The sequence below is a fragment of the Eschrichtius robustus genome, chromosome 4 (genome assembly GCF_028021215.1).
Source record: "Eschrichtius robustus isolate mEscRob2 chromosome 4, mEscRob2.pri, whole genome shotgun sequence".
In the NCBI taxonomy this organism is placed as follows: domain Eukaryota; kingdom Metazoa; phylum Chordata; class Mammalia; order Artiodactyla; family Eschrichtiidae; genus Eschrichtius; species Eschrichtius robustus.
Genome location: NC_090827.1, coordinates 36,710,045 through 36,849,006, shown reverse-complemented (window position 1 = coordinate 36,849,006; position 138,962 = coordinate 36,710,045). Strand labels below are relative to the sequence as shown.

The 138,962-nt window shown below is 40.5% G+C and overlaps 2 protein-coding genes and 1 non-coding gene across 4 annotated transcripts in view; all 3 read right to left on the bottom strand.

Annotated features, from left to right (window-relative positions):
- REELD1 (reeler domain containing 1) overlaps window positions 1–10,548 on the bottom strand; it is an 11,600-nt gene extending 1,052 nt beyond the window's left edge. The window contains 6 exon segments of the mRNA XM_068542078.1: window positions 717–780; window positions 2,243–2,576; window positions 5,391–5,554; window positions 7,383–7,605; window positions 10,343–10,434; window positions 10,436–10,548. Coding sequence (XP_068398179.1) covers window positions 717–780; window positions 2,243–2,576; window positions 5,391–5,554; window positions 7,383–7,605; window positions 10,343–10,434; window positions 10,436–10,548 — 990 coding nt within the window.
- Window positions 10,549–17,612: 7,064 nt separating this feature from the next.
- On the bottom strand, window positions 17,613–17,685 carry TRNAR-CCU (transfer RNA arginine (anticodon CCU)). The gene has a single exon. It is a non-coding gene; the product is annotated as a tRNA-Arg (tRNA).
- Window positions 17,686–17,924: 239 nt separating this feature from the next.
- Window positions 17,925–58,647, bottom strand: LSM6 (LSM6 homolog, U6 small nuclear RNA and mRNA degradation associated). Of its 2 annotated transcripts, none has more exons than XM_068542582.1 (4): window positions 58,562–58,647; window positions 45,307–45,422; window positions 36,041–36,154; window positions 17,925–18,085 (listed from the first exon to the last, which is right to left on the bottom strand). In XM_068542582.1, the coding sequence occupies exons 2-4, from the start codon at window positions 45,398–45,400 to the stop codon at window positions 18,057–18,059; spliced, it is 237 nt and encodes a 78-aa protein (XP_068398683.1). In that variant the 5' UTR covers window positions 45,401–45,422; window positions 58,562–58,647; the 3' UTR covers window positions 17,925–18,056. The 2 variants fall into 2 exon arrangements, with proteins under 2 accessions (XP_068398683.1, XP_068398682.1); XM_068542581.1 differs by lacking the exon at window positions 17,925–18,085 and adding an exon at window positions 33,095–33,497.
- Between the last annotated feature and the right edge of the window lie 80,315 nt (window positions 58,648–138,962).

Here is a 138,962-nt window from a genome sequence, read left to right as displayed (position 1 = left end):
GCCAAAAATAAATAAATTAAATTAAATTAATAAATTAGAAAAAAAATAAAGAGCTCAGAGGAAAACGTCCGTGCAGATAAACATGCACTTGTTATTGATGGGGACGGGGAAGCTAATGGAAACTCCACTGAGAGAGCATGGAGGCCACTTACAAGAATAAACGAAGGGTCCTTTAAGAGGCTTCTAGACCAATATGGGTGACAGTCATCTCCAATGGCTGAAAGCTTTGAGTGTGTCTTTTTATGCAAGAGGGACCATTGAATCTTGCTGTAAGTTCCAATAAATTTGAGTAAGGATATTATACCATGTTTTATTTTGTGTTCCTTTTAAGAGTTCAAAGGAATAGTATATCATTGGGCATGTATATTTTATATTGCCCATTGATCTAACCTCTGGGACCATACATGGTATTTTGAGGCCAATGTTGTGAAGGACAGGGTGGGGGGAGGAGAAGAGAGGGCTTATTAACCCAAGCTAAGTGGGAAAACAACTCACTAAAACCATCAATTTCTACAATTGCCAATAACTTCAGAGACGCTGTGTATAATGAAAAGGCTGATATTGATTGGAAAAAGATGCTGTGTATATATCATACCCTTGCCTCCTCCTCTCTGATTTTGGCTGCTAGTCTAATAGCTCTGATTACCCAGCCTGGAACTTCCCACTCTGGCGTCAAAAATACCAAACTCACTGCTCATGCACAACTTGGCTGTTACCTGTTCATCCCTATCCGAGGGTAGGCAAGTTTCCAATGAATCAAAGCTTGGATCATTCTGAGTCCTAAAGGGAAGGGAAAAAAGGCTGAGAAGGAGTCCCTAAGTATTGGGGTTTCTTTTCTTACCTTTTATTATAAAAAATTTCAAAAGAAACAAGTAGAATAATATAATGAATCCCCAAATATTTACCACCCAGCTTCAAAAATTATTAATTCATGACCAATCTTATTTTATCTTTATTCCTACCTACCTAATTGCCGCCAGGTTTTTTTGTTTGTTTGTTTGATTTTTCCTTCAGAAATTAATTTATTTAATTTATTTTTATTTCATTTTGGAGTAGAGTTGATTAACAATGCTGTGTTAATTCCAGGTGTACAGCAAAGTGATTCAGTTTACATATACATATATCTATTCTTTTTCAAATTCTTTTCCCATTTAGGTTATTACAGAGTACTGAGCAGAGTTCCCTGCACTAAAACCTTTTTGGCTATCTATTTTAAATATAGCAGTGTGTACATGTCAATCCCAAATTCTCAATCTGCCCTTCCCCGCTGGTAACCATAAGTTTGTTCTCTAAGTCTGTGAGTTTGTTTCTGTTTTGTAAATAAGTTCATTTGTATTATTTTCTTTAGATTCCACTTATAAGTGATATCATATGGTGTTTGTCTTTCTCTGACTTTACTTCACTTTATATGATAATCAAAAAGCAACGTTTCTGGGGGCTTCCCTAGTGGCGCAGTTGTTAAGGATCTGCCTGCCAATGCAGGGAACATGGGTTCGATCCCTGGTTTGGGAAGATCCCACATGCCATGGAGCAACTAAGCCCGTGCGTCACAGCTACTGAGCCTGCGCTCTAGAGCCCGCGAGCCACAACTACTGAAGCTCGCATGCCTATAGAGCCCATGCTCCACAACAAGAGAAGCCACCGCAATGAGAAGCCTGTGCATTGTAACAAAGAGCCCCGCTCACCACAACTAGAGAAAGCCTGCGCACAGCAACGAAGACACAACGCAACAAATAAATAAATAAATAAATAAATAAATAAATAAATAAATAAGAGCAACGTTTCCTGTCACTGCTGTGTATACTGATAAAATTACATTTGTTGGAACACCGGAGTTTGGAGTTGGAGAGGGAATGGGGGTGGGTGGTGCGTGAAGATGGCAGCAAAGACTCAGTGAATGCTTTTATTGATTTATATAATTTATATTTATATATTATATATATTTACATATTATAAATGTATGTATCTAAAATATAAAACCTATATTTATATTTTATTTTATTTATAGCAGCATCTCAAAGACCTCACCCTGTCCAAGACAGTACAGTTTCCCCAGGTAATTTATATATCCAGCCCGTCTGACCAGTGGCTTTTCTACAATCAGTGTTTCTCACGCACTAAAGAATAAATATGGTTGAGATCTTTTTCTGTCTGACTCCAAGAAGGTTCCATTTCCTCAGCACCCTTGTGTTTGGCCTCATCCCACCACCTGTCCCGAATGGCCCACCCCCTGGCCCATTACCCGTGGTGGGTGCTAGGGCTGGAAGCAAAGCTCTCTGAGGAGAATCCCCTGATGGCCATGAACCTCTCCAGCCCACGAACGTCCAGGGATGGTTCCAGGGTTGGGGTGGTGTCCCCGCTGGGTTGGTGGCCATTGCTGACTACGGCAGCTATGTGTGAAGATGCTTGGAATGGAGTCTCTGCAGCCCCAGGAAATTCTGTCACCCGAACATTGGCAGGAACAGGATCTAAGCTGTCCTCTTCTGCAGCTCCAGGGACGGCCACAGCAGAGACATCTGTGTGCTGCTGAGGAAGAGTGACAGGCACCCTGGGGGCCAAGCGGAGGCCCAGAGACACTACAGGGAGAGAAGGAGAAATCGTTCCTTTTATCGATTAGCACACACAGCCAGGACAATGGGCTGAATGCCAGAGATTTTAACGTGCCTGAGGACAGACCGTTAAGTGTGAACCACTCAAAAGCATCACCATAAGGATGATCTGCTCAGTAGTAGAAACTCCTGACCAAGCAGCAAAGCACCTGAATTCTCATGTCTTTTTAAAGAGTAAGCTCCTAGCCCTTCTGGGCTTGTGCATTCTTAACAGTCACCAATCAGAGACTATAGAAACCGCTGTGACCACTCTATGTGTTCTCACTTCTGCCAAAACCTGCTTCTAGCTAGAAAATAAAATGGAATCCCACAAATCACGGATTTTTTAAAGCCCTAGATCATTCTTGCCATAGTATATTAACGCAAAAATTTCCCCAGTGATGGTAAGGACTCGAGCCTCTGCTATGGGCAGAGGTGGGATCACTGCCCTCCACTGTCTCCTTTCCCATCGGTGATTAGCTGACATGATGGCCCAGAGCATTAGAAATAGCTTCACAGAGGGCAGCAAACAAACAAGCACAGGTTTTGGAATCATTGTCTGGGTTCAGCTCTTCGCTCTGCTAATTCCTGATTTGGGGTAAGTCCTCCAGAGCGTCAGTTTCTTCTTTTGCAAAATGAGACCAGTAATGGTACCTACAGCCTAGGACTGTGGCAGGGGTAAAGTGAAATCATTGATGTAAACGCATGCAGCACAGTGCCTGGTACAGATACGACGTGCACTACGTGTTTACCACGATGATGAGTAGGGCGACCACGATGTTGTTCACAGAAAAGTGCTGGCAGAAGTTTCTCTGGCCAGGGCTCCAATTGGGTTGGATTGAATTCTTTCTTTCTCTCTCTCATTTTTTTTTTTTTTTTTTGGTGACACTTTGTTCTAATGTCTTCATTACTCAAAAATATCGAGATTGAAGTGAAAAATAAAGAAGGCTTACACAGACACGCAGAATTTAGCAAAAATTCTGACAGTTTTAACTCCTGTCTGAACTCTAAATGCTTTCAGACACTTTCTGCAGACCCACTGCGTGCTGGGCATCATTCCAGGTGCTGGGGATACAGTGCAGAAGTGATGCTGATTGCTAACTGTTGTTTCTGAATTCAAGATCTAGGGGACAGACTCCTAGATGCCCAACCTTATAAATCACAGTGTGATGAGAGCTTCAATACCAGAGCTAAAGAAAGCAATTACATTTGCCTACCAAGAAGTAAGGGGAAAAGGCTCACAAAGGAGATATTTGAACTGCTCCTGGAAAGGTAAATAGTTCATCATGAGGAACAGTTCCGTTTAAGGAAATATCAGAAGGCAAAACATGGAGATATAAAAGTAGGTCATGCCTGGTGCGGTTGGGTAGGACCCCAAAGTGTTCCAAGGCTCTGCTGGAAAATAAGTTTGAGAGACACAGTATACTCTCTTCCCAATGGGACAATGTGTCACTCACATTTGGCAACTGAAGTCTTCTTACAGTTAAAAAATCCATTTAACTTTGTTAGATGACACCTCCCCCAATGTGTGTGCATGTACACACGCACGCGCACACACATTCGTTTTTCCCTTGGGAAGCGCTGGGGTTTGCGTAGAGGAATGGGTAAGAAAACAGGCAGGAGCCAAGGTGCCAGCGGGGTCAACCCTCGGAGAGACTTTACAGCATCAACGGGACCCGTCTTCCTGAAGCCTCACTACTATTCCTATTCATCTCAAAACAAACACGCCTGGGATCAGAATGCAACATTCGCATGATTTATAACATGAAACAGGAGACTTCAAACCCATGTTGGATTTGCAGGGTCTTCTTAAGGCCATGCTCACAGACCCTGAGACCTTTTCTCTGCTTTTAGGAGTATCTTGGTGAAAAGGTTGGAGGAGCAGTGCTGGGCAATGTGTAGAAGACAAAGGTTTTGGTCACAGGCAGAGATGGAGGGTGGCCCAGGGTTGGCTCTGAGCCTGGGTCTGCTAGACTAGCAAAGTCAGGGATTCATATCGGATCCTGGCCTCACCATGTTAGCCCGGAAAGGAAAGTGGAATTGAATGGATTAAAGGTTGAATCTTCTGTGCAGGTGATTGGATGCCTTTATGAAGGCATCAGAGCGCTTAACTAGAAATAAATAATGAAAATGAGTTCAATTTCACCAGGAATTTTCAGGTGGGTCAGACATTCTCTAGCTGGTTAGGGTTTTTTTCATTGTCTATTTTTGTTTGTTTGTTTTCTCAGAAGTTCATGGGCCAATGGAATCTAAAGTCACGTGGTGAGCCAGGAAAAACATTCATTGCCATCGAAACAGCCTCTCGTTCCTGATTCTGTTCTACAAACCAAGCTGCAAAGAGCCATCTACCTACCTCGGAAAGTAACAATCAAAACTGGATGAACTTACATAAAAAAAGAAAAAAGGGTTATTTCTTTCTGGTGTTCCCTGTGCAGCCTCAGGGGACTGGGGAAAACAGCTGAAATATCGTGGTGATTTGTTAAGCGTGGGAGTGGGGGAAGGTGTATGGCTATTTTTTGGTTTTGCAGCTCAGTTCCAATGCTTCGTGGCCCACCTTCACCTGTGAGATTGAGCCGGACAGAGTGTGTTTGCTGCAGCGAACGCTGAACTTGCAAGTGTCCTCTCGACCCCCACCCATGGCTGTGGGATCACGTCCCCAGGAACTGTTGACACTCCCAAGGCAGGTGTCTATTGGTTGGGTCTCAGGAACTGGAAACTGGCTGGAGTCACTCTTAAGTGAAAAATAGTAACTGTGAAAATAATGCTGCCAACCAGGCTGGTGAATGCAGTGGCAAGCTGTACCTGGGGCGGTTCCTTCCATGCCCTCCGGCCTCTGCCCAGGGGCTGGCATAGGTGAGCCAGGCTCCACGTGGCTGTCGGAACTAGCTCTACTGTGTGTCTGTTGAGACACGACAGGTGATTCAATCTTTGCCCAGTAAACGAAATATGACTGGACCACTGGTAAACTGTGGAGAAAGAAAGCAGAGGGATTTGAGGATTTAGTTTCCCTTAAATCATACCTCGGGCTGTCCTGATAGAAAGGAGAGAACAAACAAAAAGATAAAGAAGAACCCAAGCCTACATGGATAGAACTTAGAGAGAGATGATTGTGTTACTCCCTCGGGTGACTTCATTCTTTTTAAAAACAAAAGCTCAATAGCAGCAAATAATTAAAATAAGAGAAAATAGGTACAAATCAATTACCCTCCTGAATAAATGCAATCATTAAGAATCTCCTTTTGACTAAAAGGTGTCTTCTAGAACCGTCGACTCAAAAGGTTTCATCTTCAACTGTGATCATTCGCCATTACTGGTATGTCATGAATTGAATTACAGCTTTCATTGAAAATTTTATAAATCTGTTGTACAATTGTATAATCCTATTGGAATTGTAAATGCTATTGAAAATGAGAGATAAATCATTCATATTCTAAATAATATTTTGAATACATAATGCCTTTCTTCAGTAAAAATCATTTGCACCAACATGATCTCATTCATCCCCCCCCAAATTTCACCGAATTAGGGATTATTGTCAAGTACCACTTTTCTCACTGTAAGTATTCAGAAGGCAGTTATAAAAATGTGATGAATTTAGCTGAGATCACCCAGAGAGTTAAGGGGCAAGTAAAAGTCACGGTTCGTTGTCATGTCAAGGTTATGGTGGGAAAGGATCCTGGGAGGTGAGAGAATGTAGGAGGACTTGAGAGATGCTTCTGTCAAAAGGAAATAACAGTTTCTGAACTACTTCTTCTGTAGCACAGAGCAGCTATGACAGTAAATCTAAAAATACAAACGGAGGGGCTTTGAGAAATAAAAGTAACTGTACAGATTGAAGGCCTTCAGGCACCACACATCCCTTGCATTGGAACCAAAGTCCTGGCAGGAGCCGGTTACACCAACAGTCGAGTGGGTCCTGACCTTTCCAGATGGGCAAAGTCGTCAGGGCACAGGGTTGTCCTCCTTGTTTGTCCTTCCTGCTGTGTTAGGCCACCAGGAATGGATGGAAGGAAAGAGGACCCTGAGGGGCGGGGGACACACACCTCATCTCTCACGTTCCCCAGTGCAGAGGGGACAACCATGGTGTCTGGATGTCTCCACGCTTGGGCACAACCTCCCTCTTCTGTATATGAGGGGTGTAGGGGAAAGAAACTGAGGAATACATACCCTTTCCTAAAAACCAAAAAAAAAAAAAAAAAAGAAGTTCGCTTTCTTGGTACATGTGAGTGAAAAGAAGGACAAAGCCATGGTCTCATTTTGAGGACCGATGATGTTTGTATGATGCTTACAGTTGCCGGGAACTGGTCCACGCAGTTGGCATATACTGGCTCCTTCGTCCTTATGCAGCACTACGAGGTGGGTGCTGTCATGATCACACCCATCTGGTGGACATTAGGCCGAAGCACGGAGCCCTCAGTGGCTCTGCCCAGGCCCAGGAAGTGCCCACTGTCTGCCTGCCTCTGTCTCTCTCTTTCTGGGCTCTCTCCCGACTCTCCCACCAGCAGCTCTTTTGTCCCCTAGTGAGAATTTCCTGGAGAGACTGGCCAAGGTTCATCTGTGCACAGGGAGGAGGGACGTCACACATTCCTGGACAATGGATAACAGCACAGAGGGGAGTTAGGACAATTTTTTTTAGTCCCCCCCTTAGAGACACTCCAGTTGGGGCAGCCCCAGTGACCCTGTCCTTGTTATAAGGTGGAGGGTGGGAGGTAGGAAACAAGAAGGAAGGGAGGAGAAGCCCCTGTCTTCAAAGTGGAAGCTCAGTTACCAAGAACCAGAACTTGACTCTCTTACAGGAACCTGATGTCCCCTACAGGGTGGGCGGGGGCCTGCCACGCAAAGGACAGATTTCTCTTCCGGGACTTGTCCACGTGGGTGACTGTGTCAGCCTCTTCAAAACAAGCCATCGGTTTGGAATGAGGAGGAATGAAAACAAAAGTGCCAGCTATCTGATGATCAGACTCTCTTCGGGCCTGAAGTAGAAAGCCCATGAAATCACGACTGCTCCTCACAGCCACTTCAACAGAAAACATCCATTCAAGGTCAACACACTTGAGGGAGTTCCACTTGGTGACTTTACATGTGTATTTTCAAAATGAAAAGCTTAGGACCAGCCCAGCCCCCCAAAAGTAAACAATTCATTAGGGGAAAAAAAAAGGTTGAAGTGCTATTTCACACCCAAAATAAATTCCATTTGTAAAGATGGAATATAAAAGATATGTAAAAATGAAGTACAAAAGGACTAGAAACAATAGTTTGGCTTTTTTTTCATTGTTGTCGTTTTGTTTTGTTTTTGCTTTTGTTTTTGTTTTTGTTTTAATATTGGAGTTAGGAATGCCTCTCTAAGCAAATTCAGTAGCCATAAAGGAAAAGATGATTTCTTAAAATTCTCAATATAGAAGAAATAAAAAAACAAATGATAAAATGAGAAGGGTGTTTGTAAGATACAACAGACAAATATACAAAGAGTTATGGTGAATTAACGAAAAGATGGCCGAACTGAAAATTATCAACAGACACAAACAGAAAATAAACAAGCTCAATCATAATTTTTAAAACAATTATAAATGAGACTATTTTATACCTATCATGTTAACAAATTTCAAAATGTGTAATTATAACCAGTATTGATAGGCCAACAGAAGAACTAGGGCACTCATTCAGTAGTACTGGAACTGTAAACTATGCAACTCTTTGAGGGGGTAACCCGACAATATTTTCCATATTTTTTTATTCCTCACACTAATCAGTAGAACAAAATGATTGGATAAAACCATATAGAGAGGGTAAATTTCATTTCCATTTATCACCTCTAATTCCCATCAAAAGAGTTAACATACATCAAAAAGGAATGGAGCCAACCCTGCTGATGTGTTTGAGTTCACTGTAGCTATTAAATAGATACTTTCCTGTCTACGCTTAGCTACTATCTTCAACATCAGTAGCTTTCTTTTTTTTTTAACTTTATATTTTATATTGGAGTATAGTTGATTAACAATGTTGTGTTAGTTTCAGGATGGAGGAGGGGTATTTATTGGTTGAGGGTAGCCCCCCCAGGGGTGTGTATATCTATGTATAACTGAATCACCTCAGTAGCTTTCTTTCTTTTTTTTTCTTTTTTCTTATTGGAGTATAATTGCTTTACAATGTTGTGTTAGTTTCTGCTGTATGAGGAAGTGAATCAGCTATATGTATACATATACGCCCTCCCTCTTGGACCTCCCTCCCACCCCCTGCCATCCCACCCCTCTAGGTCATCACAGAGCACTGAGCTGCGCTCCCTGCACTATATACCACAGGTTCCCACCAGCTATCTGTTTTACACATGGTGGTGTATATATTTCAATCCCAACCTCCCAAACCATCCCACCCTCCGCTTCCCCCAGTGTGTCCACCTGCCCGGTCTCTACGTTCACCTCTCTATTCCTGCCCTGCAAATAAGTTCATCTGTACCATTTTTCTAGATTCCACATATATGCGTTAATATACGATACTTGTTTTTCTCTTTCTGACTTCCTTCACTCTGCATGAGTAGCTGTCTTTCCTGCTTTTTCCAGCTGGCATCTTGGGAGCTTGGTCCAAGGTGGGCAGGTGTGACTCTGAAGTGTGTGTATGTGTGTTGGGAGGTGGGATGGATGGTGGAAACACCCCTGGGGGGCTACCCTCAACCAATAAATACCCCGCCTCCATCCTCCCAAGGGATGATTCACAGGTGTGTTTCCTGTGGTTTCTCAGAGGGTCCCCACTGGAACTGGGCCCCAGTGCGTTGCCCACAGCAGTCACCCACTCTATTTGACACCTCTTATTAGTGTTTCGTTATTCCCTGTCACCCTTTCCCCTCTCTCTCATCTATGCTTCCTGGATCACTCCCCGAATAAACCACCTGCACTCAAGTTCTCGCTCTGAATTTGTAGGCACCTGACTTAAAACAGCAGGAAACGCTCTTTTCACTCCTCAAATACTTTTAGTTTTAAATAAGGAGGAAAAAAGCCTATTTCTCACACATCCTCGATATGTGACGTTTGTTCAGGGTAACTATATTTATACCTTATAATAAAGACAAAATAATTTTTTATTATAAGGCCGTTTGTGCTCTCTTCTCTTATAAAGATTAATATCAATATAGAGATTAGTTATATGATTTTCATGATACAAATATTTCATGCTTCATAGCTGCAACTAGGGATTATCATACTAAGTGAAATAAGTCAGAAAGAGAAAGGCAAATACCATATGATATCACTTACATGTAGAATCTAAAATAGGGCACAAATGAACCCATCTACGAAAGAGAAACGGACTCACAGACATAGAGAACAGACTTGTGGTGGCCAGGGAGGAGGGGGGATGGGGGAGGGATGGATTGGGAGTTTGGAGTTAGCAGATGTAAACTATTACATGTAGAATGGATAAACAACAAGGTCCTACTGTAGAGCACAGGGAACTATATTCAATATCCTGTGATAAACCATAATGGAAAATAATATAAAAAATAATGTATATATGTGAATAACTGAGTCACTTTACTGTACAGCAGATACTAATACAGCATGGTAAATCAACTATGCTTCAATAAAAAAAAATTTTTTTTAAACCCACAAATATTTCTTGCTTATTTTTGGCTACATAATTTCTTCTTAAGATTAAGCCAAACTTTAGCCCAGGAAACTCCTACCTGGGACAAACACAACTTGGAATTTGTCACTAGGGCCCAGGGGCTCCTGGGGGTCTCTCAAAGCCTCTCCCATACATACCCGAAGCCGTGTCACCCAGTGAGTAGGAAGAGCTGCCGCTGAGAATGGTGATGTGGTGGGTCCTGGGGTTCTGAGGCTGGGCTGGAATGTGCTGGGTGCATGTCCACACAGGCCACCGAGCCGGCCCCATGGGAAAAGGCAGAGGAGCTGGATGCCAGGCAGAGAGTGGCACAAGCCCAGCCTGCGAGGGCAGCGGGGACCCTCATCCTGGCCTCTCCTGTGCCCTGATAAACAGCAGCTTCAATTCAGATGCTATTTAGGAAAACGATACGATGTCTTCCTGAATGGGCCTGACCTGAATCCCACACTGCCTTTAAACCTGAAATACCTTTGGTATCACCTCCCCAGATTGTAAGCGCTCAAGGTCAAGATCAAACAGATGTGCCGCATTACTATACATAAAATAGATAACCAACAAGGACCTACTGTAATAGCATAGGGAATTGTACTCAATATTTCATAATAACCTATAAAGGAAATAATCTGAATAAAAATAGATGTATATGTATAACTGAATCACTGTGCTGTGTACCTGAAACTAACACAACCTTGTAAATCAACTATACTTCAATTTAAAAAAAAAAAAGTATATCTCTTTAAAATAGCATTTAAAAAAAACAAAAAAAAATCAATGTGGAAATGATCAATAAATATAGCTAGAACAACTTTTAACTAAAAGGAATTTCAATTGAACTAAAGTTTAAATGTGAAAAATGAAACCACAAGAAAAAAAAAAAGATGTGCCAGACTGTAGGAAGTATTTCATTTCTAAACCCTTTTTTTTTAAACCTCTCTTCTTGTAGTTTTTTTGTAAGAATGTTTCTTTTTAAAGAGAGGCTATACTAATTACATCAAAGAAAAAAGACCAGAACATGTTTGAATCCTAATGTGGACTCCTTACATCCTGATATTCAAGGACAATGTGAGCTGTAATATATTATTGCTGAAATGAGACACCCAATATTCCAATATGGGCAGGCAGCCTGGCATATGGTGACTTGGTTTATCTCTCTAATTGCAGATTACAGAGTTAACTGCTACATATCTTCTGCCAACTGTCAGTTATTTAGAGGAGACTGCTAAATTTGCAATGCTTTGATAGCCCCTGTCCTTTCTCCTGTTGATGATTTTTAATTATTTCACTCCTTTCTCACAGAGAAGATGAGCAGAGAAAGCTATACCCAAGCCCATCCACTCTATACTTTGTTAAATATACTGGAAAAAAAAAAAAAAAAAAACTGGCTCAGAAATAGAATAAAATGTTTGGGCAAAATAACATTTATAGAGTAAATATTTTTGTTTACACCTCGGACGCCCATCCACGGAAGGAATTAAAAGTTGATTGTCAAAGAAGTTCACAGATGAAAGTAAAGTGGGAAATAGCAAATAAGACAGATGAAAACCTCTCTGAGTAAAAATCCAGGACTAGCAGGCATTTTTAAAAAATAACCATTTGTTTTTATAGTCCTATGTACATGTATTTTAGAAGTTCTGCTAATATTGTGATCTAAGGAGCAATGCAAAGCAACAACAACTCTCCTCTCTAATAAGCTGGTTTTAAAAGGTAAAAATAAAATGTAAAACTTTGGTGAAATTAGCAATAAAAGCAGTAGACTAAGGAGGTAAACCATACAACCAAATCATCGTGTCATCTACGCCATCCTATCTGCACACACCACCGCCACCTTTACACCGACCAGACACAGGGGACCAGAGTATGATCTACTGTATAATGGGAATCTCTCGGACTTGTCCTAAGAGTCCTCAGACAATACCTTTCTCTGCTAGGTTTGTTCTCCATAAGGCAGTAAAAGTCAAAACCCTTTCACCACAAGGGGCCATTCCTACCGATTTCCAGACACATTAGAAGATGATGAACAAGGAGCTGTAAAAGCATATTCTCAGCTGAGGATACCCAGGGCCCTTCTCGTCTCCTTTCAGAGGGGCCACGTAGACAGCCCCGGGGAGCTCTTGTTGATGGCGGAAGCTGGTCTCCTCCCCACAGAGGCAGATTGAACACAGATGCCTACGGAGGAAGCGGGGTGAGCGCCACATCCCGCAGATCACCACCGAAGCCATAAATTTCATCCTCCCCCCCCCTCCTTAGATCTCGAAGTTTCTTTCCCACCAGCACTTTGTTGTCTACCTAAACCAGAAAAACATCCACTTACCGAGGAATACACTTTCCTCCAGGATTGACGCAACAGTTTCCACTCTCAGAGCTGCAGAGACACATCCTTTCAACAAGTCCTTTCTTCTCCCTTCAGTTTCTCCTCCAATGGGCAGGATAACAGCTGTTACCACTAATCCTCAGCGTCCCCAGGAACTCTCCTTCGGAGTCCAGATCCAGCCTTAATCGCATTGGTTTCTTTAAGATCAGAGACACATCCTCATGTACAGTTTCCACATCATCATTGTTCAAGCCTGTCTGAAGAACTAGAAAGAACTGGGACTGGTTTTGCATACGACTTCCTTTGACATCCTCAGCAGGAGCCGGATGCCTCCATCTTGGTCCCCCTGCCAAGGGGAGAATGATCAAATCAAACAAATCTCAGAGATCTCTGCTTCTGGGTCAACGTGGGCTGAAGAAGTTGTCCCGGGTGAAGTGGGATTGAGGTCATGGCCAGGGTGCAATGTTTGGTACAAAAATTTCCCATATAGCACACTCCCTCCCCATCATTTGCACTTAAGCTGGAATTCACACATGCACACGCGTACGAAGATCGTTGGAGACACTTGACACTAGCGCAGAGCCGTAGATCAGCGGATCTCAAAGTGGGATCCCCAGAGCACAACACTGGCATCACCTGGAAACTTGTTAGAAGTGCACATTCCTGGACCTCACTCCAGACCCACTGAAAAAGAAACTCTGGGGTGGGACCCAGCAATCTGTGACTCAGGTGATTCTGACATGAGCATAATTTGAGAAGCACTGGTATAGATTCCCCAGGTTTCTTTCCAGACCTGTGAAATCAGACTGTGCAGGAGAGAGTTCTGGAAATCCATATTTTTACTACACACCCCAGGAGACAGGAGATTCTTTGACCAGGCAAGTTAGGAAAACACTGAGTTGAAGAATCACCACCAAACCTCTAGAGGCTCCATCCCACCTGGAGGTTTATTAATAAAGAGTCAGGCTTCTGCAAAGACATTGGACTCACTACAAACATCATGCATATGGGTATCTGAACTCTAACTTGGTGTTAGGCACTTATTTAGGCAAAAACAAAGATGAATCAGACACGAATCCCAATCCATAGATATAGCAAAATGGAGGAGACTCACAGGACTACGGAGTGCATGATTCTATTTATATAACATTCTGAAAAAGGCAAAATTGTAGAACAGAAACAGGTCCGTGGTTGCCAGGGGCTGGGGTCAGTGGGGAGGAGTGACTCCAAAGGGCAGCAGGAGGGAAGCTTCTGGGGGGTGGAACTACTGTGAATCTGAATCAATTGTGGTGGTAGTTACACAACTGTACCACCTTGTTAAAACTCACAGACTGTGCACCAAAAAAAGTGGATTTTACTGTCTGTACATTAAAAAAGTAGAATCAGCAAAAATGGACGTGGCAAATCTACACAAGTAACTATTAGGCAAATGACACGTGGGATTCCGGAAAGGACTTATGAGATTAACTCTAGGAGAACCCAACATCCCTGTGGACCTTACATTTGAACTGCACCTTAAACAGTGAGCAACATTTTTCCTGCCAACAAAGACTGGAGAACATTCTAGAATAAGAAGGATGTACTGAATACTGTTTATGACATCTCCTGACTACAGCCCATTGTAGAGTCTCACTGTTCAAAGTGTGGTCCAAGGGCCAGCAGCACCAGCGTCACCTGGGAGCTTGTGAGAAATGCAGAATCTCTGGCCCCCATGGCAGAGCCACTGAGTCGGTTTCTGCATTTTCACAGGCTCCCCAGAGAACCTGCCAGATCTCAGCCCTTGGCAGAGCCCCTTTATACTGTATGACATTGGCCCCTCCCTACCATGACTGATCGGTCAGAGGTGGTCACTTTACCCAAGACAAGTCAATCACCAATGGGGAAGCAACCGACCAGGCTGCCTTGAGAACCCAGACTTTTCAAGAAACACATCATCTGAGCTAAAAGGATACAGAAAGTGAGGACTGGAACAGGTGACATGCCCAGCCCAACCAAACTGCACTTCTGAGAGCTCTCTCTCTCTGTAACGTCCTCCTTCCCCTTGATTGCAACTATGTGAGAGCGCTTTCGTGTGTTTGCTTGTTTGTCTTTGTTTTTCCGCCTCTGAGACTTGACCATGGAGTCCTGAGAAGGGCCTGGCATGTCTGAGAGATGCCCAGAAAGAAGGCCCTGAGGGAGAGGAAAGCAAGGCTGAGAACTGTGGTAGCAACCGAACGCTGAAGGGATTTGCACATCATAGTATTAGGAGGTTCAGCCGCATTCAGTGGGAAGTAAGGAGCTTCCATGGCTGTTTAAGCAGTAGAGTAGGCAGGCAGGCAGTGGGATCCCTTAAGACAGCTTTGGAAGAGAAGGGAGCCCAGGGGCTGTGGAGGAGGCCACGGTATTGCAGGTCAGTCAGAAAGGGTGAGGTGAACAGTCACAGTGGGGATAACGGGAGGGAGGGACTCAGGAGGCCATTTGGAGATGGACTTGGTAGCATCTGGTGACCGACTGGATGCAGGGTGCCCTACACAGAGAACAGACTTGTGGTTGCCAAGGGGGAGGGGGTTGGGGGAGGGATGGATTGAGAGTTTGGGGTTAGCAGATGCAAACTATTATATACAGGATGGATAAACAAGGTCCTACTGTACAGCTCAGGGAACTATATTCAATATCCTGGGATAAACTATAATGGAAAATAATATGAAAAAGAATGTATATATGTATAACTGAGTCACTTTGCTGTACAGTAGAAATTAACACAACAATGTAAACCAACTATACTTCAATAAAGTTTATTTTTAAAAATTAAAAAGAAGATAAATGCAGGATGTCCTAGAGAGAATCCTAGCATGGGTGGTGCCAGGTAACAGGAGGTGGGGCTCCAGAAAGGGCAGCAGTTGGACCGTTAGGCCTAGTCTCCGCTCCAGGTAATGAAGTGAGTGACTTAATGGGCAAAGCACCAACTCGGAGACCACAGTTCCAGGCCCGTAATGTCGGTTTTGGGGCCAAGTTGCTCAGGCCGTCACGGCAAGTGCGAGACCGTCTGCCCTGCAGACACCAGAGGAGGTCGAGCTCCCTCGGCCAGGACGCCGGTGCTCCCCGTGCAGGGTGAAATCATGCTGATAGACTCTGACTTCTCCAAGCCTCTGTCCCACCAGGAAGGAGGAAATCTCAATCTTCCGTTAAGTCAGCAGAGACTCTGGGGGGCTCAGGAACCTAGGGTGAGGGTCTTCCGTCGCCGCTGCTCACAAGGTCATTTGAAGGCTCTGGCTCAGATGCTCTGGTGCAAAGAAAGTCTCAAGTCTCCAGCCAGGCTGGGCTTCGACCTCCCCAGATGCACCGTGTGGCCTTTGCCCTCTGAGGGTCTCCCACCCCCTCTGCCGGGTCCCCCGTGAGTGGGGCACAGATTTCCTGCTGCTAGGAAAGAGGAGGTGTGGCCAACCTCTTCACCCCTCTCCACTCCCTTCCTAGCCTTGGGGATAACTGGCTATCTCCCCTCCCCCGGCCCCTCCCCACTATCCCCAGCCAGCTCCCCACCCCGGTCACCTGGTATAATCTACCTACCACAGAGAGAGGGGTAAGGTGCCAACACTTCTGCTTTAGCCCCGTAACAAATACGCCTTCTGATGTAGTGATTCTCAAAAGGCGAGCCCCCAGGTTAGAGAGGGGATGGCAAGCAGCTGGAGAGAGCCCACACACGGCTCAGTAAATAATCCTGCCATTCACCCAGGTACTAAGTGTTCCTGTTGGTGGAAACCAGGAGGACACCTTATCCGAGGCATGACCTTCATTGCCTGCCTCACTCACAGCCTCCGCTGGGTTGGCAGGACTCCCTGTGCCACATTCTGGACATTTAGCCAATTAGCTCGCGAACACTCACACCACCGGAGGGCCGTACTACTGTTAGCCCATTTTACAGGGGGAGGAAACTGAGCCCCTGTGTCTAACTTGCCAAAGGTTCCAGAGCTTCCAGGCTGTGATAGACGCGGTCTCTCCCCACAGCTCTGCCACTGACCCCCTTTATAACCTCCTCCGAACATGAGGACAACCGTCCTTCTTGTACCTGCATCCCCATGTTCTGTGAGGTTTCAGTGAGGTGATAAAGAGTAAGCAGGGAGCCCTCGGCACGGGTTGGACACAAAGGAAGGGCTCAGAGCATGTTTGTTTGGGGAAGGAGAAAGCGGGCTGAGCTGCAGAGAGGATGGAGCTGGTTCATAGAGAGGAGAGGCTTCCTGCCAGGCAGCCCTCGGGGGGCAGGGGTGTGAGGGGTGTGATTGATTGTGAGGAAGCGGGAACCAGAGTGGGGCTGAGAAAGAGGGTATCCAGCATCTGGGCTCCGTGGGCGTTCCTATCCCCATTCGGATCTGGGTGCACAGGGAAAGCAAGAAAACATTGCTTTCTGTTTGAATCTGCTGGAGTCATTTCACACTGGCAATCTGGCTGGACTTGATACATTAGGTGACTAAGTGGTTACATTAACATCCCATGGCCCCCGACTAGAAGAGTTACATTAACGTCACACACAAGAAAATTCTCTTTCATGGTGGGTTTTATGGTTATAAATGGGCAGCTCTGTGTCCTTCGGTAAAGCACTTAACTTCTCTGTGTTGCCTCCGGTGTAAAATAAAAGGTTTGAATTAAATGATCCCTCAGATTTCTTCCAGCTAGAAAATTATACATATGTTTACTTTTATTTTAGTCATGAAGGCATAGAATGAGCTATACTTAGAGCCTCTTGGGATGACATGGACCAAGTCTGGCACATGATGATGGCCACAGCCACACCACCTGCATCCTCCAGGTATGGGAGCAGCCTTGGAAAAGTGTTTCCCAACCTCCATGGAATCCTCAGAGAGGAAGGACCTGCCAAGTTCACCAGCCCAGTCCCATCCTTGGGACATTTTCTTCATGTTTAGAGGTCTCTGAAAGGGAGATATGGAGAATGTGCCTTTGGTAACTTATTTTTTTAAATATTTATTTATTTATTTAGGCTGTGCCGGGTCTTAGTCATGGCATGAGGGATCTTTTAGTTGCAGCATGTGGGCTCATAGTTGCAGCATGCAGACTCTTAGTTCTGGCACACGGACTCTTAGTTGTGGCATGCATGCGGGATCTAGTTCCCCGACCAGGGATCGAACCTGGGCCCCCTGCATAGGGAGCATGGAGTCTTACCCACTAGACCACCAGGGAAGGCCCTGCCTTTGGTAACTTATTAACACCCTTTGTCCCTTTTTCATGCCTTGGTCATGAATTTCCATTGACATTGATTGGTGTTTGTAGGCAGATATGGTTATTCTAGTATCGTTACTGTGGTGATCATTGTAATATTCAGAAATAAAAATTTTATTAAAAAACCTACAGGTTTCTGGAGTTCTGGGACAATCAGTGTAAGAAAAGAGAAAAATTTTCACAATTTTCTTTGAACTCGACTTTAATTTACTTAAAAATGGGAAATTGATGGACATTTATGTAAATGTCGCAGGCTTGTCGACTTGCTTCCTTCTCCATGCTGCCATGCACTTTCTTCCATTGGAAAAAAAGAATCTTTTGGTGCTTTTTTTCTACCCAATTATCCTCTCCTGTATTCTCCCTGTTAAAGAACAATACAGACGAACAGGACTTTAAAACAAATCAATAGTTAGACAGTTGAATTTGCAAAAAAGTACTCACAGAGAGTTGGCTAATGTAAGAAAGTATCAGCAGTATCTCTTCTCTCTAGGAGTTAACGTTTTACTTGGGGTGGGGTGGCAGGATATAGAAGAAAGAAGTCAGACGGCAAGTTAGCTGTGTGGCCTTGGCAAGCTAATTAATGTTGATGAACCTCAGTTTTCCCATCTGTGAGATGGGGAGATGATTAGATTTCTCACAAGGATACTGTAAGGACTAGGTGTCCTTGTATAACGATGCATAGCAATAAATCACAGCTGTTATCAGAAGGGAGATTAAAGCCAGGCTACCAGAATTTAGAGCAGAGAGAGGTATTTCAACTAGAAACAAGAAAAGATGGTGGATCTTAGAGGTTAGGTGGGGTTTGGATAGATAGAGAAGGGTAGTAGAACATTCAAAGCCGGAGAAAGAGATTGAACAATGGTGTGAAAGTGGGAAAAAATGGATTGCGTTAGTTGTAATTATCCGGAAATAAAATGAGGCACGCCTGATGCAGGGTGATGGAGCCAGTGATGCTGTTGGGAGGAAATGGAAGTAAAGGGAAGAGTCAGTAAGATTTGGAGACTGTTTGTATGGAGACAAAGGAGGGGTTTTTAAAAATTGGTATTTTGGGCTTCCCTGGTGGCGCAGTGGTTGAGACTCTGCCTGCCAATGGAGGGGACACGGGTTCGAGCCCTGGTCTGGGAAGATCCCACATGCCACGGAGCAACTAGGCCCGTGAGCCACAACTACTGAGCCTGCGCGTCTGGAGCCTGTGCTCCGCAACAAGAGAGGCCGCGATAGTGAGAGGCCCGCGCACCGCTATGAAGAGTGGCCCCCACTCGCCGCAACTGGAGAAAGCCCTCGCACAGAAACGAAGACCCAACACAGCCAAAAAAAATAAATTAATTAATTAAAAAAAATTAATAGACTGTATATTAAAAAAATTGGTATTTAGAAAGCCTGAACGAAAAATATAACCTACATCTGAAATAGGGAAGACAGCGTTCAATCTTAGACATGCTGAAAATGCCCTCTCAGCATCATCCACTCCTCAGCCAACCTTTCCTAAATGCCTACTAAGTGCAGGCCATGTACACAGGGCTGGGCTATCAAGATGAATAACACAACATCTGCCTTTGTAATGCTGGAGATGGAGACTAAAGCATCAGCAGATAATCACAAAACTATGGGATAAATGATCAGCAGAGATAGAATCACATAAGACTATGGAAGTACAGAGAAGGAGCATCTGGGGGTTGGTGAAGAATTTCCTTTTCCCTTTTCAAAAAACCCAAACACTCACATCTTGTGATTGGATGCCAAAAATTAGTCTCAAAGATCAGTCTTCAAATAATTCGTTTATGACTGTTCTGTAGCCTTTTGTAAGTGTCCTACACCATGTATACTCTTTATCCTCATGTGGCCACTTGGTCCCCCTCACTGCCCTGCATTGCAACTGATCGGCTTTGTGTGCCTTATCTTCTCTACCAACCAAGCGCTAAACCCCTGGAGGGTAGGATTCATCTTAAAGTTGCTAAGCTCCAATACATAGCACAGTACCATGCTTATTGTGAGGCTATCTGTTAAATAATTTAGCACAGACAGAAGCTAAGGAAGATCAAGGTGCATGCATCTCTGTGTTCAGAACTCTATGTGTTTCATTTATTTTAATCATCCTCTTCCAACCTTCCCAGGGAAGGAGGAATAATACCTCCCAATTGTTGAGTTCTTACTATGTGCTAGGCACACATCTAACTCTACTTGTATGAGCTCATCTAATCTTCACAACGACCCTATAAACTATGTATTAATGCTCTCCCATTTTACAGATGAGGAGCCTGAGGCATAGAACGATTATGACAACTTGTCTGAGGTCACATTGCTCCTAAGTGGAGGAGCTCTGGAACCTGTGGCCCAACCCCTGTGCTGTTACAGCTGCCATCAATGTTCCAGAAAACTGAAGTATACAGAGAGTGAGGGTTGAGATGGTTCTAAAGAGTAAATTAAGGATGGCAGCGAGACTTCAATTTTCTGCTTCTTGGACCAGGGTTTGGAAGGCCCTCTGGGTAAGTAGGACACCCCGTGAGAACTTCCCCTCACGGAGGAACTCGCATCCTGAACTTGCAAACCTAACATAAACGGGCAAACCCACTCCTTCAAAGGATGCAGGTAAAAAGCCTGCAGCATAACTGGAGGTAAGGGCGCCCCAGTACTGCACATTGTCAAACGTTTTCCATCCTTCCATCCATGGCAGATGTTCTCAAGTTAAAGAAATTTTAGAATTCTAAGGATATATTTTCTTTTTCCCTTTTTTCTCTCCCTCTTTTTAAAATAAAGAACATGCTTAGTCTAGTACCTAAATATCAACCTTCACTTTCTCGCCCTTCACACTTCTTTTTTCTGTCCCATCACAGAAGCGGTCCCGACAAGGAGGGTTCTCTAAGTTTCCTCCTTACAGAAGTGATCCAAACCTCTTATCCAGCCTGCATCAAAAAGAAGCAGATTGTTTGATTAGCACTCTCTACCCTGCCCTCCTGTGGCAATGGAGAATACCAGAATCTTTGAATGTGAAGGCCCTTCATCAAAATTGAGAAAACGTTAAAAAATATTTTTCAGGGCACCTACAAAGACCAAACTCCAAAGACGATTCTCTGGTTCACTTTGTAGAGACAATTTCTGAAGGACAAATTCCTTCTTTGGCTTTATGACTCTCAACTCCGGAGCCGGGTCCAAATTCCCCCCAGACCCACTGGAGTTCTGTCACATTCTGTTAACACAGCCCTTTCTTCTACTAAACGGGCACCTGAAATGGACAAGCCTCGCTCACTGGCCTCCTGTTAAATTGCAGTAGAAGTCGGCCTCTCGGGCAGTGCCGCACAGCCGCTAATACTACACCTGCTCTTGCTACCGGGAGACTGGCCAGTGTCTTTAGCGAATCATTGAAGTCCTCTGCACACACCTCTAATACGTGAGGGGGGCCCACGTCTGCGTGAGTCTGAGGCCTCTTAGAGAAATGTACTCATTTGCTTCCGATCAGGAAAGCTGGAAGGAGAAACACCAGCCTTCCCAATTCCTAGGCCAGTACTTAATTCTTGCTTCACATAAAAACATTGCTGTGAAGGCGACAAAATCCACGTAGCAAGAGCACCCTGCAAAGTTTAATGAAAGGTCTACCTTGAGCTGAGCCAATAACACCACTTTAACGCCATCATTTCATTAAATCTCCTGCTGACCTGTTTGCTTATTTCACATGACAAGATGATGCATCAGTACTAATTCCTCCACCACAGCACCTCTACCTCCCTCCCAAAGTCAAATTCACACGGGTGTTACTGAAGGATCTATAGTTCAGCAGAAAATATTAATTATTCGAACATAGTTTTTGTCTAAACAAAATTCAAATATGGCAGCTCCTTAGTGGTTTGCTTTTCTGTGTGTGCCATGTGTATAAAAATAACCCAATTTGAAATATACAAGATAGGAACAGTCCCAAGTGGAATTTATGTAGCCAGACTCTTTTAAATTACATATATTATAGAAGTACATCATTTAAAAACAAAAAGCTTTTTACCACACATGTTATTAGTTTATTTCTATCGATTTTGAATGGCTTAGACCCATTGAAAATGGATAACTGGCCCAGGCTCTGAGCTTCCTGGCAGCTAAGTAAGAAAGATAAGTATAACCAGTTGCCTACTTATTATCTTTATGGGCCATAAGGAGAAAAGTGGGTTAAAATAACATAAGGATAACTAGAGAGATGATAAACTGGCTGCAGGATCTCTCCGAAAGGATGCTGATTGTCAGCTCCTTCATGTCATCTGACGAGGGGCTCCCTGTGGCCCCTTCCCCCAGGGCTGAGGGAGGGAGGTGTGGCGGGCATGTGACTCTGGCCTGTAGGTGACCAGCCCTGGGATGAGCAGGCAGACGACTACACGACAGAATAATAATGAAAAACGATCTTGACAGGCTGGAGCAATGAGCTGAATCTAACAAGATGAAATTAAACAAGGACAAATGTTAAGTGCTTTTCTTAGGTCAGAAAAAAACCAATGTCACAAACCCAAGATGGTAGAGATATGGCTCACCAGCAGGCATAAAAAACAAAACAAAACAAACAAAAAAACTTTAGAGTTTTAAACTACAGGCATGTCACTAAAAACAACCCAAAACTTCTTAGTGCAATTTTGTTGTTTGAACAAGAATATGTTCTTCATATTCTGAGATCACTAGTCTACATTTGGAATTAGATTCTGGGCACCCTGCTTTATTTCTGTGGAAGATGGGTCTAAACTAACATGAAAAACAATTTTGATATTGTAAAGCAATTATACTCCAATAAAGATGTTAAAAAAAAAAAACAAACAATTTTGAAACAGCAAAGTCATTGTCAATAAGTTCCTTCACCCAACACGGCTATTTTCATTGCTTGCATGTCACTTTTCACGTTGCATACTTACTTTAAAATGAGTATACAGAAGAAAATAAATAAAACAGAATAAACATATGCAAACTGGAGTGCATTTAGAAGAGAGTGGCCGGAGTGGCCTGTGGACTCTGAACCTGCATTTCCGAAGAGCAGTTGGACGGACAGGGGAGAAGATTTATGAGAGGTGTTTTCAAATAGCTGAAGGGTTGACAAGTAGAGATTAGGTTTGTCCAAGGTAAACTTAAGGATTATGAAGAAGAAGAGCACTTGTGAAACCTTGAGTTTTTAAAAGTGTCTTCTCTTAAAAAAAAAAGATTTTACTGTCACATTAAGTTTGGAAAGCATTATTGCTTTATTATTAGTAATATTTGTATTATTACAGGTTTGGATATCTTGGATTAAAGACATAAAATGGTTTCAGCAAAGATCTTCTGGCCAGTATGTGGCAGGGCTGAGAGACAACGAATGTGCTCAAGCTCAGAACAAATTTAAATTCAATATTAGTAGAAAAAAATCCTCCTATGAGTCAAATCTGTACAAAGACAAAGTAGAAGTCTGCAGATTTTCATGTAGATAGTGTCTTACTTATGAAGCAATGAAAGAAAGGTATTTAAGAATGGGCCATAGCGGTGGCTTTCAAATTTTCAACCACAATCTTCAGAAAATTTTATATATATCTATATTATACATAGTATATATTACATATAGTATATACATATAGTAGATAATATATTTGATATCACCACCATATACACGCATACGTGATTGAGAATAAAATGGAAACAAAAGCCTAACTACTACTACTACTAATTGCTATGGTGCACTTTGGGTTTTTCTTTCTATTTTACTTTTAAAAAAAAAAAAATATTTATTTACTTATTTTGGGTGTGCCAGGTCTTAGTTGAGGCATGCATGCGTGATCTAGTTCCTCGACCAGGGACCGAACCCAGGCCCCCTGCATTGGGAGTGGGGAGTCTTAGCCACTGGACCACCAGGGAAGTCCCTCTATTTTACTTTTTTAAAATGCTGAACTTCATCCACTAAATTGATTTCATCTCCAGTGCCATATCATGCGGACTGAAAAACATTGGCCTGGAGAACTATTGAGTGGGACTGTTTGGGTGAGCTAGAGAGCCAACAATTCCTTCCTACAATGAGATTCAATCATTCAATAATACAAACTGTGTTATGTAGCTTAAAAAAAAACCCAAACCCTAATTGAAGTGCTTTCTTGTTTCCAGTTTATTGCTTTCCTTCTCTTATTCTAGATTATTAAGCTTTTCAATTCTTGATTCTATTTCTAACATTATCTGTTCCTACTTATAACTACATCATCTGAAAAATCTTTGATTCTTTTACCTGAGTAACTGATGAAAATATGAAACTGTATAGAACCAAGAACGGAAGGTTGCAACTCATTTTAAGTGTAGTTGCTCACCCACGTGTGTTTACGTAGTTTCTTTTCCAAGAATCAGTTACAAATCCTTCAAGCATACCAACAACTTCTCTATTTTTTGTCCACGAGGTTGAGAAATTTTGTTCAGTGTGGTAAGATTAAGAGACCATGGAAAGACAAATACCATATAATATCACTTATATATGGAATCTAAAACATGACACAAATGAACATATCTACGAAACAGAAACAGACTCATAGACATAGAGAACAGACTTGTGGTTACCAGGGGGAGGGCAGGTGGGGAAAGGAAGGGCTGGGAGTTTGGGGTTAGCAGATGCAAACTATTATATATAGAATGGATAAACAACAAGGTCCTACTGTATAGCACAGGGAACTATATTCAATATCCTGTAATAAACCATAATGGAAAAGAATATGAAAAAGAATATGTATAACCGAATCACTTTGCTGTAGAGCAGAAATTAACATTGTAAATCAACTATACTTTAATAAAATATATTTAAAAAAAGAGAGAGAGAGAGAGACCATGGCTATGCCCTAGGGTGGCTGGTTCTGCGGATGAAATGAGGTGATGTAAGCCGAGTGCTCTAGACAGTGCCTGGCTGGATGGCTGTTAGCTGGGATGACATTGATGGTGATGATGGTGGTGTCACAGTGATCTTCCTCTAGTGTAGCTGCTCAAAACCATACTAATGTGGTCTTGGCATGCCTTCTTCAAGTGAACCCAAAGTGCCTCCTAAAAATCACCCCTTTTTTTCCTCTTTTTCTATTTTGAGTAACCTCAGAAGAATGAAAGGTTGTAACCTCAAGTCACGGATCCGTTGTTTTCCTAACCTTTTCTTCCTCTTTTAAAACCAGGGCACTTGCTCGCCTCTTGTTTTCTTGGATCTCACAGACTCCTAACAGCACTTCCTCAAGGTCACCAGCAAGTTGTTTTGTGCAGGGGGACATAATTCAATGAGTTAACTTGGATGAGCTACAGTCTCCTGTATTTTGGTGGATTCTCTTTCTCTCCTAGGAATGTTTTCAGCTTGGAGATTTTTTTTTTTTTTAAGAATAAAGAATAGCCTGGTCTTCTTACCACCTGGTAGCACCCGGTTAACAAGTGGCCCGTCCCTTGGTGGTTCACTTTATTCTGAAAAGCCTCAGCTCATTTGTGGTTTGGGCTTCTCGACATATTCAGGTGGTGGGTTAGGGCCTTTGAAATCAGACTGCTGGGTGGAAATCCCACCCCTGCCACTTACTAGCTGGGTGATGCCGAGCAAGTCCCTCTTTGTCATTCAACTTGCTCATTTGCAAAAGGAAGAATAATGTCGATCTCGTGGGGTTGCTGTGAGGAGCTTAGCACAGTGCCCAGCATGAAGTAAGCTGCTCTTGGTATTGGTATCATGGGGAACTCTCTGAAGGCCGATCCTTCACTTTCTCTTTGGAGTTTCTGTACAGGAAACAACTTTACGAAGGTTCCTAACCTTCTGGAGTCTCCTCTCACAAGATGATGTTTTCTCTGAACTTTTGGATATCTGCCTTCCTAAAGGCTGGGATACGTGTCTGACTACATTCATGTTTATTTTATGTGACAAAGTCACTTTCCCCAATTCCCATCACTTCTCTGTCGGTGAGCATTTCCTCCTCTGAGCCCAGCATCAACCCTCCTTGGTGTTTCTTCTGATTTCTAAGCGATGAAACTGTCAGCCAGGCAAGCCAAAAATGTGTCAGATGGCCTCCTTGTAGCGGGATGAACTGCCAGCAAATGTTAGAAAATCAAGGAATAGCGCCGTAACCTGCCTTTGCCAGTGTTTTCAAACTTTCCAGTAATATATAATAGTGGGCCTGATGCTGAGGATGAGAGCATGTCTATCTGGAAGCAAAAATGCTTGCCAACGACCCAGGTAAATTATTTAAGGGCGTCAGGACTGTGTTTCTGTGCGGTTACTTGTCATCAGGAAGACAGCAAACAAACACCAAAGAGCCAGACACTTTCAGGCACTGGAAATACAAAGCCAAACACAGCCCTACCTGCAAGGAGCCTCCAGTCTACAATGGCTCTAAAATCCATCTAGTCTCCTTGCTGTTTTCTATCTAAATTGGAGTGGTGTCTCTCATGCCTCCACACGTGCCAGAGAGGAACTTCCTTCTTCATGTTTTGTTAAATTCCTAAAGCACCCATGTCAGTGACGCTCACCCACCAGCCCCCCAAGGGGTCACTGCCTGTGGGATGGGTCCTTCCTCCACTGAAGGTCAGCCGTGACTTTGGCACATCTCCTCTCGCGCACGGAAAGCTCGAGGTAGGGTCAGCTTGTTTGAAAAATACAGAAATCGACAATGACATTCAGAAGAAGGGCAACTTGGAGAGAAATGATGCCTGTATAAGCTGGGAGGGGTAGCGTCAGGAACAGGAACTGTAGTCTCAAGGCTGGTCTCTCCCACAACACAGGAGAGATGGTGCAAGAAGAGAAGAGAACGCCTTAGTTTGGAGTTAAGTTTCACTCCATTAAAGGGGAATGAATGACAATAATAAAAGGAATCATATTAAGAGTCTGTTCTGGGTTTTATTCGATAATAAAAAGAATGGTTTTTAAATTCTCTGTCTGATGGCTTGATTATTTACCCTAGTTTTCCTTTTCAGTTAAAACAATACTTTCATTTCTCTGAACGGGCAAAACAGGTTCATTTGGGAAAACACTGTTCTAATCAGGCGAAAAGCATCTATTCTCACTCAGCCTCTCACCCATTCTTAAGAAGTATTTTAAATAGTTCTTAAAATAGAATGTTTCTCTTTTTTTCCAAAATGCAAACACAATAGGACATTTTGATGGAGGCCCGCTACATCTCTCGACATCCTGGACTTTTCCATCACAATTCTCAAAGTGATCAGCTTCAGTGAAAAGCGTTTTTTTTTTTTAAGTTATATAATAAAGTGAAAGATGGTAAGGAGAACAGCAAAAGAGGAGTCATCAGTAAACTTGTCAAGTAAAATGTATCTAACAGGAAACACAACACGACCTGGTTGGATTCTGAACCCCATGTGTTGGGGGCGGTGGTTTCATGGGGTGGGTCTTGCTTCAAGGGGTGGGGGGCGAGGGACCCCTGAGCTCACACTGTGGGGGTGACGGGGTGCAGAGGAGGGCGGTCAAGCGGCATGGCAAATCTCACTCTGGAAAGGGCACCAAACTGTTTCAGTCTTTATTTGACATCTGAGCGCATGTACCTGTGACCAAGGACAATGGATGCAGCCAGAGTTGGGTCAGGGAGGAAAAGCAGATCCCACTGCACACAGTCTGTCTCCATCTCTCTCATGTACTTACTGGGTCCGACGATGCAGCTTCTAACATGAAGAGGCAGCAAAGGGCTGCTGGGAAACAGCCTGGCGTGTAGAAATTAGGATTCAGGAGACTCCGGGGGGCGGGCGGGCGGGGGAACAAATCCTAAGAGACAGTCATCTCAAAAAACTCAAGACGCAGCACCTGCAGACACAGCCAAAGGGCAGCTTGTACCTCGGCCGGGGTGTAAAGGGCTGCTGGCTGCCTATTGATCTTTCCTGTCACAACCAAGCGGAGCACCAACAAGTCACTGTCAGCAACATCATCTTTGAATGCAGAGGACCGCAGTCTGTGCACACACCTTGGGACCTTCTTATTGCGACTACTGGGAGGATGAGTTAAGAGAACATTGATTTATTGATTAAATGCACAATCAACAGAGGAGTCGACGGAACTCAGCACTTAAGAGCCTGATCAAGTAGCAGTGGGAACTGTTATTCTAGTCGCAGCCACTCCCCAAGTGACCCAGGCAAGTCTCGGAACTTCTTTGCTTCAGGCTTCAGCGTCTGGGAAGGGGGACTGCCTTGTTCAGTGACCACAAAGGGAGACCGCGAGGATTAGCCCAGTCGGCTCCTGAGATCAGGGCGGAGGCGTGATCCCCGTGGGGATCCTCTACCGCACTCCCAAGGCGGGGAAATCATCCCAGAAATCTTTGCATCTGTGCTCATGCCAGAGGGACTGGGAAGAGGGTGTGAGGCAGGCCTGCCCAACTCAAAGGTCAGGTCCTACCAACGGGACAAATAGGAAGCACATTCGCTTTCTCAGGATAAAGATGCTTAAAAAGGGTTTCAAATATACTGAAAGTGAGAGCCATACCAACCTAATGTTTGAAAAGTGATGAAGTTCAGTTTTAGATGTAATATACCCTGTGCCTCTGAGACACAGCTGACACACAGTATGGCTGGGATGTACACGAAAGGCTCCATGGCTCTCCACAGCATGTGGACAGAAAACATATTTGTCTGGCTTGGGATCATGTTTACCTGCTCCATGGAAAGGATTTTCTTACCTTCTGCATTTTCTTTTAAATCCAGAAATATAGGGAATTTTGAAGTTATCCTGCAACAAAACCAAACCAACCTACCCACAACCAGCTTCAGAAACTATGGAAGGAACGATCACTACTGTCCTTTGGAAGCTAGTGAAGAAGTAGTTAAGGCACTAGGAACACAGGTCCCTCAACCACTGTCAGCAAAAAAAGGATTTTTTTCAAGGCAATAAAAATCTGAGACTTTGCAGTCCGTAAGAAAAACTGATAATGCAAAGGATGTAGTTAACATTCTGGGATGGCTAATTTTATGAGTCAACTTGGCTAGGCCACGGTACTGAAGTTTTTGGTCAAATATTCTAGATGTTTTTGTGAGGGTATTTTTTAGATGAGGTTAACATTTAAATCAGCAGACTCTGAGTAATGCAAAATTACCCTCCATAATGTGGCCAGACTTCATCTAATCAGTTGAAGACCTTAATAGAAAAAAACCTGACCTCCCCAGAAGAAGAAATTCTGCCAGATTGCCTTTGGACTCGAACTGCAATTCTTCCCCAGGTCTCCAGCCTACCCTGTACATTTTGAAATACCAAGCCTCCACAACTGCGTGAGCCAGTCCTTTAAAATAAATGTCCCCTCCCTGCCCCCCATGGATGGATGGATAGACAGACATACACACACACACACACCCTATTGGTTCCGTTTCTCTGGAGAACACTAATACACATACTGTAATAAATATGAACATTGTTCACCGATATTTCTGGCTTCTTCTCCGTCTAGGTCCATGAAAAGATTATACTTTACTGAAAACTTAAGGTAAACCTTGGCCATGTAACTTCCTTTGGCTAATAAGATGAGAGTGGGAGTGAATGGTGTCACTTCTAGGCAGAAGCATTTAAGAGCCAGGGCATGATGCTTTACGCTCTTCTGCCAGGGCACCAAGCCTCGAGTCACGCTGAGATGCTAGAAACATAAGGTGCTGCCTCCCTCTGCCTGGGGCCCCAGGTGACCACATAAGCAGAGTCCCACCTACAAGCCCCTGTGGATGTACAGCATGAGTGAAATCATTTGTTTCAAACCACTGAGATTTGGGTGTTGTTTATGACTGACACACCACCTGGAAAAAAAGAAGTTGTCTGGTATCCTAGCAACATCCACTCAACATGCCGATTACAAATTTTTTATTTTTTCTTTATTACAAGTTCAGTAGGACTTCTATTTGATGTAAACACTGAATAGTAATTTGGAATGCTGCACATGATGGTAGTAAAAGTTTCTCTAAAATTATTTTATGTAAACTTTTCACAAACTGGCCTCGCCTTTAATCCAAATTATTGGTAGAATATTTTGCCAAACCCACCAGCATCCATTCCATTATGAAACTTGGAATAAATGGAGTCCATATGGATTTGAACATTTTGTAAACAAGACCTATCTTGTTTACAAAATGTTCTATCTCAACTGCTCCAGTGTTTTATGATTTTATGAAGGTCCTAGAATATGTCCACCTTCTATTTGCTATAACTCCCAAATTACTACTAAGAAGAGATAATCTTTCAATAAGACAGATGAATCGAAACCAAAAATCTGGCTTTTGCTAGATGGAAAAAAAAAAAAAAAGGGTATAAAGATGGGAGTTTGAACCATATGGGTCTGTGAGGAAATGGGATAAACAGATGGAGACAATCAGATTTCAAAATTATCTAGTCCTGAGGTTATCTGGAATTTCAAGATACGAACATACAGTTGAGATTATCAAATCCATCTAAACTGTTCAGATTTTTAAAAGAATTCTCAAAATTTGGCTCAATTTTAAAAAAAAAAAAAGGATGGCACTATTTTCTCCCATAAACACCTAAACCTACACACTTCGTATGGAGAGCATGAACAGGGTCACGTTTACTTTACTCTCCCCACAGGACCTAGCACAGTGCCTGCCTACTGTTGTCATTCCCTAAATGTGAAACTGACTTCTGCTACCACTTCCGCCAACCCCACTGCCTGGCCCCCTCGCCCATCCCCTAAATCAGGGAAGCAGGCTAAGAGAGGAGCAGAGCAAGTATCAGGGTCACAACCGCTGTCCCGCCACTTGGCATGTGCCACTCCTGCCCACCCACTTCTGTGGTCTCTTCCCCACTTTGGCTAACTGGACTCCAACTGGTGAGGCAAAGCTGGTCGGTCAACAACGGAGACATGCGTGGGTGCCTCATGTCTGCTGTGTACTGGTGTGTACTGGTACAAACTGGAATAAAAGTAGCTGCTGGATATTCAGACCCCAGAAGTCAAGCCTGACTCTTAGGTGGAGTTTAGCTCAACAACGATGGGGGCAATCTTAGTAAAGGTAGTCAGAGCCATGCTGTTGAGTGCAGGCCCTCCAGAAACAAGGTCACGGAAGATAAAAACTGTAGTTTGTTTTCCTTTCACCAATGATTTCTTTTCGTGGAGAGAAAAAAGGTAGTTAATGCAGTTTGGCTGTGGAGACTAGTCCTGGCCACAGAATGGGCCAGGATTTGCCTCTGAATAGAAGAGCTAGCCAATACTTTGAGGATCATTTTCTATGAGGACAAAGGTCAGTGTCAGCCCACGGTAAGAGGACAGACTGGCCCTTCGGCCTGGAATGCTGTACTAAGGTCACTCGTGAGTCAGTGTGATTATCGAAGACAATGTTTCCCCCAGAGGTCGCTTTTATTCTTATAAAGTAGATTATTATAGCCTCCCAGGTGATAAGCCATACACGCAAGTCATCGCCGCTGAGTTCTCAGACCTTACGGAAATCCCTTAAACACTGACTATTTGTCACGTCATGAAGCACTCCCAGCATGCACTCCACATCGCCCTGAATAAAAAAAGCTGAAGATGTAAACCATCTCTCGATAGCATTCCCTTCCTGAATGCTGAGATGTGAATGTGGAAATCACAGCACATGTCTGCCATCTGTATTTGTACTTGTCAACAGCTCTGTTTTGGGATAAACAGTTTTGAAGTAAGAATCAAGTCGACTTGTTGGAAGATTAACCAAGGAACAGCTCAGAAGACCAAAACAGAACATGAAGTCAGATAGTCTTAAAAAAAAAAAAAAAATCAAGCACAATTTTCTGTTTCTCGCTAAACACTGTTTTGTCACAGCCCAAGAGACAGAGCCTGGTGGCCAAAGTTTGGGGGCAGAGAGACAGGGAAAAATGTATTTACTCAAGTGAAAAATTCTTCAACCCAGAACAAATGTCTTTGCTACGATGCAACTGGAAATCATTCACCGACCTCTAGGAGACTCCAGTTAAGAAAAAAAGTCATTTTAACTTTTATACTTTGTTTCACGGTTCTACTATGTGAAGGTATACACAGGGGACAACTTGCATCGGTACAAGTGAATAATACAGTCCTTTATTACCATAAAAATGGTAGCATTTCCCAAAGTCGATCATGATTAAAAGTAGTTCCATGGTTGAAAACACTACTCCACCGTACAGATATTAGAATAGAGAGACGGCAAGGGGAAAATAAAGACACATACCGAAAGGGAGGTCAGGGAAAAAGTTAGTAAAAACAGGATGCTACAGATTGGTGGGAGGTAACAATGGAATTGCTTTTAGAAGCAGCTGATGTGAGTAAATGAAGGGATGCAGTAACCTGGCAGCCCCATATTCTACAAAACAAATAAGAACATGTATGCTCCACTTGGAGGGACATCCATTTTCCGCTTAGAAGAAGTCATTTATAAAAGAGCAAATTGTTGATTTGTACTTACAGACCGGACCCTTTTCAAGCCCCTGTCAAGGAGTGATAAATTATTGAAGCATAGTTTTATTTTTGGTGTGCACACTCTAATACCTTGTGAAATGTTTCTGTTCACCTTTCCTAAGTTATTAATTAAAAAATAATTGTTTCCAATTACTCTGTGATCTTTAAGCTAAAACCAGACAAAATACCACACATGCCTCTCCAGACCCAGCACCGCCCCTCCCCTCCCCTCCTTCCCCATCCTGCCCGCACATCCTTCAACCAGGAAACTGTTGAAACTCACACGGCGCTCCTGGAACAGGACTGCTGCCTAGACAGGGGAGGGGCAGAGGAGGAAGGCCACACAATTGTCTGGTGTTCGTTCAACCGCAGTGCCCAGATATTTGTTGTTCCGAGAGAAAGCGTGAACTGTTCAGGGAATACAGCAGGGCTGTGGAAACGTCACGAATAGAGTGGGAAACCCTCTCGGCAGGAGCCACATGACGCAGAGAGGCTGCCTCATGCCAAGCAACGTGGATGCCTGTGCTCTGCTCCTGAATGAGGTCACATCAAACCCAGCTGGGACTGGAGAGAAAGGCTTCCCGGGAGCCCCTCCCTAAGCCAGAGCGCAGAGAAATTCTTCCAGCCACAGCGGAGCAACTGGAACCTGAATGAGTTTACAAACTCCAGGCCTCGCTTTCCACCGTGTTCACAAAGTGAGAGGACAGCGTGGGTGCCCGGGCTCCAGAAAGGGAGCAAGAAAACCCACCGCGTGAACCGCCCGGGGGAGATGCAAGATGAGCGTGCACAGACTTGGCTTAAAAGGAACGTTTACACCTACACCTAGCAGGTTGGAACCTTTAGAATCGCTCCCCCAGCTCAATTCGGATTCCCACTCCTTTTGTGCAAGTGCCACGTTTAGATGCCCAATTCTATTTCCTATCGAGAGAATGGAAACGGAGGCTGAGCATCTGGTCTCAGGGGCCCTTTTCAGCCTGAGACTGAAACTGGACGCCTCGTGGAACATTGTCCCTCAAGCATTTTGTACGGCGAGCAGAGCAGGATAGAGGAAGCCGTCTCTACAAATGTTTTAATTGTCCTCACGTCCATCATTCCAGTCAGTCCCACAAGCAAAGCAGGCAAATCAAATGGTGTAGTTTGAGACTTCAGTTACAAATCATGTAGGGAGAAAAAGATCTTCTCTTTTTTGAAAATTCTTTTTGCTTTCTGCTCACTGACATAGAGGTAAAAGAAAATGACTGAAACTTAAATATGAAAGAGCTCTTTACAATTAAATCCACAATTTTATACATTTATCTCACTCACATGTCAGTGAAAAATCACCAACTATGACAAAATAGGACAAATTATATGACAGAAGAACCAAAAAACTTAATAAAAAACATATCCAAGTGTGAAAAGTATGGTACTCTCGGTGTCTTCACATCCTCCTCTTCTGTGTACTTATGTACAACACTGAAAAGAAAAAATGAACAAACTGAAAAAAACTTTCCTAAGTATCATAATAGCCAAGTTTTAAAAGCAAGCAGATTTTAGTCTGACACCTCTGCATATTTCAAAGGAATTCTCAAACCACACAATAAATTCTAGAACTATTGTAAGACCAATTTTATGACTCTAGACCTGGGTTTGATGTCTTAGAGGGCTGTGTTCTGACCTTAGCTATACATCTGACTGGATTTGCACATCGCAACCAAGGGGATAAAAGAAAATGTATGTGAAAGTCTCCGGAATCTTCGAATGGTTTATAATTCTAGGTATAACAATTATGACTGTGGTTAAAGTAAATTAGTAAATCTACCAGGCCAGACTTCACATTAAAAATAAAGAATAAATAAAAAATAAATATTTTCATCCATCTCCTCGATATAATCACTAAACTTCCTGTTTACTTTTTTAATTGCATCAGGATAAACAAGAGGTGAGGAGTTTGTTATTTTGTCCTTATTCTGAATTCCCTGTAAAGTATCAACCTTGGGTTTATCCGAAGTTTTGCTCAGCTAGTCCTCTCGTGACCACCCACATGAACTCTTCAGGGTATACTGAATATGTAGTACATGAGAATCAGACCACATCTAATGTCTTGGTCACTAGAGGCAAGCTTTCACCAGAGGTGTACCTCCCCTCCTACCCCCCACGCCTACTCAGACTCTGACAGGTTTGTGCAAAGTGAGCATTAAGAGATATCCTGATTAAAGGACATAGCACAGATTAATCAAATAAGCCAGGATCCTCTTCAAGAGCCTAGGATGTGAATTATGGAGCCTAAAGATAACTAACTACCACCGATTACCCCATGGAAAAAGCTATATAAAGGAAAGCATCAGTATGACAGTAAAAACATCCCTAGGAAACTGGCCAAGTCCAAGATGTAGTCTGTATATGACAGGATGCATCCTATCACCTCTCACAGAACCTGCAGCTAGCTGACTGTTGTTATCAGCTGTACTGAGATGGGGAAATATCATTAACATTTCTTAGTAAATGGAAAGAGTCAAATAAGAACAATATTAAAAATAGGAAAAGAAATTCTACACATTGGAAGGACTAAAAAGGTATATATATAAAGACATGATGTGACCCCAATGTTCACAGCAGCAATATTTACAATAGCCAAGACATAGAAGCAACCCTGGTGTCCACTGACAGAGGAATGGATAAAGAAGATGTGGTAAATATATACAATGGAATATTACTCAGCCATTAAAAAAAAGAATAAAATAATGCCATTTGCAGCAACACAGATGGACCTAGAGATTATCATACTAAGTGAAATAAGTCAGACAGAGAAAGACTAATATCATATGATATCGCTTATAGGTGGAATCTAAAAAAATGATACAAATGAACTTATTTACAAAGCAGAAATAGACTCCCAGGCAAAGAAAACCAACTTACGGTTACCAAAGAGGAAGTGGGGGGAGGAATAAATTAGGAGTTTGGGATTAGCAGATATAAACTACTATACATAAAATAGATAAACAACAAGGTCCTACTGTATAGTACAGGGAACTATACTCAGTATCTTACAATAAACTATAATGGAAAAGAATCTGAAAAGAATATATATATTCAGTTATATATGCACACATATATGACTGAATCACTTTGCTGTACACCCGAAACTAATACAACACTGTAAATCAACTATACTTTAATAAGAAATTTTTAAATAAAATAAAATGAAGACATAATATGAAACAATATGGTATTGTAAGGACAGGAGATAGAATAACTACAATAAAAGTCAGGATGTTTAGTTCACAGCAAAGAGATCCAAGTGTTACGGGGGTTGAAGAAGTTATCCAGAACTAAAGAATGCACATCAATAAAAAACCCAGAATCAAGAGTCACAGAGCTCCATTTGGGGGATGGGACCAAAAAGTGGGGATGAATCAAGGGATAATTCCCACAGTTTTGATGTCTTCCTCCCAACCCCAAAATTCAAATATGACTTTACTGATAATGTGTTTTTAAACAGGTTCTTGAAAGTAACCATAATAATCATAGCAATAAGTTGTTAAAAAAGCTGGGTAACTTCAGAACCATATTTCCTCTTTTGTCATTTTTGCCAAACTAAAGGATACAAATCTCCCACAGAAAAAAAGCATTTGAATGCTTAATAGAGAAACAAGACAAGCTAACTGCCAAATGAGGTAAACCAAAGGTAGCAGGCAAATAGTGGCCATTCTCAGAGCACCAACTGCCAGTGTGAGAGGCCGTGTTGGGGGAATATAACACACTGTATTCGAGAACAGAGCTCTGGGTCAATGTACCAAGACCCCTCAATTTATCATCAGCAAAGGGAGGGAAGAAGAGAATTTCTAGTTCCAAAATGCCATGAAGCACCCAAAAAAGAACTAGCCACAATGAAGATCTGAGATGTAATAAGAATTTAAAAACAAAGCAAAACTAAAACTGAACTTTTAAATGATCTAGAAAACATGCTGGTGATCCTATTTTGGATGCTGTATAACTGTAGAGTGAAGGGCTATTACCATTGTTTCCTCGGATAAATGCATCCCCGTACTTATTCTTCAGCTGTCCATTTACATACTCCTCTGTCTGCTCCAAGGCTATATTCATATAGCCATCCAGGCAAGCCAGGACCCCTGGAGATGGATTCAGACAAAGAGAAGACATACAAAGCAAAGAGTTGAAAATTACAGGGTATACCTTAGAGCTGACAATCTCTTTACTCATTAGCTCTTACATGCTTAATATAAAAACTCACACTGTAAATGAAATTCAATAGAGCGAAGCACAAAAAATAAAAAGTCTTTGCTCTCTGCCCGTCTGAATGAAAGGCTAAGACGTGTACAGCATGAAGGCCGTCATGCACCCACTGCTGGCAGGGAAAACAATGGGCTGCCGCCTCCCTCATGGCATGTGTGGCAACAACGGCAACTTTTAAAGCCTTCACAAAAGTAACACGGTAAGAATATTCCAAGTAAGATACCATTCTTTGAGAGCTAAAGACAGGAGTGGGCGATTATGCAGGAACAAATGATCACTAGCCGTGACTCCTCATGCCCAGTGGCATTTCTGACTTTGGCCACTAAGTGAAATACGGGTCTGGCAGATTGATCTCGTTCTTTCACAACATCTCCTGCAGCAGATGAATGTACTCCAAGGTTAAGAGGAAGGCTCCACAGTCTGTCAGAATAATGGAAAAGAGGAGACAGCAGGTGCTCCTGAAAGAACATCTTAAAGCTGTGACTCCCAGTAAGGAACAGCTTGAGAACACGGGCACCATATTGCTTTATAGCACATCCCTCTCTGCGCTGTTCCAGTTAGAATATTTGCAGATCCACACTAATAAGAAAAACAGTAAACATTCCAGGCAGCTTTCGAGGAAACTGTTCAAGTGAACCTTTTTAATTGTGTTAAGATGGTATCAATTTTGCAAAATTGGACCTGATGATCCTTTTTTAAAAAAGACGAAGATATGTAAACCATTAACTCTGAGCCTCTAACTTCAAGTGGTATTTTCTAGATAGACACCTTAAGTAAAAACAAATACTACAAATCTGATTCAATTAACCAAGTCGATAGCTCCATGTAGTCTCAACTTCATTAATATGCTTCTCACTCCCTGCCTCTGCCCCCATTATCCTCTCAACAAAAGTTTATTTTCAAAATTGTGTGTGTGTAATGAGAGTGCAAGACAGTAAGCTAACAAAATTCTGCTAGAAGCTGCAAACTTTCAAAGCATCAGAATGCATTGTGAATAATTAATAATAATTATTTCCTATCAAAAGAAAGCTGAAGCTACAACTTTAGTTTCATTCCTGCTGTATTACTTTATATCTAAACCACCATCATAAATGAGCAAGAAACTTCTGAGACATGATATGCAAATGTTTGAAAACTAATTAAAAGCATTTAAAAATGAAATGTTCCCTTCTAATAAAAATATTCTCATAGCAAAGGTTTTTTAAAGAAAAAGGTTCTTGGAGGTTGGGATTATAACCCCCTCCCTTCTCTAAGGGATTAAATTACAATGAATAACAGAAAACAAGTTTCTTCAAACTTGAAGGGAAATTGCTACAGAGAACTGGGTTGTTTCCTTGTTTGTTTGTTTTTATTTAACCACATTCTTTATAGTATGCTCTCAATAGTGTACAACGTTTTGCTTTAATAGTGTAGAAGCCATGGCCAGACAATCATAAACAGAGAAAAATTAGGGTTACTACTACCCATGTGAAAGGTTGTTCAAACTTACTAGTAAACAAAGAAATATAAATTAAATGAGATATTACTTGTTGCCAATTAGAATGGAAAAGTTGACATTAAAGGCTAACGCAAGGGTTGATGAGAATGTAGAGATGAATGAGCCACCTGCCCTGATGGAGGGCCATCTGCACCCTCTTTGACTCTGAAACCGAACCCCAGGGAATTTATTATAAAGAGACACTTGGACAAGTGCTTGAGATACATGTTAAAGGAGCAGTCATTTACAATAGAAAAAAGACTGGTAAACACCTAAATGTCCATTAATAGGACACTGGTTAAAAACAAAAACAAAACTGTGGTCCATCCACTCATGGTATTCCTATGTAGCCATTAAACACTCCATGTTGTCAGAGAACTGAATGAATTTCTTTAATGTTAAAAAAAAAAAAATCAGAATGCATGTACAATTGATCCCACTTATGTAAAATTATGCTTATATACAGACAGATCTAAATGGGTAAGGGTGGTTATCTCTGGATGGTAGAATTTGGGGAAGATTTACCTTTCTTCTATATACTTTTCTCCATTATTTGCTTTGAAAATTCTTTAAAAAAATGTATATATATATATATTTCCTTTAAAAATAGAAAATGTTCCCCTAAAGAGTAGGCTGGTGGATCTCCTCAATGAAGGGGGTACTGAGAAGATACTGAACACATGTTGCACCCTAATCAGCTGCTGGATATTCTCTACGAATCTATTACCTCCTCTGGGCCCATCAAAAGTCCAGGGGTGAGAAGCGGCACACAGAGATGTTATAATAGCTCAGTATTCAGTATAAATCCATTGATTCCACTGTAAAAATCAAATTAAACTGGAGCTACATTATTAATGTCAAGAAACTAAAGCAGTACATAAAAAGCAGAGTCTTTTTTAGCAAGGCTTTTGAATCAAGCTTGAGTTTGAGTCCTAGCTCCTCCCTTACTAGGTGGAGATAATCAACAGAGATCTTAAAGGATTTATGTGAAGAGAAAATGAAAATTAAAGTGATTCATGCACACTGGACCCACAGTAAGCTCTCAATAAAATTAAGTTTGCACATGTGGAAAGTGGAAAAATCTCAAGAGATTTCGATCATTACTCCGGAAAGAGACCATGAATTATTCAGGAAAGAGGCCAAAAAAGGCTTTAAAACTTTGCTACTCAATTAGTTATCCATACCTCTGAAATATTCCCAGTAATTTAACATATCTTAATTTTGCAAGATTAGGAATTTAGTTACTTCAAAAAAATGGAATTGGATACCATTCCTTACACAAAGTTAGTTTCAGTAGTGTCAAGCCTCTTAAAAAGAGCATTTCATTTTCTACAAGACCAGAAAGGTGTCTTTGGATACCCCACATATTATATGAGTGAGAAGTTTACACTGAAAACAGATACTGTCTAAATAGTTGCTTGCCAATCAAATTTTTTTAACACCTTTATTAGAGTATAACTGCTTTACAATGGTGTGTTAGTTTCTGCTGTATAACAAAGTGAATCAGCTATACATATGCATATATCGCCATTTCTCCTCCCTCTTGCATCTCCCTCCCACCCTCCCTATCCTACACCTCTAGGTGGTCACAAAGCACCAGGCTGATCTCCCTGTGCTATGCGGCTGCTTCCCACTAGCTATCTATTTTACGTTTGGTAGTCTATATATGTCCATGCCACTCTCTCACTTTGTCCCAGCTTACCTTTCACCCTCCTGGTGGCCTCAACTAAATTCTCTACATCTGCATCTTTATTCCTGTCTTACCCCTAGGTTCTTCAGAACCTTTTTTTTTTTTTTTAGATTCCATATATATGTTAGCATATGGTATTTGTTTTTCTCTTTCTGACTTACTCCACTCTGTATGACAAACTCTAGGTCCATCCACCTCACTACAAATAACTCAATTTCATTTCTTTTTATTGCTGAGTAATATTCCACTGTATATATATCCCACATCTTCTTTATCCATTCATCTGTTGATGGACACTTAGGTTGCTTCCATGTCCTGGCTATTGTAAATAGAGCTGCAATGAACACTGTGGTACATGACCCTTTTTGAATTATGGTTTTCTCAGGGTATATGCCCAATAGTGGGATTGCTGGGTCATACGGTAGTTCTATTTTTAGTTTTTTAAGGAACCTCCATACTGTTCTCCATAGTGGCTGTATCAATTTACATTCCCACCAACAGTACAAGAGGGTTTCCTTTTCTCCACACCCTCTACAGCATTTATTCTTTGTAGATTTTTTGATGATGGCCATTCTGACTGGTGTGAGGTAATTCCTCATTGTAGTTTTGATTTGCATTTCTCTAAAGATTAATGATGTTGAGCATCCTTTCATGTGTTTGTTGGCAATCTGTATATCTTCTTTGGAGAAATGTCTGTTTAGGTCTTCTGCCCATTTGTGGATTGGGTTGTTTGTTTTTTTGATATTGAGTTGCATGAGCTTCTTCTATATTTTGGAGATTAATTCTTTGTCAGTTGCTTCGTTTGCAAATATTTTCTCCCATTCTGAGGGTTGTCTTTTTGTCTTGTTTATGGCTTCCTTTGCTGTGCAAAAGCTTTTAAGTTTCATTAGGTCCCCTTTCTTTATTTTTGTTTTTATTTTCATTTCTCTAGGAGGTGGGTCAAAAGGATCTTGCTGTGATTTATGTCATAGAGTGTTCTGCCTATATTTTCCTCTAAGAGTTTGATAGTGTCTGGCCTTATATTTAGGTCTTTAATCCGTTTTGAGTTCATTTTTGTGTATGGTGTTAGGGAGTGTTCTAATTTCATTCTTTTACATGTAGCTGTACAGTTTTCCCAGCACCACTTATTGAAGAGGCTGTCTTTTCTCCATTGTATATTCTTGCTTCCTTTATCAAAAATAAGGTGACCATATGTGTGTGGGTTTACCTCTGGGCTTTCTATCCTATTCCATTGATCTACATTTCTGTTTTTGTGCCAGTACCATACTGTCTTGATTACTGTAGCTTTGTAGTATAGTCTGAAGTCAGGGAGCCTGATTCCACCAGCTCTGTTTTTCTTTCTCAAGATTGCTTTGGCTGTTCGGGGTATTTTGTGTTTCCATACAAATTGTGAAATTTTTTGTTCTAGTTCTGTGAAAAATGCCATTGGTAGGTTGATAGGGATTGCACTGAATCTGTACATTGCTTTGGGTAGTATAGTCATTTTCACAGTGTTATTTCTTCCAATCCAAGAATATGGTATATCTCTCCAACTGTGTAATTTCTTTCATCAGTGTCTTATAGTTTTCTGCATACAGGTCTTTTGTCTCCTTAGGCAGGTAAATTCCTAGGCATTTTATTCTTTTTGCTGCAATGGTAAATGGCAGTGTTTCCTTAATTTCTCTTTCAGATTTTTCATTATTAGTGTATAGGAATGCAAGAGATTTCTGTGCATTAACTTTGTATCCTGCAACTTTACCAAATTCATTGATTAGCTCTAGTAGTTTTCTGGTAAAGTCTTTAGGATTCTCTATGTACAGTATCATGTCATCTGCAAACAGTGACAGCTTTACTTCTTCTTTGCCGATTAGGAGTCCTTTTATTTCTTTTTCTTCTCTGATTGCTGTGGCTAAAACTTCCAACACTATGTTGAATAATAGTGGTGAGAGTGGGCAACCTTGTCTTGTTCCTGATCTTAGTGGAAATGGTTTCAGTTTTTCACCATTGAGAACGATGTTGGCTGTGGGTTTGTCATATATGGCCTTTATTATGTTGAGGTAAGTTCCCTCTATACCTACTTTGTGGATGGTTTTTATCATAAATGTGTTGAATTTTGTCAAAAGATTTTTCTGCATCTATTGAGATGATCATATGATTTTCCTCCCTCAGTTTGTTAATATGGTGTATCACATTGGTTGATTTTGAGTATATTAAAGAATCCTTGCATCCCTGGGATAAACCCCACTTGATCATGGTGTATGATCCTTCTACTGTGCTGTTGGATTCTGTTTGCTCGCATTTGTTGAGTATATTTGCATCTATGTTCATCAGTGATATTGGCCTGTATTTTCTTTCTTTGTGACATCTTTGTCTGGTTTTGGTATCAGGGTAATGGTGACCTTGTAGAATGATTTTGGGAGTGTTCCTCCCTCTGCTATATTTTGGAAGAGTTTGAAAAGGTTAGATGTTAGCTCTTCTCTAAATGTTTGATAGAATTCACCTGTGAAGACATCTGGTCCTGGGCTTTTGTTTGCTGGAAGATTTTTAATCACAGTCTCAATTTGAGTGCTTGTGATTGGTCTGTTTATATTTTCTATTTCTTCCTGGTTCAGTCTCGGAAGGTTGTGTTTTTCTAAGAATTTGTCCATTTCTTCCAGGTTGTCCATTTTATTGGCATATAATTGCTTGTAGTAATCTCTCATGATCCTTTATATTTCTGCAGTGTCTGTTCTTACTTCTCCTTTTTCATTTCTAATTCTATTGATTTGAGTCTTTTCCCTTTTTTTCTTCATGAGTCTGGCTAATGGTTTATCAATTTTGTTTATCTTCTCAAAGAACCAGCTTTTAGTTTTATAGATCTTTGCTATTGTTTCCTTCATTTTTTCCATTTATTTCTCATCTGATCTGTATGATTTCTTTCCTTCTGCTAATTTTGGGGGATTTTTGTTCTTCGTTCTCTAATTGCTTTAGGTGTGAGGTAGGTTGTTTATTTGAGAAGTTTCCTGTTTCTTGAGGTAGGACTGTATTGCTATGAACTTCCCTCTTAGAACTGCTTTTGCTGCTTCCCATAGGTTTTGGGTCCTTGTGTTTTCACTGTTATTTGTTTCTAGGTATTTGCTGATTCCCTCTTTGATTTCTTCAGTGATCTCTTGGTTATTTAGTAGTGTACTGTTTAGCCTCCAACTGTTTGTATTTTTTACAGATTTTTTTCCTGTAATTGATATCTAGTCTCATAGCATTGTGGTCAGAAAAGATTCTTGATACAATTTCAGTTTTCTTAAATTTACCAAGGCTTCATTTGTGACTCAAGATATGATCTATCCTGGAGAATGTTCCATGAGCACTTGAGAAGAAAGAGTATTCTGTTGTTTTTGGATGGAATGTCCTATAAATATCAATGATGTCCACCTTGTTTAATGTGTCATTTAAAGCTTGTGTTTCCTTATTTATTTTCATTTTGGATGATCTGTCCATTGGTGAAAGTGGGGTGTTAAAGTCCCCTACTATGCTTGTGTTCCTGTCGATTTCCTCTTTTGTGGCTGTTAGCATTTGCCTTATATATTGAGGTGCTCCTATGTTGGGCGCATAAAGATTTACAATTGTTATATCTCCTTCTTGGATTGATCCCTTGATCATTATGTAGTGTCCTTCTTTGTCTCTTGTAATAGCCTTTATTTTAAAGTCTAGTTTGTCTGATATGAGAGTTGCTACTCCAGCTTTCTTCTGATTTCCATTTGCATGGAATATCTTTTTCCATCCTCTCACTTTCAGTCTGTATGTGTCCCTAGGTCTGACGTGGGTCTCTTGAGACAGCATGTATATGGGTCTTGTTTTTGTATCCATTCAGCCAGTCTGTGTCTTTTGGTTGGAACATTGAATCCGTTTACATTTAAGGTAGTTATCGATATGTATGTTCCTATTACCATTTTCTTAACTGTTTTGGGTTTGTTATTGTAGGTCTTTTCCGTCTCTTGTGTTTCCTGCCTAGAGACGTTCCTTTAGAATTTGTTGTAAAGCTGGTTTGGTGGTGCTAAATTCTCTTAGCCTTTGCTTGTCTGTAAAGGTTTTAATTTCTCCCTCGAATCTGAATGAGATCCTTGCTGGATAGAGTAATCTTGTTTGTAGTTTTTTCCCTTTCATCACTTTAAATATGTCCTGCCACTCCCTTCTGGCTTGCAGAGTTTCTGCTGAAAGATCAGCTGTTAACCTTATGGGGATTCCCTTGTATGTTATTTGTTGTTTTTCCCTTGCTGCTTTTAATATTTTTCCTTTGTATTTAATTTTTGATAGTTTGATTAATACGTGTCTTGGTGTGTTTCTCCTTGGATTTATCCTGTATGGGACTCTCTGTGCTTCTCGGACTTGATTAACCATTTCCTTTCCCATATTAGGGAAGTTTTCAACTATAACCTCTTCAAATATTTTCTCAGTCCCTTTTTTTTTTCTCTTCTTCTTCTGGGACCCCTATAATTCGAATGTTGGTACGTTTAATGTTGTCCCAGGGGTCTCTGAGACTGTCCTCAATTCTTTTCATTCTTTTTTCTTTATTCTGCTCTGCAGTAGTTATTTCCACTATTGTATCTTACGGTTCACTTATCTGTTCTTCTTTCTCAGTTATTCTGCTATTAATTCCTTCTAGAGAATTTTTAACTTCACTTACTCTGTTGTTCTTCACTGTTTGTTTCCTCCTTAGTTTTTCTAGATCCGTGGTAAATGTTTCTTGTATTTTCTCCATTCTATTTGTAAGATTCTGGATCATCTTTACTATCATTACTCTGAATTCTATTTCAGGTAGACTGCCTATTTCCTCTTCATTTGTTTGGTCTGGTGGATTTTTACCTTGCTCCTTCATCTGCTGTGTATTTCTCTGTCTTCTCATTTTGCTTAACTGCAGCCTGCAGGTTCATATTTCCCGTTGTTTTTGGTGTCTGCTCCCAGTGGCTAAGGTTGGTTCAGTGGGTTGTGTAGTCTTCTTGGTGGAGGGGACTGGTGCCTGTGCCTGTGTTCTGGTGGATGAGGCTGGATCTTTTCTTTCTGGTGGGCAGGTCCGCATGTGGTGGTGTGCTTTGGGGTGTCTGTGAACTTATTATGATTTTAGGCAGCCTCTCTGCTAATGGGTGGGGTTGTGTTCCTGTCTTGCTAGTTGTTTGTCATAGGGTGTCCAGCACTGTAGCTTGCTAGCTGTTGAGTGGAGCTGTGTCTTAGCGTTGAGATGGGGATCTCTGGGACAGCTTTCACTGTTTGATAGTACGTGGGGCCAGGAGGTCTCTGGTGGTCCAGTGTCCTGAACTCGGCTTCCCACCTCAGAGGCTCAGGCCTGACAGCTGGCCGGAGTACCAAGACCCTGTCAGACACTCAGCCAGGTACGTGGGGAGTTTCTTGCCTTTTGGGAAGTCTGAGGTCTTCTGCCAGCGTTCAGTAGGTGTTCTGTAGGAGTTGTTCCACATGTAGATGTATTTTTGATGTATTTGTGGGGAGGAAGGTGATCTGCACGTCTTACTCCTCTGCCATCTTGAAGGTCCCTCCCATTGCTTGCCAATCTTGACTGCTTCCACAAAAACAAATGCTGCTTGGCCAAGGAGTTCTTTAGTATCCGGTTACTCAAGCCTGGCTATCACCAGGGGATGCAGGCGCACCAATCTCAAAGCGAAGACAGGAGACAGAAGCCCCAGATCATGCAAGTCAGAGGCACATGCTCTGCTGTCAGAGTTGTCTCTCTAAAATGAACCATCTCAGAGGTAGAAAAAGAAATGGGTATAGAAACTGTTGACAACCAGTGATTTTTTGGCCTACTGGGTACTTCAAAAAGGTTAATAAAAAGCAGTTAAGTCACCTTTACTTCTTTAGTGAACACCAGTAAGGATGAAGCATGGAAATCTTACCTCGGTAATCCACTCCAGAATTTAATTTTACCACAACTGGTCGTCCGATGATTTGCTTCAGGAAGTCACTGGGTGTTTGCTTCCGCAGACTCATTTTAACAATCCTGATCAGAAATCTGAAAGGGAGCAATAAAGGTAAAGACAAAAGTTAATTATTCAACAAAAAAGCCTGGAAGCCCTTAATGTATTTGTAGGAAATCAAGTGTCAAAGGACCACATGCAAAGAGCCAACACTACTCCACCACCACACCCACAGCACGGCAGCTAATGCTAAGTGTTTGACACAAGTTACCTCATTAGGCCCACAAGAATCCTCAGACACAGCCTCACCACAGAAGAGCCCTGTGATTCCAGAGCCCCTGCTCTTAACCACTTGTCACCACTGTGTCCGCAGTCAACATACCCACGACCACCATGACCACCCCCACCACTTACCCAACGCTCACTTCATGCTGAGCGCTCTGCTAAGATCCCTAGAAATACTATCAAATTTAATCTTTACAAGAACCCTGGGAAGAAGGTCTTCATATCCCCACTGTGCTGATGAAATTAAAGGCCCAGAAGGATGAAATTACGTGCCCCCCAAATATGAGGGGATCAACATTCAAGTTCCAATCAGGCATGTTTTAAAGCCACTGTTTACATAATGTTTATATAGTATTTACAACAGCTGATTGTAAATACTATATGCCAAGACAGTATCTTCAGAAAGAATAATAATCATAATTGAGAGCCAATATTTGAGTGTACTACAGGCCGACACTTATGTAAGCACTTTACATGTATTAATCCACTTAGAGCTCACTGAGGTAGGTATTGTTTTGACCTCATTTTACAGATAACTAGACAAAGAAAGGGCTAAACATCCTGGTCAAGGTCACATAGCCAGTAAGTAGATGGCCAACCCATGTCTTAATCACACCTTTATGCAGCCTCCTGAAAGATGCTAATGTAGCCAAATATTTTTATTATATTATGTATATTATAATTATAGCACATATACACTCTCTATAACAACAAAGAAAAAAATCTTAAAAATCAAGTATACGAGGAATCTAAAATAGGGAAAGAGCATTACACACCCAAATCAATCACAGACATACATAGCTACCCATCACTCCTTTCAAAACTCATCCTGTTTTGTAAGTTCTCTCTCTCAAAATACTTTGGTAAACAAACGTAACAAAACGTAACTGTTATTTAAGTAAAAACTTTGGAAATTAATTATTCTGTTTCAGTCAAATTCAGCATCAATTTTATTTAGTAGCCATATAAACATTCACATTTAAAAATTAGTATGAATACAATACTTGAAGGACTCTCCTCAAGAACTCAAGTTGTGGGGCTTCCCTGGTGGCGCAGTGGTTGAGAATCCGCCTGCCAATGCAGGGGACACAGGCTCGAGCCCTGGCCTGGGAAGATCCCACATGCCGCAGAACAACTAAGCCCGGCACCACAACTACTGAGCCTGTGCTCTAGAGCCCGCGAGCCACAACTACTGAGCCCGCGTGCCACAACTACTGAAGCCCACACACCTAGAGCCCACACGCTGCAACAAGAGAAGCCACCGCAATGAGAAGCCTGTGCACCACAGTGAAGAGTGGCCCCCGCTGGCTGCAACTAGAAAAAGCTTGCACGCAGCAGCGAAGACCAAACACAGCCAAAAGTAAATAAATAAATTAAAAAAAAAAAACAAGTTCTTTTTTTTTGTTTTGTTTTCAATCAAAACTTTCACTAAACATTCTATGGTAAATAGCACTGCTTATTTCACTCCAAGTCCATCCACTCAATGATCTGAATTCAGGTTTAAGATCATTGTTTGGAGATTTTCTCAACGTAAATCCATGCAGATTCAGCAGTTTGGATAAACTAGAAGGCTAGAGTATTGGCTTTTCATTTGTTTAACAATTATGTGTATGGACACGCCCTGCAAGAAAATTTTTAAAATGTACACACAGGCTCTGACCCTAAAGAACTTAGAATCTAGAAGGACTTAAACTCTTGTTTAAACGGCGTGAGTAAACAAAAAGAATCGTAATTTAAGTAAAATAATTTTCTTTAAACAAGAAAAGTCAACATCCCAAGTTAAACAAAAGAAAATACAAATTTCAAAAACTATTCTTGAATTTGGGGCTGACATTTGGTCCATCCATCATCCATTCCATCTCCTCAAGGTTTGAAGGATTTTTTTAATGTGATCAAATAATTATTTTGCGTGGCAAATTTTAATTATTCCACTGAATTGCCAGTTTATTTCTTTAGCTACACTGTCTCAACAGATAACTGAAATTATGACTACTATTCAGGACAATCACTATTCATTCATGACACAGACCACACAACGTTATTTATGGTGTTTTGAGCTCAAGAAAAAAATTACAAAGTAAATACTGTAGCAGATTCAATACCATTAATGACTTTAGTAAAAGGAAACAAACCTTCCCATTCATCTACAAAGTGCTTTATTTCTGTCTTGAACATGCATTGTTCTGTAGTTGGACAGGTTTACAGAGACATACTGAAGGCCCTACAGAGACTCATTCACTGAGACTTACATTCATTTCCCATCAGATGCTAAGTCCCATTGTGACAGCTTCTTCATCTACAAACTTGAGAGAAAACTAGTTGTTTATTTTGTGCTAAAAAACCCACTAAGATGCATTCTGATGTGAAAATCTATTATTAACTACCTTGTCCAAAGTTAAAAGTTAATGACAGCAGATGAAGGAGCAAGGTAAAAACCCAGCAGACCAAACAAATGAAGAGGAAATAGGCAGTCTACCTGAAATAGAATTCAGAGTAATGATAGTAAAGATGATCCAAAATCTTGGAAACAGAATAGAGAAAATACAAGAAACGTTTAACAAGGACATAGAAGAACTAAAGAGCAAACAAACAATGATGAACAATACAATAAATGAAATTAAAAATTCTCTAGAAGGAATCAATAGCAGAATAACTGAGGCAGAAGAATGGTTAAGTGACCTGGAGGATAAATAAGTGGAAATAACTACTGCAGAGCAGAATAAAGAAAAAAGAATGAAAAGAACTGAGGACAGTCTCAGAGACCTCTGGGACAACATTAAACACATCAACATTCGAATTACAGGGGTCCCTGAAGAAGAGAAAAAGAAATGGACTGAGAAAATATTTGAAGAGATTATAGTTGAAAACTTCCCTAATATGGGAAACGAAATATATAATCAAGTCCAGCAAGTGCAGAGAGTCCCATACAGGATAAATCCAAGGAGAAACACACCAAGACACATATTAATCAAACTATCAAAAATTAAATACAAAGAAAAAATATTAAAAGCAGCAAGGGAAAAACAACAAATAACATACAAGGGAATCCCCATAAGGTTAACAGCTGATCTTTCAGCAGAAACTCTGCAAGCCAGAAGGGAGTGGCAGGACATATTTAAAGTGATGAAAAGGAAAAAACTACAAACAAGATTACTCTATCCAGCAAGGATCTCATTCAGATTCGACAGAGAAATTAAAACCTTTACAGACAAGAAAAAGCTAAGAGAATTTAGCACCACCAAACCAGCTTTACAACAAATTCTTTGTTGTTTTTGTTGTTAAATTTATTTATTTATTTATTTATTTATTTATTTATTTATTTATTTATTTATTTATGGCTGTGTTGGGTCTTTGTTTCTGTGCAAGGGCTTTCTCTAGTTGCGGCAAGTGAGGGCCACTCTTCATCGCGGTGTGCGGGCCTCTCACTATCGCGGCCACTCTTGTTGCAGAGCACAGGCTCCAGACGCGCAGGCTCAGTAGTTGTGGCACACGGGCTTAGTTGCTCCGCGGCATGTGGGATCCTCCCAGACCAGGGCTCGAACCCGTGTCCCCTGCATTGGCAGGCAGATTCTCAACCACCGTGCCACCAGGGAAGCCCATACAACAAATTCTAAAGGAACTTCTCTAGGCAGGAAACACAAGAGATGGAAAAGACCTACAATAACAAACCCAAAACAATTAAGAAAATGGTAATAGGAATATACATGTTGATAACTACCTTAAATGTAAATGGATTAAATGCTCCAACCAAAAGACACAGACTGGCTGAATGGATACAGAAACAAAATCTATATATACGCTGTCTACAAGAGACCCACTTCAGACTTAGGGACACATACAGACTGAAAGTGAGAGGATGGAAAAAGATATTCCATGCAAATGGAAATCAAAAGAAAGCTGGAGTAGCAATTCTCAGATCAGACAAAATAAACTTTAAAATAAAGGCTATTACAAGAGACAAAAAAGAACACTTCATACTGATCAAGGGATCAATCCAAGAAGAAGATATAACAATTGTAAATCTTTATGCACCCAACATAGGAGCACCTCAATATATAAGGCAAATGCTAACAGCGATAAAAGGGGAAATCGACAGGAACGCAATCATAGTAGGGGACTTTAACACCCCACTCTCACCAATGGACAGATCATCCAAAATGAAAATAAGGAAACACAAGCTTTAAATGACACATTAAACAAGATGGACTTAATTGATATTTATAGGACATTCCATCCAAAAACAACAGAATACTCTTTCTTCTCAAGTGCTCATGGAACATTCTCCAGGATAGATCATATCTTGGGTCACAAATCAAACCTTGGTAAATTTAAGAAAACTGAAATTGTATCAAGAATCTTTTCCAACCACAACACTATGAGACTAGGTATCAATTACAGGAAAAAATCTGTAAAAAATACAAACAGATGGAAGCTAAACATTACACTACTAAATAACCAAGAGATCACTGAAGAAATCAGAGAGGGAATCAAAAATATCTAGAAACAAATGACAATGAAAACACAACGACCCAAAACCGATGGGATGCAGCAAAAGCAGTTCTAAGAGGGAAGTTTATAGCAATACAATCCTACCTCAAGAAACAGGAAACATCTCAAATAAACAACCTAACATTACACCTAAATAAATTAGAGAAAGAAGAACAAAAAAACCCGAAAATTAGCAGAAGAAATCATACAGATCAGATGAGAAATAAATGAAAAAAAATGAAGGAAACAATAGCAAAGATCTATAAAACTAAAAGCTGGTTCTTTGAGAAGATAAACAAAATTGATAAACCATTAGCCAGACTCATGAAGAAAAAAAGGGAAAAGACTCAAATCAATAGAATTAGAAATGAAAAAGGAGAAGTAAGAACAGACACTGCAGAAATATAAAGGATCATGAGAGATTACTACAAGCAATTATATGCCAATAAAATGGACAACCTGGAAGAAATGGACAAGTTCTTAGAAAAACACAACCTTCCGAGACTGAACCAGGAAGAAATAGAAAATATAAACAGACCAATCACAAGCACTCAAATTGAGACTATGATTAAAAATCTTCCAGCAAACAAAAGCCCAGGACCAGATGTCTTCACAGGTGAATTCTATCAAACATTTAGAGAAGAGCTAACACCTAAACTTCTCAAACTCTTCCAAAATATAGCAGAGGGAGGAACACTCCCAAAATCATTCTACAAGGTCACCATTACCCTGATACCAAAACCAGACAAAGATGTCACAAAGAAAGAAAATACAGGCCAATATCACTGATGAACATAGATGCAAATATACTCAACAAATGCGAGCAAACAGAATCCAACAGCACAGTAAAAGGATCATACACCATGATCAAGTGGGGTTTATCCCAGGGATGCAAGGATTCTTTAATATACTCAAATCAACCAATGTGATACACCATATTAACAAACTGAAGGAGGAAAATCATATGATCATCTCAATAGATGCAGAAAAATCTTTTGACAAAATTCAACACATTTATGATAAAAACTCACCAGAAAGCAGGTATAGAGGGAACTTACCTCAACATAATAAAGGCCATATATGACAAACCCACAGCCAACATCATTCTCAATGGTGAAAAACTGAAAGCATTTCCACTAAGATCAGGAACAAGACAAGGTTGCCCACTCTCACCACTATTATTCAACATAGTGTTGGAAGTTTTAGCCACAGCAATCAGAGAAGAAAAAGAAATAAAAGGAATCCAAATCGGCAAAGAAGTAAAGCTGTCACTGTCTGCAGATGACATGACACTGTACAAAGAGAATCCTAAAGACTCTACCAGAAAACTACTAGAATGAATTTGGTAAAGTTGCAGGATACAAAATTAATGCACAGAAATCTCTTGCATGCCTATACACTAATGATGAAATATCTGAAAGAGAAATTAAGGAAACACTCCCATTTACCACTGCAACAAAAAGAAAAAAATACCTAGGAATAAACCTACCTAAGGAGACAAAAGACCTGTATGCAGAAAAGTATAAAATACTGATGAAAGAAATTAAACAGTTGTAGAGTTATACCATGTTCTTGGATTGGAAGAAATAACATTGTGAAAATCACTATACTACCCAAAGCAATCTATAGATTCAATGCAATCCCTATCAACCTACCAATGGCATTTTTCACAGAACTAGAACAAAAAATTTCACAATTTGTATGGAAACACAAAACACCCCGAACAGCCAAAGCAATCTTGAGAAAGAAAAACAGAGCTGGTGGAATCAGGCTCCCTGACTTCAGACTATACTACAAAGCTACAGTAATCAAGACAGTATGGTACTGGCACAAAAACAGAAATATAAATCAATGGAACAGGATAGAAAGCCCAGAGGTAAACCCACACACATATGGTCACCTTATTTTTGATAAAGGAGGCGAGAATATACAATGGAGAAAAGACAGCCTCTTCAATAAGTGGTGCTGGGAAAACTGTACAGCTACATGTAAAAGAATGAAATTAGAACACTCCCTAACACCATACACAAAAATAAACTCAAAATGGATTAAAGACCTAAATGTAATAAGGGCAGACACTATAAAACTCTTAGAGGAAAATATAGGCAGAACACTCTATGACATAAATCACAGCAAGATCCTTTTGACCCACCTTCTAGAGAAATGAAAATAAAAGCAAAAATAAACAAATAGGACCTAATGAAACTTAAAAGCTTTTCCACAGCAGAGGAAACCATAAACAAGACAAAAAGACAACCCTCAGAATGGGAGAAAATATTTGCAAACGAAGCAACTGACAAAGAATTAATCTCCAAAATATAGAAGAAGCTCATGCAGCTCAATATCAAAAAAACAAACAACCCATGCAAAAATGAGCAGAAGACCTAAACAGACATTTCTGCAAAGAAGATATACAGTTTGCCAACAAACACATGAAAGGATGCGCAACATCAGTAATCACTAGAGAAATGCAAATCAAAAGTACAATGAGGAATTACCTCACACCAGTCAGAATGGCCATCATCAAAAAATCTACAAAGAATAAATACTGTAGAGGGTTTGGAGAAAAGGGAACCCTCTTGCACTGCTGGTGGGAATGTAAATTGATACAGCTACTATGGAGAACAGTATGGAGGTTCCTTAAAAAACTAAAAATAGAACTACCATATGACCCAGCAATCCCACTACTGGGCATATACCCTGAGAAAACCATAATTCAGAAAGAGTCATGTACCACAATGTTCATTGCAGCACTATTTACAATAGCCAGGACATGAAAGCAACCTAAGTGTCCATCAACAGCTGAATGGATAAAGAAGATGTGGTACATGTATACAATGGAATATTACTCAGCCATAAAATGAAACGAAATTGAGCCATTTGTAGTGAGGTGTATGGACTTAAGAGTCTGTCATACAGAGTGAAGTAAGTCAGAAAGAGAAAAACAAATGCTGTATGCTAACACATACATATGGAATCTAAAAAAAAAAATTGGTTCTGAAGAACCTAGGGGCAGAACAGGAATAAAGACGCAGACGTAGAGAATGGACTTGAGGACACAGGGAGGGGGAAGCGTAAGCTGGGACGAAGTGAGAGAGTGGCATGGACTTATATATACTACCAATATAAAAGAGATAGCTAGTGCGAAGCAGGCGCATAGCACAGGGAGATCAGCTCGGTGCTTTGTGACCACCTAGAGGGGTGGGATAGGGAGGGTGGGAGGGACACACAAGAGGGAGGAAATATGGGGATATATGTATATGTAGAGCTGATTCACTTTGCTATAAAGCAGAAACTAACACACCATTGAAAAGCAATTATACTGCAATAAAGATGTTAAAAAAAAAAAAGTCAATGACAGAGAACAGTTCTGAAAGTTTCTGAGATGCTCTTCCTGGGTTAGGATCCTCAAATTTGGCTCAAATAAAATTTTCCATTTTTTAGAAAAAAGAAAAAAGTTAAAGACAGATAAAAGAATACAAACCTAGACTGATAGTTGCTTAACTGATGATATTAGTTATTTTAAAAATGTTACTATTTTCCTCACCTTTTAAAAAGGCATGGACATATTCTTCTTCTAAACTCATCAAAGATCATGCCTCTGCCATGAAGTCTCATCTCTACCCCAATTAACATCACTCTCTTCCTGAAGGCATTCAACGCTTCAAATTTTTACGCAGCACCTACCTGTCAGGCACTTAGGCTGGGGATGTAACACCCATAAGACATGGCCTTGGGCCCTCAGAGTTGACACTCCAAAGGGGACAGAAACATACAAATGGAGAAGTCTTTAAAAAGCTGTATGCATTTGGATAAAATGATGCAGAGAACAGCACATACGGAAGAGTGGCTTAGACCAGGCCTTGGAGATGAAAGAAAGATTTCGGGAGGTGAACCTGAGCTGAGTATGGAGGAAAAGGAGTCCACCAGCCTGAAAGGAGAGAAATCTTAGCAAAGGCATTAGACAGCGTTTGGGTGTGAGGGGAAAATGCTTCCTAGGCAAGGAGGACAAACAGCTGCAGAAGGGAGCAGGGCCACCATCAAGGGAGCAGAGCAAGTCAGGCTGAGAGCACGCAGCCCTGAGCCTCTAGGCCCGTTTCCCAAAAGTGAATCATCGGCATCACTTGGAGATCCTCATTCGGTAGTTCTGGGGCAGGACCTAGAATCTGTTTGCAAAAGCCTAGAAGACGCCTATGAACTGGTAAGCAAGGGAAATACTTGTGTCAGTGATGGGGACCCTAGGAAGGTCTGAAGCAGAGACTTGCATGCTTGCAGATTGGAGACAGGCCCTCTCACTGAGTTCTGCCATCAGAGTTTCCCATTTGGTTACCTGTCACTATTTACTCTCTTTTATATGCTTTACTTTTTTAAAATAGGAGTCTTTTCTCCCTCAAAAGACTGGAAGCCATGTGAAAGGAGAGACTAGTACCAAGCTTCTCATTTACTCTCTAGAACATTGACATTGTGCTAAATCTCTTGAAAAAAAATTTTGTTTTAAGTTATTTGGAAAGAGGATGGTTGCTTCAAACACATTTTATCCATTACTTTAGGAGAGCATATCTTTTACATTCATCTTCATTAGGCTTCCATGGTACTCCCTGTTACTTAATGACTCGCCCATAAATCCATTTTGTATGAGTCAATTGGTCTCGACACCACAATTTTCCCGACTTGGCTCACGTAAGTTTAAGTTTTCATCTTTTAAATTGGATAAGGCAGAAGGAACAGTTCTGTTTCTGAAGGAAGAAAAAAGCCTCTCGAACCATAAACATATAAGAGGGAAAAGGCTTTCTTGCTTCAGGGTCACCTTGATAAAACTTCTCTTCAAAATTAAAGCCATAATCACCCTCTAGGCCTCCTCTCCCTTCCCTGACTCCTACTCAGGCTTTTAAATGACCTATTTTCATAAATGGCTATTAAGTCAAAAGCAGTATATTTTCTGGTAGAAGCTACTGAGAGGTCTGGTACAAGAATATCTGCCTACTGCCTTGCAGAGATTTTTTTAATTAGAAGAATGGGGAGGAAAAAAGAACCAAATTTTATTCATCCACTATGTGCCAGGCCACACTACATTCCTCAGCAATTCACATAGCAACCCTGGGAGGGGGTGCACAGAACTAAGGCTTGACCCCAAAGCCGAAGCCCTTTCAGAGGTACAGCTGCCCTTTTGAATAGGTGTTAAACCTGGGGAATGGCCATAGAGACAGTGAGAGATCTATCTGGAGAGTAGCAGTACCGGGGGGGGGGGGGGGGGGGGGGGAAACACCGAAAGTGACAAAGTACTGTAAATTAGCCTGTGACGATATTTAAAAATGGTCAAACAGAAAGAAATATACAAGGAGACATGCAAATCCTTGTTTCTTGGCAATGTTCACTGTAAACTTTCACCTACTCTTGAAGTATTTACAGTTTAGGGTGAAAAAAATTGAAAAGGAAAAAACTGCAATGAAACCCAACACTACAACCCAAGTAAACGCAGCTGTAGACTAACACGTCATTGTCAGAGAGGGCATCAGACACGGAGAAACACAACTCTCTGTATATCTCCCTTCCGAGACAGCGGATACGTTGCCCTCTTCCGGAGGCTTCAGACCAATCCCTCCTCCCCACCCACAGGGGGCTACCTGCCTCCCCTCTCTCCCAGGGGCCACGCTGAGTTGGCCCTCTGCGCGCCCAGAGCACCTCTCTCCACTCGCAGTCATTGCCCTGGGCGGGCTGTTCTGCAGTTTTCCTGTTTGCTGACCAGTCTCCCACACGGGGTTCTAAGCTTCTCGGGGACAAGGAAAACGTGTTACTCATTTAGTAACCCTGGTACCTAAGCACACTGCCCAGGCCTGAGGAAGCAGCACTTAAGGGCAGTGCCAAGGAAAAGCCCTGTCCCTTCCCCTCCTCTCCCAGCTACGGGCACAGTGATGAGGACGGCATCATCCATGCATGTGAACAGCTATAACCTAGTAATATCTCTATTACTGACCACCAAATTAAAGAAAGATGGAGAAAACAGAAATGTTTCTGTATTGTCCAAGAACCAGCTGCACCCGAATCAACACAGATGGCTTGTTAAATGCAGATTCCTGAAGCCAACTCCCAGTCAGACTCTCTAGGTAAGGAGCACTGTAATTTATGTTGTATAAAGTTCCCCAAATAATTTCCATAAGCAAGTGGTTCTCCACCAGCAGCGATTTTAAACCCCACCCTCAGGGACATTCAGAAATGTCTGAAGACATTTTGGATTCTCTTGACTGCGGAGAGTGGTGCCACTGATATCTAGTAGGTAGAGGCCAGGGATTCGGCTTAACACTCTACAAAGCATAGGACGGAGGTCCTCCACAACAAAGGATGATCTGCCCCCAAATGTCAGCTGAGGTTGAGAAACTCTGTTATAAGCCCTAAAACCATTGTTCTCTGATCTTAAGGCAACAAGGAGTTTTTAAAAAACCTTCAAGGGTTAACAAATGAGAACCAACAGCTAAGTTCTAACCACATGACAGAGTATAAATCATAACTTATTAGATATTTTATTCCAACATATAAAGAATATGAAAACAACTGTCAAAAAAAATCTTGACGGGATTGCCATTCCAAATAATGAATTGCTAGTCCTGACCATGAAAACGTCACTTTTCCCATTTTTCAGTGCTACAGATCACTCAGATGATTACAATCTCTGTTACCTGGCCCAAATCTGAAACCGTAGAATATGAAAAAATATATATATACATATTATATATAGATACAAATTATATATACATAGCTGAATCACTTTTGCTGTACACCTGAAACTAACACAGTATTGTAAGTCAACTACACTTCAATAAAAAAATAAACTGTTGAATAATCCAAGTGATGTAAACATCTTTTAAAATTCTAATACTACGTATGTCACAGTTCAGTGAGAGACCACCTGTTGCAGCATAACGAGTACTCACTTGGGATGTGGGAACCCTGAGTTCTAATCCCAGCTCTGCTACTTAATTAGTTGTGTGCCTTGGATAACTCATCATTTCACCTCTCAGGCCCCAGGTTCCTCACCTGCAAAATAAGGGAGTTATGCCAGACGATCGCTTAAGGGATCATCTTGCTCTAACATTCAGTCAGGGCCTATGCAGTAACTCCAATAATACAAATACACACACACAATAACACCCTCTGAAGAATCCTGCACAAAATTCAAGCAAGCGGAATTGCCACATACCACTATATATAAAAAAAAAAAAAATCCAAAGAGGCTCAGCCCTGCCAGTTGATATCCTAGAAAAGAATTACTTTTGGTGAAAAAGGCACAAACGTGAATGATGGAAACTACTAAAACTTTTTTTGGCAAACAACCTGGCCATGTGTATGAAGACCTAAAAAAGACCCCACAAGATCACAGCATCTATTCTAATAATTTCACTCCTCAGAATCAGTCCAAGTTAATCATCTGAAATATTTTTTTTTTAAAAAATGTTTATCAAAGTATTACCTGGTATACTAAAATGAAGCAAAAATTCACAAACACCCTAAATGCCCCACAGCCGGGAAATGGTTAAATGATGGATAGGACCTATACACAATGATGATTTAGGTAGCCAATCAAAAGAAAATACAAAATTAGAAATTATATTTAGGAATGATTTCTAAATGAAAGTGAAAAACTAAATATACTGTTAAGTGATAAAATGGGTACAGCCTTAGCTCAAATACAAACTAGCCCAGAACAGAGACTGTAGGCGGAAGGGTGCCATGAACGTTATTTTCTTCACTAAACGTTTCTGTATTTCCATTTTTTCTATAACCGTCTTGTACTAATAAGGGGTAGGGAAAGGACACACCAAATCACTCTCGAGATTATCTGCATCATCCCAGTTCTAGACACCTTAAACGAAAATACGGGCTGACCGCGCGCGCACACGCCTGCTCACAAAAGCCGTGGTGACAGGACTTAACACCATGCAACTGTGGGCATCCCCAACCTGACAACTCGGGAAGGTGGGCTAGTCCAGCCCTTAATTCCTGGGAGTCAGGCGCAGCCACCCCGATGCAGCGGAGGCCAGGCAATTCCAGGCGAAGCCTGACCCTGTGTTCGGGTCCGCTTTCCCGCCGAACCCCAGGGCTCATGTCGGGCTTCCCAGCGTACTTCGACCACCATGAGCGGCCTCGGAAGGCACCTCGTGGGGCCCGGCCGATGCCGTTTCTCCCCGCGCGATCTAGGCTGCCCTTGGGGTGGGGTTCTCAGGACCGAGCTCGGGAAGCCCGGCGCCGGCGGTCCCAGATCTCCCGGGCACGACAGGCGCCGAGGACCGAGCGTGAGCGTGGGGACCCGCCACCCGCAGGCTCCGGAGTCCGCGCTCGCTCCCGCTCGCTCCCGGGCCCTCCAGGGGCTGCAGGCCCGGCTCGGCTCGGGGATGCTGCTCACGAACCCTGCCCGGGGCGACGGAACACTGAGGCCTCGGACTGACCGCGCGGCCGCGTGGCTCACCTCGCGGCCGGAATCGGCACCCCGACCCCGGGCACCCCACAAGCCCGACCTCAGCCGACCAACCAGTCGAAACCGAAACTGAAATCGCCGAGGCGGCGGCGCTTTTCTGTCTCAGCCAATCATTGCTTTCCATGCCTACGGCAGCCCGAGAGGACCTAAAAGGCCCACCGCGCCAGAGCGCGCTAATCCCAGAATCCTGGTTTGCCTGAAGGCGAAATTGGCGCCCGGAGTCAAGGTGGAAAGCGCTGGGGCTCTTTTCTAACAGAAAGCAAACACCACCAGTCCTCCCTCCCCCACTCCCGCAAAGGAAAAAGCAACACTGGAAGGGATATTTTAACCAGGATTTCTTTTAGGCAGAAATGTTAAAAAATAACTTGAAGGCATAAGAAACTGGAATTCACTGCGAAAGTAATATCTATACATACTCAAGAAATGCCCTGAATTTGAATAATTAAATACAAATAAATAAATAAAACAAACAGTCTCGGACCTTTAAATCCACTTTTGGATTTTGCTTAAATGTGTGAAGACGAAGTCTTTCTTAGCAAGAGATTGTTTCCATAGCGACGATAATCGACACAAAAAATTAAAATCACTGAAGTAACTCGTATTATAAAGGCATAAAGTGCGTTGCATTACAAACTAGTTCTAATTGGAAATGGTGTACAGACATTATTTAAGTGCTGCTATGGGAACTTGGTTTGGAACTTTGCATGAATTCTCAATGTTCTTGCCATTCAAGGGAGAGGAAAAAGAAGAAAACTAGTATGCCAGGACTTGATTCCTTTTTCTCCTACACACATACCCTCATCAGCTTAAAATTTATACTTTACTTCTATTCCAAATTTGTAATGCTATAAACAAAGCGATGATATCTTTAAACAGATCTTTAACCCTGTTTAAGTGTTACAGGATCTAAAATACAGATTTTTTTCCTAAGACAAAAATGAGTTCACCCTCTTGTAAGCTTCTCTTAGCTAAAGGCAGAAGAAATGAACCTTTGATTGACACAGGGGACAGAGAATGACTAGGTGTGATTTGGTAGAAAAGAGGGACTTCCTTATATGCTTTTATAAGAGCTCCCTTTGGGTAAAGACCACATAATTGTAGATTTATTGAAAAGAGCTGTATTTGAAGTTCTTGCAATATAAAATATAATGTAAATTTTAAAAATTTAGGTAAAGTGTCATTTAAATAAATTAATTAGCTGCCCCCGAAAACCCCACAACATAATAGGATATAAAGCCCCATCCCCAAAAGCCTTCACAAAAGACATCAAATTGTACTATATTCTGCACCGATTGTTTCAATTATTCAAAACAGAATTTTTTATTTATAGCCTCTTTCCCTTTACCAAAGAGCCTTCATGGAGTCATTATGACTGGTGGGCAGGGGACAAGGAAGAATTTTAAGGACATGTTTCATCTGCAGAGCAGCTGCAACCTTTTCCAAGGAGCAAAGATATGTAAGGGCCCAAGCAGATAAACAGGGTGGGCACCATGATTTAGTTCACAAGCCAAAAATGTTTACCAAAATGTAGTTGTGCCCAGAACCCCCTCAGCAGCTTAGAATTGGCTTTTACTAACCCACAAAGCAAACTTCCATATTTTACCGGGTTTTTTTCCCCCAGCATCTTTTATTATACAAAGAAAACATGTGCAAGACTTTTTCGGAATACTGGTCCACTGAGAACAAGTCTTCAAAACCCTGAACACAAACATTAATTTATTAAGGAGTTTTAAAGTCATAAAAATAGCATGACAAGATTTAGTTTAGCTTACATGGTTTAGTTGTAAGAACTGATGAACCTACACTGACACATCATAATCACCCCAAGTCCATAGTTTATATTAGGGTTCACTTTGATGGTGTACACTCTATGGGTTTTGATGAAGATATAATGACATGTATCCACCATTATCGCATCATACAGAGCAGTTCCAGGGTCTCCAAAATCATCTGTGCCTCGCCTGTGTATTTATCCTTCTCTCCCCACTGACCCCTGGCAACCACTGATTTTTTTACTGTCTTCATGGTTTTGCCTTTTCCAAAATATCATTCAGTTGGAATCATACAGTATGTAGCCTTTTCAGATTGGCTTCTTTCACTTAGTAATATGCATTTAGGGTTCCTCCATGTCTTTTCATGGCTTGATGACTCATTTCTTTTTAGCTCTGGATAACATTCCATTGTCTGAATGTACCACAGTTTATTTATTCGTTCACTTACTGAAGGATATCTTGGTTGCTTCCAAGTTTTAGCAGTTATGAATAAAGTTATTATAAACGTCTGTGTGTGGGTTTTTGTATAGACATAAGTTTTCGATTCACTTGAATAAATACCAAGGAGCGCAATTGCTGAACTCTATGATAAGAGTGTGTTTACTTCTGTAAGAAATGGCCAAACTGTCTTCCAAAGTGGCTGTACCATTTTGCATTCCCACCAGCAATGACTCAGGGTTCCTATTGCTCCACATCTTCAGTGTTTGGTGTGTCCAGTATTTTGGATTTGGGCCATTCTAATGGGTATATAGTGGTATCTCTTTGCAGTTTTAATTTGCATTTCCTTAATGACATATCATCATATGCTTATTTGCCATTTGTACATCTTCTTTGGTGAGGTGTCTTTTCAGATCTTTTGTCCATTATTCAATCCAATTGTTCATTTTTTAAAATTGAGTTTTAAGAGTTCTTTGTATATTTTAGATAACAGTCCTTTATCAGATGTGTCTGTTGCAAATATTTTCTCCCAATCTGTAGCTTGTCTTTTCATTCTCTTGAATTTATTATTCTTAAAATAGGCAAATGCTAACATAAAAATACTGAGATGAACTTTTGCCACTTCGTTTTTTTGTTCCAAACTTCTATAGTTCTTTGTACTTATGCCTTTGAAAAACTATGTCCTTCAGTGTTTCATGTGCGTAAGAGAAGGTATTGAAATCAAGGGCAGTCGTCAATTAGCCATTAATAAATAATAAACTGTAACCTGCCTTCATTGATCAAACTCACTTTGTTTTTACAAAAACTTGCATGTCCTCCAAGCATCATGCAGCCTAAACAACAAGATGTTTGCCCAAGTTGTTTTTTTAGAAACTTGGAGTCACCTGTGTCTCCAGTTCAAGCTCAGGTAGGTTAAGACTGGTTAGGACCACTGACCTTCCCATTAAGCTGTCCAATAGGTGACCTGTTGACATCAGAGGATCCAAAACTCCACCCTCAAAACATGCTGGCACCGCCATTCTCTGAACATGTGTCCCGTGTAAAAGCCTGTAGCATAGTTGCGCTTGCGCAGAATGATGATCACCTCACCTTGTTCTTATCTCTAGTCACCTCTCTCCACGCTTCCTATGCCTCACCTTTATCCCGTAAATATCCTGAGCCCCTCGCCTTTGAAGGAGGCGGTTTTAAGATTTATTGTCCCTTCTCCTCACTTGGCTGCCTTGTGAATAAACTTTTCTCTGCTGCAAACCTCAGCATCTGAGCATTTGGCTTGCTGAGCCTCAGGCAAACAAACCCAGTTGGGTAACAATATCACGTCTAGCTTATTTTATAAAACACCCAACAGCCCTGTGGACATGTGGGTGATTGTGTTATGTTCATGACACTGATGATGAGAAATGCAAACATGAAACTGGATTGGTCAACAGTCTCCAAAGCAGATTTTAATATCTAAATTAGTGTTATGCTTCTAGTAACTTTGGCTGTCTTATTCCAGCGGTGCATTAACTCTATGAAGTGCTGGCTTGCACTTGGAGCTTCAGACTGGACAATAAAAACACCTGTCACATCCTAGATTTGGGTATTTGGACCACTGTTATCTACCTTCTATCATGGAATGTGAAAATTTTTTGTTAAAGACAATAAGAAAAAGGTACTCTTGTTGTCGAATATCTTCTGAGAAGTAATATATGCTTATTGACTGTGGGCCAAATTTCTCAGAAAAAACAGTGGTGTGCCTTTTATTTTTCCCAAAAGATGTGATATATTCTACATCATGGGCACTGGGTTTCAGATATAACATTTGAGATGTTTAAATAAATGTTCAGACGTCATCGACCATCATTTTGGTATAACTTGAATTTCAGAAGAGATGGGCTCAGGGTCTGAACTCCTATGAGGAAAGTCTTCCAAATGCAGTGATGCTTTATGCGCCACTCTGAACTCTAGAAAACCGCTCTCAACTGTAAAATTCAGTGAAATTGGTGTGACGCTGCTCTTGTATTTTAATCAAGATGAACTTGAAAGGTGAACAGTATAAGTGGGAGAAATTATTTATAATTTAGTAATAAAAGTTTATGTCTAACACTCCAAATTTCATACATCTGCTGTGTGCTGGCCCTGAGATATAAAACAATTGAAGTTGCCTTTACATTTGGCCTTATATGAAAGGTCATAAATTAGAATGTTAGCGTTCGTCTTCTTTCCTAGCTCACAAAATCTCCATATTAACATCTTCACCTCAGACATAAATGGTTACCCAGCCACAAAGAAAAGAGTTGTATTGACCTTTTATGAATTATAGTTTATGTTGGAAATCTGTGGTCCATAAGGCTGCTGTTCATCTTGCAGTGGAGTGAATCTACTTCAATGAACTAATTCTACCACAGTGAAACTAATTAAAACTGTACAGCCATTTGAAATAAACAAATTACAGTCTATAAAAATTCAGGAATAGTTTAGATATCAGCAAATGATTTCCAAGGTATGCGGTTCTTTTCATTCTTAAAAATGCACATCTACATCTCTGAGGGATTTTCTCTGCTTGCATACTTGACACCACATTTATTTAAGATAAATTCAATTTTCAAAATGTTTCTTACTAACGTGATTTTAACTGATAATGTGAAAATTTTGATCTTTTCAACTACAAAAAAACGCCACAATCCATTTCTATTATGGCACATAACTAAATTCATTCCAAAATATTAATGAATTGGACCAGTGCTTTATGTTTAGACTTTCAAAAAATGTTTACAGCAAAAACAAAACAAAACAAAACAGGTGTCCTTGATTTCCCAGGGTGGGTTATCAAATCCATATGCTTTTTTAGTGTAAAGGCTTCTTTCACCAGCACTGTGGTGTAGTTAAAATACAGCATATTATAAACTAGCAGGGTCAAGTTCAAGAACAACTTGAGAATCTCAGGCCTTCAATACAGGGAGAAAGCAAAAATTTAAGACCAGATGCTACCTCTCTGTAACTTTTAGCATTAGAAGCTGTTTTTCCCAGTTCTGGATTAGTGAACATAATACAGCTGGAAATTGCCAATATGGTAGCATAAGCTCTTTCCTTCCAATTTTGTTTTTCTTAAAACAAAAGAGAAAAAGTTGCCTTTTTCTCTCACTGAAGTTACTGCAATAAAAAACACATCTGTGGCTACCTAAAGCTCTGAGGAGCAGACTGTCTAGTTCTTTCTGGTGTGACAAGACCTGCACCAACATCTGGACACATTTCTAGAAGGTCACCCATAGGTAGAAGGTGATCAGCTGCCTCAAAAACACCACACTGTCCTCATTTCATAACATTCCCAAAAAAGAATTTGGGGAACTGACAGCCATTTTATAAATTGTAACTAGAGAAAAGAATAATACCCTCTTTCCCTGAGGGTCTTCTACAGACTCAGCTGAGGAGAATCCTTTCTGCCTTTTTATTTATTTACTTATTATTTTTTTTGGCTGTGTTGGGTCTTCATTGCTGCACGCGGGCTTTCTTTAGTTGCGGCGAGCGGGGGCTACTATTCCTTGCGGTGCACGGGCTTCTCGTTGCAGTAGCTTCCCTGTTGCAGAGCACGGGCTGTAGGCACGTGGGCTTGAGTAGTTGTGGTACGCAAGCTCAGTAGTTGTGGCTCGCGGGCTCTAGAGCGCAGGCTCAGCAGTTGTGGCGCACAGACTTAGGTGCTCCGCAGCGTGTGGGATCTTCCCGGACCAGGGTTCGAACCGGTGTCGCCTGAATTGGCAGGCGGATTCTTAACCACTACGCCACCAGGGAAGTCCCTTTCTGCTTTTTGTTAGAAGGAGAAACAAGGTCTTCGGATTTACGCTGAAGAATGGAGACAAATAGGTTGCAGAGGACACAAAACATGGTGAGGACATTCACAGCTTCCAATTTAGTCAAGAGCCAGGATGTATATTACAATTGCTGGATATACTCTTCTCACACGTGGTGGGGGAGATACTGAAAAATTAATGTAGGCATTTGCTAGATGAGGATCCATCCTAACATTATATCCAAATGACAACCTGTTCCCTTTTAAAGTTTTATGTCTTTGTTCAGTGCCTGGCAAAGAAAAGGTACTCCTAAATATACATGGATGAATAAATGCGACTACGTGGGCGCATCCTCAGTTGGTCCCAGAGTAAGACCCTCAGAGAACCACAGCTTGAATAAATATTAAATAAAATATGAGAGAATATGAAGTTCCTTGATGTGAACTCTACAGGAATCAGAATTTCAACACTTCTTGAGCCTTATTCTTCCATCCCCAAATCACACAATGAGTTAATAAACATTTCTTCATAAATGATTAAGTACTTGAAATGGGTAATGGCTTCCGAATCTGACTTTTTGCATCCATTCCTCTTCAGGGGCAGCAAAGATCGCAGAACCTTCAACGAAGCTTACTTTTCACTTTCCTAACTGGACAAAGACCACACCAGTGCCTCCTCCAGCACATAAGTTATTTCCTAATTACATGTGAAGGAAAACTAGAGTCTTACGGATGCAAACTACCCCACCCCAAATAACTTAAAGAGGCTTTTCAAGAATAACTTACTGTGAGCAAAATTCAATAGTACACTCCTAAAAATTCAAAAATCAAGAGAAAAAAAGATTCTGGAGGAAATCTATTACAGAGAAAATTGATTGTTCTTTCAAGATACAAAGGTAGATGACTTCTGTATTCTTAGAGTGTATGCATGTGTTTTAGACAATAATATTTTATTAGTCCCCACTAGCTGGAGCAAAGGAAGCCTTGGCTAAGCTCTGTGCACGGTCTCTTTCCATCATTGAAGTTCCTTCATTCCTAAACCTCTGGCAACTTGTCATTGGCCCAAGAGTGCTCACCTAACTTAGAGGTATTGATTGACAAAGTGTGAGGCCGTGAATTTCACACAAACCTGCACCAAGTGCCATATTAGAAAGAGTGAAACTTTTTGCCTGGAAACAGCTGCTGGACAAAACTCGGGCAGGGATTAATTTTCGCCTTTGACCATTTGCAAGACTTATCCCAGTACTAAAGCTGAACACTTGCATCTGACAGGGATTTGCAAGGATGGTTAAAAAGGTGACAATGGTTAGGTAGGCCACCATAGCTCACCACCCCTCCGTCTGGGAGGGACCTGGCAAGTCAGATATGGTGCCACAGAACAAGATCGTCCACTGGAAGACACAATAGAAGCAAGGTTTCTGTAGAGAAGGGCGTGAGGAAGGGGTGAGCCTTGCCTCTCAGCTGAGGAAATAAGCCTCTAAGACGACACCCTCAGCCTCCCATGTGAATAGTGAGTGCCAAGGGAAGAGCTGTCTGAAGAAAGTTGTTGTCTTTGACGTCTTCCCAAAGTCTCCTTGCCAAGATGCTCCTCCTTCTGGTGTCCTAGGTCATCCCCTGACAACACTGGAATTCTTATCGGGCTGTTTCTCTCAAGTGTCCCCAGGAACGGAGCCTTGGCTCTGAGTTTGCACTTCTACCCTCTAAATGTTCCCCAAGGTAATTCCTGTGCTTTCGGTCTCTTCCCCAGTTTTTCAGCTGAACGTTGTCATAGCAAAGACCTTATAAACTCATTTTTGATAAAGTGATAATAGCAGATCCAATATGTGATTTTGCTCGTGTGCATTTGTAAGGTGGAGTTCTTTAATAACTTAGAGTCATAAATCTCTCAGGAAGCGTTGGCATCAGTGCCAGGTGTGGGGACAGAGTGCAGGTATTTATAGGTGCAATGCTTTCCCAGACAAGCAGGAGACGTGCCCACTTGCCCAAAGACGCAGAGCAGCCTGACTGCCTAGCCCTCCTGTTGTATAGGGCTAAGAGTGGACCACATTCGACTCTGTCCATCTCATTCAAACCAAGGAATAAAACAGCACCTGTTTGCAAAAAAAAAAAAAAAAGGAGGGGGTGGAGAGGAAGGACATGAAGGTGGCATGGCATATAATTTATTTAACTCGAACACTTTCAATATTTATAAGCCCAAAGATTTAAGCCTCTTATGCCATCCCCGAAAAATGAAAGGCTTCTACCCCCCAGTTAGAATAGTGGCAGCTGTCACGATGGTGAGAGCCGCAAAGATGATAGAGATGAACGTGCCTGATTACTTCCAAGGAAATCAATCCAATTAAACCACAGAGATGATGCGTTATTCTCTATCAATACTGTTAGCATTTTATATCACACTTCAGATTGTAGATACGCTCCATTAGTGAATCTGGATGTGGAAGCACAGAAGGTCTTCCAGGAAGGGCGTGTGTCTTCTTAGCTCATGTCCGGTCCTGGCTAACAAACTTGCACTTCACCTCCTGTTCCAATACATCTCCATCCAAGCCAGAAGGTGATTCCAAGTCTGCAAACACTAATGCTTTATCAAATATGTGTTTTTATTTAAGGTGGACCAAGAAGTGAGGGCAAATACGAATATTTAATGAGATGGGTTTGTTACTCTTCAAGAAAAAGCACGGAGTGAAATGTAGTCATTCTTTTAAAAAAATTTATCTACTTTTTAAAAAACACAAATATGACATGTTTTCTGTAGATAAATACGGATCAAAAAGAGAAAACTCAAAATTTGCCTGTTATTTCACCACCTCCGAGCAAACCAGTGTGTGAGTACAGAGCTCCCCTGGGCCACTGCCATTGTCTGTGTCTCTTGCTCTCTCTTACTCCGGATGATACTCACTCTTGTATAACTTTTTTCTCATTTAATTAGACTTAGTGAAGCTCTTTACATGTCAGTGAATATAAAATCATTTTAATAACAGCATAATACTCACGCCACAATTTAGTTAATCCTGTCATTATTAAACAACTTTGTATTTTAAATTCTTTGCTACAATAACAACATATATTTAAATATGTGTGTGAGGTTTTTTGGGTTTTTTTTGAATGCTTATCTATTTCCTTAGATAAATCCCCCAATGTAGAATCAGTATTTCCAAAGATTTGCGTGTTTTAAAGGATATTTTTCTTCAGTTGTTACCAGATGTGTCTCCAGGAAGGCCAATTTATACTCCTCAAAAAATAAATGAGGGTGCCCAAAGATAGATGTTTTCCAAAATAATCTGACTCGTTTGTAAATTTCTGTTTATTTTCCTGCCTTCCCCTGTGGTGTATAAGCTCCTGGAAGACAGCGAGATTTCCTGGTTACTACTATGTCCCTAGCTCCTGGAACATGCCTAACCCTGAGTATGTCTAGTATTTGTAATTTTATGTATTTGGGATTAAGAGAAACCAAACTGTATATGCTTCAGGGCCCTATATAACCTGGACTTCTCCTACTAACACTTACTCTTTGCCAGGCACTCTCCTATGCATTTTATGAGTATGAATTAATTTAATCCTCACACAGACCCTGTGAAGTTACTACAGCTGTCATCCCCGATTTGTAAATGAGTTGACTGAGGCTCAGAAAAATAATTTGCCCAATATCACACAGTTGTGGATCTGAGATTTGAACCCAGGCAGAGTCCATGATCTTTAACTACCTTGATTTCTTTTATTTTTTTATTATCTTTTTTTACACCTTTATTGGAGTATAATTGCTTTACAGTGGTGTGTTAGTTTCTGCTGTATAACAAAGTGAATCAGCTATATGTATCCATGTATCCCCATATCCCCTCCCTCTTGCGACTCCCTCCAACCCTCCCTATCCCACCCTTCTAGGTGGTCACAAAGCACTGAGCTGATCTCCCTGTGCTATGCGGCTGCTTCCCACTAGCTATCTATTTTACAGTTGGTAGTGTATATATGTCCATGCCACTCTCTCACTTGGTCCCAGCTTCCCCTCCCCACCCTCCATGTCCTCAAGTCCATTCTCTACATCTGTGTCTTTATCCCTGTCCTGCTCCGAGGTTCATCAGAACCTTTTGTTTTTTTAATTCCATATATATGTGTTAGCATACGGTATTTGTTTTTCTCTTTCTGACTTACTTCACTCCATATGACAGACTCTAGCTCCATCCACCTCACTACAAATAACTCAATTTTGTTTCTTTTAATGGCTGAGTAATATTCCATTGTATATATGTGCCACATCTTCTTTATCCATTCATCTGTTGATGGACACTTAGGTTGCTTCCATGTCCTGCCTATTGTAAATAGTGCTGCAATGAACATCATGGTACATGTCTCTTTTTGAACTATGGTTTTCTCAGGGTATATGCCCAGTAGATTTCTTTCAAATTGCAGATACTAATCTGTGCACTGCAGTAGTCATGGGCCAAATAGCTAAGTTCTTTTCTGTTATCTATTGTTTTATAACAAATCACCCCAAAACCTAGTTATTTAAATCATAATCATTTTATCTCCCACAGTCTCTGTGGGTGAGAATTTGGGACAGACCTGGGTGTTCCTGGCTCAGGGTTTCCCTCAAGGTTGCAGTCAGATGGTAGCTAGAGCTAGAACTACAGCGGGCTTATGCAGCTGGGGGTTAGCTAGGCATCTCTCTCTCTCTTTCTCCGTTCATGTGGTCGTGAGTCCACTCTATAATGGTCTCTGAGCATGAGCTAATTGTGCTTCCTCCCAGAACGGCAGACAACTTACAAGGTGGTTAAAGACCTTTTGAGTGAGTGTTCCAGCAAACAAGGCTGAAGGCTTTTATGAACCAGCCTCAGAAGTCACAGAGTCAGTTCTGCCGTAGTCTATTGGTCAAAAGTCACAAAGCATCTCCACTTTTAAGGGAGACTCCTCCCCTCAGTAGGAGGTACATCAAAGTCACATCTCCAGAACACATGGGATGGGAAATCTTGTTGCTGCCCTCTTTGGGTTATTTATAGTGAGGTGGATGGACCTAGAGTCTGTCATACAGAGTGAAGTAAGTCAGAAAGAGAAAAACAAATACCATATGCTAACGCACATGTATGGAATCTTAAAAAACGGTACTCATGATCTTAGTGGCAGGGCAGGAATAAAGACGCAGGACACGGTGGGGAAGGGGAAGCTGGAAGGAAGTGAGAGAGTAGCATTGACATATATACACCAGCAAATGTAAAATGGTTGGCTAGTGTAAAGCTGCTGCATAGCACAGGGAGATCAGCTCGGTGCTTTGTGACGAAGACCTAGAGGGGTGGGATAAGGAGGGTGGGAGGGAAGTTCAAGAGGGAGGGGATATGGGGACATATGTATACATATAGCTGATTCACTTTTTTATACAGAAGAACCTAACACACCCTTGTAAAGCAATTATACTCCAATAAAGATATTAAAAAAAAGTAAATTTAAAAAAAGGGAAATACAATCTGCCACATAACTAAAAATTTCTTTGCCCATAAAACATGCTTTAAAACTCATACTTCACATAGAGCTGATAATGTGTGTGCTGATTCATTCTTGTTTGTCAGCAACGCACTCTTCTGATTGATAAAACATGCCTATAAAATGGCACATTGGCAGAGTATATTTACAGAATGAAGGTATAGTTTACGGCTCTGGACCAAAGAGAAATGACCAGACTTTATATAAATTGAGCTTGGGACCCTGACCTAATGTCCAGGATTTTAATGCAGAATTTCAACTAAATGGGAAAGATATACTTTTTCTGCTTCTAAAAAATTATCCTTATTGCAAAACTGTTTTTTATTACATACACGAATTAGATTCAGTGTAGCTGACTTTACTGTGCTGGGCTTTCTATATAGGGTCACTGGTGTCCAGGCAAGTGCTGGCCTCTGGCAGCAGGCCAGCAATAAAGGGCTGGTAGCAGAAGGGCGAAGGCAACTTGACCCCCTCCCCATGCAGTGATGCCCACTGTGACGGCCTATCCCCTTTCAGCTGTGATTTCATTTACCAAACAAGGCTGATTTAGGAAGACGTTAGGAGGCCCAAGTAGTGACAGCTAGAGATTTCAATCCTATTTACTTCTTGGCTGTAGGTAAAGAAATAAAAGTCCCCCAAAAGGAAACCAGCTCGGAGTGATTAAATCAGCCCTCCATGACGGCCTTGGGGATACTGGGTACTTACTGTTTGTTTGTTTGTTTGTTTTCTAAACGCTGTCATTGATTTCAAACCGGTGGAGTCTGAGAGCACTGCGTTTCTGCGTAGGTTAGTGTCTCTGGTTGATAAGTCACTACTGCCTGTGTGTGCTAAATTATCCCACCCATCCTGGACAAGTCCAAAACACTCTAGTGCGTGCCTATGTTCAGTGGCACAAAGTGGCTTAGGCCCATTTTATGTGAGCTTGTGATTGTGACTTCAAAAGGAACCAACAATCAACATCTGTGAGTACAGACTGCCTGTAGCACAGCTAGGGAGAAAAGCATCCCAGTCCCAAGCCAAACTCCGAGAAATCCCCAAAAGGCCAAGAGTCTTTCCCCACCTCTCCTTCAACAGAAGGATTATAAAGTAAGGGATCCCCTTAAATGCTCATTGGATCCGATGATGAGTGAAGGTTTGGTCTCCTTTTGAACTGGGACTCCCCCTTGGCACAAGGCACACCACTATTGGTGGGAAGTTGTTAACTTTTGTAACATGGTCTAAATTTTCTAGGGGCGGAGGTGGAGAAACGACAGAACTTGCCCTTGAGAATTTTGCTGATAACTTAAAACATCACTTCGCTTCACTAGATAGTTGAGTGCCCCAAATTCCTTGACTTATAACATTGCCGGAACCAATTCTTTGCCACTAGGAACTACAGAGCCTGTTCCCTGACTTAGTTTTATTTCTAGGTATTTGCAATCATTGACTAATCTCACCTAGATTTCCTCCTCTGCCGAGAAAGCCACAGAGCAGGCCCCAGCAAGCAAGGCTGGTGTTGAGACACACTACACAGAACACAGCAAACAGAGGTGCAGTGGGATGTCTGGGCTTCAGCCACTTCCCTGGAGGTTTTCTTTTTTGCTCATGGTAATTGGATAGTTTTTCTCATATCCAAGCCTTTCCTGGGCTTGTTGAGTCTGGTTATTTTCATTTGAATTAATCCATAGAAAGTCACCAGTCATAGGGCCTAGACTTACTGAATTACAGATAAACACATCCATAAAATCATTTCACAGCTTACCTTGGAAAGTGATAAAGTACAGTCCACAGCATTGTGTCTAAAAGCAAGAGAGGAAGCATTGTGGCATTTCTATTCATTTGTCAGTGGGATGAATATAGAGATATTGATATTTTAGCCTTTTATGAATGAAAGAGGAGTTAATTCCGTCCTATGAAAAGTTTTTGATTTGTCAGCTTTGAGAAGCTGAGTTCTCTGAGTCTTTATGAATCCACAGGGTAGCTGACTGCCAAATACAGCTGTGCCACTTGTTTCTCACTAATGGGATGCCCTGGATAACCCGGCATTGATCTTCATGGTCACTTCTGCAGAGAGAAATAATAGTATCTGAAATCTAAGTCCCTCTTCACAAACTACCAAGTAAGAATAAACTTCGGAGATGAACCTAGAAGCCAAATTGAGAATCACTAGTTTGCTTCACAGACAGCTGATCAAACCCCACTCCTGAAGGCAGCGGTGTTTGAGGGTTTAATTTAGGTCTTTGATCGTAAGACCTTTCAGAAAATGCAAATGTCCCTGCCTGGAAAGTGTTAATTTGGAACCTGAAGCCTCACAGAGGCAAAGGGTTATACTGTAGTTTCCTCAACCATTTTTCTCTATTTTATGTGTTTAGGTAGAAAGGAAACCCCACCTTCCACGGATAATGCTTCCTAAACTCACTTTTGTCAACTGAACAAAAAAAAAAAAAAGCACAACATGAGACTTGTGAGTTAAGTTTTATTGGGGAAAAAATGAGGACAATAGCCCGGGAGACAGTATCCCAGATAGCTCTGAGAAACCGCTCCAGAGAGGCAGGGGGGGAAGGTCAGTAAGGATGTGATTTTGGTGAAGGGGGAATACATGCAATCAAGCACATCTTTTTTGCAGGTTTCTGCCAGTCTCGTGAAGGTTACTGCGAGTCACGAGGAGCAGACCTCACCAGGAAGGGTTTTAGTGCTTTTCTATGTACAAGGAGATTGCAAGAAGAGGGCTCATAAAATCTTCTCCTGAAAATATCTAACTATCTAAAGACCTGTTCTACCAGTTTTTCCCAGAGCACAGAGTGCCTCATTCCTGATCTCCACCCTGAACTCCTTCCAGGGGGTGTTGAAAGTCAGCAGCTGAAGCGGCTCATGATTTAATCCTTGTAGAGGTAGATGGCAGGTGCCAGTCTGTAGCTGGCACCATCTTTTTCCCTGTGTTGGCGAGGGCCGTCGTCAAATAAGTTCTACGAGCAACAGATGATTTGGCAAGTCTTTAAAAATGTTAAGGAAAAGCTTAAATCCAACACAACGGCTACTTCATTTGTGAATTACAAGTGACTGGTGGATTAAGTATTCTTTGGTCACTTTCTAGACTGGACAACAAAAAAGGAAGGGCTAAAATCATTGAAAACGTCTAATGATTTACTCTAAGAGTAAGTGTGAAAAGCATGCATTAATAAATCTTACTCCAGCTGTATATCCTATCTGAGCTATGCCAGCCCGCTTTCTAAGCCTGAATTTTTAAAACTTAAAAAAAAAAGGGGGGAGCTATCTTTTCCAAATGTGCTCCTATAACACTCAGTTAAGAAAATGTATATTTATTTTTTAAAGTAATGTCATTACCAGAAGCCTTACCTTTTTCCCTTTGACAGGAAAACAGAGTGCTTATCTTCATATTTTCATAATGAAAACTCCCCAAGCTCAGGAGACTCTGGCAGATTTACAACCTTTGAGCAGGAGAGCTGACAGGCATTTTAATATGAAAGGAGATATGATGTCTTTAGTGTACAGTGATGTCACTTCTAACGAGCGAGAAGCCGCTTTCTGCAGTGCCATCACCATAACAAGGCCGACCTGCCTGCTTCGTAGGAGACCTTCTCACCTAGAGAAAGGTCACAAATAAGACAGAAGGAAGGGACTCTCCAGATTTAGGTGGAAGGACGCCCTGCAAGGTCCTGGTCACAAGTCTATTGTGAGTGTGCTTTAGCTACCAGAAGTTGAACTGTCTAGACAGAGCTGACCTTGAGAAGGGAAAAGGTAAGTCCTGATACTGAAAGGGTAATGAAAATCCTCCGGGGAGTGTTAACATGAAAGCTGGATTGCCTGTTGACCATCTCGTCTCCCTGCTCTCCTACCTGGAAGAGGTCTCATCACTTGAAAATGATATTGACAGCCCCTCTGGCATTAGGAGGGTGCGTGATTATTGTGCCTGGAGAAACGACAGTAAACAAATGTTAGAAACTCGTAATCTTTTTGTTTGCAAATGAGGCCTTAAAGGTATAGCATTTGGTGTAGGAAATACTGGTTCTGGTTTTGAAAAGAGCATTGCATTCTCAGAGGCAGATACTCAGATGTCCTTGTCCTAAGTCCTCTAATTAACACTGCTACCCACTCCTAACTGAGCAGGAAGGATTTTTATCAAATCATCTGAGAACTGCTACGTTGTTAAATCCCGTGTACCTGGGAAAGGGGAGAAAGGGCCTCCTGCAAGCTACTTCCCCGTGAAATTCTAAAAGCAACCTCCACCACGTCAGAGAAGAGTCTGATGCGGCTTAGCAAGGAAAACCCTAATACTGTATTCCAAAACCAGAGGGGCTCTCACTCTTCAAATAAACTTTCATTCGTTAAGCAAAATTTCTGGAAGTCCGAGGGTTAACTTAAGAACTTAGGAGATTTTGCCAGCTCAGAGGATAGCCGAGCATTTAAAATTTGCCAGCACAATTAAACGTACTTCTCTTTAATTAAATGGAGGCACATTCAGCCATCTACACACTCAAAATTAAGTACCAAAGATTTATCGTGTAAAGGAGCCAAACAGTAAAGGCAAGGGTTAGAAATGACCAATATCACAAAGAGCTATAATTTTTTTAAATACGTTATTATCTAATTAATTCTACTGCAGTGAAACAGTGGTTATGAGCCTGGGCAGGCAGTCCTGGGCTGTATTCTGTCTCTGCCACTTACAAGTTATACGATTTGGAAAAGTTACCTAATTTCTTTAGGCCTCAGTTTCATTATATGTGAAATGGGAATAATCGTTTTACCTACCTCACAGTATCTGTGAGAATTAATTGAGATAATCACTGAAACCCACTTACCGCCATGTCTAAAGCATGGCTAAGCACTCATGGGAGTGCATGGGAGTTTGGGATTGACATGTACACACTGTTACATTTAAAATAGATAACCAACAAGGACCTACTGTATAGCACAGGGAACTCTGCTCATTATTCTGTAATAACCTAAATGGGAAAAGAATCTGAAAAAGAATAGGTACATGTATATGTATAACTGAATCAGTTTGCTGTACACCTGACACTAACACAACATTGTTAATCGACTATACTCCAGAATAAATAAGTGATAGCCCCTATCACTACTATTACTGTTATTAAAATAATTAAATTAAATATTAGTTTAATTTTAATCAATTAATTTTATTTGTTAGATATTTAAGTTAAATTATTAAAATAAGATATTTATCCTAAGTAAAAAAGATACATATAATAAGATATTGATCTTAGTTAAAATAAGATAAATATCCATATTAGTCTTGTGTCTTGCACTAAGGTCTCATTTGTAATACTTCAGAATATATAAGATTACCTTATGTGTATAGTTTGTAATGGAAATTTTTTCTTCACGGTTGCTCAAAGGATCATACTTCAGGCTCTAAACAACTACATGTGGCCCTAGGTCTATGGGCTACTGATCCTTGACTGATGACTTTGACATAAAAATGTGTACCCATTCAAATATTAATGGCGACTACTACCCCACACGCCTGCCCTTCCACCCCCATGCTGCTATAACCCAGTGGTTCTCACACTCTTATGTGCACAAGAGAATCAAGGGAGCATGTTATTAATGTAGACATTCTGGTTTGGTAAACTTGGACAGAGGCCCAGGCATGTGCGATTTTAGTAGGTAGACCATTGATTCTGAGGCAGATGGTACATAGAGGTCCTAATAGCTCACCGGAGGATGATGCCCTGCCCCCCACACGTCAAGGATGAGAGGATGGACCTTTGGAAGGATATGTAGTTTCCCTTCTCTTTCTTGGTAGGATTGGTATTGCCTTATGCTTAGGAGGTACCTTCAGATCTAGAGGCTTGAAGGGGGCCAGGTGAAGGTCGAGAGAGAAGAGACAAGGCAGATTTCTCAGGCCACCTCTTTCCTGTGTTCTGAGGGCAAAGGATGAATGGCTTCTTGATGTCTCGCCGGAGTAGGAGAGGAAATGAGGACATGGCTGGAATCTTGGCACAATATTCACGGCTGTGCATATGGCTGGAACATCTTTTGTTGTTGTCTCTTAGTTTCTAAGTGTGACAGGAGGTAGTGGGTGAGATTTTGGATTCAGTCAAGGCATGGGAACCAAACAATATCCTTGGAATATAGGCAGCAAGGTCATAATATACTACAGGGGCTCCTAAACTTGGACCCTGGCTCACTCAGGCAGAGCGCAATATTTCATGGCACACATACCATACCAGTTCTTACCTTTCATGTGTTATTAGTTCCATTTTCTGTTTTTCCTCATCTGCATATGTTTATACACACACAGGAAGAATTTCACAATATTGCCAGGCATGGGAGGCAGGCTTATTAGTAAAATATTGAGTCAAAACTTTCATTAAACTTTATTAACATAAATAAAGCAGAAGTTATCATACCTATCCACAAAACAAACAAACAAAAAGCACTGAGCAAATGGAAAATCAACAACTGTTCTTAGATCCATCAGAGAACTGAGGTCACAGGGCAAACCTTTGCCCGGAAAGTTGGAGAGGCCGACAGGTGGATAGAGAGTCACAGCTTCCCAGAGCAGAGAGCTTTGCAAAACCAGAGCAGGGGTCAGGAAACCTAAACCGTAAGTAGATAATTGCTGGCAGTTCAGTGTGGACAAGTCTGAGAGTTAAAAATGCCAGGGTTTCCCAGTCTTAGGTGGTCTCCACACTTTGGTGAGTTTTACCTCCAGAATCCTGAACCAGTTCTCACAGTGAAGAGTAGAGAAAAATCCCCTTGTGCTTCTACCATGGAGAGGGCAAATGTAGCCATTTCGAAACAGACCAGAACTCCCTGTTCTTAGTAAGTCCTGCCCTCAAGGAAAATATTGTACAAAAGCCTAACCAACATGGCTTTTACCAGAGCCTAATGACCTAGGAGTAGGGAAATACCCAATGTCAGTCCCATCTAGCCTTCTTGTCTCATCTAAGAGGGAGAAAAAAAAAAGCTGAGAAGCCCCTGTGAGGGTCACAGCCCAGGGGCATGGGCTCATTAAAAGACTAAGACCTAATCCTAGGACCACAGAATGCTTTTCCTTCCCCCACATCTTACCAACACATAAGTAGGGCTCCGTTATAATATCAGGGGATTACAACTGAAATAACTGCACACTTCAGACTTTATTTAAGAAGTCTCTAGGAAAACACAGAGGGGAAAGCAACAAAGCCACCACAGGAAATTTTAGCCTCTGATACCTACAGCTATAGCAAACAGTAAACATAGCCTAACTCCTAGCCAGCTAAACATAAAACTTTATACTAAAGGTCTATTTACTTTAGTCCTTTTTATCCAGTAAGTTATGTTCTTCTTTAAACAAAAAAACTACAAGGTGTACTAAAAGACAAAAAACACACCCTGAAGAGACAGAGCAAGCTTCAGGTCCACACTCAGATATGGCAGAGACTTTGTTTGTTTGTTTGAAAAGAGGTATTAGATGTATGTATGTATTTATTTATTTTTTAAAAGATTTATTTATTTATTTATTTATCTGGCTGTGTTGGGTCTTCATTTTTGCACCTGAGCTTTCTCTAGTTGCGGAGAGCGGGGGCTACTCTTCGTTGCGGTGCGCGGGCTTCTCATTGCGGTGGCTTCTCTTGTTGCAGAGCATGGGCTCTAGGCGCGCGGGCTTCAGTAGTCGTGGCACACGGGCTCTAGAGTGCAGGCTCAGTGGTTGTGGCGCACAGGCTTAGTTGCTCCACGGCATGTGGGATCTTCCTGGACCAGGGATCGAATCCATGTACCCTGAATTGGCAGGCGGATTCTTAACCACTGCGCCACCAGGGATGTCCCTGGCAGAGACTTTGGAATTAGCAGATTAGTCATTTTAAACAACATAATTAATATGCTAAGGGCTCTAATGGAAAAGTGGACAATGTACAAGAAGAGATGGGTAATATAAGCAGAGAGATGGACATTCTAAGAAAGAATCAAAAGGAAATGTTACAAATCAAAAACACTGTAACAGATATGAAGAATGCCTTTGATAGGCTTAGCAATAGATGGGACACAGCCAAGGAAAGAATCAGTGAGCTTGATACTTGAGTCAATAGAAACTTCTAAAACTGAAATACAAAAAGGAAAAATAGTGAAAAAGATAGAGCAGAATATCTAAGAACTGTGGGACAATTACAAAAGGTATAAATGCCAAGCATTAGTTACCATGGTGAAAGGAGGATAAAACTCTCCTGACCTCACATGTCCTTGATGCAACATAGGACAGAATCTCTCCTGGACCATCATTGCCCCTTGCTCACATGTCCCAATAGGAGGAGAAGTCAATAATTAGATTGGTGAGTTTGGGAGAAGGAATTAAGTATCTCTGACAACACCACTTCTTTCTGTGTTCTACACTTCTCTACCATGAAACAGGTGGCCTGTCTCAACTGGCAATACCATATTTTTCCACTTCTGCCTTTTATTGGATGGGTAAATTTTATTCTGATACAAATATTCAGAAACTTTTTTAAAAAATATTTATTTATTTATTTATTTGCCTGTGCCAGGTCTTAGTTGCGGCACTCGGGATCTCCATTGCCCCTTGCGGGATCTTTGTTGCAGCATGCAGGATCCTTAGTTGTGGCATGCGGGATCTTAGCTGCGGCATGCAAACTCTAAGTTGCGGCATGTGGGATCTAGTTCCCTGACCAGGGATCGAACCCAGGCCTCCTGCATTGGGAGCACGGAGTCTTAGCCAGTGGACCACCAGGGAAGCCCCCAGAAACTTATTTTTGTTGCAATTTGTTTTAGCATGAGTTTCCTAGAAAACAGAACCTGAGATGAAACCTACATGCTAACTTTTATTGGGAAGGGGTGCAATCCCATGACAACTGGAATGAGGGAAAACGTGTGAGGAAGGGAAGAAAGGAGAACCAGTATAAAGTGGTAGATGTATCACTAAGCTGGCCATGGCATTACAAAAAAATTAAAACACAGCCAATTACCTTGTCACATGTCACAAACTGTGTGGAACCACTGTCTCAGAAAAGTTCTTTGGTGGGAGAAGGGAGAAAAATTATTTACTAGTTCATCCCCCTCCCATTCTGTATACTGTTTCACATTGGTCAAAGTTTGCTCCAGATGGCATGTACTCCCTAACACTTGGATTGTATCACCCACCCTTCCAGGCAACTGATGGGGAAGTCAGATCCCACACCCACTGGGTGAGAAGAGCCAGATCCTCAGCAGGTCCTATCAGTTTAGTTCTAGGGACCAAAGCTGTTATGGCTTTCATTGTGACGCTCATGACAGAGGTAGTGTCAGAGCCTTAGGGGCGTGGTGGCTGAAGCAGAGACACCACATCTGGCACAGTAGCTGCGCTCAGCTCCATCACTTGTTAAATTTGCAGTAGTTCACTGTCGTGCCCTATGATCTCTCTGATTTTTACAGAAGCCAGAGTGTTGACTCAAAAGAGAATGTTATGAGAACCCCTCCATCTTTAATGATGGTGTTAATCTCTGTCATTCTTCAAGGACTGTGGTGTTACTCCTGCAAATGGCAGGGGATAAGGGAGTTTCAGGGGCTTACCCATAGCCAGTGGTTCTCAATCAGGGGCGATTTTGCCCTCCTAGGGGATATTTGGCAATGTCTGGAAATGGTTTTGGTTGTCACAACTAGGTCTCACTGGCATCTAATGGGGAGAGGACAGAGATGCTATTAAATATCCTACAATGCCCAGGAAATACCCCACAGCAAAGAATTGTCTGGTTCCAAATGGCAGTAGTGCTGAGTTCAACCCTTCCTACCACAATCACGCTAATTCACAGGACAGGTCATTGATTTGAGGATGCTGCCAGAAGCTAAGTACATCTGTCTTGATTATACATTCAGAAACCAGGGAAATAATCACAAAGTGGGTATCCAAAACCACTGGACCCACCATTAGATGGACTTGGTCTCTGTAAGCCTCTGTTTTAACCAGAGGACGGTGTTGGTGATTCAGGTCTCCTGATATCAGGCTCATCTCATGCACTGTAGCTAATGGCCCTTGAAAAGTCTAGGTTTGACCCTTTCCCCAGCGTATAGTTACCCGGGCAAATTGCCTCAGTTCCCTCCAGGGAAGGGTCGGGTATATACACTTGTATATACTTTCAGTGGCATTAGAGGGTCCTTCCTCAAGGGGATCCAGCATCTCCTTCAATCAACGGGCTCTGGGTTTGTTAACTGACTTAGATCTAGAAACTCAGTGATGGAGTACAGTTTTCCCTCGTGGAAGGCAATGATAGCCTCCTGCTCAATAATTATTGATTTTTTAAAGTATTCAAATCAGCAACACCCTAGTCAGCTTCCCAATGCCATATATCCCTGAAAGTAGGCACCCTCGTCCACACTAAGGCCTTACTGCTCTTGATGTTAATTCAGGCTCTCTTTCCTTTGATGGTAAAGGGCTGCCACCCGGTTTTTGGTAGTCCCGATTCCTTTTACCACCATGGATTGGATTAGAGGGGGCCCAATTCCATAGTAGCATCTTCTACTGTGATCCCTGACCTACTGTGATCCCTGACCACTGAGCTTCTCAAAGATGTTGGTACCATTCCCCTCGGCCCCCCCATCATTCCCACAATTTCCCCCCAGGCCTTCTGGGGTACATAGTCAGGTGGTAGGTCTTACAAAATGAATCCATTCTCACATGCCCACCTTCTTGAGACTTCTGACTCCTTTATCTAAACTATGTCAAGGAAGTTCCAATATCTCCACATCATCTCCTTTAGGCCATCGCAGTGACTAGGCTGGAAGGAGCCTAGTGCAGTGAATAAGGACCAGCTCAGGTGTCCTGAATCCAGGTAAGTGCCCGTGGCTGTCCATTCTCACCCATCCAGCCTCTGTCTGCCTCCTCCAGTCAAAGCATCTCAAGATCCACACCGGCGGCGTCCCCACAGTTCCTGCCAGGACGTTTCATCAGGCTTGACATTTCCTTCCCCAGCAGGGCTTGTATTAATACTTCCCTTTGTATTAGCCCAGGGTCAGGGAAGGGAAGTCAGAGTGGGTCTTGAGGAAACCTTGAGAACAAGCATTTGGGGAGGCACCTGCTTCCAGTGACATCATTGCATGCCGTCCAGGCAAAGGGGTGATTCTTCACCCCTGACAGGGAGAAACAGGCTGTTTCTGCCAGCCAGGGAGATTCAGGCTTGTCTACACCAATGTCTCCATCCTAGGGTTCAATTTTCCACCCTTTCCCTATCAAGGCCCTGACCTTGACCTAGGAGACCTGTTGAGGCTGCACTGTTAGTTTTCCTTACAGCTCTGCCACCCTGAACTGATTTTCAGTACAGATGTCTTTCAGCTGCAGGAGATGCAAACCTCATTTAAAGTAGTTCTCAAGGTCCTTTGGCTTTCAGAGTATGACTTGAGTTGGTAATCGGTGCCCTGAGCCGATTTATCAAGCCTTTATCAAGACCTCAAATTCCTCAAAGCAGCCACCTCTCCACCACAATCTGCCCCTTCCTGATCGAATATGGTAGAACCATGATTTTCCCAAGTTTAGCTGTCCACGTGTACTTCATCCCAATTAACCACAGGTGAAAGAGTTGGTTACTGTGATGTCACTTCGAAGGGCTCTTACCATCCCACTTACCTGATTGTTTTTAGACAATCAAGTATAGAATCAATTCCAAAATCTCATTCTGAGGGTCTTCTTTCTAGGATACCTCTTCTACTAACTTTCTCAGTAAACAAAGCCTGAGGCAAACTTGTGTGCAAATACTTTATTTATTGGTAGTGTAATCCCAGGACAGCCAGGGTCAAGAAAAAAGGGAAATGAGGCAGGGAAGGAAGGGCAGCAAATACACAGAAGGTGGTCCATCACTGAGCTGGCCACAGCTTCGTAGGAAAACACAGGCAACTGCTTGATCAAATGAGAAGTATCTGTGTTAGGAAACACCTTCTAACAACAGTCTATTGAGGGCAGTGTTCCAGTTTTCTATTGCTGTGTAACAAGCTACCCGAGAACCTAGTGGCTTAAAATAATCATTTTATTCTGCCCCGATTTTGTGAGGAACCTGGGAAGGATGGGAATGAGTGATCCATCTCTGATCCACGTGGCATCAGCTCTGGTGGTTGGGATAGACGATCCACTATCCAGATGGTGTCCCCACTCACATGGTCTGGGATAGCCGATAATTGATGCTAGCTCTTGGCTGGGAGCTCAGCTGGGCTACATGGATTCTCCATGTGAATTCTCCAGCATGGATTCTCCATGTGGATTCTCCAGCGTGGATTCTCCATGTGGATTCTCCAGCGTGGATTCTCCATGTGGATTCTCCAGCGTGGATTCTCCATGTGGATTCTCCAGCGTGGATTCTCCATGTGGTTTGGGCTTCTCTCAGCATTATGGTTCCAGGAGAACCAGGCAGAAATTGCAAGACGAAGTCCAAGAATGTTGCTGCAACTACATTCTCTTAATCAGGCAAGTCCCTAAGGCCAGTGTAGATTCAAGGGGAGAGGAAATTAAACTCTACTTCTCAATGGAAAGCATAACAAGAATATGCCTCCATCTGTAATCTGCCACAGGCCACAGGCAGGGAAGAGGGATGGCAAATATAAGATGGTACATGACTGAGCTGGCCAGGGTTATACAAGAAAATACAGCCAGTTATTTGAACATTTCAGTCTCCAAATAGGGTGTTTGGAGAAAACCACCTCAGAATAGTCTATTGGGAAGAAAGAAGACTTTATCTGCTAGTTCCTCACCCCCATGTTGTCTGTCGTCTTTCACTGTCAAAGTTTGCCCTATGAGTTGGCAACCCATACACTCCCACGTGGCTGCTGGGGAAGCCATATTCCATAATCCACTGTGAGGCCCTTCATCTGAGTCCAGAAGTAAGTGGGATCATCCAGAGCCTCGAGCCCTTGGTGGTAAAGCTGCTGTAGCTCTTGCAGCGGTAGGCAGTCTGGGTCACTCTATAGCCAGGGGGTCAAGATAACTAGTGGTGTTAGAAACTGGTGCTGGTTAACTTAGGTGACAGTGGTGGTGAGCAAGGCTCTCCAATGAGGGCAGGTGAGGCTGTGAATCTGGGGAGATGCGTAAATCTGGTCCAATGCACACATCAAAACATTGTCACTGAATGCAGCTTTCATAAGTAATAAAGCAGATATTTTTATATCCATCTAAGGTCTCTCGTGGTTGATTTAGAACCATCTGTGCCTCTCTCAATTGGTTCCAAACTTGGGAGAGGTAGTTGGATATTTTCTGTTGCCTCTCCAGATCTCCTACCCATGTTTATCCAAATGTCTGAGCTCCGGAAGGCTGCCTATATAGACTATATCTAGAGGTTCCCCAGTTTTCTAGCTTCCAGTTGGTTTAGCCAATGGGATACACCAAGAGATCAGAGGATAAGACCAGAGTAATGTTGCCACCGTTGGCTGTGTCCCTTTAACAAAGAGCACAGCTCCTATCAAACAATCTTCTCCTACAGCAACTCTCAAATAGTTCCAAAACCACCTTCTTCCTTGCCCTATCTGGTCCAGGAGCTCACCTCTGCTGCTGACCCTGGGATACCCACCACTCCTTGTAGGTTTCCTTTAACACAACCCACACATTTGTAGAGTGTCCTTTTTAAAATTCTCTTTAATTACAGGTTTGTGTGTGCCTTCTGTTTCCTATTGGGATCCTAACTAATACAGGTGGGGACAGGAATGTAATTAATTATCACCCCTAGATCCAGAAAAGTAAGCCCTACTAACTGTTAGTAGATTACTAGTAAACACTCTTCAGTCATATATAAAAATAAAAGTTTTACTATTGGCTCATTGTGCTCTTATAAGTAGAAAATAAAGGACTTCAGTTTTTTAATCAGTCTGAGGCTCATCAGGAGAGCCCCCAGGGCTCAACCAGACTATTACTTGGATGGAGTGAAGTGCCAACGCAGTCTCAGGGGAAATAGATGAAGCTCTCATTTCCTACCATCTGCCAGGGAAGAATTGGAAGTAAAGAGGTAATGAAAACAGGTAATTTACTCTTTTTGGGAAATTTGGCAAGTCCCAACATTGATTTTATTAAGGCAAAAGGAACATTACTAAGTGGCAAATATCCATGAATACTTTTATCTGAATATAATTCAACCGATTATAACTTTAGAGCTGTGAGTTCAATCAGTGGCTACTGGACACACGTGGCTATTTAAAAGTGAATTCATTAAAATTAAATAAAATTTAAAATTCAGCTTCTCAGTCACCCTAACCACACTGTGAGTGCTCAACCGTCCCAGTGGCTAGGGCTACAATATTGACAGCACATATATAGAACTTTCCCATCTTCGCAGAATGTTCTATGGATAACATTGCTGTTAAGAACTAAGCCCAAAAAGTGTTGCATTTTTTAAAACTACCATGTTTATTGAACTTCGGGGGCACTCAATAATCAGATGCCTGAGAACTCTATTAAGTGTGTGTCATGTTATACAGAGAAGTAAAAAGAGTTCTGGGTTGTGATCCTTTTGAGGAGAAAAGACTTTGACCTACTTCAGAAATTTTTAAAGTAAGTGCTTTAAATTTTGTTAAACTTATTAAACAAAATAGTGAAAAAAGATAGTCTCCCTAATTGAATGAACTATGTGTGTTTTTTTCCCCTCAGATATTGGGATCAGCATTATAGCAATTTGTTTTAAAATTAATTCTTGGGACAAAGATAAAAATCTTAAAAGCCATGTATTATATATTCAGAATTACTTCTGTTTTAGCATATTGAAAAGGAAAGTACTTTTTAAATAAAAACTTGAAAATAAATAAGTAAAGACATACACTTACCCCCTCCAAGTAAGGTAAAGAAAAACGAACATTTTAGGTACTTAAACTTGAAATCTATTTGAAAAAAAAAAAGGCAAAGTTAATCATTAAGCATTCCAGCCATAATAAGACCACTTATAAGGAAAAAAAGGGGGGAGAATCCATGCAGAAATGATAAAATATCTAGGATATTAGTATGGGTTGGGTATACAAATAAATCCAAATAAATAGTAAGCATAGCTTAGATAAGAGGTCTTTAAATTATTTTTTTCTGCATCTCAGTATGCATCCTTTATATATTTTGAGATTAAGCCAGTTTGCAATTTTTACTTTTAAACTCTCAGGCAGAGTAGCCAGGGTTTTCTTAGAAGTGTTGTCATCATGGTTGGGTTGTACTATCTTCTCTTGGAAAATATGTTGAACGCCAGACCACACGGATGAGCACGGAAAGCACGCTATTGACTAGTTCAAATTGACCTGCTGTTCTTCTGGAAGAAAAACAAAACTGAGGGATGTGGAAAAGAGGTAAATTGAGGTCATCTTGGATATAAGTAGACTAAGATCGGTCAGTCTAGTAAGCTGCCAAGATTTTCAAATAATTTTTTTAAAACCACACTTTTTTACTTATTATAAAAATAATACATATTCATTGTAGACATGTTAGAAAACACAATTAAGGAGATAGAGGAATATGAAAATGACCAATTTATTCTCCCTAGGGATAAACTCAATTAATAGTTTGGGATGTATTCTTCCAGAATTTGTGTTTCCTTGTATAGAAAAATATACTAGTGTCACCACTTGAGGGTGTCAAGGTGAAACTTTTAATTTGCAACCTGCTCTTTTTCGTATTACAACATCTTGTATCTCTAGAAGTTTTTAGAAGTCTTTTTTTTTTTTTAAACAGCGGTCAGAATTTTTCTGATCTGTGAGGAAGTCCACTGTAGTAATATTAAGTATTCCATTTTCCCAAGTCAATCAACCACCTGATTCAGACTATTTGATGTAATGATTCCCTAAACAGTCAGCTCTCAATTTTCCATGGTCAGAAACAAATGACTAAAAAAATAATAATAATAATTAGACATCAGTAATGCTCCCTACTTTTCTGCTTCCCAAACCTCACTTGAATACTGTTGACGCCTTTTCAAATCCAACAGAGACACATTTGCATCTCCAAGGAAGGTAGAGGATTTTTCTTTAAATTACTCAGGAGGAACAAAGAAAACTTTAGCCCTTCATCTTAAATTAAATGTGCAACACCATCCACGATGAGAGTTGTGACATTACCTGGAGTCAGCAAGGAGCCACTCGTGGGTGTGGACCACGAGAGTCATGTCGTCACTTTGTGTTTGAAGACCGTCTTTCTGGAGGCAGCGGAAGCAGTGAGGAGATTACTGTTACAGATAAACAGAAAATGGAGGGCAGAGGGGAAGCAGGAGCAGCTTGGGTGGAGACGGGGGCACACAGGACAGTCTGAGAAGGTAGATTCAACAGACCTAAGTAAGTAAACTGGCAAATGGGGAGCCACGAGGGGAGAGAAAGAGTCTGCATGGTCTTGCAGGTCTTGTTTTTTGTTTTTGTTTTTGTTTTGGACAACTCAGGTACCGACTATGAAAAATAGATAAGGATTATAGGAGAAAAGGAACATAAGAGGAGACACTTTGAGTCAGGCAAAATAATGACATTATTTTTTGTTGTTGTTTGGCCATGCCATGTGGCATGTGGGATCTTAGTTCCCTGACCAGGGATAGAACCCTTGCCCCCTGTGTTGGCAGCGCAGAGTCTTGACCACCAGGGAAGTCCCAAAATAATGTCAGTTTTGATCATTTTGTTTTTCTTTTATTTTTACTAATTTTTGGCCATGGTATTCTATTTATTTATTTATTTATGGCTGTGTTGGGTCTTCGTTTCCGTGCGAGGGCTTTCTCTAGTTGTGGCAAGCGGGGGCCACTCTTCATCGCAGTGTGCGGGCCTCTCACTATCGTGGCCTCTCTTGTTGCGGAGCATAGGCTCCAGTCGCGCAGGCTCAGTAGTTGTGGCTCACGGGCCCAGTTGCTCCGCGGCATGTGGGATCTTCCCAGACCAGGGCTCGAGCCCGTGTCCCCTGCATTGGCAGGCAGATTCTCAACCACTGCGCCACCAGGGAAGCCCAGTTTTGATCATTTTAACTTTGAATTGCATGGGGCATCTAAGTGTAACATACAGTAAGCAATTGGAAGCATCATTCTGAAACTTAGGGCACTGGGGTCAGAATGCAGATTCAGGACTGTGTTTCCCTGTTACTGCAGGACTTCACAGAGTCTTTAGTTTGACAATACGGATTGCAATTCTCCAAGAACAAGAGGTCTCTAACTAGCATTTCTCAACCTTATTTATACATGGAATCTAGTGTTCCTTGGAACATCATTTTGGAGACACTAGCGTCGCTGAAGGCTGGATATAGATCAGATCCCCAAAAAGATAATGTTGCATGGGAAGAAAAGAGGGCTGAAGATGAAACATGGGAAACTCTAGACATGTCATGTCCAAAAAGTTTAAAGAGAACAAACAGTGCCTTATTTTGAGTCCTTATTTTAATTTTCTATCCCAACGAAAGCTATGCTGCCTCAGAACAAATAAAATCACGTCTTAAGTTTCACCATTTACTTAGGCATATTATGTGCTTTTCACAGTTCTATGTCCGTTCACACATTTATAAAATTTCTTTTAACTCTTAAAAACTGTACCTCAAATTTAAATGCATACCGGAGAATATCAACATTTGAAAGGGGTCCAGCAGAAGAAGAGGCTGGCAAGAGATTTAGGAGGAGGGACCCCAACAGTCAGGAGGAAGGAAGCTGTGATGGTTAATTTTAAGTCAACTTGGTGAGGCTGTGGTGCCCTGTTATTTGGTCAAACTCTAGTCTAGATGTTGCCATGAAGGTATTCTGTAGATGTGATTCATCTTTACAAACTTTAAGCAAAGGAGATCACCCTGGATAATATGGATAGGCCTCATTCAATCAGTTGGAGGCCTTCCTTAAAAGGAAAGACCACGGTTTCCTGAACAAGAAGACTAACAGAAATCCTGCCTGAGTCTCCAGTCTGCTGACCTGTCCTACAAATTTCAGATTTGCCAACCTCCACAGTCCTCTGAGCCAATTCCTTAAAATAAAACCCTCCCCCCCTCCTCTCTCCCTGACTGATGCGGAAGCTGACCGAGGAGAATATTTCAAAGAGACCATGACCGGCACTATCCAACTGTCCGATGCCCTAAGGGGTCGAGATGAGGAGCAAAAGAAATGTCATCAAATTGAATGGACATTTAAACTCTCCCTAAAGTTTTTTTTTTTTTTCGAAGTTTCGAATAGCTGCTTTTCATTTTTTAAAATTGGGGTATAGTTGCTTTATAATGTTGTGTTAGTTTCTGCTGTACAACAAAGTGAATCAACTATGTGTATACGTATATCCCCCTCCCTCTCGGACCTCCCTCCCACCACCCCCCCAATCCCACCCCTCTAGGTCACCACAGAGCACTGAGCTGAGCTCCCTGCGCTACACAGCAGGTGCCCACTAGCTATCTGTTTTACACATGGTAGGGTATATATGTCAATCCCAATCTCCCAATTCATCCCATCCCCCCTTCCCCCAACCCGTGTCCACATGTCCATTCTATACATCTGCGTCTCTATTCCTGCCCTGCAAATAGGTTCATCTGTACCATTTTTTTTCTAGATTCCATATATATGAGTTAAACAGGCTATGTTTTTTGGGGAAGTATTTCAAGCCAATATTATCACTGCTGCACTTTGATCATTGTCACCCCTTATTCTTAGGATGCCAAATGGAAATGCTGTACTCTCAGGTATGAGCTCCTGACAGAAGTTATTCTTCTCTGTAGTCCTGATTGTTCCTAGTGGGGTCAAAGATTGTGAAACTGAGTTATCTTGGACTCAATCTTCTCTTTCATCACCTGTAACTAATGAGACGTAAAGCATCACCATTTCCTCCTTCTTGTTCAGATCTGTCCTGTTTTGTTTTTTCCTCTTTTGTTCCCATTGGCATCACTGCAGCCTGACCTTCCCTTCACCCATCGCCTCGGAAGCTTTGAGGCTAAGCAGAACTTAAGGGTTGGTGGCAGAGTGCGTGCCCACGGGGACCTGAGGAGCCTCCTGGGGAAGGTGGTTCTAAGAGAGGAGACAACACACCGGGTGGCCCTCGGGTTCAGAGGAAGGGAGCTCCGAGGACATTGTGGTGTCATTTCCCCCTCACATCCCACCCAACATCACATGGATGCCTGAGTCCTCAGGAGAGAAAAAAGACTAAAAGCACGTTTTTCACCACCTCTTTGGGGCTCTGGAAATTCAAAGCAAACCTCAGCTTTGGGAAAATGCAGCCAAAGAACGTAGAAGGTGGTGTGAAGGAGGCTGGTCACTTGATTACAGAACACGGAAGTTTGACTTTTGTGGATTTCAAGCAGTGGTGTGCCAATACATTTGAACAATCAGCTCTCTAGAAAATAAAAAAATAATAGTCCAAATGTGTAGAACTTGCTGATTTTCACGGTGTAAACATTCCCACCATGGCCAATTTCAAGCTGCCAATGTGATGTCATTAAACATGGAGGTGGGAGAAGATAGGCAGTAACCCCTCCTCACATAATGATTTCACTCTACAGATTCGATAGAGTCAGGTAAACGTTACGATCGTAGTAAAATAATTAGGAACTGAGGAGTTTTGAGAATGTATTGCTTTTGTTTTTAATATAATTTATTTAATTGTAAGTTTATGTAATTTAGATTTTAATAATGCCTGTGTTTGATGACCACAGGCAAAATTCCTGAGTATGTCACCACCAGCTGTTGTCCGTCTACATGGTTCCAGCACACCACTGACTCAGGGACCCAGAGCACAGCCCACCTGGGGCATCAGGAGCCTGCGGTATCAGCAGCACCCAGAGTTGAGGCGCAGACAGCTTCCGATGCACAAGGTTTGAGTTGGCAAATATTTACTAAGTATAACTGGAAACACTCCTGAGCCCGGTGACTTGTGGCCACAAGTCCCCGAGTTTCATTCATCTCTGTGAACGAGGGCTCCATTACGTCTACTCTATGACAGACTGCAAGACACAAGCTCGGGGAAGTCTTCTTGCATTTCATTAGCGATTCCTCCTCTTTGCCAATCTTCCTTTTATTTGAATGCTTTTACTTGCCGAAAATGCCTAGTGACCTTTGCTCCTTTCTCCCAAATTCCTTTGACAATAGTTTGTCTCATTTTTATACCTTGCCGTCTTATTTTTCTGAAGTGAGTTTTTTATTTTTGTATTTTTTCCTTGTTAAAAAAAGCAATCGTACATTTATTTCAGGAAAATATGGGAAAACAGAGTTAAATAAAAAATTCATACAGCAAACCTCTTCACTAAAAGAGAAAACACTATTAATATTATTACCCTTGTTTTCCTGCATCCAGATGGCTCCAGGCCACTCACCTAAACTGGACTCACTACTAAAAAAGTTCATTCCACCTTGAGGACACTTCTTACACGGATAGGCTTTTTTATGTCTTTGCAGGGGGGTGGGGGGCAGTCAGAACAACGCTTCACAGATTTTTTTTCTTTGTACATTATTTAAACTAATGAGAGGTTATCTTGCTCATCCTACTCCTGTATTCTACCTGTTCTTTCTGCTCTTTTAGCATCTTAATTCATTTGAGGCCTTTCTTCATGAGCCAGAGGGGAGAACTTCTTGAGAAAGGGCAACTCTACGGTACTTTGACAATAGTGTTTCTCTCTTCTCTAGCACCAACAGAGTCACCTTTTCTAGGTTCCAACACCAGCACACAGAGGGCTTTACTGTCTGTCTGTGATCCTGCTTTCCTGTCTGTCAGGGCAGTTCTCAGCTTTGGGGAGGAAGGATGACCCCACACTTCTTATTGTGACCTTCCATGCTTGGTAATACCCACGTTTCTATCTTCTGGTTGTACAAGAGAATTTTCCAGAGTCTTGGATCCACAGTATCCGATAATGCAGATTTCTTTTCTAACAAGAGAAAGGATAGCGTGGAAATGATGCACAGTGATTAAAGATTTCCACGGTGACAGTTCCCTGGAGAGAAACACAAGGTCCCACTTTGGCAGCTCTGTCCACCAGCAAGGATCTCCATGGACATGTTGTGTCACTTGCTTCAGTCCCTGTCTGAGCCAGGATGGGATTGGCACATCGCCTTGTTGAAATTGGCTCCATACCTAGTAGAAGTGGGCATCCTGCCATACTAATTGTTGGGTATGAGCGCAGACATGTCAGAGAACCAGTATGCACAGCAGATCGGGGTAGCAGAAGGATTTCAGGCCAGAAATATCCAAACAGTCAGTTGTGCTGAGTTCCTGTGCCAGGGAGAAGGAGAAGATGGTATCAGTGTGACTGCTGCGGCCCAGAGTTGGATTAATTTTTAAATGCCCCAAATAGCTGAAAAAACAAGGAAGGTATGGGCCTGAGGAGGAGCGGGAAGGGTCAAGGTTATTGACTTCCAGAAGATATAGCTATTATCCGCCAGCTGGGGTGCAAGAAGGTTTTTTGATGCAAGCAGCAGTTCCTTGATTAGAGTAACTTTCTAGCTGAGTACTTTGAGCAGATACAGAGAAATCAAAGCCACGGCATGGAGGGTTTCTGGGTTAATCACAGTGGGGACTGCTGAGGGTGGTTGCAGATAACTGCCCCCTACCTGGGGAATGGCTCTTCCTGCTTGTCCTTGATGCCCCAGCTGCCGTATGGGATCAGCCATCTCCTCAGCAAGTAGGCCCAGCAGGCCAGCCATCAAGAGCGTAGCTATCAACACCGTCCTCTTGTTAACTGCATATTTGGTACAGATATACAAAGTCTTCCTCCAACGGAAGGGCAGCTCAGTAACAACCCAATTTTAGTGTAGAAAAGAGAAACCTGACCATATTAGAATAAGAAAGACTTTGGGAAGTATTCTAAAGGTACATTAGCACAGATTACCCCTGTTTCCCTCTACTGCCGGCAGTGACCTTCTTCAAATTACCTGGTGATAAACAGCCTAGGAGAAAATTAAGGCGAGGGGCTCCAACACTTAATAACAGAGATGCTGGGTCATCAGATGCAGGACCTAGGTGACAACTACACAGATAACTGGCGGAGATGAAATTTGTACCTCAATGTAGCTATATGTCCCAGGATAACATACAAAGTCAAATATAGAGCTTTTTTTTTTTTTTTAATTTATTTATTTATTTATTTATTTTTGGCTGTGTTGGGTCTTCGTTTCTGTGCGAGGGCTCTCTCTAGTTGCGGCAAGCGGGGGCCACTCTTCATCGCGGTGCGCGGGCCCCTCACTATCGCGGCCTCTCTTGTTGCGGAGCACAGGCTCCAGACGCGCAGGCTCAGTAGTTGTGGCTCACGGGCCTAGTTGCTCCGCGGCATGTGGGATCTTCCCAGACCAGGGCTCGAACCCGTGTCCCCTGCATTAGCAGGCAGATTCTCAACCACTGCGCCACCAGGGAAGCCCCCAAATATAGAGCTTTGATTAAACTTCAAGAAAGTACCTGTCTGAACACTTTTAAAATGCACTCTTTGAATTGTTGCATCATTATTTGAATTCATTGACAACGAACCAGAATACGGGCCCATCAGTTCAGCCTCCCTCAGCTTTTGAACTGACTCCACTTTTTTAAGAATTGGATTTCTTCACAGAGTACGAAGAGAGGAAGCCATTTGTCAGAACCCAAGTTTACATCATCTCTCCCCTTCTGATTGTAAAAGTGTTCATGTTTTTCTAATATTTCAATCATAAAGTTAAGATGAAGAATTACATAGTGGTCAAAATAAATGTGATCATGTGTAACTCATTTTTTTTTGAATGTATGCACTCTCCATGCTAAGTGAGTAATGAGTTAGTTTTTTATTTATTTATTTTATTTTATTGAAGTATAGTTGATTTACAGTGTCCTATTAGTTTCAGGTGCACAGCAAAGTGATTCAGTTATACATAGATATATATATTCTTTTTCAGATTCTTTCCCATTATAGATTATTACAAAATATTGAGTATAGTTCCCTGTGCTATATAGTAGGTCCTTGTTCTTTATCTATTTTATATATAGTAGCATGTATCTGTTAATCCCAACCTCCTAATTTATTCCTCTTAACTCACTTTGAGCTTCCCCTACTTTTTTTTTTTTTTTTGTATAGCATTTTTAAAAAGTCAACCTAAAAATAACAAAATCAGGATAGGGTGACGGGAATGAAACCAAAAGCTTCTCAGTCTCAGCTAAATTAAAATTATTGAAACTAAGTTTATTTGACTTTTACCAAAAGGCCCTGACTACTCACTTGAAACCAATGGAAAGCTTTGAATTCAGAAACAAAAACTAAAAGAAAACCCTTTGGAATATTCTTGGAGATTATACTTGGAGATGGTACTGAAAGAATAGACTTGAAGTGCATTTATTGAAAGGTAAGCAAAATCATTTGAATTTAATGATTCATCTTCTAATGGTGGGTGTATTCTAAGCTTCTTGCATAGAAACACGTGTCCATAATCCAGTGGTGCTCATTAGAATGACTTATACATGAGGATATTTCCTTATCTGGGATTCAAATCACATTAATTTTAGTCAGTCCAATCAACTTTCTAAACTGACTGTCGGGAATTCCGTGGTGGTCCAGTGGTTAGAACTCTGCGCTTCTACTGCAGGGGGCACGGGTTCAATCTCTGGTCGGGGAACTAAGATGCCGCATGCCTCCAGGCACGGCCAAAAAATAAATAAATAAATAAAAATAAACTGACTGTCACTGAGAATCTTTCCACACAAATAGCACCTTTCATGAGGCACTTTGAAAAGTTCCAGTTTGGTGGGAAAGACACAGGAATTTTTCAAGCGTTGTCTTTTTCATGGCTAATTAAAGGTCAGAGGTGGGGAAGCAGGTCATTTTCCTCCTCAGTTTTCCTCGAGTAATCTGTTTAATTTATTCTGCCTAAATAACCTTGAAAAATCCTAATTCCACAATTATCTCTGACATTGCAAATGCTGCTCAGAATAGTGATACTGGCTGGCTTTTCCTTTCATGATTTCTACTTCTGAAACAGGGGTGGTGCGTGATTGAATACTCATTCAGGTTTGAGTGTTTTCCTTCACAATCCTGATTTCTCAGACACTCAGCAGCCAACTCTGTGCTGAGTAAGAAACAAGTTCTTTTTCCCCAAAGGGACCATTCTCCACGCTGCTGAACTCAGTGGTCTGTGGTCAGGCATGGTGTTTTTCAGGCACAGCCCATTGGATTCACCAGCGTCTGTTACCTGCAGTGTCATGCATGCATTTCCTGATCCTGTCTTGACTCAGGAGCAGCCCAGGCCACCAGCTGGTGGGGTCTGTGAATACCTTGTAACCATGTACCATCTGGGATGCTGGGGGTGAGTGAGTCTTTGGTACCTGAGACCCACTTGTGTTAGTTTCCTAGGGCTGCTGAAACAAAGTACCACAAACTAGGTACCGTAGAACAAAGTAAATTTACTGTCTCACGGTTCTGTAGTCTAGAAGCTGCAAATCAAGGTATTTACAAGGCCACGCTTCCTCTGAAACCTGCACGGGAAGGATGTTTCCTTGCCTCTTCCAGCTCTGGTAACCCCAGATGTTCCTTGGCTTGTGGCAGCATAATTTTTACCTGGAGTTATCCTTGTATCTGGTCACATAGTCCTCTGTGCATGTTTGTGTTTGTGTCCAAATTTTCCCATTTTATAAGGACACCAGTCATATTGGATTAGGGCCCACCTCATCTTTACTTACTACATCTGCAAACACCCCGTCACTAAATATGGTCACATTCTGAGGTACTGGTCATTAATATTCCAACACATCTTTTTGTAGGGATGCAATTCAACCCATAACTCTCCTTCTCTACCCTCCACCATGTTGGCCCAGTTCAGTTCATCTGTTTTCGTTCTACAAATATGTTTAATTGCGTACCTACTATGTGCCACACACTGGTGAGATAGTGTGTGGCACATAGTAGGGTAGTGAGGAAGACCAATGGGTTTGCTGCCCTCATCAGACTTACATTGTAACACCAAAGCAGACAATAAACAAAATGCAGTGTGAGCTAAAGTTTATGAATAAACATTGTCTCTGGTTGGAAATAACAAAGGCATGAGGAGACACTGTTTTAGAAAAGGAATGAATGAAGGGCAGGGGTAACCCCGTCCTTCCTCGTGGTTTGGTTTTTATTGTTTCTTATGAGACACCACAGAAAATTTCCTTTGCATGTAACCTCATTTGAATTGCCTTTTTATTACAATCCAGAGTACTAACTACTAAGAATGTAGTGTCCCATTTTACAGATGAGGAAACTGAGTCTTGGAGAAGTTAAATAATTTCTATGAGGTCACATGACCAATAAATGGTGGAGTCAAGGTTTAGGTCTGGGTCTGGGAGACGCCAAAAAATTTCATTACACTCCCTATAGACTTCTTATAGATGTTAGACCCAGCTATATGCTATTTCCATGAAACATAAATAAAGCAAACTGTAACTGGTTGGACATAAAAAGCAGACAAATATATATGTCAGCCAAATGTAAACTAAATGGCATGTAAAAATATATTTGTCAAAAAAATATATTTTAAGGCGGAAATCATTAATGCAATGGGAGATATTTTATATTGACTTAAAAATACAATACACAAAGAAGATAAAATAGCCAAGAACTATTTTTTTCTAAACAACAGTAATCAAAATCTATATAAAAACCAAAAGGTTAGAAATGCAAGGAGAATTGTCAAACCCACAGACATAATGGGAGAATCATACCTCCAGAACTTGGCAGGTCAAGTAGTCAAACTCCATAACATTATAGAGAATTTGAATCACAAACAATTAATGAGCCAGGCAAGATACAAAAACTATACATTCTTTCCAAGTCCCAATGGAACATTTAAAAATTTTATTATGTATCAGACCATGAAGAAAATCTCAATAAACTCCAAATATTATATACAGTCACATTCTCTGATCATTATGCAAGGTAACTAGATGTTAAGAACAAAATACATCTAAAATAAATCTAACTACATGGGAAGAACAGACTATTTTAGTTATTCTTTAAACTAAAAAAAGAACTATTAACAATGAGGTATATCTATGTGTGTGGCTAAAAATACATCTCCAAGTTATATTAAATTAAAATAATATAGGTTATAAAACAATTTAATTTTTTATATTTAAAAAGGATATTCACATATATGATATTAAATACATAAATTTTTTTTTCTGGAATTATGCACCAGAAACTGTTGACATTGACTATCTTAAAAGAAAGGGGATAGAGGTCAGAGGCAGAGAGGGGAATGTTATAGAGAATTTAAACCACACACAATTAACAAGCTATCCAATACACAAGATTACACAATCTTTCCAAATCCCTGATGAATATTTTTTAACCTTTATTATGTAGCAGGGCATGAAGTAAACCTTAATAAATTCCAAATACTGTATACAGACTATGTTTCTTAAATGAAGTGAGCATAACATAGAAAGTTTAACAAAGATCGCACATAAAAGAAAACTGCAGACCAAATTCACTTATCAATATCAATTAAAATATCCTAAATAAAATATTAACAAACAGAATACAACAACACACTGAAATTATGATACACGACTAAATGGGGTTTGTTTTAAGAACATAAGAATACCCTAATAGTTAGAAATCTTTAATGTAATTTCCCATATTACTACATATAAGGAGAAAAACCATATGATTATCTCTACAGATGCTCAAAACATTTGATCAAGTTCAAATATATTCTGGGCAAATCAAGATTCTTAACAAAACAAGGGTAGGTGGATAATTCTTCAACATCATGTATCAATGTATCTATAGATATACATAATAGATACATATATAGATGTCTTTCCTCTAAAAACAAGGATTACACTCAGTTATTTGAACTGAACTGGGGCCTCTAAGGTTTACCAATTGGCTAGAAGTCCACGTTAGAAACATTATCAGCCTGTGCCCCCAACTGATGTAGGTCCCCTTTGGGGGTCCCCATCAATTGTACACAAAACTTCCTTTCCAGGGTACCATGTCCATCCTCAAGACTGTACTTTTTGTGTGGAAGTCAGACATTAACTTGCTTCCCTTCCCAAAATATGATGACTTGCACTTTGGGGGATGGGGCATCTCAAGAGACCTTCAAGTGTTTAAGGAAACACTATATTTTGGGGTGACCTGACTAAGCAAGGTGCTGACTGTACTTCAAGCACCCCAAGGTGACCAACCCTCTAGTCAGGCTGCTCCAGGTCCCTCTAGGATTCCATCGTTCCTTCCAGAAACTCCCACACTTGCATGATTTGAAGAAGAGGTGGTGACACAACACACGTCTGTGTGTGTTTTTCGAAGGATATTTCCTCCAAATATTTTTTGCCCAGGCACTATCAATGAAATTCCCTTTTTATCTAAGCCTTTGTGTGAGAGGGCTGTCCTTTAGAAGCAACCCTGGTCTGTAATCACTGGATGCCAGGAGCAACTCCCCTGCTCCCCAGTGTGACAACCAGAAGTGTCTCCAGACATTGGCAGGTGTCCCGGGTGGGCTGGGGGGAGCGAGGGGTGGTAGTGAAACCATTCCCGGTTGAGAACTGGGGATCTAACACTTTAAGTCCTCTTACTAAAATGCAGACGACATACATCCCTGCCATTTTCAGCTAGAGCACCTCACAGGAGTGTTGGTTTAACGGGATTTAATTCTCAGTATCATGAGTAGATCATAATGCCTTCAGATGGCTGCAGAGACCTGTCCAAAGCAAGGCTAGGCTTGGTTACTTGGGCTTGCTTCTCAGATGTCTCCTTCCTTATTTATGCACACTTTGCAGGCAATAATCTCTATGATAGGAGACGGGAGTGATCCAATTAGAAAAGGTAGTATAAAATTTGTCCTTTACTTTAGCTGAAATTGTCAATGACACCACCCAGGCCCTGGAAGGCATGTAGGTCAGACCTGTTATGGATGATAGAATTGCTGTAAACTTCCTCTTCATGGGCCAAAGAGAAATCTGTGCAATCACTAATACATTCTGGTGTACCTGGAGTAATGCCAGGGCCAAGTGGAAAGGTCAATGCTGAAACGTAAGGAGAAAGACACCTGGCTTTCTAAGGTGGACCTTGATGGTTTATGAGATTTGTTAAGCTGGTTGGCCTGGCACTCTGGGCAACGTGGCTGAAGTCAGCACTGTAGGTTGCCCTCATCCTGCTGCTTGGAATCCTGTTAATAGTAGCCTTAATTGTGGTAGCTTCATAGTAGCCTCATAAGTGCTATGTGAGACAGATTCAATGGATTTGGTGCCAGCCTTCATCAGTCCGGTAATGAGAGTAGCCAATGGTGGCATACTTATGGGAAAATTCTCCGGTAGACAAGATAATATAAAACTAGGGGTGGATATTGTTTTTTTTAATTGTGCACAGCATATTTTTTCTTTCTTACAATATTATATTAGCTTCAGGTGTACAGCATAGTGATTCAATTTTGTTGTACATTGCAAAATCATCAATATGATGTCTAGTTACCATCTGTCACCATAAAGTTATTACAATATTATTGACTCTATTCCCTATGCTGTACATTACATCCCTGTGACTTATTTATTTTATAAAGGGAAGTTTGTACCTCCTTAATCTCCCTCACCTATTTTACTCATCAACCACCAACCGCTCCTCTGGCAACCACCAGTTTATTCTCTGATATGAGTCTGTTTCTGTTCTATTGTTTGTCCATTTGTTTTATTTTTTAGATTCTACATATAAGTGAAATCATGCAGTATTTGTCTTTCTCTATGTGACATTTCACTTAGCATAATATCCTCTAGGTCCATTGATATTGCAAATGGAACGAAATATTAGGTACTAGGACATTAGTTCAGATGATTTCATTATTATTTCTACAGTGTTAAAAGTGGGCTTATATTTTGGTTATTTCTGTCTTGGGAAAAGGAGACTGCAAATTGAAGGGAAGATTTTTACTTTTTCTTTTTTTTTTAAAAAAAGTTTAAGGCAGATATTAAGACTTATAAAATGTTTAAGAAATTATAAACAAGGTTAGACTCTTTGAAAAAAAAGTTTCAAATGTTGTTGCAAATTTCGTTCCTTTTTATGGCTGAGTAATATTCCATTATATAAAACTATATAAATATATATTATATATAAATATATATGTTACATCTTCTTTATCCATTCATCTATTGATGGATACTTTAGATTGCTTCCATATCTTGGCTATTGTAAATAATGCTGCAATCAATATAGGGATGCATATATCTTTTCAAATTACTGTTGTCATTTTCTTTGGAAAAATACCCAGGAGTGGAATTGCTGGATCATATAGCAGTTCTGTTTTTAATTATTTTGAGGAAACTCTATACTGTTTTTTATAGTGGCTGTACCAATTTGAATTCCCACCAATAGTGCATGAGTGTTCCCTTTTCTCCACAGCCTCACTAACACTTGTTATTTGTTCTTTTTGATAATAGTCACTCAGACGGTTGTGAGATGATATCTCACTGTGGGCTTGATTTTCATTTTCCTGATGATTAGTGATGTTGGGCATATTTTCATGTCTCTATTGGCCATCTATCTCTATGTCTTCTTTGGAAAAATGTTTATTCAGGTCCTCTGCCCACCTTTAAATGTGGTTGTTTGTTTCTTGATGTTGAGTTGTATGAGTTCTTTGTATATTTTGTATATTAGCCCATTTTCTGATATATCATTTGCAAATAACTTCTCCCATTCAGTAGGCTACCTTTTTGTTTTGTTGAATTTCCTTTGCTGTGCAAAAGCTTTTTAGCTTGATATGGTCCCATTTGTTTATTTCTGCATTTGTTTCCCTTTCATGAAGAGACATATACAAAAAATATTGCTAAGACTGATGTCAAAGAGCATGCTTTTTTTCCTGAAAACTGCATATATTTTCTTCTAGGAGTTTTATGGTTTCAGGTCTTATATTTAAGTCTTTAATCCATTTTGAGTTTATTTTTGTATATGGCATAAGAAAGTAGTCCAGTTTGATTCTTTTGCATGTAGCTGTTCAGTTTTCACAACACCATTTATTAAAGAGGCTGTCTTTTCCCCATTGTATCAATATATTCTTGCCTCCTTTGTCATAGATTAATTGTCCATATAAATGTACATTCATTTCTGGGCTCTATTTTGTTCCATTGATCTCTGTGTCTATTTTTGTTCCAGTACAATACTGTTTTGATTACTATAGGTTTGCAGTATAGTTTGAAATCAGGGAGCATGATACCTCCAGCTTTGTTGTTTGTTCTCAAGATTGTTTTGGCTATTCAGGGCCTTCTGTGTTTCCATACAAATATTAGAATTATTCTAGATCTGTGAAAAATGCCATTGGTATTTTGATAGGGATTGCATTGAATCTGTAGATTGCCTTGGGGAGTATCATCATTTTAACAGTATTAATTCTTTCAATCCATGAGCATGGTATATCTTTCCATTTGTTTGTGTCATCTTCAATTTCATCATCATCTTATAGTTTTCCTAATACAGATGTTTACCTTACTGATTAGATTTATTTCTAGGTATTTTATTCTTTTTGATGCAATTATAAATGGAATCATTTTTTAAATTTCTCTTTCTGATAGTTTATTGTTAGTGTATAGAAATGCAACATATTTCTCTATATTAATTTTGTATCCTGCAACTTTACTAAATTCATTTATTAGTTCCAATAGTTTTTTGGTGACATTTTTAGGATTTTCTGTACATAGTACACTGTCATCTGCAACTGTGACAGTTTTACCTTTTCCTTTCCAATTTGGATTGCTTTTATTTCTTTTTCTTGTCTGATTGCTATGGCTAGGACTTCCAATATTATGTTGAATAAAATTAGCAGGAGTGATCATCCTTGGGTTGTTCCTGATCTTAGAGGAAATGCTTTCCACTTTTAACCATTGACTATGAGGTGAGCTGTAGGTTTGTCATATATGGACTTTATTATGTTGAGGTGTTCCCTCTATATGCACTTTGTTGAGAGTTTTTATTATACATGAATATTGAATTTTGTCAGAAGGTTTTTCTACACCTACTGAGATGATAATATGATTTTTATTCTTCAATTTGCTAATGTGGTGTATCACATTGATTGATTTGTGGATATTGAACCATCCTTGCATCCCTAGGATTAATCCCACTTGAGCATGTTGTATGATCCTTGAAATATATTGTTGAAATTAATTTGCTAATATTTTGTCAAGGATTTTTGCATCTATGCTTATCAGTGATGTTGGCCTGTACTTTTCTTTTTTAAAGGCATCCTTGTCTGATTTTGGTATCATATATGATTATTTTAAGTTGGTGGTCTCTTAAGTTCAAACACATTCTAACAACCCTGCATTTTTACTCCCATGCCCACAACATTTAATGTTTTTGACATTGTATTTTACATCTTTTTATTTTGTGTATCTCTTCATTACTTATTGTAGATATGGACAATTTTACTCCTTTTGTCTTTTAAACTTCCTACTCGCTCTATAAAGGGGGAATGGATATTGTTGGGAGGTAGGTATCATTTTTTCTGGAGCTGTCTGTCTCTGCTTCATCAGTCCCTCCACTGACCCCAAGTAGGTTACCCACCTCAGCAGCTTTCAACCAAGCACTTGCTCACTGAGGGGCACATCCCTCTCCCTGCTGATTTGCGTACCCAGAGCCCAATTACTCATGCAAACTTTATTGATTACTGCCTCTGTATACCTCCCCAGATTCTCATGCTATCTCATCCCTCAAGTGACTTTTAAAAAATGAGAGTCGCGTTAAGCTTTATCATACAATATATCTTCAAAAGGCAACAGAAATGCCAGAACTAGGAAAATAGAATACCAACTCCTCACAGGGTCATTTGTGAACCCAGCAAATTCCTGTACTAATTGACCTGGCATTTTCCTGAACAAAGTAAATAGAGAGTTAGCCAGCCACAGAGAAATGTCTGGTGGCCAATGGTAGGTCTCATTTGTTGTAGTGAATACTGCTACCTTTAATCATATTAAAGTAGTTGCTGTTTCCTCTTACAAGTATTGGCATTGCAAAATATTACTTACTGACCACTCTGTAACAAAGTGTAGAATATCTGCTTTTAAACATCCTCCTTAATCATTTAGATCAGAAGACGGATGGGACTTTGAATGGGGGAAATATGTGACTGACATTGAACGTGGCATAAGCTTATCTCATGTTCAAGCTCTGGTATGGGGCTGGAGGAAGCACCAGTTCTGGTCAATGCCAGCCAAATTTGCTGTCAATAGTAAGATAAATCCACGGCAGGGGGAGAATTGCTGTCTACTACAGAAAACTGCTTCTTGTTAGTGGCATTACTTTGCTGTTCTATGACCCGCTTCTAGGGGTGAAGAATAATATGACAGGCTTTTTGTGTGCTTGTCCAGTAAAATTTATAGTTTCTTACAGCAAAATGAAACTGGGTGTTGAAGCTATGTACAGTGCATAGGCTGATATCTTCTTAGATAATAACTTGAATTAATCCTGTTATGATGCTAGTTTGATTTGAAACAAATAAAACATGATTGCTTTTCCAGGATATGATTTCTGTGTCTCTGAGGTATTCTTCACCCAGTATTTCTCTCTCTGGATTATAAGTCCAACACTGAATTCAGTCACTCATGATTGTTTGAGAACCTCGTGTCTAGGGAGTTTATATTTAAAATTTTAAAGGTCTTTAGTTTCAAAGTTGCAAACATTAAAATAAGTGCTAATGTGAGTGGTGATTGAAAGAAGATTCCATTCAATGTTCTCTTAACGTTAATATGAAATGACAAGAACTAGACCATGACAGGTAAGGAATATTTGTAGGTATAATGGGAAATATTGGTAAAACTCATTTGTTCTTAAAAAAAAAACTAGATCAGGAAAAGAGAGTTTTTCTTCTTTTCACATTGAATGACTAAGGAGAGAGTTTCACAGAATTCAAGAGGGATGAATCCAGGGGTTGGTGGCAGCGCCTGTGACAGGCAGCCAGAGACAGAATCTCAGCGATGTGCTTTCATCACTCACACCTTGCAGAGCTCTGGAGGCTGTGTGCTGCAGAGAGGCTGAGGAGGCGAGGAGACTGAGTGCTAGGACACAAAAATCAAGCCAGCTGTGCCAAGGGTTTGCATGAGCAGGTTTCCATGAGCAAGAGCACAGTCATCAAGATCAGGTTAATTTTCAAGGAAAAAAAAAAGACAAGCAAGTGGCTGATCATTGGACACAGGACCCAACCCAGGCAAGGACTAACAAAGTAGCCACTGAGCTCTAACTCTATAGCATTCTATAACAGTATGGCAGCCACCAGACTTACGTGTGGGGTTTGGAGCCACTATGTTCCTTTTCTCCACAGCCCTACTCATTTTCCCATCATAAACCAAGACTACCCACTGGGACGAAAACCTTCCACAGATACGCAGAGAAAAGGGGACAGGAAGTATGCTATAATGACTGGTGGTCTCCCAAAGTACCTTCCTCTCTCTCTTTCTGCCCCATCGCGTGGCTTGTGGGATCTTAGTTCCCCGACCAGGCATTGAATCCGAACCCTTGGCAGTGAAAGCGCAGAGTCCTAACCACTGGATCACCAGGGAATTCCCCCAAAGTATCTTCCTCTCAATCAGAACTTTCTAACCCATCTGTCAACTTGAAATAAGTAAGAGTTTACATTTTTTCCCTTAATTCTTTAATGTGTTAAAGATTGGGGGCTTCCTTAGTCAAAATGGCAAAGTAAATTGTCTGGACAGGCCGGGGAAAGTGCCTCCTGGTTATAATATCCTCATTCTGAGAATCTTTAGCGTGCCTGCCACAGTAACGGCCTCTTCTGAAAGATCCCTTGCATAGGTCAGTGGGTTCTTGTGTGTATTGTGTGACATCACAGCCATGGCCAAAGCTGATTGGACCAGAGATGGGTGTTGGTCGGCCATCTCATTGGCTAGGGGCCTATGAGAGAATCTAGCACAAGAGCTCTGCCATAAAAGGGCATTGGATGGGAGTTAAGGGTCCCACCAGAAACTCTTTTTGAGAGATTAAATGCAAAGCATTCAGAGAGAGTCAGCAGGCTGGAGAGGCTAAGAGACACATGCACAAAAAGAAGGTAGTAAGCAAAACTGGGTAGTAGTAGAAGATCTGAGTAAACAGAAATCTTGAGATAAATAGAGGAGATTAAAAACGGTTATTCAATTGTAGTAGTTACAGGAGCAGAAACAGAAGCCAAGAGAGAATAGAGAATTAGTTCTAGGAAAGAAAATAAGTGGGGTGGAAGACCTGAATCATGAGTAGGGATAACTGTTAAGTCAGTAGACATATGATGAGAGCTTTCAGTGCATCTTAAATAGCAATAATGTTTTAGTTCTCTAGGGGCTTAGCTTTGGTTATTTTGACTTTTTCTGGTTTTTCTTACTTTCCTTATAATCTAACAATAAACCTTGTTAACTGAGATACTTTCCATATTCCTTGCATCCTATAAGATCCTAGCAATTCTCACCTTGTCAATCATTCAGGGCAACCCAATCAAATGCAATAAAATTCAGAGAGCCCCAGATTGTACCTGTTGTAATAAACAGGTGCTACCATGTGTTCCAACCTGTCATTCCCTTTAAAGAAGATGCTCCAATACGCCCTGGACTCTAAGACTCCTGGAAACTTCACTGAAGTGGTAGGTCTCCTCCTCTATTTTTATAGAGTATGTATTTTTCTTTAATATTTATTTATCTAGTTATTTGGTTGCTCCGGGTCTTGGTTGAGGCATGTGGGCTCCTTAGTTGCGGCATGCGAACTCTTAATTGCGGCAGGTATGTAGGATCTAGTTCCCCGACCAGGGATTGAACCTGGGCCCCCTGTGTTGGGAGCATGTGGTCTCAACCACTGTGCCACCAGGGAAGTCCCTGGAGTATGTATTTCTTTCCCTTTGGCCGACATGTATCTTATTAAGGCATCTAGGTTACCTCTTAATTTCTCCTCTTCAACCTGTGCCAGCAAGATGTCATCCATCTAGTAAATCATGATGATATCCTATGGGATAATGGGATGGTCAAGGTACTGGTGTACTGTATTGTTTTGTAGACCCAGGAAACTGACATAACCCTGAGGCAAAATAGTAAAGATGTTCTACTATTCCTGCCAGGTGAAAGCAAACTTGACTGTTTTCTCTGCTTAATGGCATAGAGCAGGAGTCAGCAAAGTAGAGTCTGAAGGTAAAATCCAGCTTGTCACCTTCTTTTATTTTATTAACAGACTTTATTTTTTAATTATTTTTATTGAAATATAGTTGATTTACAATGTTGTGTCAGTTTCTGTTGTTCAGCAAAGTGATTCAGTTATATAGATATAGATATAGATCTATTCCTCTTCAGATTCTTTTCCGTTATAGTTTATTACAAGGAATTGACTATAGTTCCCTGTGCTATATAGTAGGTCTTTGTTGTTTATCTGTTTTATATACAGTAGTTTGTATCTGCTAATCCCAAACTCCTAATTTATCCCTCCCCCTCCTTTCCCTTTTGGTAACCATACATTTGTTTTCTACGTAACAGACTTTATTTTTTTAGAACAGTTTTAGATTGAGAGAAAATTTGAGCAGATAGTACAGAAAGCTCCCATATAAATCCTCATGGTTTCTCCTATTATTAACATCTTACATTAGTAGGGTACGTTCTTCCCCGTTAATGAACCAACACTGATACATTATTACTAAAGTTTATAGTTTATTGACTTCCCTCTTTTTAACCTAATGTTCTTTTTTCTGTGCCAGGATCCCGTCCAGGATACCACATTACATGTAGTTGTCATATCTCCTTAGGCTGCTCATAGCTGTGACAGTTTCTCAAACTTTCCCTGGTTTTGATGACAGTTTTAAGAAGCAGTGGTCAGGAATACTGTAAAATGTCCCTCTATTGGAATTTGATGATTTTCTCACGATGAGACTGGGGTTATGGATTTGGGAAAGAATATTACAGATGTAAAGGGCTCTTTTCATCACATCACATCAAGGGTACATATTATCACCCGGATTTATAACTGTTGATGTTGACCTCAGTCACCTATGAAGCCATATTTGTCAGGTTTCTCTACTCTAAAGTTACTTTTTTCCACCCTTCCATATGTACTCTTTGGAAGGAAGTCACTGTGCACAGCCCACACTTAAAGAATTGGGACTTATGCTCCTCCTTCTTTAGGAGCGAGTATCTACATAATTTATTTAGAATTCTCCTGCATGAGGTATTTGCCTCTTCTCTCCATTTACTATTTATTCAGTCATTTATTTGTAACAGTATGGGCTCATGGATATTTAGCATATCCTTTGGGTTATAATCCAGTACTATCAATACTTCACGTTTTTGCTCAATTTGTTCCGCTTTGGCCATTGGAAGCTCTTTCAGTTGGCTCTTTGACATACCTCCATCAATGTAATATTTTTTAGCCCTTCCTTACTTTTTGGATCTTTTTATATATTTTTGACCCAGTCTTAGAATCAGACATTTTCCCAAGGAGTCCTAGTTCCTTTTATCGGAGAATGGTATCAGAAATCAAGATCTGGGGGCTTCCCTGGTGGCGCAGTGGTTGAGAATCTGCCTGCCAATGCAGGGGACACGGGCTCGAGCCCTGGTCTGGGAAGATCCCACATGCCGCGGAGCAACTGGGCCCGTGAGCCACAACTACTGAGCCTGCGCGTCTGGAGCCTGTGCTCCGCAACAAGAGAGGCCGCGATAGTGAGAGGCCCGCGCACCGCGATGAAGAGTGACCCCCGCTTGCCGCAACTAGAGAAAGCCCTCGCACATAAACGAAGACCCAACACAGCCAAAAAAATAAATTAATTAATTAATTAATAATAAAAAAAAAAAAAAGAAATCAAGATCTGGGCACAATACGATATGCTTATTGCTCCTGGGGCACTTATGGCTTATTTTTGTAAACAAAATTTTGTTGGAACACAGCCATGCCCAATTGTTTATGCATGGTCTATGGATGTTTTCTTGCTGCAATGGCAGAGTTGAATAGTTTCAACAGAGAGCATATGATCTGCAAAGCCTATAATATATACTATCCGGAAAAAGTCTTCCAATCCCTGGGACAGAGAAAATAGATAAGCTAAGTAGTACCTGGACACATGGGCTCTAATAATTGCCTCCATTAAGGAGACTACAGCTGGAGTTGAAGCTGCAGTTAGAGTCATCACCTAAGTGAGTTTACAATAATCCACTGTACTTTCTAAGATCCATGTTCTACTCCAGTCAAACCAGAAAGTTACATGGACAACTAAACTATTTTATGCTTCTAATATCTAATTTCATCATTAGTCAGCAAATCCCTCACGAATGTTAGGTTGATTTGATTAACTCTTTAGGTTGGACCTAGAGGAAACCCTGAAAAACCACCCCCCACCAAGATAAAGACAAAAATCTTTAGCTTAAATGTATGTTCTCCCCCTCCTTGACCTAGCACCCCAGAATCCGTTCCCCAATCATATTCCAAAAATATTTTTGATAATATAAAATAGGAAAAAAATTATCCTTTTGTTCTAGAAAGACTTTTCCTTTGCTACTTGACTTTGTAATTGCTCCCCTTTCACTCCACAGGCATGCTGGCATTTTAATTATAGGTCTGTAGACAATGAAGGATGTTGAGAGTGTGGAAATAAACAATTGACATTTCCCTGTAGAGTAAATCCTCAGAAAGGTTATTACAGGGTTTTCAAATAAGGCAAGAACAACCTCTTCAGAGAGTTGTGCCCATCCAGACATAGATGGAGACCTTTCTCCCTTTACCTTGTTAAAATTCAGTAGAATTTCCAACAGCTGATTTCCATAGCACCTCATGCACTGTTACCTATGGGTGTGTGTTCCTCGGTGACCTCCAGAGGCTCAGTGGCCTTTGGGGGATCAAAATAATCTGAGGCCTCTTCATCCTCCCATATCCCCCCATTTCAATTCTCAGGAACCTATGTGTTGATACGTTCTACTGGCAAGGCTGAGAATAAAACAGATCAAAGCTAACTTCAGAATTAGCCATTGCATTTGATTTGCAGCTGCGTTGACCCCCTTGCAAGAGATTGTATTATCATAGTTATACATGACCCTGTTCTCTTCTGTGATTTGAGCTTAGAATTTAGTGATTTGTTTGTTATTTTCTTTATTTAAACTACTCCTATCATTAGTAGTAACCACCCTGCCCTGCAGTCCTGTGTGCCTCTTTCCATCTGTACTATTCAATGGCAGTGGCTACGTGGATCCCCGACACTTGGTTGTTTCATTGCTGCACGCTATAGGCTAACAAATTCTCATTCTTATATACTATGGCTGGAATTTTAATGCCCTTAGTCCCAACTTTCCAGACAATTCATCCCAGAATTCTTTCTTCTTCCCTTTCCTGAGGTACTGGAATTACTCCTGGTTTCTGTTTCTAAACTAGTCAAGGTTATGAGAAAGAAACTGCTTGTTTTCATTAGGTAGGTTACACTAAACTTTAATAGACTTAGCGGCTTTCAAAAGAGACCTCAAAATACAGTAGCTCAAACAATATAGGTTTATTTCTTTGTCCTGTAACAGTCCAGAAGAATACAAGCAATCTAAGGTAGGCAGGTGGCTGAGCTCTGTGAAGCCACCCAGGGAACCTGGTTCCTTCTCTCTACCTGCCCTATCGTGTCCTCAAATGTTGCTCTTATTCACTGAATCAAAGACAACTCCCCAGTACCACACACACATTCAGCCCACAAGGAGAGGGAAAATGAGGAAAGGAAGTGCAAGCAAGTTCCTTTTGAAGAAGTCACGTGGAAGTTATACACATGACTATTGTTTACATTCCCCTGATGACAATTTAGTCACATGGCCATGCCTGGCCACAAGGTGAATTGGAAAATTTAGGCTCTATCCCTGCGGCCATTTGCCCAGCTGAACTTTGGAAAGAAGTTCTGTTACTAAAAGAAAAGGGGGAAAATAAATATTGGGAAACAATAACCAAACACACTGACTCTGGTTGATTTAAGCAGAAAAGAAATTTATTAAAAGGTGAACAGAAACAGACTCACAGACTTAGAAAACAAACTTTTGGTTACCAAAGGGGAAAGGTGGGGGAGGGGAGGGATAAATTAGAAGTCTGGGATTAACAGATACACACTACTGTATATAAAGTAGATAAACAACAAGGACCTATTGTATAGCACAGGGAACTCTATATTCTGTAATAACCTAAATGGGAAAAGAATATGAAAAAGAATAGATATATGTATATATATATAACTGAATCACTTTGCTGTACACATGAAACTAACACAACATTGTAAATCAACTATACTCCAATATAAAATAAAAAATTTTTAAATAAAATATTAATATTTTTTAAAAAGGTGATCAAGAAGCCCACAGGAACACAAAGCAGCTTTGAGAAGAAAGCTCAGAAAACAAGCAGAAGAGAGCTGAAGTATTTGGAACCAAAGAAAAAATCATGCCACCAGACTATGAGCAGAGGACACTGCTTCTGGTACCACTGAACACTGGACACCAGAGCTTGCACTCTTGCCACCAACACAGGAAACCAGATCGACTATGAGGGATCTGTGGAGTGATACTGCTCAGAGCCTACCTTCAACAGAACCTACACAAGGGAGCAGCGCCGATTGTGAGCGTCCAGCTGCTGGCCCATCATCGTTGAGACCATGCTTCCCCCTGGGCTGCTCATACCCAGTGGGTGAGCCTCTCAGGGATACTAGTGCTGGCCCATTCCTGCCCAGTGCAGGACTCCTCTAAGGACAACTGTGGACAGCTGAAAAATGGTCTCCTCCCAAATGTCCACATCCTAATCCCCAGAACCTAGGAATGTTACTTCATAGGGCAAAAGAGATTTTTGAGGATGTGATCTTGAGATGGTGAGATTATCGTGGATTATCAGGACGGACCTGATGTAATCACAAGGGTTATTATAAGAGAGAAGCAGGAGATCATAACAAGGAGGAGATGTGATGACAGAGGCAGAGATTGGAGTGATGCAGCCACAAGCCAAGGAATGTTGGCAGTCTCTAGAAGCTGAAAGAGACAAGGAACAGCTTCTCTCCTGGAGTGCTCAGACGTACTTAGCACTATCAACACCTGGATAAGACTGTAAGACTCATTGCAGACTCACAACCTCCAGAACTGTTAGATAATTAATTTGTGCTATTTTAAACAGCAACAGAATACTGATGCAGAGTTTTCCCCTGGGACTCCACATTGGCCAAGCCAAGATGTTCGCAGAATTGTGCTGCTGCCTGAGCCTCTTGCCACCAATCTTTTCTCCCCTTTCTCCTTTTGCAGTGGCCAGAGCTGCCTCTTAATCTAAGAGCTCTCTCCACCAGCTCCCACTCCCTCCCTCTTTATCCTCCAGTGCTGTTTTCCCTATTAAATCTCTTGAAATCTGCTTCTTAGAGAACCTGAACTAACAAATGGTACCAGCCCTCTCTCTCTCCTGCCCCAGGAAACTGGAGGTTCCAGCTGTCCTCCACCCCACCCACCCCGCTCCCCAAAATAGATTCTTCACTGCCCCTCTGCTTTGGCTCACGAGCCTCCAATTCTAGGTCCTGGGTCAGTGCCTGATTGGCCAAGCCTAGGTCACATATGTCCAGTCCGGGGGCTGGGGGTTAGGAAAGCAAGCTCTGACCTGCTTGAGGGCCACAGGAGAGCTGGGCTCTACCTCTCATCAACACTCACGTGTGGGTGGGTGTGGGGAGTTCTATAAACTTTAAAAGTGCGTCCATGGGGACTTCCCTGGTGGTGCAGTGGTTAAGAATCCGCCTGCCAATGCAGGGGACACGGGTTCGAGCCCTGGTCCGGGAAGATCCCACATGCCGTGGAGCAACTAAGCCCGTGCACCACAACTACTGAGCCTGCACTCTAGAGCCCACGAGCCACAACTACTGAGCCCACGCGCCACAACTACTGGAGTCCACGCGCCTAGAGCCCACGTTCCGCAACAAGAGAAGCCACCGCAATGAGAAACCTGCACACCGCAACGAAGAGTAGCCCCCGCTCACCGCAGCTAGAGAAAGCCTGTGTGCAGCAACAAAGACCCAATGCAGCCAAAAATAATTAATTAATCAATCAATCAATCAATTAATTAATTTTTTAAAAAGTGCGTCCACAAATCACGCAGTGCCCCATATGGTAAATAACTATGACAATATTCCTCCTCAAATAATTTGAATCCATTCTATGTGACCAAGAGATGTGCTGTCTTCTTTCCCAAGAATTTCTGAGGATTTGTGGGAGAAACTGAGGATTTTTGCTTAGTGATCACTACCAATCAACTCCTGTCATCTCCTGACCCCATCTCCCTGTGACTTGTCTGTCCTGTGTGGACACAGCTCCTCCCTTTTTTCCAACAACACAGCTGACACCAGCCATGGAGTGTGACAAAACTTTACTGAGAGTCCGGGACAACCTGAGGAGTCATACCACAGAAAAGGGAGGTGGAAAACTTGATACCATTGCTCCTTAAGCCCATTGGTCACAGCCTTGTCAAAAGAATCCCTTACAATTAAACTCTGTTCTGAACCTCCTGCCTACCACTACAATGTTAAAGTCCACTTCTCCTCTCCAGGAGCCCCCTTCTTTATCTCCACTACGCCTGACTCCACTCTCCCCTGAGGAAGCCATCAAATCTGTTAGAGAAAAAATTCTCTGGAGAACAGCTTAGCTTTTCTGTCTTAATCTGTCTCTTCCAAAATAGAAGCATGGCCCTATCTTTGTTTTACTAAAAAGCCTATTACAGTGTTTTCCCAATCAAAAGGATGGTCTCCCTGAAAATGAATTCTGTCTCTGCCACTAGAGTAATAGGTGCAATTTCTAGGTAAGTTTCAAAATAGCAGTGTCTCTAGGAAACAAACTTATGGTTATCAAAGGGGAAGGGTGGGGAGAGGGATAAATTAGGAGTTTGGAATTAGCAGACACAAACTAGTAGATATAAAATAGATAAACAACAAGGTCTTACTGTATAGCACAGGGAACTATATTCAATATCTTGTAATAAACTATAATGGAACAGAATCTGAAAAAGAATATATATATGTATAACTGACTCACTTTGCTGTACAACAGAAATTTACACAACATTGTAAATCAACTATACTTCAATAAAAAAAATAGCAGTGTCTCCAAACCTACCTTACACCATTCCACCCCCAAACATATACACATAAATACATACATAGGTAGGTAGATGATTGATTGATTGATTGATAATAGATAGATGATAGATGGATAGATAGATAGATAGATGATAGATAGATAGATAGATAGAAAGATAATAGATAGCCTAGAAAAATGGTATAGATGATCTTATTTGCAAAGCAGAAATAGAGACCCAGACGTAGAGAACAAATGTATGGATACCAAGGGGGAAAGGGGTGGGGTGGGAGGAATTGGGAGACTGGAATTGACACATATACATTATTGATACTATATATAAAACAGCTGATGGGAACATACTGTATAGCACAGGGAACTCTACCTAATGCACTGTGGTGACCTAAATGGGAGGGAAGTCCAAAAGGGAGGGGATATCTGTATGTGTATTGCTGATTCATTTTGTTGTACAGTGGAGGCTAACACAATATTGTAAAGCAACCATACTCCAATAAAAATTAATTTAAAAGAAGAAAGATAATAGGTAGATATAGATAAGTCGTGAGCATCATTTCTGAAGGACAACTGCCTATTTCCATATTGGCTTGCCACGGCTCCCTGGCATTCCCCCCACCACGCCCCATCCCACCCCACCCCCCAGTCTCTGCTCTAGGTCAGGTGGTCCACGATGTGGCAGGACTCCTTGTGGATGATCACCTTTCAGGAATGCGGTGCTTGCTGGCTGCCCAGGCTGGCCTGCATCAGTCACAAGGACATGGTGTGTCAGGAGCCCTCACACTGTTCCTCAGTGTGACCCTCCTTGGCTCTGGCCATCTCACCAGACAGCAGTAGTTGGGTGTTTAGCCATAGAAGGGATTGAGCTCCACTGAGATCCATGATAGGGAAAAAAATCACCAAGGGAACAAGCAGGTAGCTTTTAGGGACAAGCCACTCCAGAGGTGGGGGTGAGGGTTGTGGAATGGATAACTACACAAGAAGCCTCTGACTCTGTCTCCTGAATCTTCCCCCTTTCTTTAGAGTACTTTACATTCTGTCTCATCATCCCTGGGGCATGTGGTCCCCATTTCCCCCTCCCATAGACATAGACACATCATCACCCAAAAAGGCAAGAAAGACTAAGAGGAAATCTTCAGAGGTGAGTGGAGTTAAGGATCTGAACCTGGACAGGGCTGTTCTTTCTTTCACAAGCAAAACTAAATGAGAAGAAACTTAAGACCCTTTCCCTTTCTTCCTTGGCCCAGTGAAGACTGGGATCTTCAAATGGACTTTGGTAAACAACAAAAGAAAACAGTAAAATATGCAATTTTTTAAAATCTCCAAAGATCAAATTTATAATGTAGAGATTTTTTTTTTGGAAGATCTTTTTTTTTTAGTTTTTGAATTTTATTTTATTTTATTTTTTTATACAGCAGGTCCTTATTAGTCATCAGTTTTATACACATCAGTGTATACATGTCAATCCCACTCGCCCAATTCATCACACCACCATCACCACCCCACCACAACTTTCCTCCCTTGGTGTCCATACATTTGTTCTCTACATCTGTGTCTCAATTTCTGCCCTGCAAACCAGTTTGTCTGTACCATATTTCTAGGTTCCACATATATGCGCTAAGATACAATATTTGTTTTTCTCTTTCTGACTTACTTCACTCTGTATGACAGTCTCTAGACCCATCCACGTCTCTGCAAATGACCCAATTTCATTCCTTTTTATGGCTGAGTAATATTCCATTGTATATATGTACCACTACTTCTTTATCCATTCATTTGTCGATGGGCATTTAGGTTGCTTCCATGACCTGGCTGTTGTAAATAGTGCTGCAATGAACATTGGGGTGCATGTGCCTTTTTCAATTGTGGTTTTCTCTGGGCATATGCCCAGTAGTGGGATTGCTGGATCATACGGTAATTCTATTTTTAGTTTTTTAAGGAACCTCCATACTGTTCTCCATAGTGGCTGTATCAATTTACATTCCCACCAACAGTGCAAGAGGGTTCCCTTTTCTCCACACCCTCTCCAGCATTTGTTGTTTGTAGATTTTTTGATGATGCCCATTCTAACTGGTGTGAGGTGATACCTCATTGTAGTTTTGATTTGTATTTCTCTAATAATCAGTGATGTTGAGCAGCTTTTCATGTGCTTCTTGGCCATCTGTATGTCTTCTTTGGAGAAATGTCTATTTAGGTCTTCTGCCCATTTTTGGATTGGGTTGTTTGTTTTTATAATATTGAGCTGCATGAGTTGTTTATATAATTTGGAGTTTAATCCTTTGTCGGTTGATTCGTTTGCAAATATTTTCTCCCATTCTTAGGGTTGTCTTTTTGTCTTGTTTATGGTTGTTATGTTTTGCTGTGCAAAAGCTTTTAAATTTCATTAGGTCCCATTTGTTTATTTTTGTTTTTATTTCCATTACTCTAGGGGGTGGATCAAAAAAGATTTTGCTGTGATTTATGTCAAAGAGTGTTTTCCTCTAAGAGTTTTATAGTGTCCGGTCTTACATTTATGTCTCTAATCCATTTTGAGTTTATTTTTGTGCATGGTGTTAGGGAGTGTTCTAATTTCATTCTTTTACATGGAGCTGTCCGGTTTTCCCAGCACCACTTATTGAAGAGACTGTCTTTTCTCCACTGTATATGCTTACCTCCTTTATCAAAGATAAGGTGACCATATGTGCGTGGGTTTATCTCTGGGCTTTCTATCCTGTTCCATTGATCTATATTTCTGTTTTTGTGCCAGTACCAAACTGTCTCGATTACTGTAGCTTTGTAATATAGTCTGAAGTCAGGGAGCCTGATTCCTCCAGCTCCATTTTTCGTTCTCAAGATTGCTTTGGCTATTCGGGGTCTTTTGTGTCTCCATACAAATTGTGAAATTTTTTGTTCTAGTTCTGTGGAAAATGCCTGTGGTAGTTTGATAGGGATTGCATTGAATCTGTAGATTGCTTTGGGTAGTATACTCATTTTCACAATGTTGATTCTTCCAATCCAAGAACATGGTATATCTCTCCATCTATTTGTATCATCTTTAATTTCTTTCATCAGTGTCCTATAATTTTCTGCATACAGGTCTTTTGTCTCCTTAGGTAGGTTTATTCCTAGGTATTTTATTCTTTTTGTTGCAATGGTAAATGGGAGTGTTTCCTTAATTTTTCTTTCAGATTTTTCATCATTAGTGTATAGGAATGCAAGAGATTTCTGTGCATTAATTTTGTATCCTGCAACTTTACCAAATTCATTGATTAGCTCTAGTAGTTTTCTGGTGGCATCTTTAGGATTCTCTATGTATAGTATCATGATATCTGCAAACAGTGACAGTTTTACTTCTTCTTTTCCAATTTGTATTCCTTTTATTTCTTTTTCTTCTCTGATTGCCGTGGCTAGGACTTCCCAAACTATGTTGAATAACAGTGGTGAGAGTGGACATCCTTGTTTTGTTCCTGATCTTAGAGGAAATGCTTTCAATTTTTCACCATTGAGAATGATGTTTGCTGTGGGTTTGTCATATACGGCCTTTATTATGTTGAGGTAGGTTCCCTCTATGCTCACTTTCTGGAGAGTGTTTATCTTAAATGGGTGTTGAATTTTGTCAAAAGCTTTTACTGCATCTATTGAGATGACCATATGGTTTTTCTTCTTCAATGTGTTAATATGGTTTATCACATTGATTGATTTACATATATTGAAGAATCCTCACATCCCTGGGATAAATCCCACTTGATCATGGTGTATGATCCTTTTATTGTGTTGTTGGATTCTGTGTGCTTGTATTTTGTTGAGGATTTTTGCATCTATATTCATCAGTGATATTGGTCTGTAATTTTCTTTTTTTGTAGTATCTTTGTCTGGTTTTGGTATCAGGGTGATGGTGGCCTCACAGAATGAGTTTGGGAGTGTTCCTTCCTCCACAATTTTTTGGAAGATTTTGAGAAGGATGGGTGTTAGCTCTTCTCTAAATGTTTGATAGAAATCACCTGTGAAGCCATCTGGTCCTGGACTTTTGTTTGTTGGAAGATTTTTAATCACAGTTTCAATTTCATTACTTGTGATTGGTCTGTTCATATTTTCTATTTCTTCTTGGTTCAGTCTTGGAAGGTTATACCGTTCTAAGAATTTGTCCATTTCTTCCAGGTTGTCCATTTTATTGGCATAGAGTTGCTTGTAGTAGTCTCTTAAGATGCTGTGTATTTCTGCGGTGTCTGTTGTAACTTTTCATTTCTAATTTTATTGATTTGAGTCCTCTCCCTCTTTTTCTTGATGAGTCTGGCTAATGGTCTGTCAATTTTGTTTATTTTCTAAAAGAACCAGCTTTTAGTTTTATTGATCCTTGCTATTGTTTTCTTTGTTTCTATTTCATTTATTTCTGCTCTGATCTTTATGATTTCTTTCCTTCTGCTAACTTTGGGTTTTGTTTGTTCTTCTTTCTCTAGTTCCTTTAGGTGTAAGGTTAGATTGTTTATTTGAGATTTTTCTTGTTTCTTGAGGTAGGCTTTATAGCTATAAACTTCCCTCTTAGAACTGCTTTTGCTGCATCCCATAGGTTTTGGATTGTCGTGTTTTCATTGTCATTTGTCTCTAGGTAATTTTTGATTTCTTCTTTGATTTCTTCAGTGATCTCTTGGTTATCTAGTAACGTATTGTTTAGCCTCCATGTGTTTGTGTTTTTTACGTTTTTTTCCCTGTAATTCATTTCTAATCTCATAGCGTTGTGGTCAGAAAAGATGCTTGATATGATTTCAATTTTCTTAAATTTACTGTGGCTTGATTTGTCACCCAAGATGTGATCTATCCTGGAGAATGTTCCGTGCACACTTGAGAAGAAAGTGTAATCTGCTGTTTCTGGATGGAATGTCCTATAAATATCAATTAAATCTATCTCATCTATTGTGTCATTTAAAGCTTCTGTTTCCTTATTTATTTTCATTTTGGATGATCTGTCCATTGGTGTAAGTGAGGTGTTGAAGTCCCCCACTATTATTGTGTTACTGTCGATTTCCTCTTTTATACCTGTTAGCAGTTGCCTTATATATTGAGGTGCTCCTATGTTGGGTGCATATATATTTATAATTGTTATATCTTCTTCTTGGATTGATCCCTTGATCATTATGTAGTGTCCTTCCTTGTCTCTTGTAACATTCTTTATTTTAAAGTCTATTTTATCTGATATGAGTATTGCTACTCCAGCTTTCTTTTGATTTCCATTGGCATGGAATATCTTTTTCCATCCCCTCACTTTCAGTCTGTATGTGTCCCTAGGTCTGAAGTGGGTCTCTTGTAGACAGCATATAGATGGGTCTTGTTTTTGTATCCATGCATCAAGCCTGTGTCTTTTGGTTGGAGTATTTAATCCATTCAAGTTTAAGGTAATTACCGATAGGTATTTTCCTATGGCCATTTTCTTAATTGTTTTGGGGTTGTTTATGTAGGTCCTTTTCTTCTCTTGTGTTTCCTACTTAGAGAAGTTCCTTTAGCATTTGTCTTAGAGCTGGTTTGGTGGTGCTGAATTCTCTTAGCTTTTACTTGTCTGTAAAGCTTTTGATTTCTCCATCGAATCTGAATGAGATCCTTGCCGGGTGGAATAATCTTGGTTGTAGGTTCTTCCCTTTCGTCACTTTAAGTATATCATGCCACTCCCTTCTGGCTTGTAGAGTTTGTGCTGAGAAATCAGCTGTTAACCTTATGGGAGTTCCCTTGTATGTTGTTTGTCATTTTTCCCTTGCTACTGTCAATAATTTTTCTTTGTCTTTAATTTTTGACAGTTTGATTACTATGTGTCTCAGCATGTTTCTGCTTGGGTTTATCCTGTATGGGACTCTCTGCGTTTCCTGGCCTTGGGTGGCTATTTCCTTTCCCATGTTAAGGAAGTTTTCGACTATAATCTCTTCAAATATTTTCTCAGGTCCTTTGTCTGTCTCTTCTCCTTCTGGGACCACTATTACGTGAATGTTGTTGCGTTTAATGTTGTCCCAGAGCTCTCTTAGGCTGTCTTCATTTCTTTTCATTCTTTTTTCTTTATTCTGTTCCGCAGCTGTGAATTCCACCATTCTGTCTTCCAGGTCACTTATCCGTCCTTCTACCTCAGTTATTCTGCTACTGATTCCTTCTAGTGTAGTTTTCATTTCAGTTATTGTATTGTTCATCTCTGTTTGTTTGTTCTTTAATTCTTCTAGGTCTTTGTTAAATATTTCTTGCATCTTCTCGATCTTTGCCTCCATTCTTTTTCCGAGGTCCTGGATCATCTTCACTATCATCATTCTGAATTCTTTTTCTGGAAGGTTTCCTATGTCCACTTCATTTAGTTGTTTTTCTGGGTTTTTATCTTGTTCCTTCATCTGGTACATAGCCCTCTGCCTTTTCATCTTGTCTATCTTTCTGTGAATGTGGTTTTTGTTCCACAAAAACACAGGATTGTAGTTCTTCTTGCTTCTGCTCTATTATGTAGAGACTTTTGATATTTAAATTCTGGGAATAAGTTGGCTGACTCAGGGTGGGATTCTTTTCCTTTCAGTTCTGCTTTTTTGTTTTTATTTTTGTTCCTATGTTTGCCTATGGATTTAGGATTTCTCTTCATTCCAGCCCGCTCAATTCCACCACTAGACCAGCACCAATTCAGAAATGTTGCTCTTTAATGACAATAGCTGTCACTTATTGATCATCTACCACATCCAGGCACTTTATATAAGAATGCTATAATGTAGCTAATGAAAATAATAACATAAAAATAATATGATAGATGTCTTTGGGGGAATATTTCCTACACACCAGGCTTCATTCTCATTTAATCCTCACAGCCATCCTAAGAGGCAGGTATTATCACCATTTTAGAGATAAGTAAAGTGAAGCAAATACCATTCATTTTACTTAGCAGATGAGTAGTGAGGTTTAGAGAGAGATCACACAGTTATTAAGTAGCAGAGACAGGATTTTAACCAAGGTCTCTGATTTTTTTAAATCTATCGTAAGAAAAAAAAAAAAAAAAAAAAAAAGGGTTCCACTCCACCTAAGAAGAAAATATACCTCCTCACAACCAGAGAACTCCTCCTCATTTCAGAGAGGCTGCACCTGTATTTGGGGTCATCTGCAAAGCAGAGATCTAACAGCCTCATCCAGGATGAAGTTCTTAACTCCACTCACCTCCTGAAGAACTCCAATTAGCATTTCCTCTCCCATTCTGGGTGGACCTTTCTCTTCTCTTCCCTGAGAAACTCCCTGACTTGCCAGGACAGTTCACGATATCATTACAACATTGTGGCAGCAGCATCACAGAGGCAGAAGGAAGAAGAATGGCCTTCCCTAGTTTCCTGGTGACCATCAGACTCCTTGACCACACATGTCACCTCCCTTCCCTGATCACAGAGTGAGAGGTGTCCTAGCTCCATGATGAAGAGAGCAGCTCTGCTGGCAGACAGATCTGCCTGCTGGTGGCTTCCCACGAAGGAGCAATGTGACCTTTGTTAAGTCACCAATTTTGCCTTGGGTTCTTCATTTGTAAATGAGAACAGAACCTTCTCCTAAGTTGCCTCGTGCATTAGAAACCGCATATGGGGAGTCTCCAACTTGTAGCAGGCTTGTGATAAATCGTAGCTGTTATTATAAACTGATTTCTGGTCCCCTGTTTGGCTTCATCTCTATGTTAAGGTGAAGTTACAGATGGTGCTAATGAAACAGATCAATATTTTTGCATATAACTTTTGTGCATGATTTAACCATCATATTTGCTGAGAAAGTGGATCATGGGATTATTCTAGATTTTTAGTTTGGGCTGGAGCTTTGTAGTACAACAGGAGGGTAATAGACAAGGTAAGGTGCCAAAATCCTTTCCCCTGCCCTCCATAGGTATATCATTAGATGGAATGTTATTCCGGCCAGCTTTTCTCCATCCAGGCTCTGAACTAGTGGTTCAGGCAAGATTGACACATGGGCCTTAACACTGAGCTTATTATTCTACTTTTGGCTTGTCTTGACATTATTCCTAGCCTAAATTCAACAAATCATCACTTCCTCTTTTATCATATGTTAGTACGAGTGATTTAATGTCACCGGTACTCAAAATAAGCCTGCACACACCGATTGCATCAGGCACAGGGATTGGGCTTTTCATACATTGTCTCCCTAATTCCTAGAACAACCCAACGAGCCAGAAACTGTCTCAGATATGACAAAACTGAAGTTCAGAGAGATTAAGTAATTGCCCAAAGTCACGTAACTAATAAGTAGCAGAACCAGCTGTGTCAAATTTCCAAGTCGATGGAGAGAATTAAAACTTTTCATAAGTCTACTTTTTTTTGGGTTTTGTTTTCCTTTGTTTTGTTTGTTTGGTTTCCCTTCTTCATCAGCCTAATAGCTGGTTCAAGTCTAAGCTTTCCCCTCCTCCTGGGAGTCTGCCCTGTCTCTCTAAGATGGGTCAAGTGGCCTCCTCTGAGACCCCATAGTGTAACACACAGGTTGGTCACGGCACTTAGCACGCTGAGTGAAACGTACAGCGTTGAACTTCTTGCGTCCCTCCCAGGCTGAGCACCACAGGGCAGCGTCCTCTTTGCTTCCACAGAACCTCACACCGTGCTTGGTACTGTGGCGGAGGCTCAGGGCAAATCTGTGGACTTGAACTGACCGACTGAAACCATAGCTCAATATTAGAACTGAGTACTTGTGCTAACGTGGAAAACTTAAGATACAATAGACCAGTCATTCCCGTATCTGTTTGCTATGAGGTGTGTGTGTGTGTGTGTTTGTAAAATGAGAGTATGTATGTACCATGAGCTTTCTCTCTCCTCCTATCAGACTGTCATTCCCAGCATCCCATGCAGTCGTCATTCCCATGGAATTTCCATCTATCTCCCTGGACATCAGACATTTCTCTGTTCCCTTTAAACAAAATCCCTCATTTTACCTCTCCCCTTCTCCTCCTTATCTTCTTCCCTTCAGACAAGCTGTGAGCCCTAACCCCACCTTCATCAAACCCAGAATGGACTGCCATTTATTTCATGTTGGAGGTAACAACAAGGAGCAGATAAGACTGTTCATTCGAAATGAACAATCTAGCCCCATTGTTCTTGGAACATAACAGCACAACTAAGATTATGGGACATTCCCATGTACAGGACCATTCTAAGTACTCTGCTTACATTCACTCATTTACTCCTCACAGCCACTCTGTGAGGTCAGTTCTATTATTATCCCCACTTTACAGATGAGGAAACTGAGGTGGAGACAGGGGACATAGCTTGCCAAGGGTCACACAGCTAGTAAGTGGTGGAATCAAGTGGTGAAGCCAGGCAGGCTGGCTCCAGGCCCCCAGGACAGCCCATGACTGCTTCCCACCACCAGGCCCTTTTATTTCACTGTGACATGAAGTCTACAAGAGCACTAACCTCATTTCAGTTTTCCAAGTCGGAAATTATAGAATCTTCAAATTAGAAGGGACCTTGTCATCCAACCTAACTCAATTTCCTACCCACTGCAAACTCCCTTCTGGAACTTTCCAGATTGATGAGCATTCATTCAATTCTGCTTGAGTACTCCCAGTGACAGGGAAGAAATACTGTAATATGGATGTGAAATATAAACTGTTCATGGATAAATTATTGCATAATAAAAACATGCCTAATGGCTACACTTCCCTAATATGTTCATCTGCTAATTATGCTTTTATATGCAAACTCATTCTGGTAAAATTGTTTCTTTAAGAAAAAACTTTTAGTGTAATTTGTCTTGAGACATCTACATTTTCCTTTCATACCTCCTTATTAATGGGCTTATTTTCAGAGAGGAAAGTGGAGCAAAGAAAATAGAGAAAAAACAGTCACATTTGCTCATGTGGTTGTTTGGGGGTTAAAAATGAATGCTGACAGTGTGTGAGAGATCTTTTTAATATCTGCAGTTAATTTCCTACACTAGACTTTCAAAAGCTACTATGATACTGTTTTCTCCCACTATTTAAAAAATCTGTTTGAAATGAACTACTGGAAAAGTTATGACACCATAAATGCTGCTAAATAGAACAATGTCTTTGATATTTAACCCCCAGTTAAGATGTAAATATCAGTGGCAGCTGTTCATTAGGTATGTTATTGTTTTTGTTTATGCCACAGCACAAGAAGAAAACTCAGGATCCCATACTTTTGAAGAGATTTCTAAACGTTAGTGTTATACAAAACTTAAAAGTACGGTTATCTTACCGTGGGAGACAATGGTACCATCCCATCTAAGAGTGTGGGTTTTGAGTTAGATGACCTGCGTTTAAATCCCTGCAATTTCCACCTTGTTAGGATGTCGAGAACATTCAGTGTTCTTAGCATAACACCTAACGCTTTAAGTGCCCAATAAATGCTAAGTTTGGCAGAGTTTGAGACTGAGAATGAGGGATTGGGTTCAAAGTCTTGGAATCCAAAGTTTTCTGTTTCCTCCAATTTTATCCAAAAATTAAAATTGGGGCAGTAAGGTAGCCCATGATGGACATATCAGATGGCCAACAAGACAGACCAGAGCACAGGGAAGGAAGTGCATGAAAGCATAGGGCAAGATGTGGCCATGACCGATGTCAAGGAAGACGTTAACAGCCAGGGATACCCAGAAGCCAGAGATCCACTCCTGGAGTCATCAAAGGGACAGGTGCAGAAATATCTCCCATCCCTAAGGTGGCTTAAGACTGAACGGTCTCTACATGTCCTTCCTTGCCATTGGGGAGTAACCCCCAGACCGGACTTCCGAAAACCTGGATTTTAGTCCTGGGTCTGTCCTCTGTCAAAGTTCAGGTCACTTACATTTTCTGAACCTCAGTTTTCTATCATAATATTGTTTTCTTCCTCCCTTAGGGTTTCTGAGGTACTGTGTGGGAATGTGCATTGAAACAAGGTTTCAGTGTACTATCAATACAAATGTCACATTTTATCACTATTACTGCTGTCTTCTAATACAATTACTGACTTCCCAGGACCTAGCAAGCAGGGAGCAGGAGGCAGGCTGAAGCAAAAGCAACTGGACAAATGCCATAAAAGCAGGCACAAACTTTCCTTTTACACCTCACAACCTTAAGCTTAAGGTTGGACACAGCCATTGCTATCAAAGCCTCATGCGCTGATTTGAAAGTGTTCACTTTGCCTTGCATTCTTCAGGAAGCACTTAGAGAGCACTTTTTCAGTGGGTGATGATGTTAACATCAAATGCTCTGTTTAAAACATGATTCCATACCATATTAATTATACAGGACTTGCCCTTCTATTCATTAAAATGGTACCCAAAGTGCCTCCAATTAGGCTCCTTTGCTCCCTCTCTGTCCATTTCGTTCCTGAATGCCTTGAAAGCAATTAAAAACTGCAGTCTTGAAAAAAAAAAAAAAAAAATGAAACACATCATTCCAAATAAAGGGAAATCCGTTCTACAAACAACCAGAATGGCAGAGTTAAAAATAGGGCAGTTTCTATACATGCCTCGGTGCAAGGATCCAACAGTTTGCTCAGTGATATGATCAAAATTAATAGGTAATCAAATATTACGCAATAATAGACTGGTTGCTTTTCCTTGCTAGGCAAATCTCTAAAATCTCTTTATATTAAAATTTTAAATACAGAAGTTTCCCTAAAGTGAATAAGGCATGATGTCATTTTTAGTAATGAAAATGCATTTTCTCCATCTTAATGAAACTATTGTTTTTGTTCAACTGAGTGATTTTATTCATTAAAATGAATGACAGGAGTGTGGTTAGCATAGTTGCAGAGTCCTTGGAGAGTCCCAGAATTTTAGAGCCAGACCAAATTCCAGTCTGGTACGCACAGTGTACATCCAAAGGTCTCCATCTGAGGGTCAAAAAGCTGGTTTCTGGTGCCATTGGAGGCATTAAATAGCTGTGTGACCCTGGGCAAGTCATTCACATTTTCTTTGGCTCAGTTTATTGGTCGGTATAAATGAAGGACTTCAATTCCATGATACTTTAAATTAAATTTACTATGCTGGCATCTGTTTATATAATTTTTTAAGCAAATAATAATATGTTCCAACAGAGTATGGTTTTCTTTCTATTTTTGACAACAAATGGGGGGAACTAGTTGTATTTTAATTCTCTCTGTTATTGGGAAAAAACTAGTATTTCTTAATAGGCTGTAAATACCGTGAAGGTGAGGCCTGGGGTTGATTATTTTGTGTCTCCCATGGTGCCTCTAACCTACTAGGTACTAGAAAAGAGTGATGAGCTGTAGAATTTCATTGTTGCGTATTTCATTGTATTTTGCTTATAAGCATCCTGCTCTGAAACACCATTGGGAAAAAATCCTAACGTAATATATGCTTCCCACGAGGTGAGTTTTAATTGTGTTACCCAATACCAATTGATTAACCCCTACTGGCACACAGGTACACTCACACACACGGTTCATCTAGAGTTTTGGGAAAAATTTATTTTGGTTCTCCACCACACCTTGCTATTGGGTTGGTGCATTCCATCGTTAATCTGTATTCAGAGCAATAGTTCCCAAAACTATTCTCCAGCGATGTAAATGTTGACATGGCAGTTAAAATGGACGATGTAAATAGAGCCATTGAGAATATTCTGGACATTCTATTTCATGATTTGGAGCCTGCAAAATGTCCAGTACATGACAGACATTACAATTTCTCAAGGGAGTCGTAACTAAACCAATTTATGAATGGTTGACTTAAGACAGTCTAAATCTCAACTACAAGACCAACTGTGTCACTCTCTGGAGTTCTGTGTTCCAGAGGTTTTTTTTTAAATTTTTTTTATTTTTTTTATTTTTTGGCTGCATTGGGTCTTCATTGCTGTATGCGGGCTTTCTCTAGTTGTGGCGAGCGGGGGCTACTCTTCCTTGCTGTGCACGGGCTTCTCATTGTGGTAGCTTCTCTTGTTGTGGAGCACGGGCTCTAGAGCGCGCGGGCTTCAGTAGATGCGGCGTGTGGGCTCAGTAGTTGCAATACTCGGGCTCTAGAGTGCAGGTTCAGTAGTTGTGGTGCATGGGTTTAGTTGCTCCGCGGCCTGTGGGATCTTCCCGGGCCAGGGATCCAACCCATGTCCCCTGAATTGGCAGGCGGATTCTTAACCACTGAGCCACCAGGGAAGTCCCAGAGGGGCTATTTTAAAGACCCAACGGTAGTTCCCACTCCCATTTTCTGATTTCTGTCACACAGGGTCACCCACTCCCCTGGATAATGTAGCCCCCTACACTGGTGGTAACATAAGGAAACCATGGCACTCAAGGCTCACAACACGTGTAATTCATTTTCCTCCCAGAATGACTCAAGAAGAGATTTTTTAGAATTCAGTCTGAGTCTCAGTAATTCAATTTGTGGAAAGGAACAGGCAAAGCTTTAATTCTATCATAATTAGTTTCATGTGTGAATGTATTAACTAATCTTTATGCTGGGAAATATATTAGGTAAATATAGTGGAGAACGTGGTGGATGAGGACGACCAAAGAATCTCCCTGAAGGTTGGTGGCTGTTCCCCTGTGTAGACCAGGGAGAGGCTTCATTAAGGCAGTTTGGGGCAATCCAATCACTGGTCTCCATGCATGAACTTGAAAGTCCGTCCACACCCAGGATTTCTGTCTCTTAAGCAAGCAGGGACTGGTTTTACATGTCCTACCCACACACAGCTGGATGAAAATGTAATCTTTTCACTCACTTTCTGGGCTCCACACAGAAAAAGTCAGCTTCTCCTGTTATTAATTAAACCAGCTGTCAACATACTTAGATTGGGTTGCAGTTGCTTTTCGTGTGAGCTGCATGGTCGACTTCTCTTTGCTTCAAAAACTCGGCCGGTGCTTTCAGCGACCACTGTGGAGTTGGTAAAATATCAACACCACTTCTCTAGTGTCTGACTCTTGACCAGAGTGGCAGAAGATTTCCGTGGTTGCAGAGAGGCTGTCTGAATTATGTAATCTCATTTTTGCCAATACATTGTATTACCAGTTCAAGAGACAGCAAGAACTTCCTAGTTTATGAGCCCTACCCCACTAATGGCCCTTCCTTGTCCTTATAGATGCTATAAATATGAGTCAGGCCCTGCACTGAATGTTTCACATAGATTATTTTTAATAATCCTCATCATAAAGTACTCTTATTATTCTCGTGAAAAAATTGAGGCTCAGAGAGATAGAGGTTCCACGATGAGATGGCAGAGTAAAATTCAATCCTGTGTTTCTCTGACCAGAAAACCCTTCTCTGATTCACCTCATCTCACCTTTATTTACACCACTTGCAGTTGGTGTTTACCTCTAACTTCCTTATTCTTCCATCCCTCTATTTCTGTGTTACGTATTGCTTACAATTGCGACCTTGGGGGATGGGAGCTAGAGGAAGAAAAGGTACTATTTCCCTCCTTCCTATTTGCATACCTGTTTCACTTTCCCATACACAAGATCATTTAAGTCTTAATCACCCCCAAGCAAGAACATTTCGATGTCATGATCTGCCACAGAATAAGGACTTTGTCCCCAGCACGAAGCTCAGAATTGATTGCCCAAGTTAATCAAGTTCCCTGAAACCTTGATTGTGTAGAAAATTTCAATGGAAAAAGTTCCATTTTGCTCTCTGCCCCACCTCTCTCAGCACACTGATAGGTTCTCATAAAGTGCCCTCCTCAGTTATTCCTTTGACTTTAGTCTAGGTGGAGGAGACAAGGAAGAGAGCCTTTTCAAGACAATTCTTTAAAATACATAGGGAAGAGTATGGGGAACAAGCATTTTCCTACATTGCTGTCAAGTAAGTAGATTGGAACGATCTCTCTAACTAGCAATTTGAAGATACGATTCAAGAATCTGAAAAATATTTATGTTCTTTGATCAAACAGTTCTGCATCTAGAAATTTACCTTAAGTCAATCATCATAGACATGTGCCCATATTTGTATGCACAGAACTGCTTATCACAGAAATGTATTATAATAGTGAAAAATGGAAAATAATCTAAGTGTCAACAGTAGGGGCTTGTTTAGGAAAACGATGACACATCCATACATTATGATATTATACGATCAGAACAAGGGGTTCTACAAAGAACGTTTAATGATTGGAAGAAATGATCATGAAATATTATGCAAATAAAAGTATTTCAAGAAAGTTCTTTTTCTTTCCTTCCAGAATCACATCTTTTTCCAGCTAAACAATTTTGTTCCTACACCTCATTCATTCCCTAAGTGACTCTTTATTTTTTAAATTTTTATTAAAATACAATTGATTTACAATGTTGTGTTAGTTTCAGGTATACAGCAAAATGATACAGTTATATATAGATATATAAAAATATATTGATATATTCTTTTTTTACATTCTCTTCCATTATAGGTTATTACAAGATATTGAATAGAGTTCCCTGTGCTATACAGTAGGTCCTTGTTGGTTATCTATTTTATATATAGTAGTGTGTATATGTTAATCCCAAACTCCTAATTTATCCCTCCCTCCACTTTCCCCAATGGTAACCATAAGTTTGTTTTCTATGTCTGTGAGTCTATTTCTGTTTTGTAAAAAATATTTCAAGAAAGTTTTGTTCAATATGGCATCTACTAGCCACATATGGCAATTTAAATTTTGATTAATTATAATTAAAATTTAAAATCCAGTTTCTCAGTTGCACAAGGCACATTTCTTTTTTTTAAATTACCATTGGCATACATGATAAAGATGAAGAGTTTTTAATTTCTGAATTGTATTTTATTTATTTTTTTATACAGCAGGTTCTTATTAGTCATAAATTTTATACACATCAGTGTATACATGTCAATCCCAATTGCCCAATTCATCACACCACCACCACCATCCCCCTGCTGCTTTCCCCACTTGGTGTACATACGTTTGTCCTCTACATCTGTGTCTCAATTTCTGCCCTGCAAACCAGTTTGTCTGTACCATTTTTCTAGGTTCAACATATATGCGTTAATATACGATATTTGTTTTTCTCTTTCTGACTCACTTCACTCTGTATGACAGTCTCTAGATCCATCCATGTCTCAACAAATGACCCAATTTTGTTCCTTTTTATGGTTGAGTAATATTCCATTGTATATATGTACCACAACTTCTTTATCCATTCGTCTGTAGATGGGCATTTAGGTTGCTTCCATGACCTGGCTGTTGTAAATAGTGCTGCAATGAACATTGGGGTGCAAGTGTATTTTTGAATTGTGGTTTTCTCTGGGTATATGCCCAGTAGTGGGATTACTGGATCATATGGTAATTCTATTTTTAGTTTTTTAAGGAACCTCCATACTGTTCTCCATAGTGGCTATATCAATTTACATTCCCACCAACAGTGCAAGAGGGCTCCCTTTTCTCCACACCCTCTCCAGAATTTGTTGTTTGTAGATTTTCTGATGATGCCCATTCTAACTGGTGTGAGGTGATACCTCATTGTAGTTTCGATTTGCATTTCTCTAATAATCAGTGATGTTGAGCAGCTTTTCATGTGCTTCTTGGCCATCTGTATGTCTTCTTTGGAGAAATGTCTATTTAGGTCTTCTGCCCATTTTTGGATTGGGTTGTTTGTTTTTATAATATTGAGCTGCATGAGTTGTTTATATAATTTGGAGATTAATCCTTTGTCCGTTGATTCGTTTGCAAATATTTTCTCCCGTTCAAAGAGTTGTCTTTTCATCTTGTTTATGGTTTCCTTTGCTGTGCAAAAGCTTTTAAGTTTCATTAGGTCCCATTTGTTTATTTTTGTTTTTATTTCTATTACTCTAGGAGGTGGATCAAAAAAAATCTTGCTGTGATTTATGTCAAAGAGTGTTCTTCCTATGTTTTCCTCTAAGAGTTTTATAGTGTCCAGTCTTACATTTATGTCTCTAATCCATTTTGAGTTTATTTTTGGGTATGGTGTTAGGGAGTGTTCTAATTTCATTCTTTTACATGTAGCTGTCTGGTTTTCCCAGCACCACTTATTGAAGAGACTGTCTTTTCTCCATTGTTTATCCTTGCCTCCTTTGTCATAGATTAGCTGACCATATGTGCATGGGTTTATCTCTGGGCTTTCTATCTTGTTCCATTGATCTATGTTTCTGTTTTTGTGCCAGTACCATATTGTCTTGATTACTGTAGCTTTGTAGTATAGTCTGAAGTCAGGGAGTCTGATTCCTCCAGCTCCGCTTTTTCCCCTCAAGTCTGCTTTAGTTATTTGGGGCCTTTTGTGTCTCCATACAAATTTTAAGATTTTTTCTTCTAGCTCTGTAAAAAATACCATTGGTAATTTGATAGGGATTGCATTGAATCTGTAGATTGCTTTGGGTAGTATAGTCATTTTCACAATATTGATTTTTCCAATCCAAGAACATGGTATATCTCTCCATCTGTTGGTATCATCTTTAATTTCTTTTATCAGTGTCTTATAGTTTTCTGCATACAGGTCTTTTGTGTCCCTAGGTAGGTTTATTACTAGGTATTTTATTCTTTTTGTTGTAATGGTAAATGGGAGTGCTTCCTTAATTTCTCTTTCAGATTTTTCATCATTAGTGTATAGGAATGCAAGAGATTTCTGTGCATTAATTTTGTATTCTGCAACTTTACCAAATTCATTGATTAGCTCTAGTAGTTTTCTGGTGGCATCTTTAGGATTCTCTATGTATAGTATCATGATATCTGCAAACAGTGACAGTTTTACTTCTTCTTTTCCAATTTGTATTCCTTTTATTTCTTTTTCTTCTCTGATTGCCGTGGCTAGGACTTCCAAAACTATGTTGAATAATAGTGGTGAGAGTGGACATCCTTGTCTTGTTCCTGATCTTAGAGGAAACGCTTTCAGTTTTTTACCATTGAGAATGATGTTTCCTGTGGGTTTGTCGTATATGGCCTTTATTATGTTGAGGTAGGTTCCCCCTATGCCCACTTTCTGGAGAGTTTTTATCAGAAATGGGTGTTGAATTTTGTCAAAAGCTTTTTCTGCATCTATTGAGATGATCATATGGTTTTTCTTCTTCAATTTGTTAATATGGTGTATCACATTGATCGATTTGCATATACTGAGGAATCCTTGCATCCCTGGGATAATTCCCACTTGATCATGGTGTATGATCCTTTTAATGTGTTGTTGGATTCTGTTTGCTAGTATTTTGTTGAGGATTTTTGCATCTATATTCATCAGTGATATTGGTCTGTAATTTTCTTTTTTTGTAGTATCTTTGTCTGGTTTTGGTATTAGGGTGATGGTGGCCTCATAGAATGAGTTTGAGAGTGTTCCTTGCTCCACAATTTTTTGGAAGATTTTGAGAAGGATGGGTGTTAGCTCTTCTCTAAATGTTTGATAGACTTCACCTGTGAAGCCATCTGGTCCTGGATTTTGTTTGCTGGAAGATTTTTAATCACAGTTTCAATTTCATTTCTTGTGATTGGTCTGTTCATATTTTCTATTTCTTCCTGGTTCACTCTTGGAAGGTTTTACCTTTCTAAGAATTTGTCCATTTCTTCCAGGTTGTCCATTTTATTGGCATAGAGTTGCTTGTAGTAGTCTCTTAGGATGCTGGGTATTTCTGCTGTGTCTGTTGTAACTTCTCCTTTTTCATTTCTAATTTTATTGATTTGAGTCCTCTCCCTCTTTTTCTTGATGAGTCTGGCTAATGGTTTACCAATTTTGTTTATCTTCTCAAAAAACCAGCTTTTAATTTTGTTGATCCTTGCTATTGTTTTCTTTGTTTCTATTTCATTTATTTCTGCTCTGATCTTCATGATTTCTTTCCTTCAGCTAACTTTGGGTTTTGTTTGTTCTTCTTTCTCTAGTTCCTTTAGGTGTAAGGTTAGATTGTTTATTTGAGATTTTTCTTGTTTCTTGAGGTAGGCTTTATAGCTATAAACTTCCCTCTTAGAACTGCTTTTGCTGCATTCCCTAGGTTTTGGATTGTCGTGTTTTCATTGTCATTTGTCTCTAGGTAATTTTTGATTTCTTCTTTGATTTCTTCAGTGATCTCTTGGTTATCTAGTAACGTATTGTTTAGCCTCCATGTGTTTGTGTTTTTTACGTTTTTTTCCCTGTAATTCATTTCTAATCTCATAGCGTTGTGGTCAGAAAAGATGCTTGATATGATTTCAATTTTCTTAAATTTACTGTGGCTTGATTTGTGACCCAAGATGTGATCTATCCTGGAGAATGTTCCGTGCACACTTGAGAAGAAAGTGTAATCTGCTGTTTCTGGATGGAATGTCCTATAAATATCAATTAAATCTATCTCATCTATTGTGTCATTTAAAGCTTCTGTTTCCTTATTTATTTTCATTTTGGATGATCTGTCCATTGGTGTAAGTGAGGTGTTGAAGTCCCCCACTATTATTGTGTTACTGTCGATTTCCTCTTTTATACCTGTTAGCAGTTGCCTTATATATTGAGGTGCTCCTATGTTGGGTGCATATATATTTATAATTGTTATATCTTCTTCTTGGATTGATCCCTTGATCATTATGTAGTGTCCTTCCTTGTCTCTTGTAACATTCTTTATTTTAAAGTCTATTTTATCTGATATGAGTATTGCTACTCCAGCTTTCTTTTGATTTCCATTGGCATGGAATATCTTTTTCCATCCCCTCACTTTCAGTCTGTATGTGTCCCTAGGTCTGAAGTGGGTCTCTTGTAGAGAGCATATAGATGGGTCTTGTTTTTGTATTCATTCATCAAGCCTGTGTCTTTTGGTTGGAGCATTTAATCCATTCACGTTTAAGGTAATTATCGATAGGTATATTCCTATGGCCATTTTCTTAATTGTTTTGGGGTTGTTTATGTAGGTCCTTTTCTTCTCTTGTGTTTCCTACTTAGAGAAGTTCCTTTAGCATTTGTCTTAGAGCTGGTTTGGTGGTGCTGAATTCTCTTAGCTTTTGCTTGTCTGTAAAGCTTTTGATTTCTCCATCAAATCTGAATGAGGACAGTTACAGAAAGATAGAGAAGATGAAAAGGCAGAGGGCTATGTACCAGATGAAGGAACAAGAAAAAACCCCAGAAAAACAACTAAATGAAGTGGAGATAGGCAACCTCCCAGAAAAAGAATTCAGAATAATGATAGTGAAGATGATCCAGGACCTCGGAAAAAGAATGGAGGCAAAGATTGAGAAGATGGAAGAAATGATTAACAAAGACCTAGAAGAATTAAAGAACAAACAAACAGAGATGACCAATACAATAACTGAAATGAAAACTACACTAGAAGGAATCAATAGCAGAATAACTGAGGCAGAAGAACGGATAAGTGACCTGGAAGACAGAATGGTGGAATTCACTGCTGCGGAAGAGAATAAAGAAAAAAGAATGAAAAGAAATGAAGACAGCCTAAGAGACCTCTGGGACAACATTAAACGCAACAACATTCGCATTATAGGGGTCCCAGAAGGAGAAGAGAGAGAGAAAGGACCAGAGAAAATATTTGAACAGATTATAGTCGAAAACTTCCCTAACATGGGAAAGGAAATAGCCACCCAAGTCCAGGAAGCGCAGAGAGTCCCATACAGAATAAACCCAAGGAGAAACACGCCGAGACACATAGTAATCAAAGTGGCAAAAATTAAAGACAAAGAAAAATTATTGAAAGCAGCAAGGGAAAAACGACAAATAACATACAAGGGAACTCCCATAAGGTTAAGAGCTGATTTCTCAGCAGAAACTCTGCAAGCCAGAAGGGAGTGGCATGATATACTTAAAGTGATGAAAGGGAAGAACCTACAACCAAGATTACTCTACCCGGCAAGGATCTCATTTAGATTTGATGGAGAAATCAAAAGCTTTAGAGACAAGCAAAAGCTAAGAGAATTCAGCACCACCAAACCAGCTCTACAACAAATGCTAAAGGAACTTCTCTAAGTGGGAAACACAAGAGAAGAAAAGGACCTACAAAAACAAACCCAAAACAATTAAGAAAATGGTCATAGGAACATACATATCGATAATTACCTTAAACGTGAATGGATTAAATGCCCCAACCAAAAGACATAGACTGGCTGAATGGATACAAAAACAAGACCCATATATATGCTGTCTACAAGAGACCCACTTTAGACCTAGGGACACATACAGACTGAAAGTGAGGGGATGGAAAAAGATATTCCATGCAAATGGAAATCAAAAGAAAGCTGGAGTAGCTATACTCATATCAGATAAAATAGACTTTAAAATAAAGAATGTTACAAGAGACAAGGAAGGACACTACATAATGATCCAGGGATCAATCCAAGAAGAAGATATAACAATTATAAATATATATGCACCCAACATAGGAGCACCTCAATACATAAGGCAACTGCTAACAGCTATAAAAGAGGAAATCGACAGTAACACAATAATAGTGGGGGACTTTAACACCTCACTTACACCAATGGACAGATCATCCAAAATGAAAATAAATAAGGAAACAGAAGCTTTAAATGACACAATAGACCAGATAGATTTAATTGATATATATAGGACATTCCATCCCAAAACAGCAGATTACACTTTCTTCTCAAGTGCGCACGGAACATTCTCCAGGATAGATCACATCTTGGGTCACAAATCAAGCCTCAGTAAATTTAAGAAAATTGAAATCATATCAAGCATCTTTTCTGACCACAACGCTATGAGATTAGAAATGAATTACAGGGGAAAAAACGTAAAAAACACAAACACATGGAGGCTAAACAATACGTTACTAAATAACCAAGAGATCACTGAAGAAATCAACGAGGAAATCAAAAAATACCTAGAGACAAATGGCAATGAAAACACGACGACCCAAAACCTATGGGATGCAGCAAAAGCAGTTCTAAGAGGGAAGTTTATAGCTATACAAGCCTACCTAAGGAAACAAGAAAAATCTCAAATAAACAATCTAACCTTACACCTAAAGAAACTAGAGAAAGAAGAACAAACAAAACCCAAAGTTAGCAGAAGGAAAGAAATCATAAAGCTCAGAGCAGAAATAAATGAAATAGAAACAAAGAAAACAATAGCAAAGATCAATAAAACTAAAAGTTGGTTCTTTGAGAAGATAAACAAAATTGATAAGCCATTAGCCAGACTCATCAAGAAAAAGAGGGAGAGGACTCAAATCAATAAAATCAGAAATGAAAAAGGAGAAGTTACAACAGACACTGCAGAAATACAAAGCATCCTAAGAGACTACTACAAGCAACTTTATGCCAATAAAATGGACAACCTGGAAGAAATGGACAAATTTTTAGAAAGGTATAACCTTCCAAGACTGAACCAGGAAGAAACAGAAGATATGAACAGACCAATCACAAGTAATGAAATTGAAACTGTGATTAAAAATCTTCCAACAAACAAAAGTCCAGGACTAGATGGCTTCACAGGTGAATTCTATCAAACATTTAGAGAAGAGCTAACACCCATCCTTCTCAAACTCTTTCAAAAGATTGCAGAGGAAGTAACACTCCCAAACTCATTCTATGAGGCCACCATCACCCTGATACCAAAACCAGACAAAGACACTACAAAAAAAGAAAATTACAGACCAATATCACTGATGAATATAGATGCAAAAATCCTCAACAAAATACTAGCAAACAGAATCCAACAACACATTAAAAGGATCATACACCACGATCAAGTGGGATTTATCCCAGGGATGCAAGGATTCTTCAATATACGCAAATCAATCAATGTGATACACCATATTAACAAATTGAAGAAGAAAAACCATATGATCATCTCAATAGATGCAGAAAAAGCTTTTGACAAAATTCAACACCCATTTCTGATAAAAACTCTCCAGAAAGTGGGCATAGAGGGAACCTACCTCAACATAATAAAGGCCATATATGACAAACCCACAGCAAACATCATTCTCAATGGTGAAAAATTGAAAGCATTTCCTCTAAGATCAGGAACAAAACAAGGATGTCCACTCTCACCACTATTATTCAACATAGTTCTGGAAGTCCTAGCCACGGCAATCAGAGAAGAAAAAGAAATAAAAGGAATACAAATTGGAAAAGAAGAGGTAAAACTGTCACTGTTTGCGGATGACATGATACTATACATAGAGAATCCTAAAACTGCCACCAGAAAACTGCTAGAGCTAATTAATGAATATGGTAAAGTTGCAGGATACAAAATTAATGCACAGAAATCTCTTGCATTCCTATACACTAATGATGAAAAATCTGAAAGAGAAATTATGGAAACACTCCCATTTACCATTGCAACAAAAAGAATAAAATACTTAGGAATAAACCTACCTAGGGAGACAAAAGACCTGTATGCAGAAAACTATAAGACACTGATAAAAGAAATTAAAGATGATACCAACAGATGGAGAGATATACCATGTTCTTGGATTGGAAGAATCAACATTGTGAAAATGAGTATACTACCCAAAGCAATCTACAGATTCAATGCAATCCCTATCAAATTACCAATGGCATTTTTTACGGAGCTAGAACAAATCATCTTAAAATTTGTATGGAGACACAAAAGACCCCGAATAGCCAAAGCAGTCTTGAGGGAAAAAAATGGAGCTGGAGGAATCAGACTCCCTGACTTCAGACTCTACTACAAAGCTACAGTAATCAAGACAATATGGTACTGGCACAAAAACAGAAACATAGATCAATGGAACAAGATAGAAAGCCCAGAGATTAACCCACGCACCTATGGTCAACTAATCTATGACAAAGGAGGCAAAGATATACAATGGAGAAAAGACAGTCTCTTCAATAAGTGGTGCTGGGAAAACTGGACAGCTACATGTAAAAGAATGAAATTAGAATACTCCCTAACACCATATACAAAAATAAACTCAAAATGGATTAGAGACCTAAATATAAGACTGGACACTATAAAACTCTTAGAGGAAAACATAGGAAGAACACTCTTTGACATAAATCACAGCAAGATCTTTTTTGATCCACCTCTTAGAGTAATGGAAATAAAAACAAAAATAAACAAGTGGGACCTAATGAAACTTCAAAGCTTTTGCACAGCAAAGGAAACCATAAACAAGACGAAAAGACAACCCTCAGAATGGGAGAAAATATTTGCAAACGAATCAACGGACAAAGGATTAATCTCCAAAATATATAAACAGCTCATTCAGCTCAATATCAAAGAAACAAACACCCCAATCCAAAAATGGGCAGAAGACCTAAATAGACATTTCTCCAAAGAAGACATACAGACGGCCACGAAGCACATGAAAACATGCTCAACGTCACTAATTATTAGAGAAATGCAAATCAAAACTACAATGAGGTATCACCTCACTCCTGTTAGAATGGGCGTCATCAGAAAATCTACAAACAACAAATGCTGGAGAGGGTGTGGAGAAAAGGGAACCCTCTTGCACTGTTGGTGGGAATGTAAATTGATACAGCCACAATGGAGAACAATATGGAGGTTCCTTAAAAAACTAAAAATAGAATTACCATATGACCCAGCAATCCCACTACTGGGCATATACCCGGAGAAAACCGTAATTCAAAAAGACACATGCACCCGAATGTTCACTGCAGCACTATTTACAATAGCTAGGTCATGGAAGCAACCTAAATGCCCATCAGCAGACGAATGGATAAAGAAGTTGTGGTACATATATACAATGGAATATTACTCAGCCATAAAAAGGAACGAAATTGAGTCATTTGTTGAGACGTGGATGGATCTAGAGACTGTCATACAGAGTGAAGTAAGTCAGAAAGAGGAAAACAAATATCGTATATTAATGCATGTATGTGGAACCTAGAAAAGTGGTACAGGTGAGCCAGTTTGCAGGGCAGAAGTTGAGACACAGATGTAGAGAATGGACATATGGACACCAAGGGGGGAAAACTGTGGTGAGGTGGGGATGGTGGTGTGCTGAATTGGGCGATTGGGATTGACATGTATACACTGATGTGTATAAAATTGATGCCTAATAAGAACCTGCAGTATAAAAAAACAAACAAAACAACTAATACTAAACTTTCATTGGGTTATTTGTATGGAAATATGTTAATATAAATGTTTCAGACATTACATGAAATTTCTAAAAATCTTATATTTGTATTTGTATGGAAATATGTATGGAAATATGTTAATATAAATGTTTCAGACATTACATGACATTTCTAAAAATCTTATATGTTCTGGTATAATGTTATAAGTAATAATCCTAGTTATTACTTTAAAATGTATATCTCAGAAAAAAAAAAAAATCTGAATGAGATCCTTGCTGGGTAGAGTAATCTTGGTTGTAGGTTCTTCCCTTTCGTCACTTTAAGTATATCATGCGACTCCCTTCTGGCTTGTAGAGTTTCTGCTGAGAAATCAGCTGTTAACCTTATGGGAGTTCCCTTGTATGTTATTTGTCATTTTTCCCTTGCTGCTTTCAATAATTTTTCTTTGTCTTTAATTTTTGCCAGTTTGATTACTATGTGTCTTAGCGTGTTTCTCCTTGGGTTTATCCTGTATGGGACTCTCTGCACTTCCTGGCCTTGGGTGGCTATTTCCCTTCCCATGTTAGCGACGTTTTCAACTATAATCTCTTAAAATGTTTTCTCAGGTCCTTTCTCTGTCTCTTCTCCTTCTGGGACCCCTATAATGCGAATGTTGTTGCATTTAATGTTGTCCCAGAGCTCTCTTAAGCTGTCTTCATTTCCTTTCATTCTGTTTTCTTTATTCTGTTCCGCAGCTGTGAATTCCACCATTCTGTCTTCCAGGTCACTTATCCGTTCTTCTACCTCAGTTTTTCTGCTACTGATTCCTTCTAGTGTAGTTTTCATTTCAGTTACTGTATTGTTCATCTCTGTTTGTTCTTTAATTCTTCTAGGTCTTTGTTAAATATTTCTTGCATCTTCTTGATCTTTGCCTCCATTCTTTTTCCAAGGTCCTGGATCATCTTCACTATCATTATTCTGAATTCTTTTTCTGGAAGGTTTCCTATCTCCACTTCATTTAGTTGTTTTTCTGGGTTTTTATCTTGTTCCTTCATCTTGTACATAGCCCTCTGCCTTTTCATCTTGTCTATCTTTCTGTGAATGTGGTTTTTGTTCCACAGGCTGCAGGATTGTAGTTCTTCTTGCTTCTGCTGTCTGCCCTCGAGGCACATTTCATGTATTCAATAGCTATCATATTGGATAGTACAGATACATAATATTTCCATCATTTGCAGAAAGTTCTATTGAGGACACTAATACAGACTATGATTTTATTATTTTTTCCAATGTATGTGCACATAGAGTAATTAGAAAGAAATATGCAAAATAATATTTGTGATGATCTTGGCTGGTAGAACTAGATAAGAGGTAGGGAAACCTTTTTTGTAAAGAGCCAGATAGTAAATATTTAGATTGTATAGGCCATACAGGCAGTGTTGCAACTACTCAACTCTGCCATTACAGCATAAATGAGTCATTGATGTATATAAGTGGATCGGCATGACTCTATTCTAATAAAACTTTATAAACAGAAACAGGCAGTGGGCTGAATTTGGTCCAGGGGCCATAATTTGACCCCTGGATCAGATAATTGGTGAGGCTGGTTATTTTTCTTTTCTGTGTATTCATATTTGAATTAAAAAAATAACATAATCATAAACAACAAAGACTTACTGTATAGCACAGGGAACTATATTCAATATCTTGTGATAACCTATAATGGAAAAAAATCTAAAAAAGAATATATGTATAATATATATATATTTATAACTGAATCATTTTGCTGTACACCTGAAACTAACATAATATTGTAAATCAACTATGCTTCAATTAAAAAATAACAATCTTTTATTTAAAAATAAAACTATATAAAATTATATATATATATATATATATATATATATATATATATATATATATATATATATATACATATACATAAAATTACACACACACACACACACACACGCAAACACCTCCAGACCTTAAAGGTCTGGGTGCAGATACAAGGCATTCTTTGAAAAGTAGTAATGACTATTAAAATATTCAAACTGTCATACACCAATGATTCCGTGTACTCCTTCCCACTCCTGCCGCCAGGTCTGTCATGCCACTCACACTTTCCAGCTCCCACAACACACTGAACACCTGTGCAGATGTTCCCCAAGATGTTGCTCCCCTAATTTATCAGTTTAACTTCTTTAGAACATAGTGCCTGGGTGTTTGTCTCTGACCTTGCCGAGATGGAAATACACATCTTAGAAA

Excerpts from the sequence above, each read along its gene's own strand:
- LSM6 (XM_068542581.1), bottom strand. The coding sequence starts at position 45,400 with ATGAGTCTGCGGAAGCAAACACCCAGTGACTTCCTGAAGCAAATCATC. Across the intron at positions 36,155-45,306 it reads TTCTGGAGTGGATTACCGAG|GGGTCCTGGCTTGCCTGGAT; the intron begins GTAAGATTTCCA and ends ATCCATCTCCAG. Across the intron at positions 33,498-36,040 it reads ATTTATCCGAGGAAACAATG|TGTTGTACATAAGTACACAG; the intron begins GTAATAGCCCTT and ends TTTTCTTTTCAG.